Genomic DNA, 102,092 nt, shown 5'->3' on the forward strand with positions numbered 1-102,092 from the left:
AGTATATTCACATGGAGAGCCATACTGCCCATTTCCCTCCTGCCCTATAAGTACCCCAGCCTGTAAGCAGCAGTGGGCTCTGGCACTAAGCTGATCCCCCATTTCTGTAGGTTTTTGCCATATATCTGTGTTGCTGTTGAGCTGCCCTCTGTCTTTTTTTTTTTTTTTTTTGAGACGCAGTCTCACTGTATTACCCAGGCTGGAGTGCAATGGCGTGATTTTGGCTCGCTGCAACCTCCGCCTCGCAGGTTCAAGTGATTCTCCTGCCTCAGCCTCCCAAGTAGCTGAGATTACAGGCATGTGCCACCATGCCCGGCTAATTTTTGTATTTTTAGTAGAGATGGGGTTTCACCATGTTGGTCGGGCTGGTGTTGCACTCCTGACGTCAGGTGATGCACCCGCCTCGGCCTCCCAAAGTGCTGGGATTACAGGCGTGAGCCACAGCGCCCGACCTGTGTGTCATTCTTTAACTCTCGTCTTCCCTTCAAAACCTAACAATATCTTAAGATCAAAAGCATTCTTCGTTTAGGTTTCGCTTTAAAAATAATATAGATCTTTGCCAAAGTCAGTAAACAAAGATGAACGATCCTTGGTTATGGGCCCTCGTGGTAGAGCCCATGTCCCCTAAGATTTTTTTGGCTGTGTTACCTTAGATTTGAACAAGCACTGTACCTAAGGCGGGTGCCTTCCTTCTCCCGCTTTCAGGAATGCCCTGCTCTGCCATTCTTTTGCTTTCTCACTTCTCTAATACACTTGCTTTCACTTTACTCCGTGGACTCGCCCCGAATTCTTTCCTGGGCGAGATCCAAGAAGCCTCTCTCTGGGTCTGAGTGGAGACCTCTTTCCGGTAATAAACGGACTATGGAGATCCGACTTTGAAGGTGAAAACAAAAACCACCATCCAGTTTATAAGAAGGCGCTCGAGGCCGGGAACGGTGGCTCAGGCCTGTAATCCCAGCACTTTGGGAGGCTGAGGTGGGGAGGGGGGGGGGGAAATCACCTGAGGTCACGAGTTCGAGATCAGCCTGACCAACATGGTGAAAACCCGTCTCTACTAAAAATATAAACATTAGCCGGGCGTAGTGGCGCACGACTGTAATCCCAACTACTCGGGAGGCTGAGGCAGGAGAATCGCTTGAACCCGGGAGGCAGAGGTTGCAGTAAGCCAAGATCGTGCCACTTCACTCCAGCCTGGGCGAAAAAGTTAAACTCTCCATCTCAAAAAAAAAAAAAAAAAAAAAAAAAAAGGCGGCACTGGAAACAGCTGGGAATGTCAGGGCCAGGGATGAGGGATCGCAAGCTGCTGGTGAGAAAGGAGCTCAGAGGCTGCCTGGCCTACGGGCCAGGAGTCCTCAGCGCAGAAAGCGCAGGACTCGTTCCCCTGCTCTACAGCTGAGTGCCCAGGACGCACTAAGGGATCTCAGTGGCTGAAAAAAACAGAAGAGAAGGCACCCGACGCAAAATCTAATGTCAGCGAACGAGGGGTCCTTTAACAGGCGGCCCACACGGCCCCTCCTGGCGCCGAGACCCAGCCCCTCTGGGCCACCCCGGCCGGGTACGGCCAGCCAGGGCCACCTGCGCGCGTCCCGCGGGACGGGGCCTCCTGACGTGAAGCGACCCCAGTGGCACCTCACACGATTCCCGAGGGTCGCGGGCGGCCTCTCAGCCTTGCAGCTCCCACACGCGGAAACCGCAGGCCTCGGCCACGTCCACTGACCGACCCTCCTCGCCGGAACTCCTCGCGCATCGCCGGCCCCTCAGCGGCGACTAGCGCGCGAACAGCCTGGAAGACGCGCAGCCGGCCCCACGTGAGCCGACGCCCCAAACCGCGGCTGCTGGCGCCGGCTCCGAGATCAAGGTCGGCGCGTGCGCGCTTGCGCGAGACCGGCAGTCTCAGCCCCGCGCCGGTTTCCAGGGAGCTGGGCGCATGCGCCGCGTAAGGGGCCCGGTCGGCGGAAGGAGGTGCTACTGCCGGAAGCGCCGGCGCGCTTGCGCGTTAGCTGAACGCGGGCGTTTCTTTCCTCCCTTTTTTTCGAATTGGTTTTGGGGGTAGATTCGAGTTACAAAATGGCCGCCAGGAGCGTGTTCAGCGCGGTTCCCCCAGCGGTCTCCGGCTGAACCCGCGCTCTCGCCTCCCTGCCGAACACAGCGTGAGGAGACCCCCCGGGGACATGGTGTTTGAGTCTCTGGGCTTGCCGAGCACCAAGTCCTCTGAAGCCCGCAGCGCAGCACCGGAAGCGGCCGAGCGCGCTCAGCCCGGCGACCACCAGCCGCTCCAGACCCCTGAGCCGCTGCGCCCCGGGTTTCGCCGCACCCAAGACCCAGCGAGTGCAGCGGCGGACGCCGAGGAGGTGAGGGGCGGCGGCTGGCGCGAGAGGGGAAGGGGCTGAGGGCGGGAGCCTGGGGCTGAGAGCCCAGGGCCGGGAGGGCGGGAGCGGGCTCGGGCCTGGGAGAGGGGTGCGGGTTCAGCGCCGGGGGACGGGCCCTTGGGGAGGGGTGCGGGGCCGGGGGACCATACCCTGGGGAGGGGCTTACGGGGCTGGAGGACGGGACCCTGGGGAGTGGGGTACAGGGCTTGAGGTCGGGACCCTAGGGAGGGAGCCTGGGTCGGGCGCGCGGGCCGGGCGGGGCGCGCGGGTGGGCAGCGACGGGTGGAGGGTGGGGTGGGATGACAGCGGCGACGCAGCCTGGGCTGTTTGTGAAGCGGGGCCCGGGCCTCACCGGGCTGCGGCGTCCGACTCGAGTGAGACTCGCCCCTTGTGGCCCCGCCGGAGGTAGGGGGCTGGCAGGGCTGTTCTGGCGTGGTCTTCTCTGTTTCGTTCCTAGCGATTCCTCTCGAGCCTCCTCTCCCCCTGGCCGCCCCTCTTCTCTCTTCTTCTGGGCCCATTACCTCTCTGGCCTAGCTTCACTTTCTTACTGCGTTCCTGGGTCATTCATCACCCATTTGCTCGGTTCCATTAAGAACCAGCTTGGAGATTAGGTATTTCTGTCTCCTTAATTGGCCCGCTTGTTCTTTTCCTCCAACAAGGCACTTCACTAGTAAGTGTAGCCAAATCTGTGTTTTCGTTTTAAACTGATGTTGACAAATTGAGCTTTCCAAGGGCAGAGCTACACCAGATGCCAGAGACCACATAACTATATCAGACACAAATAATATTTTTTTCCAGTTTACCTAGACTTTCACTCTCCTACCACGTTGCTTCATACCTAGAAATCATGTCTAATTTGGTGGTTTTTTACCCACAGACGCAAACGTTTTTTAAATTCCCTTTTATTGTTTGATTGAGATTGGGTCTTGCTTTGTCACCAGGCCTGAGTGTATTGGTAGCTCACTGTAGCCTGAAGCTCCTGGGCTCAAGTGATTCTCCTGCCTCAGCCTTCCAAGTAGCTGGGACCACAGGTGTGCGCCACTACGCTTGGCTAATTTTTTATTTCTATTTATTCATCTAATCTATGTCCATCTTTATTTTTGTAGAGACCAAGTTGGTTTCTAACTTCAGGAGATCCTTCCGCCTCCCTTAAGTTCTTCGTAACAGTAGCTAGACGTAAGACTCCAGCTGCCAGGCCTTGTTCTGAATATTTTAGAGGGTTTTTTTTTCCCCCTACTTCTAGCATAAAAGTAAAATGTATTGTCTGAAGTGTCATGCTTTGAAATAAAATAGGGATTTGGTAAAATATTTGTAAAAGTCTGGTTTGTAATCCAAGTTATTCTTTTTCCATGCTACAACTTTTACGTTTTGGAGGAAAAATGGTAGTTTATAGCCTTTGCTTCTAATAAAACTTGTTTCTTTAATTAAGCCCTTCCTCTGCTCTAGGCACTGTTCTAAGCCAGTCTTTGTTTATCTTAACTTTATTAATACTCCCTGTTCCACAGATGAAGAAACTGAGGCACAAAAATTAAATATAACTTGCCCAAGTTCTCACAGCTGGAAAATGGCAAAAGTGGGATGCCAGCATGTTTTAGTATTTTTTGAAATACTTTATGCGATACCCCAGCTCACTGATCTAATGACAGACAGGACGCCTGCTGTTTGAGCTAGGCACTGTTGGGGCATTTGGAGTATATCTGTAAACAAAACAAAGATCCCTGCGTTTTGGTTATATACTGATTTGGTGAGTATGTTAGGACGTGGAAGCCCCTACATTTATTTAGACTATTTTACTGTGCCACCTGTCTCTTCATTGTGGATATGAGTTAGAAGTTAAAATTTTACTATTACAGTTTTTGTGCATTCAGCTCCATCCCTTTTTTCTCCACAGCTAATTTTTTTTTTCTTTTTCTTTCCTTTTTTTTTTTGAGACGGAGTCTCGCTCTGTCACATAGGCTGGAGTGCATTGGTGCGATCTCAGCTCACTGCAACCTCCGCCTCCTGGGTTCAAGAGATTCTCCTGCCTCAGCCTCCGGAGTAGCTGGGATTACAGGTGCCACCACCATGCCCAGCTAATTTTTTTATTTTTAGTAGAGACGGGGTTTCACCATGTTGGCCAGGCTGGTCTCAAACTCCTGACCTCAAGTGATCTGCCCACCTTGGCCTCCCAAAGTGCTGGGATTACAGGCGTGAGGCACTTCGCCGGCCCCACAGTTAATCTTAAATAGCAAACATGACCATTGGTGACTTCTTACTTCTCTGATCCTCTGGTGGAGACATTAGTTGATGAGTGGGAAAATGCCAAAAAGAATCTGTACAGAGACCTGGTTTCTGCACAGTAAAGAATTATGTCTATTCCTGTATTTGTTTTTGTTTGTATGACAAAGATTAATGGCAAAACTTAACCAAGTGTTTTTGGGTAGACATTAAAAAGAGAGTGTTCCCAGCGAATGGAAAGTGTATTTATTTCTCATACTTTATATTTTAGAATCTTGGACTTTAATATCATTTGTAATCAGAAAAATAGCACAAACTTACAAAATTTAAAAATCAGTAAAATGTATTAAAAGCTGACAGCCCCTATGTAATTACTCCACTGGCCATCAAATTGTAGAGGCCTTCGGAATGCCAGCATTTGCATTTTACTTTTAGATACTAAAGAGTGATATGTCACCTTGTATCTTAGCGACCACTTTGTAAGGTTGTAATATACTCTATGTATTACACAGTACACCAGAGTAAGGAAGCTTACTCTGGTGTATCGTGGTGTTGAGGGCAAACAAGAGTGTGGAGAGTATCACGAAGGAGTTCAGGCAGGTTTAACAAGACCTGGCAGGTCCCTAAAACTAATCAGTAAGTTCCTGGGCAAGGTGGGTAGCGGGGGAAATGGAAAGGTTTTTTGTCCAGCTGGAGAGTTAGTGAAGAAGCCAGTACAACACTCATAGCGGAGCTCTGGGTTGTGGGTTTTTTTGTTTTGTTGTTGTTGTTGTTGTTATGATATTAGGATCAGAAAACAAATTGTAAATTTTAAGGGTTGGACAGGAGCACTCTCTTTGGTTAGGCGCTGGAATCCACTGCAGAGTTCACGCTGTTCCCCAACTCCTGCCCCTTCCACTAATGCCATGGTATTGAAGAGTTAAGCCAATGATTTATTTTTGAAAGGTTATAAGTTCCCAGAATACTAACACATCCATGTTGATCATTTTGAACTTTTAATTGTCTTGGCAATATACAATTTGAGGCAGTGAAATGTTCAGTCTTGGGAACCATGTATCTCTGTCGGCTGTAGCCTAAAGAACAGTATTCATGTTGTGAAGGCGTTTCCAGCCCGTTATTCGTATTCTTACTGAAAGATACAGTTCTTTAATGGGTCATCTTTAAGAGAATTTTAAATATTAAAATTATTTTCCTTATGACAAGACTTTCAGTATATGCAGAGAATAAGTTAAGGACTTTTTGATTATATATACAGTACTTCAGATTCCAGATTTTTAAAAAATCAATTGATATTTCATTTCAATTTTTGCAAATGGAGTTGGTTTAGTGTTGTTCAGGAGTGCTGGTGTGTTCCCTAGGAATCTTCTGCCTCCTGGAAAAAGCCTTTATTGATTTGTAACACTGGGAGCCTAACAGCACCATTGTAAAGTTCTCATTAAAGCAGTTTCCAGATCCTTTTTTTTCTGATAAAAAAGTCAGATGTTTTTATCTCACTTCATGCTAAATTTTTAAAATTCTTTATAAGAATTCATTCTTCTAGAAAAATAAACTCTTCTGTTTTCTATAACTTAGGTTCGAAAACATGGCCAAAAGAAATGCCGAGAAGGAACTGACAGATAGGAATTGGGATCAAGAAGATGAAGCTGAAGAGGTAAAAAGCAGCTTCCCTAAGAATGATTTCCTGTTTCTCCTGCCTTTTGCATTCGTTTTGGGGTTCCTCATGAAGACTTGTGACAGAACTAAAAGACCTTTCTAAGAACATCATGAATGGGAGATGACAAGAAATTATATGACCTGTACTTAGTGTAGATATTTATTAATTACATTTCTGTGACCTCTAGTGTAGAAATGTATTAATTACATTTAGATGTGCTTTTCCACTAGTGCCTGCTCCTTAAATATTCTCCTTAGTAGAAGCACTTTCCTCCTGAGTTTCGTATACTTGAAGCATTCTAAACCCGTGGTTTGCAGTAAGCCATTTTAGTCATGACTGAAGGCTGAGTTAAGTGATCTAGTCATGAACTTAGCACACTGCTCAGATGTGAAAGTAGTACACCATCACCATCTCGGTCTGCAGTACTCTGTTTCCCTAATGCTTCTTGGAGGCCTGTTTTATTTCCTTTTCCTAATGTTAGACCTGAGACCCTAACAATTGCATTTATAGGAATAGAATTGAGATTGGCCTAGTTCCTTTTCCAGCAAAATAAAAATGGTCTCCCCTGTGGAAATCTGATCATTTTTCCCTTATAAACAATAGGACTGGGCAGCATAGAGAGACCCCGGTCTCTATAAAAAATTTTATTTATTTATTTATTTTTTTTTTAATTTTTAATTTTTTTTTTTTTGAGACAGAGTCTCACTCTGTCACCCAGGCTGGAGTGCGGTGGCACAACCTCGGCTCACTGCAGCTTTTATCTCCTGGGTTCAAGTGATTCTCCTGCCTCAGCCTCCCAAGTAGCTGGGATTATAGGTGTGCACCACCACACGCAGCTAATTTTTGTATTTTTAGTAGAGACAGGGTTTCACCATGTTGGCCAGACTGGTCTCAAACTCCGGACCTCAAGTGATCCACCCGCCTCGGCCTCCTAAAGTGCTGGGATTACAGGCGCAAGCCACCGCACCCGACCCCCCCCAAAATTTTTTTAATTAGCTGAACATGGTGGCATGAGCCTGTAGTCACGGCAATTTGGGAAGCTGAGGCGGGAGGTTTGCTTGAGCCCAGGAGTTGAAGGCTGCTGTGACCTATGCTTGCACCACTGCACTCCAGCCTGAACAACAGGGTGAGACCCTGTCTAAAAAACAAAGAATAAAACACAGCTGTACTTAGAGGATGTGGGCGAAGGATTACCCAGGTGCTGAGGCAAGAGACTGAGGGCACAAACTGTTTCAGTATAATATATAAAAGTTAGAATAAGAATAGTCATAATACAAATTAGATACAGAGATGATCATGGGCATTATCAACCATTAGTATAAACATTACTAGTCATTAGCTTTTAATATTACTCTTTGTTGTGCTACTGATATAACCAAGGAATAACCGGCAGATATAGGGTCAGGTGCTGAAGGGACATTGTGAGAAGTGACCTAGAAGGCAAGAGGTGAGCCCTCTGTCACGCCCGCATAAGGGCCACTTGAGGGCTCCTTGGTCCCAGTGCCTGGGAAGGCACCCGTTACTTAGTAGACCGTGAAAGGGAGTCTCCTTTACTTGGAGGAGTCAGGGAACGCTCTGCTCCACCACCTTCTTGTGGGAGATTGGATATTGTCCAGGCCGGCCAGACAGAGGCTTGAACCCCTCCCTGTGGTGGTGTGCTTCAGTGGTTATGCTCCTCATCCACATCCATGCTCCTCCCGTACTCCTGGTTCCTCTTTGAAGTTCTTAGTAGATAGCAGTAGAAGAAATAGTGAAAGTCTTAAAGTCTTTGATCTTTCTGATAAGTGCATAGAAGAAAATGCTGACATACGCCGCCTTCCGTCTCTGGCTACCTAAAAGGGAAGGGCACCCTGTCCCATGATCACGTGACTTGCTTGGCCTTATCAATCCCCTGGATGACTCATCCTCGTACCCTGCTCCCTTGTCTTGTATGCAATAAGTATCAGCACGCCCAGCCATTCGGGGCCACTACTGGTCTCGGGTCTTGGTGGTAGTAGTCCCCCAGGCCCAGCTGTTTTCTCTTTATCTCTTTGTCTTGTGTCTTTATTTCTTACAATCTCTGTTTCTCCCTTTGGGGAGAACACCCTCAAAGCCCCGTAGGGCTGGACTCTACAGTCCTACCTTATCAGCAGTGTGTTACCCCCAGGCCAGATGACTAAGGAAATCTGTAACCAAGTTAGCCTTTCAGGTTAATAGCATAGTGCTAGGTAAAAAAAAAAAAAAAATTTAAAACTTGCAAGTGTTTCCAAGCTTATTCTTAGAAGGCCATTTTCCTTCTTTCGGAATCTTTGTGGTACTAGTACTTTTTTTCTCTACAAGTGTATCTCCTCACATATGTTTAGGGAAACCAGAATCACAGGGATGTGAATGTTTTGACAGGGTCGAAACTGACTTGGTGCTTTTTAACTAAAATCTTTGGTTATGGGGGTTTTTGGTTTTTTGTTGTTGTTGGTTTAAGATCTTAACCACAGTTACATTCTGGGCTATAGTAACATCTAGATTACCATGTAACTATTTGCTTAGACATTAAAATATTCAGGAATGAAAGAACTCGCATTCAAACATATGCTAATGAAATGTGTGGAAAGATTACATTTAGTTAAGTACATTTAACTTGGGGCAAGTGCAGCCAGATGGTCCCCTCTATGAGTGAAGGATCCCATTAAGTTTAATATGATCTGAAACAACTATGGGTGAGAATTTTTGCATGGGAAATATTTTATTCCGACCCTACAGGGCAAAAGAAGGGTTATAAACTAAAGCCGAAGATATTCAGCAGATTTCTGACGTGGACATCAGAAGTGTGGACATGAGTGCGCTTTGAGCGCACTGTGGAAGAGCAGTGGTTTTCCAGCAAGGTCCTAGGTGCCTCTGTGGCCTTTTGTACAGTGGGCAAGTTGGGCAGGACTCATCTTAAAAATCATGTGTACGTTATAAATAACAATATTTATTTATTTATTTATTTGAGACAGAGTCTTGCTCTGTTGCCCAGGCTGGAGTGCAGTGGCGCTATCTCGGCTCACTGCAACCTCCACCTCCCGAGTTCAAGTGATTCTCCTGCCTCAGCCTCCCGAGTGGCTGGGATTACAGGTGCCCGCCACCATGCCCAGCTAGTTTTTCATTTTTAGTAGCGACAGAGTTTCACCATGTTGGCCAGACTGGTCTCAAACTCCTGACCTTTGGCCTCCCAAAGCGCTAGTATTACAGGCGCAAGCCATTGTGCCTGGCCAAAATTTATTTTTGAGAGGCCCGGCACCGTGGCTCAGTTCTAGCTTGTTGTTGAGCATTTTGTTATCTGTTTGGCTTTATCTTAACTGCTGCTTAATTTGTATTGTGTTGCAGGTGGGAACATTCTCCCTGGCCAGTGAGGAAGTCTTGAAGAATAGAGCCATAAAGAAAGCAAAGCGCAGAAATGTTGGATTCGAAGTGAGTGCCCCCTTACAGCTCTTGCTATTAAACACTCATTTGATTTCTGGGTTGCACAGCAGCCCCTCCGCTGGGAGCAATGATGTCAACAAATGCTTTCGTAAAATACTTATTCTTCGATGTAGGTCATGGGAGATAGAAAAAAATAGGAAACATAAGGTCTGGACCTTAAAGAGAGCTTATCCAGTTGAGGAAATAAGATAAATATAGACAAATTCAAGTTGAGTGACAATATGAGAAGAAAAACGAGCAAAGCAATACAGAGGTGGGCTAAGTGGCATCAGATTGGAGGAAGAAAGGAAAACACAAGGATCTTCTGAGAGTCTTGTCTGCTCCCTGGGATCGAGGCCTGGGTAGGGGGGAGCCTTTTCACTATACTAGAGGCATTTTAGGTGTGGATTTTCTTGCTAGTATAGTATATTAAAATGATTCATTCCTGTGCTAAGAAAGATGAAAGATGAGTTGTAACTCTTAAATTGAAATAATGTATTGATTATTAAGCAGTCACTCCGCATCTAAGAACTCGTCCCCAGTACATCCTCTCCCTTCAGATACATTCTAGATCCAAGAGAGTGTGGTCTTGGTGGCCTGGACATCTGGTGTTAGGCAGGAGAAGCCGCTTTGAATATCCTGGGTGGCAGCTTTGAAATAAACCTACCCTACCCCACGTTTTGCAGTGTTTAAAACATCAAGAATAGACTGTATTCTTGGGTGTCTCTAATCTGAAAATCCAAAATGCTCCAAGATCTGAAGCTTTTTGAGCACCAACATGATGCTCAAGGAAATGGTCATTGGAGGATCTCAAATGGTCAGGTTAGAGGTGCCGCGCCAGTAAGCATAACGCAGACTTCCTGGGAGCGGAAATATTTCCTTTCCTGAGCGTTCTCCTTAAGGGACATGCAAGCTTATTTCCCTTTTATTTCCAAATAAAAAGGATAGGAAAGGTATATCATTCACACTTTGAGAAGCAATGAAAAGAAATTGTTATTATAAAAATATTCATTACATTGCCAAAGTTTTGATCATGAAATTTATTAAGTTTGAAAACATGTAAGGAAGGGAGCCAGGTAGGTGGCAGTGGTGGGGAGGCAGTCAGTAAGACGTTTACAATAGCCGGTCACTCAGAGCGTGTCATAAATGGTGGTATGTGTTAATGGGAAAACAATTCCAATTATAAAAATAAAGTATTAGCAATTTTCCTAAAATATATTACTATATATACCAATATAGTGTAATTCGAGGCGGAGATACGTAATCCTACATGAAATCGATTCTCAGGGGGTTCTGGGTAGTCTTGAACGTCTTTAGAATGCCATGGCTAATGTCATAAGTGTGTGCTCTTTCTCTGCTCCATTGCATGCTTCAGACGCATGAGAGGAGCTTCATTTCCTGACGTTGTAAAAGCTCTTTCATGTAGAATTCAGGTTCACGGGTTGCACTGCCAAGAAAGGAAGTAGGTACAGAGGAAGCATATCTCAGATGCAAGCTAGAGATTAGGTCTTGTGTTTTGTAATTAATTATATTTTGCTTAAAAATTGTATTTCTTATTTGACAAAAATTATATGCTTATGGTGTACAACATGGTGTTATTTTCAGGTGTATAATACATTTCTACCTGCCTGTTGTATAGTAAACCTCTTGAGCGTCAGGTGTTTTTTTTTTTTTTTTTTCTGGTCTGATTTTATGAATTGCCTTGACTGGTAACTAGGTGGTAGATGTAGGTGTTGAGATGAGTGATGTTTGATGGCTCTTTCACTGAGAAGATACATGGGGGGAGGGACAGCTTAATTAAGGAGGAAATAGTTGGTCTTGGAAGTGCTGTATTTGAAAGGCCGTTGTGCACTCAAGTGGAGTGCCCTAGAAGACCACTCGGTATACAACAGGAATTAGGGCAGGGATGGGCACAGCTCCGGGAGCTTTCGTCGTGGGGGATTGAGGCCATGGGAGTGGACGAGAGGAGGCATGCAGGCGGAGGGTCCTACGAGGAATGAGAAACAAAGCTCACTGCAGGAGCCGAGGGAAGCCATTGTGAAGGAGTGGCCGTGGCCTGTGCATCCGAAGGAAGGTCAACAGGTACAAACAGTACAGACCATAATCTACAACTTAAGCTGAAGGGACAAGGGAGGGAGAGGGCAGGAGCCCTTGGGCAACTAAGGGAAATTCAATGTAGGTGGATAATAGAAATCCACAGGTAATTTTAGCTGTAACTCTTAGCCTGAAGTTTTCATCAGAACTTGTATATTAGGACAATTAAATGTCATGTCACCCACCAGAATGCTGACATGTGGCTTTTCCTAAATAGTGGATTCAGTAGATCTGCTAAGCACTGGAGATATATTGGTGAGTAAAAAAGACCAAAATCTCCTTGCCCTATGGAAGAGAACAAATACATAGTATTAATTTTTCCTCTGTAAGTGCCGTGGGGAACAGTAAAACCAATGAGGGAAATTGAGGGATGTGGGGCTGTGTCAGTACCCATGGAGGAGCCCACATGGGTATTTTCCCTTTTTTTTTTGGAGACAGGGTCTTTGTCGCCCAGGCTGGAGTGCAGTGGCACAATCTTGACTCTCTGCAACCGCCGCCTCCTGAGCTGAAGCAATCCTCCTGCCTCAGCCTCCTGAGTAGCTGGGACTACAGGCATGCACCACCACACCCAGCTAATTTTTGCATTTTTGTAGAGATGGGGTCTCACTCTGTTGCCAAGGGTGGTCTCAAACTCCTGGGCTCAAGTGACCTGAATGTCTCGGCCTCCCAAAGTGCTGGTATTATAGGCATGAGCCACCACACCCGGCCCCTTGATGAATATCTCAATCAACTTTTACTCTCATTTTTCTGAATATCTTTTTTTTGTTTAACATGTGGTTCTTGAATTTTTGTTGTGATTCTAGAGCCAATTTACTATCAGCAATTTCTAAAATCCCTATAAAAACCAAGTGGCTTTTAAATTTGTGCAAAATCGAAGGCTCTGAAAAGCCACTTAATGGCTTTACAGTTTGTCCATGAATCATTGTTTTAAAATGACAGCTATCAGTTTGGTGTATTTGGAATTTTAAATGATGAAAAATCAAATTTAGAGCAACAGAATCTAAGCTATATTTATTATGTGCATTAAAACTCATACAAATTAAAATTTTCCATTCTTTGCCTAATTTTATTGCCATAAATATATCAGTGGTCAGTAAACATCTGAAATTCTGTAGATGAGATTGAAACTTTGGTTTTGGAAAAACATGCAGTAATATTTAGGCTAACTGGCCCATTTAGTAAATGAAGGGGTTCCAGTTTAATTTTTTTTTTTTTTTTTTTTTTTTGGTGAAATCATGGTTATAATTCACTCATGTGGAAACTTAAGATTTGTGAACTGTCTCTTAGATGTTCGGTCTAAGAAGCAGATCACTTCCTATAATGTAATCACTTCTTTGAACAACAACAAAAAAGGGCTTCTAAAAATTGTGGTGAGTTTATTTAGCAAAGCACTATAAACTGAGGAACCTTTCTCCAAAAGTTCCAGGGGCAGAGAGGAGCTTTAGAATTCATAAGGAATGCCAAACATTTCCAGAGCATTTTAGGTCAGAGATGTGAGCAGGCTAGCACAAAGGGAAAAGGCCTACTAGAAAAACCTTGTTAAAACAATCGAGTTTAAGGAAGCAGTGAGGAAAAGGAGAGTAAGAAGTTGTCCCGGGTTGCTCAGCTAACAGGAACATGTAGATTTGAGACTCGATCATCTAAGTTTTTGTAGGCTGAAAGCAGTTGCAAGCTACAGATGTTAAGAAATTAGGCAAATGGATATTTTTAGTTAACCTAACTTGATGTTTTTATAATTTCTTTAGGCAGTAAATGGTCTTTGAGTAGTACATGAAGTATCTTTCATTTGGGGTTTAGTTTTATTGAGACACTTCAGCAATTCTGAGGCTGGGTGGTGGGTACATAGGTTTATTGCATTAGTCTTTCTTACCTTTTATGTCCTAAAAATACCCATAATATATTTTTTAAATGTCCTTCCTGCCTGTTTCAGGAAAGCAGCTTTGGGTTGTAAAGCTGTTCTTATGAATAAAATCTTCCCATCTCATTTCTTACTTCTGCTTGTGTCAGCAGTTTGCCTTATAATGCTGACTGCATATGGAGTCTAGGTGCTATTTAGCCAAGATGCTATTGTCACTCAGTTGCTTATTTGGTAATAGTGTGCTCCTCCTTCATATTTCAGTCTGACAGTGGAGGAGCCTTTAAAGGTTTTAAAGGTTTGGTGGTACCTTCTGGAGGAGGACGGTTTCCTGGATTTGGTAGTGGCGCTGGAGGGAAGCCTTTGGAAGGACTGTCGAATGGAAACAACATAACCAGTGCCCCTCCCTTCACCAGTGCAAAGGCAGCGGCAGAGCCCAAGGTAGCCTTTGGTAAGTAGCTCCCATCCCCCAGCCGCCTGTGTAAGTATAATCTATGGAAAATAGCTTTGCAAAGATGTTTTTCTTATAGCCACCCTGTGTCTTGGAACTATGCGAGCAAAACCAGGGTAATAATGAAAGAGATGGGACTTAGGGGGGTGTTGGTTATTTACAGAGTAAGTGGGTAGAGCACAGGCTTTTGATCCAAAACATCTCAATTTTGTTCTCAGTTCTGCGAGTTACCAGTTGTGTGACCCTGGCCTCTAAGCCTCAGAATGTTCCATTTTGAAAGGAGAATGACCCTCAGAATTGACTAGAGTCCAAAGAGAAAAGAAAATGCTATGTAGACCCTTTGTGTGCCAAGGGCTTTCTGTGTGCCTCGCACCAAACTGGCTACTGGGAACTCAGATGAGGTTCTCCGTGGCCAGGGTGCCTCCCACGCTAGGTTTGTTTGGGTATGGGATGTGTTGATTGCCTGATCCTGTTTTGAGGGAATTAGTCAAAAACTCTTGGAATTAGCAACAGAGAATGGGATCATGGGTTAAAAGCTTGGAAATGATCCTGACTGGTTGGGTTGTATTTAGGTGATTCTGAAAGTGTATACTGTTTGATTTTAATTTGGCAGAATGTTCATTGTGATTTAAAATAAGTGCTCTCTGTTAAGGTGTTTTTTTTTTTTTTCCTGAGTTAGAGTCTTGCTCTGTCGCCAGGATGGAATGCAGTGGCGCGACCTCTGCTCACTGCAACCTCCGCCTCTGGGTTTAAGCGATTCTCCTGCCTCAGCCTCCCGAGTAGCTGGGACTACAGGCACGTGCCACCATGCCCAGCTAATTTTTGTAATTTTAGTAGAGACAGGGTTTCACCATGTTGGCCAGGATGGTCTCGATCTCTTGACCTCGTGATCCACCTGCCTCGGCCTCCCAAAGTGCTGGGATTACAGCCGTGAGCCACTGTGCCCGGCCTCTGTTAAGGTTTTTAACTACAGCCATCCCCTAGTATCCTGGGGATTGGTTTCAGCACCCCCTCGGATGTTCAAGTCCCATAGTCAGACCAGCATAACTCTTAGATAGGAAAAGTGAGTGTTCGTATCCACTGGTTTCTCATCCCCGGAGTACTGCATTGAGACAGGGTCTCGCTCTGTCACCTAGGCTGGAGTGTATTGGTGTGATCTTGGCTCACTGTAGCCACAACCTCCCGAGCTCAAGTGATCCTCCCCCATCAGCCTCCCCAGTAGCTGGGATTATAGGTACACACCACCACACTCAGCTAATTTTTACATTTTTTGTAGAGATGGGGTTTTGCCATGTTGTCCAGGCTGGTCTCAAACTCCTGAGCTCAAGCGATTTGCCCACCTTAGCCTCCCAAAGTGTTGGGATTACATGCATGAGCCACTGCACCTGGCTGAGGACTGCATTTCACAGGTGTGGAACCTGCAGGTACAGAGGGGCGACTGTACTTTAATACTGTTCATCCCAACAACCTTGGGGATTAAGTGTTAATGCTGACCTGCTGTTGTAACAGTGCTGTTTGAAATAGGCATCCTTTTGTCTACGGCCACACCACCCTGGACGCGCCCGATCATATCTCAGGCATCCTTTTGAAGGAAAAGATTATTTTTAAAATGTGTAGAGCAAGTGTATGGTGGTTAGTGTTCTTGTATAAACTTTGACTTGATCTTTATTAATCGGCTTTATTGATAACTGGTTACTAAATACTATTCCTTGAACACATACTTTTTGAGCTGTCACAAAAATAGGATACAGTAGGTCAGGCGCAGTGGCTCATGCTTGTAATCCCAGCACTTTGAGAGGCCGAGGCGGGTGGATCATGAGGTCGGGAGTTAAAGACCAGCCTGGCCAACATGGTGAAACCCCCATCTCTACTAAAATACAAAAATTAGCCGGGTGTGGTGGCGGGTGCCCGTAATCCCAGCTGCTCGGGAGGTTGAGGCAGGAGAATCGCTTGAACCCGGGAGGCAGAGGTTGCAGTGAGCCAAGATCGTGCCACGGCACTCCAGCCTGGGTGACAGAGTAACACTGTCTTGGTGTAGGGGGAGATACAGTAAAAGCAGAAAGTATGAAGGCAGAGTGGCATAAAAATCTAGATGATTTAATCAAATTAGGCTATATAAATGGTTTAATTATTAACTTTCTATAGGTTCTCTTCCTGCAAATGGCCCTACCGCCTTGGTTGATAAAGTTTCAAATCCCAAAACTAATGGGGACAGTCAGCAGCCCTCCTCCTCTGGCCTTGCTTCCAGTAAAGCTTGTGTCGGAAGTGCCTATCACAAGCAGTTGGCCGCCTTGAACTGCTCCGTGCGGGATTGGATAGTGAAGCACGTGAATACAAACCCCCTCTGTGATCTGACACCTATCTTTAAAGACTATGAGAAATATTTAGCAAACATTGAACAGCAACACGGGAACAGTGGCAGGAATTCTGAAAGTGAACCTAACAAAGTGGCGGCTGAAACACAGTCTCCTTCCCTTTTTGGCTCAACAAAATTACAGCAAGAGTCAACGTTTTTGTTTCATGGCAACAAAACTGAAGATACACCTGACAAGAAGGTGGAGGTGGCATCTGAAAAGAAAACGGACCCATCATCACTAGGAGCGACAAGTGCCTCATTTAATTTCGGCAAGAAAGTTGATAGCTCTGTTTTGGGCTCATTAAGCTCCGTCCCCCTGACTGGATTTTCTTTCTCCCCTGGAAACTCCAGTGTATTTGGCAAAGATATTACCCAGAGTAAACCAGTCTCTTCACCATTTCCCACTAAACCATTGGAGGGCCAAGCGGAGGGTTACAGTGGTGAATGCAAAGGTAAGTACCAGCTTTGTCGTTGGCTCGAGGTTTGCATAAGATTCGTGTTTCTTGGGAAACACAGGGACTTTGATTCCAAATATGGGTCTGGATTCACATTGAGACGTTGTTGTCCTCTCCATGTGTGATCTCAGACAGAGCTACATCAGCTTCTCTGAGTTTCAGATTCCTGCTTTATAATAAAGAGTAAGACCTACTTTGTAAGGTTGTTGATAAGGATTAAAAATAAAATGAATTTGAAAACACCTGACTTTGAAAAGTCTCAAACACACATGGCTTAGCATATAAAAAACAAGTGAATTAAAGACGTTTTTTGAAAATTGTGTTTTTGGAAAAGTTCATCAAGTTCATCATAAATGTCCCCTGAATTGATTTGTACTTAGGAGATTTGACTGTAAATAAAGTCATGTGGCAAAACAGTACTTGACTATACATTAAAAATGTAGACTTCTCATAGCCATAGAGAAGAAATCAACATTGTTTTCCTCCTGTGGGTTTGGAGGCGCCTCCTTTCCAGAGGGCGGCAATGGTGTCTAAGTGATGTCTCCTGTATGTATCGTCAGTGCCCCAGACCAGGCGCAAGGTCTGGGCCCTCCACACCTCTGTTGTTAGCTTAAAAAGTGGGGTGATGTCATAATGCTGCTTCCTCACATCGTGGTTGTGAACAAATGATGTCTGTGAAGATACCTGCTTGTAAGCAGTTAAAAGTGAGGCCAGGTGAGGTGGCCCACACCTGTAATCCCAGCACTTTGGGAGGCCAAAGTGGAAGGCTCACCTGAGGCCAGGAGTTTGAGACCAGCCTGGGCAACATAGCAAGACCCCATCTCTACAAAAATTTTTAAAAATTAGCCAGGCCAGGTGGTGGGTGCCTGTAGTCACAGCTACTGTAGAGGCTGAGGTGGGAGTATCTCGAGCTCAGAAGTTCAAGGCTGCAGTGAGCCATGGTTGCATCACTGCACTCCAGCCTGGGCAACACAGACCTTGCCTCAACAAAAGAAAAAGTGTACTTCTCAGACATATGAACATGCTGATCCTTGAGGAAGAAAACTGCATTTGCCAATTTGCCACTGAAATATTATGGTTTTCTAGCAGGAGGCTAGGCTTCCATTACTGTTTTGCCTTGCCCTGCTTTCAAGTATATCCTCAGGCACAGGCCCTCTGGGCACAGGGTGAAATAAGGGTCTCCCCTTTTATTTCTTCTCTGCTTCCCATAAATAAAATAAATGGGGAGTCTTCCCTGAAGCAGGCACTGGGGATTGGAATCGAGTTCCAGTGAAGGCAGGACACCCCTCAGTGAGCGCCTGTTCCTTGTCCCTTGGTTATCACAGTTTCAGCATCAGAAGACTCGGGAGATTGGAGTGAGAAGACGGACAGTCGTGTGACCTAATCATTTGAGCATCACAGTTGTTTGTCTTAGAATTGCTTTTTAGTGAGTTTTTATGCAACTGCCGTTCTCTTTAAGAGGATCCTTTTATATATGTGTGTTTTTTTATTTTTTTGAGACAAGGTCTTGCTCTGTCACCCAGGCTAGAGTGCAGTGACGCAATCATAGCTCACTACAGCCTCTATCTCCTGGGGTGAAGCGATCTTCCCACTTCAGTCTGCCAAGTAGCTGGGTCCACAGGCACGTACCGCTACACCTGTTTAACTTTATTTTTTGTAGAGATGGGGGGCGTCTCACCATGTTGACCAGACTGGTGTCAAACTCCTGGGCTCAGGCGATCTTCCTGCCTTGGCCCTGCAGCGTGCTGGGATTACAGGCGTGAGCCACTGTACACAGCCTAATACATGTGTTTAAATAGTGTCTTGTTTAAATAATGGCCTAGGTCTCCCGTGTTTGGGAGACCCCATTAGTGGGGATACCTTTGGTACCAGAGCAGTGACCCATGTGGCAATTCAGACAAAGCTTAAATTACTTACACTCGGGCTTTGGAATGATTTCTCTGACAACTTGCCCTCTGTAAAAAAAAACGTATTTTTCTATCTTTGGCCATTACTGATACTTGTGGATATACTCACAGGAATATTCAGGGGTGAAGGTGTTAAAAACTCATCCGAGATGTAATTTTCCAGTGGGTAATTTGAATATAGAGTGTTGATTATTTTTCTGTCATAAGCATGGAGATTTTTCCATTTTAAGGTTTTCTATATTGGAAGTTATTTTAGAATTAAGAGGTATGTTCCAATTAAAAAGGATTCTTATTTTTCACAAAATAGTTAAAACCCTGCAGGTACTCCCTTCTGGCATCCCCCCCATTAAGTGTGCATTTTAGTCTGTCAGTTTACATGGAGTGCTCAGGTGGAAGTTTAGGGTGTTACATAACAAAACTTCTGTCACTTTTTTAAGCTCTGGATTGGAATCTTACTGAATTATTGTCATTTTTATAAAAGGTGGAGATGAAGAAGAGAATGAAGAGCCACCCAAAGTAGTAGTTACCGAAGTAAAAGAAGAAGATGCTTTTTACTCCAAAAAGTAAGAATCACCAGAACCTGCTGGTGCATGTGTTTTATAGACATGGTGGCATGCTTCAGGCTGGAGAATGTCCTCACGGCACCTGGCTGAGCTTCCGGTCTCAGGGTCAAGCTTTGCCTGCTCTCAAGTGGAACAGGAAAGAATTCTTGGCCAGTTTATTTAAAAATCCAGTTCTAGAAATGTCCTGGTGGGCACTTTAGCTCTGTCACTTTAGCTCTTTTAAAGTGCTTTAGAGACAGGCTCTTCCATGATCTTCCCAACCCCATCCCATCCCATCCCATCCCATCCCATCCCACCTTCTCTCCCTGTGTCTTTCTCCCTCCCCTTCCTCCTCCCGCCACAAAGAAATCGCAGAGTCAGTCACTGATTTCAGGTTTGGCTTCAGGAGGCATCTCTCATCCCTTCCTGGAGACTTGGTTGGCCTTTCTGGATTTTCTCATAGTCAAAAAGTTAAGCACAATAACCGTCCCTTCCTGTTTAGGACTTATAAAAACTTTCATCTTCCTTTCAATTAAATGAGATTAGTTTTTACAAAGATATTTGCTGAAAAAACATTTGTGCCATTTCAGAAGCTTTCAAAGATGTGTTTTTGTAATGCAAAAATCTCAGAATAATGAGCCAGCAGTTTCCATTAACAGATCACCACATCCTGTGGGATTCCCAGGTGTTAGTTTCAAGAACTTTTAAAAGAGGCCAACAATTTCTTCTGTGTTTAAGTTTCATTACTCACATGACATAAAGGAGTGACCCAACTTTAAGATTTTTTTTTTAAATTAGAATCAAATGAGGCCAGGCATGGTGGCTCATGCGTGTAATCCTAGCACTTTGGGAGGCTGAGACAGGCAGATCACCTGAGGTCAGGAGTTCCAGACGAACCTGGCCAACATGGTGAAATCCTGTCTCTACTAAAAATATGAAAATTAGCCAAATGTGGTGGCACACGCCTGTAATCCCAGCTGTTTGGGAGGCTGAGGCATGAGAATTGCTTGAACCCTAAGAAGCAGAGGTTGCAGTGAGCCAAGATCATGCCACTGCACTCCAGCCTGGGCCACAGAGTAAGACTCTGTCTCAAAATAAATGCATAAATCAATAAATGAGCCATGGTTTTGTATTATTAATAACCTCAGGAGATGTATAACACAGGAGGCTAGGAAGATATTTGATTACTTTGTTATTAGACCCTACCCAAGAATGTTTTCCAAATTTATTTCAAAATGTTGTACAATCAAAAACTGAAGGAGCCTTGAGGAGATTTTTTTTTTTTTTTTTTTTTGAGATGGAGTCTCCTCCTGTCATCCAGGCTGGAGTGCGGTGGTGTGATCTCGGCTCACTGCAAGCTCCGCCTCCTGGGTTCACGCCATTCTCCTGCCTCAGCCTCCCTAGTAGCTGGGACTACAGGTGCCCGCCACCACGCTCGGCTAATTTTTTGTATTTTTAGTAGAGATGGGGTTTCACCGTGTTAGCCAGGATGGTCTCAATCTCCTGACCTCATGATCTGCCCGCTTCGGTCTCCCAAAATGCTGGAATGACCAGCGTGAGCCACCGCGCCTGGTCGAGGAGAATTTTTAAAATAAGAAATAGGCCAAAAAAAAGGAGGGAGAGGTGGGCAAGATAGGACAGGGTTTTTGTCCTTTATTTGTGCCTGTCTTAAGAGGACCAGATCAGCGATCTTGAGCTAAGGGCCAAAGGAGCAGAACAGGGAGGGAGGGGTGTTGAGCCCTGATTTTGACTGACTTGAGAACACAGTTTCAGAAAGTGTTATAAAAAGTTTCATGGGGCCCATTGTTTAATTTGAAAAAATGGGGAGGAGTTTTAAAATCTCTAAGCAGATTTTCTTATTCTGGTTTTCGCTCAGGCTCTGTTTGGATCAATTAAAGATTTATCCTGAAGCTTCCTGTACTCTCATTTAATACAGATTTTCCACACGTGAAGAGTGGTTGTTAGAAAACTGTGTGACTTGATTCGTCCTTGAATGCTTGATGGTACCTATTGTTTTTCTCCATAGGTGTAAACTATTTTACAAGAAAGATAATGAGTTTAAAGAGAAAGGCATAGGTACTCTGCATTTAAAACCTACAGCAAATCAGAAGACACAGCTTTTGGTGCGGGCAGACACCAATTTAGGTGGGTACCTTTTTTTCGGTTGGCACAAAATCATCATCATCACATAGTATATAAAAGCCTTTACCCTGCTGACTCAAGGTTATTAATGTTTTTAAACAGTGCATTCAGGCCAAATTCATCCTATGTTTACTTATAGTTTTGAGTCCCAGGATAATAGTGTGTAAGGAAACATAAATGTGTTAGAAGCTGTAAACAAAATGATTTTTCATTTTCCTTTGTGTTAGAAATGTGACTAAGAAGCTAGAGATTAGACCGTTTAATAAACACCCAAGGGAAATTAACCTTTTAAAGGAATCCTTTTTATATAGCAAGTAATCACTAACTGATCGCTGTCCATCCTCAGTTTTAACCTGAAAAGAGTCCACTGCAAGGAGCCTAGTGCCCGGACGAGGAGGAAGACGGGCAGGCCCGCGGTGGAGCGGGCAGTAGTGGTAGAGAACAGGGGGCTGTGTTGCAGAAAGAAACTCCAGGGAGGCGTTTTTCTTTCCTGTGGGCTTGACTAGTGAGTAATAACATTATGGTCGTGTCACTCTTGCCCAGGGAGCTGTGCCGGCCTCTGTGACAGAGGTATCCTTTGTTCATGTGGTGCAGTGAAGACACTGGGTTGTGCCACCGTGTTCTTCCTTCAGTGCAAAAACGGACAGTGTTGAGAGGGCTGACGGTACTGAGCGAGGCTGTTTGCTCTGTGAGAAACGCTGTGTGGGTGCAGAGACCTGGGCTGGAGGGAGGACGGAAGGCCACTTCTCCCAGTGAGGGCAAGTCCTCCCCAAGGCCTCCCAGTTCTCAGGGAACCAGTCCTGATTTTGTGCCATTCCTGTTGGCTCCCCGTGTTAGATCCATTAAGTATAAGTTATTTCAGTGTTTAATGTTTCGCATGTTACAGACTCCTTTGGTGGAGCTATAGCTTCTATAATTTTGATGGGTTTTGTTTGAATGCAGGCAACATATTGCTGAATGTTCTGATTCCACCCAATATGCCATGTACGCGAACAGGGAAGAATAACGTTCTTATCGTCTGTGTTCCAAATCCACCAATTGACGAGAAGAATGCCACCATGCCAGTCACCATGTTGATTCGGGTGAAAACCAGCGAGGATGCAGACGAGTTGCACAAAATTTTACTGGAGAAAAAGGATGCCTGAACACGCGAAGTCGGCTGCGGAATTATTGCCAAGTTGCTGCTTCTTCCACCGCCCCTTAAACTTAGTTTTTCTTCTCTTTGACATTCTAAGAACTTACAGATAACTTAAAACTTTTGTGAGGAAGATTAATGTGGCCAATAAAACCTTTAAATGTTAAGTGTCAAGAAACCGCACTCTCCCTTCTTAAGAACTGCCTAAAGTGTAAAATACATTTGAATGCAATTTTTGGAAGATTTTTTAATGTTCGTTTATTAAACTAACCCTAAGTGATTTCTTCAAGGACTGCAATCAGGGTATCAATTCGCTTTCCCAAAGGCTCTTCCAACCCGTGGGTTTTGGGGTCCACCACCACCACCAGAGAGGTTTTTGAGCAGGTGCCCGGCTGTGTTCAGAAGGAAGCTGGCCTGTGTGCTTCTCTCCGGTGGGCTCAGCCGACGTGTGAGACTTGTTCTGTTACCAAATGAACCGGGCTGCCACGCTGTGACAGGCATTCGTCCTCTGCTTTATTTTTATTTTGAAGCTAAAATGTGAGTACTAAGTGTTCACCTCAGCGTTCGAATCATTGGCCTGTAACCCTGTGGGCTGCTTCACGAGAATTCAGGAACTGCATTTTCATTCTAAAAAGAAATGAACAGCTTGTGAAGTTTTTTGGCTTTGTAGTTTCTATTCATGAGGTAGTGTTACTTCTTTATCCCCCTAAAGACAAAATGAAGATAAAGGGGGATTGCCAGGAATGGGTTTAAAAGCACAAATTTGGTAGCTTATCATCTACACCATGGAGAGTGAACCCTTACGAAATGAAAGTCAAATGAGACGATCGTAGAAAAAGAAGATGCTCGTAGGCATTTGTACCATGATCAACCCCATGCATATGAAAACTATGACCAAGTGACGTGCCTGGGAGCTTTGACACGAGCCATGTGAATTCACTAGGAAACATGTAATAAGGTAATGGAAGAGAAAATCGTGTGTAAATTTTGCCTTTAACTTTAGACAGCAGTATATTATACATTTGATATCTGAAATGTCTTTACTTTTTTAAGAGTAAGATTCCACATGTCTGTTTGGGAGGGAGCCATGGTTATGCACACAAATATCCATGTCACTTCTCCAGAGCTGTCAGGTAACTAACACGAGCATTCTTTGAAGACTCTGGGCACATGAATGAGATACAGAATTGAATGTTTAAATTTCCACTTTGATTCCTCATGAATCATTTGAGACTAGTACCAGCTGATCTTGTGTACAGGCTCAGGGTCAGTGCTCAAGGGCTCACGTGTGTGTGTTCTGTTCTTCAGTGCGAAGCGCATTCTCATTTAGAAAAGAGTAGTCAGAGTAATTGTGGCTTTTTTAAAACTACAGTCTTTAGGTGTAAGGTTTGGCGCCGGGAGCAATTTTATGATCAAATATGATGAACTCCTGAGTACCTGAGGTGTGAATTGGCCAATGTTGTCATGAGGCTCTTGCTCTACTTCCAGTGTTTTGATTCCACTGGGAGAATTTGGCCTAGTGTGTGGCTTTGGATGAATCCGTGCAGAGAGAGGTGTGCTTGTACTGTTACAGATGCTGTCAGACATAGCTATAGTAGGCACCTAGGGAGGAAGTGGCCATTATTTTTACATTGAGTTTTTAGAATTGAGAATGCACGTGAGTTTTTGTTGCAGATAATTTATAGTAAGCAAGTGGTTGATGCTGTTAATACCGGCTCTGCCCGATTGACATTAAGTGTATTCAACTTTTAAAAAGATGAACCAAGGGGAACAAATTTAAGTTTGTTGCAACTTAGCCACACATGCTTCCCTGGTACCAGCTGGAATCAGCAGCTCACAGGCATCTTTAGGACACTTGAGTGTATATAACACAGTACTTTGTTAGCGTCTGCGTGTGTATGGAAAGTTTACAAAAAATGGCATGAAAAGATCATGATTGGATTTTCTTTTAAACCTGCCCTTCTGTAAAAAAGTTTATATATTTTTAAATTAGTGGGTATGTGTGGCTTCCTTTTTTCCTAACATTCCCAGCAAATTTTTGCTGCTAAGACTATCACTGTTAAAGTGAAAATTACAGGGAAAAATGTGATGAATATACCATAACTCAAAATGTGATATTTTCTTAAAATCACTCTTTTATGCTTTAGGAACTGGTTGGTCTCCACTTTATTAGTGTAAAGAGCCTGAGTATACGTGGATTTCATTGTAAAATTTAACTCCTTGTCTTTTACTTGGGGCACGGGGCCCCCGGAGGGCTTACCTACTTTCCCCACTATGTTAACAGGTAATTCTGATTTATGCGTTATTTTAGTTTGACTTATTTTTAACAAAATATTAGAAGTTATGCTTTAAAATGTTTAATGTGGACTGAAATTTTCATCTTTGAGAATCTATGAAGTTTATCATATATGTGGCCTAAAGCAAGGTGTGTATTTTGTTATTCTGAAATTGTTTTGCATCTGGACAAATACTAAGTATCCCAGTGGCCTTTTTTTTTTTTTTAAACCTGTGTATCCATCTCATCCTTTTGCGCATTCCTAGTAAGCAAAAAAATTTGTTATGCCATCTTCATTATTCGAATTACAGACTGAAAAAATATGGCCAGTTTTTAAAGAAGTTTAGATTATGTTTTCCATGGAAGGACAAGTCTGACTGTTCATGGGCTGATTTTCTTTAAGAGGATTATTCTATTTTACAATTTCAATTCTAGATCACATTTTATATATGCTGCATGCCAAAAAAAAAAAGAAAAAACTACCTTTTCTGGTGTGGAAGGGAAGAAAAACTAATATTCTACCTTACTAGTAGAGTTCAAAACAAGTTTTCAATGAGAGCCTTTTCAGTAAAAGTTCAACAAGTTTGTTTTCTGAGCATTTGTCAGTTATTCTATTTCAGAAGAGTCAAAATTCAAGCACGATGCATTTTGAAGGCTTTGCAAACTCCTAAACCCCTGATGAGTCCTCTCATTCTGGAAGTGAGAATTTGAGTAGATACTGATTTGTCCCCTAGTATGGCAGATGACAGGGGGGTCTTTTCCAATCAGGCACTCAGAACACAGGCCACTGTATGTTCTCAACCAGTAACAATCATACTGAGGACGAAGGACTGTCCGTTTGATGCAGACACAATTGAAATGGAGATGTAAAACTTCTTAGCAATCAGATGGATAAATTGTTTGCTTTTTACTTTAAATAGGAAATTGTTTTCTAAAACTAAAATACTTGAATTGTCAGACAATATAATCTCAGCTTGTATTAGTTTTTGAACGCTCCCATCGAGGAAGTGTAACAATCCATGAAATGTGAATAAATGAAAAGGAAACAAAATCCCAGTGTGTGACAGGCTTACGTTCCTCTGTGGTGCGCTTGGCATTCATACAAGTCAGACAGACCTGAGGAAGAAGAATCACGCAGAAGCTGCAACCAGAAACTTCCCTGAACAACAGGAAGGTTGGCTTGGAGGTGAGTGGGAGACCAGTTTATCATCAGACTCCTTGTTGGGGGACGAGACTACTTTTAAACCATTCAGACCAAGGGTTTCTGTTGGATTAAAATCTTAACAGATTGAAATGGGAACAATTGATCCTTAATGGGCTAGTGTGCAAAGCATTGGCTAGGTGCTTTATATGTATTACCTTGGTTAGTCTTCAAAGCAAACCTTTGAGACTTATTTTTTTAACCTTTCCTACGTTACTCAGCATTTATTTGGTTTATAAGGGGTATTTTCTGGTTTAAAAAAATAATATTGCAAAGATTTAACTTATCCATCAAAGTATTTTCCTGAACTGTTAACATCTAATCGAAACTAAATGACACTAAGAGAATGTTATCTGAAGAGGAAGATTGCACCTAAACCGCAGCAGCCCTATTTAGATCAGCTGCATGGCTGGGCTAGAACCTGGGTTCTCAAAGTGGTCCTGGGACTGACACATAACTTGATGGAAATGCAAGCCCGGCCGGGCGCAGTGGCCCACGCCGGTAATCCTAACACTTTGGGAGGCCGAGGCGGGTGGATTGCTTGAGCCCAGGAGTTTGAGACCAGCTTGTGCAACTGTTGGGAAAAGGGCTTGTGGGGTGCCTATATAAACTGGCCATAAAAATACAGGACACTGGCCGGGCGCGGTGGCTCACGCCTGTAATCCCAGCACTTTGGGAGGCCGAGGCGAGCGGATCACAAGGTCAGGATATCGAGACCATCCTGGCTAATGCGGTGAAACCCCGTCTCTACTAAAAATACAAAAAATTAGCCGGGCGAAGTGGCGGGCGCCTGTAGTCCCAGCTACTCGGGAGGCTGAGGCAGGAGAATGGTGTGAACCCGGGAGGCGGAGCTTGCAGTGAGCCAAGATCGCGCCACTGCACTCCAGCCTGGGCGACAGAGCGAGACTCCGTCTCAAAAAAAAAAAAAAAAAAAAAAAAAAATACAGGACACTAAGTTGTGGAAAGCCACAAGAGGTCTCTGAGGAGGAAAGCCTCCTGATTGCCATCATGTTCCCATGCTCAGAGCGAGACTTGCTCTCTTACCTGTAAACACTGTGTTCAAGGAGAAAGACACTCCTTTGAAACACTGGAATGTGGACAGACGTGCAGGCTCCTGGTAAGTCCGCTCCCACCAGCTACTCTCTGATAAGTTAAAGATATGCTGTTTGAGCACAAAGGAGATTCATTTAAACTGCTATTACTATAGATGCTGCCTGTGACGCACTGTCACCGTTTCACTGTTTGGCCCTGAACATCTACTTCTTAGATCTAAGTGATTGTACTCAATAGTGTGGAGACCAGAGCTCTGAGCCTTTTGCAGCCTCCACATTTTGCAACTGGCCCCCTGGCTCCCACCTTTACTCTTAACCTGTCTCTTCTCAACCCTTTGCCGCCACCAGACTTCGGGTACCCTACAGGTGGTGTTGAGGCTGGTCCCCAACATGCAACATAACAAAACCCTGGCTCTACAAAGAATACAAAATTTAGCCAGGCATGATGGCATGCATCTGTAGTCCCAGCTACTTGGGAGGCTGAGGTGGGAGGATGGCTTGATCCCAGGAGGTGGAGGCTCCAGGGAGTGAGCAGTGATCATGTCACTGCACTCCAGCCTGGGTGACAAAGCAAGACCCTATCTCAAAAAACCAAAAAAAGGCAAACCCGGCTGGGCACGGTAGCTCACGCCTGTAATTGCAGCACTTTGGGAGGCTGAGGTGGGAAGATGGCTGAGCCCAGGAGTTAGAGACCAGCCTGGGCAACACAGCAAGACCCTGTCTCTACAAAAAAATAATTTTTTTTTTTTTTTAATTAGCTAGGCATGGTGGTGGAAGGAGTCCTTAAGCCCAGGAGATCCAGGCTGTAGTAAGCTGTGGTTGCACCACTGTACTCTAGTCTGGGTGACAGCAAGACCCTGTCCATTCCCATCCCCGCCCCCCGCCAAAAACGCAAACCCATGGGCCCCAACTAGGCTACTGAATCAGTGCCTCAGGTTGGAGCACATTTTTTAAAATTGAGATAGAATTCATGTAAAATGCTCCCCTTTAAAGTATATGATTCAGTGGCTTTTAGCATACTCACAGAGTTGTGCGGCCGTCATCACTGATTCCAAAGTATTTTCCTCACCAGTCTTCTGGGTTTGAACGTTGGGTTAGAGTGTGCATTAGGTGATCCTGAGGCACGCTCACATTTGGGAACCGCTGGCACATGCACTCCCGATGACTCCAAAGATGGCCCATGAAATACCCCTTGGGCACACCGGGAAGAAATGGCAGTAGTTATCAGCATTGCCAGCAACTACGGCAGCCTTTGGACGTAACCTTGTCTCACTTCAACATCGTCGCATCCCAGGAAGGAAAGTGGTGATTCTACTTGAGAAAACCCAGGCCCAGGGTTGAGTGTGTCTGAGGTGGTGCAGCTTGAGGTCCCAGCCCCACACACCTCTCCCCAGCATGCCACGTTAAGTGAGATGTACGTGCCCACTAAATTACTCAACTGCACTGGCTTCTGGAAGTGGCTAAAATCTTTTAAGCAAAATTGTTTATTCAGAGTAGCATAAAATTTGGCTAAAAGCCATGGTTATTTTTAAATGAGCAACCTAATTGTTTTATTAAAGTCAGATTCCAAGAGGAAAGACCCCAGTCCACACAGGAAAGAAATCTCTTTAACCTGTTGGCTGATGGAGAGGCTAAGTCAGGGGCAATTCAGTGACGCTGTAAGGAAAGAAAAGACATGATCCTTTCTTTATCCCCAGAAACAAGTATTTTCCCTTCCTCATGTAAATTTTCCAGCTGTTCTTGTCATTTTAACAATCAGGCACAAAGTACAGCATGTTACCACAGTCAACATGTCTATTTACAATGAACTGTGTTATTATATGGATTGAGTTACATTCCCCTCTCCTCCCAGTATAAGATTCCCAAAGGTTTTCCTTTCCAGTTAACTTTTTTCCTTCTAAGCTAGGGCATGACAGTAGTTCCTAAAAGCTCATCTAAGGATAAAGGAACCGAAATAGCAAATTAGCCTTCCAAGAGGAGGCAATGAATAGGAATGAGGTTCCTGCAGGCAGCTTCCAAGATAGAGACTCTCCCCAAATATCTATTAAACATTTTTCAGGTGACTGCTTTAAAAGGACTTCCCACTGTTCAACAAGAAGGGGGTTGACCTGGATGGCAAGGAAGTCTTCACCGGCTAGACCGCCTCCTTCCTAACCACCATCTTCATGGGCTGCCTTTGGGGTTATCAGAAAATTCTCCTGGTCTGGTGTTTCTAAGGCAGTGACTGTTCCCAAGAAGTGTCATTGATGGGATGTCCCTTACTGTATTCCGGAATGCTTGCATTCCTCTCAGACCCTCTTTTCTCTGCCCCTCATTTTCCATTATGTAACTTTCTGCAGTGTCTTAGGTCTTACACCCATCGCTGGTAACTCACTAAGTCCATCTGACCGTGGAAAGGAAAAGCTCACGGTGTGAAAGGCGACGATGAGGCTGCTCCCACCTACGAGGGCCTTGCAGTAGCAGGCTCAGAAGGATCAGCCGGAAAATGCGAGAGCCTGCTCGAGGTCCCCTCACCTGCTGAGCTGCAAGACAGCCGCCTGCTGCAAACACCTCATCTTCCGTTAGACCAGCCAGCTTACCTGGAGCCTGCAAAACCTGAACTTGGGACTCCTGGCCTCTATTCCATTGTTTTCCCACTTCTGGGAGGGTTAAGAGGTTCTCTGAAAAAGCTTGGGAAATTTTATAGTACAACTGAAAGGGTGTGCACTACTTTGTGGAGGCTGAAAGCTAAACTTGAAATGCATTTTCTTTTTTTTTTTTTTTTTTTTTTGAGATGGAGTCTCTGTCACCCAGGCTGGAGCGCAGTGGTGCGAGCTCGGCTCACTGCAACCTCTGCCTCCCGGGTTGAAGCGATTCTCCTGCCTCAGCCTCCCAAGTAGCTGAGACTACAGGTGCACATCACCACGCCCGGTTAATTTTTGTATTTTTAGTAGAGATGGGATTTCACCATATGTTGGCCAGGCTGGTCTCGAACTCCTGACCTCAAGTGATCTGCCCGCCTCAGCCTCCCAAAGTGCTGGGATTACAGGCGTGAGCCACCATGCCAGACCTTGAAATGCATCTTGAAATGATTTAATTCTGCAAATATGGCATCTCTGGCCAAACCCCAGTCACTGACCCACCCACCTCTTCTCGGACTCCTCACTGGCTCACAACAGGCAAAGCCAGCACACAGGGTGATTTTTCTCTGCTTCCAGCACACTCCAGTTCAAAAAAGTAGCTTGTGTGAAAGCTCCAAAAAAAGTTTCAGGAATCACTGGGGGCAAATTAAGGTTCAATCATTAAATTATCGCTTTGCTATAATATCTGTATTTACCCTGAAATTCCCATTACAGAAAAAAATAAAGATTAGAGAAAGACACAGAAAAAAAAATTTAATATTCAACATGCAAAACAACCTTTAAAAAAAACATGAAATCAAAAGCAAAGCTAACAGCCAACCAACAAATACCGCCTAGAAATGATTTCTACTGGATGTGGAAGATGGTTAATAAAGATGCTGTTGGTAATGCTTATGTAACTATCACTGGCAGTTAGCATACCGAGCTATCCAGTGGAGGCCAGCATGGTGTTTTTGCTAAAATACATGTTGTAGAAATTATAATACATAGTGAAGAATCGCAACAGATTTTCTTACAGATTTAATTACTCTCACACAAATAATTCATTTGGAAACCATAAAAGATACCTATCTACACCTAAACCACCTGGCCTTCCAGAGCGGGGACTAAAGGGGCAGGGCAGGGAAGAAAGCGAGCTCTGTGGGGTTGCAGGGTCACTGTTACTTTGATCTGCTGAGCTCAAGGACTGGAAACGGAATAAAAATGCCTACTTGCCTTAGGCAGGATAAGAAGCTGTCAACTCACCTATCAGCAGCTGCCTCCACTTCTGAGGCTCCCCGTGCGGGAGGAGCTCCGAACCCAGCCCTGAGGCCACTCGGTGTCCTGAGGAGTGCTCCAGGGCTCGGAGAAAGGGCTCAGGGGTCCTTTTGCCACTGAGGATCAAGCCAGCCAGTGAAAAAGAAAAAACAAAAGCCCCAGCAGGTGCCCATCACCCGGCTCCCAGGGGTTTTGTCTGCCGAGTCACGTGGCACTCTGGCCACCTGCTGAAGAGCTGCTCTCCCTCGAAGGGCAGTGGCTGCCCCCTCCAGAGGCTGCTTCTATTCAAGCTCAAGGGCACGTGCCTTTCCTTATCTCGTGGAGTGTCCGTCCTATCAGGTGGTTATTTGTAAAACAGAAGTACAGTCATTCTGCTTTCTGATACAGACTTAGAGCAAGAGGACAGGAAGAACCAATGGGCTGTCAAGAGACACTTGGTTTTTGAAACAGGACATGAAAGCAAATCCCACCTAAATTCGAAAATTGAGAAAAACGTCAGCGAAACCTGTTAAGTTCACTAAAAGTTGGCAGATGTTTCATATGTCTTTAAAGGATCTTGGCCAACAACTTAAAACCACCATATTAGGACATGGTCAAAGCAGTCATTAGAATATACCGGCTGCACAGGGCCTTTCCTCTGGGACGTCTTTCAATGAAAAAAAAGTTTTACTTTGTTCTTCAAAAGTCTTCTACTAACTAGTCTATTTGTGATTAAAACAGCAAAAACAGATCCTGGTTTGAGTGCGGGTAGATTCTTTGGGGGAGGGCACCTCAGGAACGTGCCTTTATACCCTTCCCATGAGTCCGTGTAGAGGGAAGACTAACTCACAGTCCGTAAGAATCCAAAAGTGAGCGGCGACTTCACTCAGCAACCCATCCTGCCTCCAGGCTGACTTGGCTATAGAGCATCTTGCGTCCTTTTGTTCTCTTCTGACTACCTGTCACTCGTGTTTTAAATAATCTTCTTTTGAAATAATGAGCCTTAGCTGTCTTTGCAGGCAACTAGGCACTTCCAGCAGGACATGAGAATGTAAGATGGCCACTACCTGAACTTTCAGGTGCTGAAAGAAGAAAAGGTGTAAACGGAGACCATCTATCACCCATCAGAACCTGGGATCATCACATTCCTTTAAATGGAAAAGCCCACCCCACAACTTTCTTCTTAATGTTCTAAAAAGTGACACCTAGGTTTCCTCATCAGAAAACTGTGCTTCAATCCCAAATCCCCTTAAGACCAACATGCCTTAAAGGGGATTTGGGTTTAAAGACCAATATATCTTTTTTTTTTTCTTTTTTTTTTTTTGAGACAGAGTTTTGCTCTTGGTGCCCAGGCTAGAATGCAATGGTGTGATCTCGGCTCACTGCAACCTCCGCCTACCGGGTTCAAGTGATTCTCCTTCCTCAGCCTTCCAAGTAGCTGGGATTACAGGTGCCTGCCGCCATGTCCGGCTAATTTTTCTATCTTTAGTAGAGATGGGATTTCACTATGTTGGTCAGGCTGGTCTTGAACTCCTGACCTCAGGTGATCCGCCCATCTCGGCCTCCCAAAGTGCTGGGATTACAGGCGTGGGCCACCGGGCCCAGCCCCAATATGTCTTAAAGGGGGTTTGGGATTAAAGTACAGTTTTCCGTTGACGAAACCTAAGGTCTTAAAGGGGTTTTGGGATCAAGTGTTCTGTTGAGGAAACCTAGGTGTCACCATGCATTAGTCTTCCCTGCATTACACAAAAAGCAGGTGTGTTTCCAGAAAAATTCAAGATGGTCTTACAAGAAGTACAAATGTGCCAACACCAGGACTTTGGGGGCCCTGGTTCTGGCCCTGCTACTTGTTACTCTATTACTTTATTCCACATGTCATTTGTTACTTTGGAAAAACCAACCTGGGAATAACACCTTACTGTCTAGTTCTCAAGTGGCTAGGTGGCTCTGAGCAAGTTTTAAATCCGGCATCGCAAGTACCCTTTGGAGAAGGATTTAGGGACTGAGAAAGGTAGACTCCACCGAGTGTCTGTCCATCTGTCCGGGCAGCACCGTGTGGCTCAGCATGCAGGCCAGGCTGCATGCCTGGGTTTGACTCCCATCGTCGGCCCCTGCTGTTTGTTCCGGACAGTTCCTTGGTGCCTGTGTGCTAGTTTCCTCGTCTGTAAGATGGGGTCGGACAGTCAGCTGCACATGGTAGACGCTGTGTGTCGGCTATGAAACCGCCAGCCCACCGTGTGCCCTGTTCACATGCCTTACAAATTGAGGGCTGATCTCTGAAATAGCATGATTTGCACACGTTTCTGTGACCAGCGAGCCCTTTCACACATCACTGTGACTGGTCCTCATGGTCACCCTGTGAGGCGGGCAGCATTTTCGCCATCTTACAGACGGGGAGCCCAGCTTGCTCTGAGCCATCCAGGAGTGCTGGCCGAGTCTCCAAGCTTGGCCAAATGCTGGCCCCAGAGGAGACAACCTTCTCCTGCCCCTCACCTCTAAGAACAGAGGGCAGGGCCGCTGTGCTGCTCACGACCTGGACTGCCTCATCTTCCCACGGACGAGCTGTCAGGGCTGTGTTTCTCCCAAGATCCCCAGAACAACCAGGGGAAGAGTTCCTGAAGAAATGGGTGTATTTTAGCCACATGGATACAAACTTGGAAGCAGCATTTTGGCATCCCCGGAGAGCACTCAAATGGGGCTGGGCCACGCTCAGGGCTCCCTGAGGCTCTGTCCCCACACTTTGGGGCATGACATGATCTGGCTCTGTGCTGCCCTGAGACATGGGTTTGGAACATGAAATCGTGCAGAGCTGAGCTATCAGGCCTGAGCGGACACTGCTGGAGGAGAGAGAAAGTTCACATCCCCCACCAAGCACGGTCTCGGACTAGGTTATTACAAAGGGCGAGGGGGAGGAGGGCATCCCAAGAGTCTTAACATCCGACCCGACCTATGCAGAATGACGGGTGACCGCACCCTGACCCAGCCACACACTTGAACCCTGGAGACCTTCAGTGAGGTAGGTGGTATCAGCCCCATTTTACAGGTGGGCAAACTGAGGCAGAATGAAATGCAATAGCTCGCTTTTAATAATAACATACAAAAGTCTGGAGAAAGCCCCAAAGTAGTCCCCTGTTCCCGGAGCCCAAAGAATAAACAGATGGGAGAACAAGCCCCTCCTCTTCCTTTCCCCCCACAGAGAAGATCCCTAAACACATCACTGGAACCCCTCAGATATTCCTGGGAACTTCAAACAAAAAAACATAGCAACAAAGAGACCCAGCTTCCAGTTTATTCCCAGTCGGGAAGGGGACAGGCCTGCTCTCGGGGAGGGTACCGTGCATCCTTGCAGATGGAAACGCCTTCGTGCTGGACCAGGCCGAGCGCAGGCCTGGGGCTGGGCAGCTGCTCACACAAACCGATGGGGGTGCCCATGTGAGCCTCTGAGCAACTCCTCTGCCTCAGTGAGCTGGTCTGAGATGGGACCAGCACACGCCGTCAAAGGAAGTGAGCTCTAGGAAACCAAGGAAGATGAAAAGACACCCCCGTCCCCAGAAGATGGGGTCCCACCTAGAACCTTCCTGGGAGGATGCCAGCCCCACCCCACATCAGACACCCTTTGGCAGATATCCTGTTCTGCCTGGCTACCGAGGCCTCCCGACTACCCTCAGAATCCAAATTCTGCAGGTTCCTCCGTCCGAGGCCCAGCATGGGATGTCCCAGGTTGGAGGTGTGTGTGTTGGCGGTGTTCTTTGGCTGGAAGCAAAAGGCCGTTCTGGCGGGATCGGGGCCGTCTGCTCAGCTGGAGGCCTTTCTGTAACTGGGCGTGGGTGAGGTATTCCCAGCCCAGGGCAAAGCCATCAAACTTCTTGTGTTCCCATCTCCTATTAGAACAAAGTGGTAAACTGGGGAGGATGAGCTGGGACTGACTCAGGTGCTGAAGTTCATCCGCATGGCATTCCAAAATCTTCCACCGGCTTTCCTCAAGAAGGTGTGGACAGTCCGATGCGCTGAGTGCCCTGGCTGGGTGGTTCCGCCTGCTGCTGGGGGGACGTGAACATAGATGCGCCGGTCTGGCCCCGCTCTGGGCATCAGCTGCTCCTCCCGCGCTCTCTCATGGCCGCTCAGCATCTCTAGTTCTCTTTGGGTGCAGAGGGCTCTCCAGAGATGGGTGGGGGGCGATGGGCGGGGGGCACAGGGCGGAGCAGAGCCAGCAGGGGAGGGAAGAGGCACTTCAGTTTGGGCTGGTGTTCGTGGAGTCGGCCCTGGCCCCGGGAGTCGAGTGGCCTCGCCTGGCTGCGGCTCCAGCACTGGCGTGTCACAGAAGACCCCGGTGGCGGTGGACAGGTAGGCACTTGGCAGCACTCCCAGGGCTGGGCCCGGCCGGGGCTCTGCGCAGGCTCCGCACGCGGCTAGGTCATCAGGATGGGCTTCTGCCGAACTTCCAGGATGTCTAGGGCCGGCAGGAGGGAAGCAGGTGAAACAGTGACCCTGAACAGCGGTGAGTGCTATGGCCACGGCAGTGCCACTTCTGAAGGAAGCCCGCCTCAGCCACTCATGCATCTCCTCTCCAGGCCTCACAGACTGCAGAGGAGACATGTCTCCACCATCCCCATCCTGCAGACTGGGAAATGGGCTCGCAGCAATGGCACACCCTGCAGGGCCTCAGGTACAAGCTGGTGTGGGGGCCAGAGCCACTGCCTGTCACAGCTGCTGCAGGCCTGGGTTGGCGAGATGGCCTGAGAGCCTCCCCTCACCCATGAGTAACACACACCCGGGCATCTGTGGCCACTCAAGAGGGGACAGCAGGTGCGCCAGAAAGGTGAACAAAGGGAGGACTTCCGCTCTGGGAAAGCTATGGCTCCACCCAAAGTCTGAGACAAAGAGACAAAGAGGCCAAGAGCCCTGCAAAGAAACCCAACCAACCAACAGGACAGGGCAGGATGACTCCGGGGTGCCTCACAAGTACCAAGGCCCTGGAGGCAGAGATGGCTGTGAGGAGGTGCGGCTGCTTCCCCACATCAGCCAGCATTACCTGTTAAAATCCGATGCAGCGGCAAAGTGACGTAGGTTAAGTGTGCATAGAGAAGGAAGTTTCCATCTGCTCTGTTCAACTTCAGCCAGGACCCGACCAGGGACCGTCCTGTGCCCGACAGGGACCGAGACCGCAGGTTGGTTGCATTGTGCAGATCGGCTGGAGGAAAGAAGGCCAGGTCAAGGCCCACAACATGGGACGTGGGGGGGAGCAGCAGGCGGCCAGCTCCCAGTCCAGGCTGAGGCCACACTCTGCTGAGGCCGGGACACTCCTTACCAACACCCCCACACCAGCACCCACGCACTCCAGAGCTGCTGCCTCCTCGCCTATGACACCCCTCCCCGCTTCCTCTGGCCCAGACCCAGGCCTCCACCTCCAGGAAGACTTCTTTGGTCACCCCCTCCCATCTCTCCCTTCTCTGTCTCAAGCTCAGTCTCCTCCAGGGGGTCTGGCACACACAGTGTGTAATTCTCTGCTTCTGTGGGCCCTGTCCCTGGAACTAGGCACTGCTACCTGCAGAGCATGGGAGCAGCAAGGCTGAGCCGACCTGCACCGTTACCCAGTCCTGCGGTCCAGGCTGGGGGAACCTGCCCCAGAGAGGCAGACTAGGGCAGTGATCAGTACTTCTTACTGATTCAGGAACGGGCCCAGGTGGGGAAAGGGCTTGCCCAAGTTCACACAAGAGCAGGTCGAGGCCAGTGCTGGAGTCCCTGACCCGGGCCAGGGCCTTGAGCAGGTGGGACCCCTGCTTCTTGGTCCCAGTGGTCAGGACAAAGACTGCCACCTCTTCTGATCAATGCTGCAGCCCTACCTCTCTGCTGGGGGAGGTGCTCAGTGGGAGTTGTCAGCGAATCCGTCACGTCCTTTTTTTTTTTTTTTTTTTTTTTTGGAGATGGAATCTCACTCTTGCCCAGGCTCGAGTGCAGTGGCTCGATCTCGGCTCACCACAACCTCTGCCTCCTAGGTTCAAGAGATTCTCCTGCCTCAGCCTCCCGAGTAGCTGGAATTACAGGTGCCCGCCACCATGCCTAGCTAATTTTTTTGCATTTTTAGTATAGACGGGGTTTCACCATGTTGGCCAGGCTGGTCTCGAACTCCTGACCTTTAGGTGATCCACCTGCCTTGGCCTCGCTAAGTGCTGGGACTACAGGCATGAGCCATTGCCCCTGGCCAATCCTTCACTTCCATACACTCAACAGACACGCACACAGTGCAGAGCCAAGTGCCTGCTGGGTCCTGAGGATGACAGTGAGGAAGGCACGTGGTCCATGCCAGCAGAGCATGGCAGAACCTCCCAACCTGTCTGAGATGGCCACCCCTGTCCCCAGGAGCCATTTCCCACAGGGACTGCTGAGTAGCATTTTAAATATGCTAATCTGATTGTGTCACTCCCTTGCTTAAAAACCCCTCAGAGGGGTTTTTAACCTCCTGGGGGCTCTGGGAAGGACTCCTGTATTCTGGAAGGTCACTGAGCGAGGACAGGGAACAGGCGCGGGTGCTGAGGAGAGAGTGCAGACTGTGCCTGGGCAGGACTAAGGGGCATGGGAACACCCAGATACAGACACCCGGAGTCCAGGGGACAGGGGCACAGGGAGGCCAGGGGTAGGCTGCACGAGGTGGCGACTCTGTCACCAAAGAGCACGTGGTTCTGGGAGGCTGCACAGAGCCAGGAGGGCCAGGCCTCACTCTGAGGGCGAGCTGGCCCAAGGCAGCACAAGGGAGGGGAGCCCTCCTCTCTCCCTCCACACCCCGTGTGTGCGGAGCCATCAGATCACCCATCCGCTTTCTTCCCTAAGCAGGCTGAAAGGCCTTAGAAAGGTGGGAAATCCCCTGAAACTGACCAACTGCTGCACATCTGGGCTCCAAGCACTCTGCCAAGGAGACGTCTGGGCGCACCAGGACAGGACCCCCGGAGGCAGCCATTTCTGTCTGTCCCCAGCTCTACCCTCAGCTCCTGGAGGGCTGCCTGGCACATGGCACCCACTCTCTTAAGTGTTGCTGAATGAACAAATGAATGAATGAATGAATGAATGAATGAATGGTCTGGATCAAGAGGAGACTGAAGGGCGTGGGGGCCCTAGGGCACGAAGTAGGGGGTCACCTCCACCATCGTCCTCCCGGAAGAACTCCTCGCTGTCGTTGGCCGAGTGCGACTTCTTCATCTCAGCGATCCGGTTCCGGGGCACCTTCCTCTTGAGGGATGGGGAGAAGAAGGCGGGCCGGTTGTTCCGTTCTGGGGTAGGGGGCGTGCTGAAGGAGGTCACCTGGGAACAAGCAGCCAAAGTCACCAGAGTAGCAGAACAGCCCCCTACCCGGGGGTCCCAACGCCCCTCCTCTCCTGCCCTCAAACAACCCGACACAGCTCCCAGGGAAGAGGCTGCTCGGCCAGGAGGACCCAGCCCCAGCCGGCCTGTGCTAGGTGGGGCCTAGAGACTGGAAGATGCGTTCCAGCCCAGGGGCCAGCAGGATACCTGGCCACCAGTGCTGCCCGAGGAGGGGCCAGGCTGCTGCCACAAATGGCAGAAAGACCCCCCCCTCCTCTGGGCCTCAAAAAGTGGGTAGGGGGTGTTCAAGCACAAAGTAACAAACAGCTGCTGATGCTGAGTGAGCATTGGCCCCACACACAGACCCACTGAGCCTCCAGCTCTGTGAGACGGGGGCTAGCGTCAGCCCATCTGACAGATGGGGAAACTAAGGCAGGGATTGAGACCCTGGCTTGCCTGTGGTCACCAAGCAGGACGGCAGCAGCCCCGTCTTCTGTCCCCCAGGGCCACGCTCCTCATCCTACTTCTCAGGGCTGATGTGACCCCATCCCTCTCATTCCCAGCACCCTTCACAGGAAATACTGTGCTAAGTGGCTCTATGCCTCTGTCTTCTCCCCACTTCTAATCACATTTGGTTCTGTTCACCAAACATTCACACCCACTCAGGGCCAGGCAGGCACAGCACTAAGGACAGACAGGCACATTGCAGGTCCCTGCCCTCAAGGAGCTCACAGTCTGCTGGGGTGACAGACTCAGAGTGTGACAACCATAGACAGCATGCTGGCTGTGGAGACAGAGAAAAAGAAGCACAGGATACACGAAGCACAGAGGCAAAAGGGATCCACAGCCTGGGAAATCAGGGAAGGCTTCCTGGAGGAGACGCCGCTGGAGCTGGGTCTTGAAGGACGAGTAGGAGTTCGCCAGGTGAAGAAGGGGGGGAAGGGCGTTCCAGCCAGAGGGAACTTGGCCCATCTCCTCCCTCCTCCCCATGCCAACAATAATCTGAGGAGCAGGATGAGCTGGGACTGAGACTTCGGGAGCCCCGTCAGCCTCCTCGTCACGGCTCCGACATCCACCAAAGTCCTGGCAGCTGCTGGGCTCCAGACGGTGTTCCCACAAGCCGGGGAAGGTTTTTAAAAGATAAAAGAAACAAACAGCAGCAACCACAATACACAGAGTCGGCATGTGTCACGCACTGGCTCCAGATGACCCCGCCAGAGAAGGAGACAGGTAATAGCAGGCGCACAGGTGGCAGTCCCCAGGGGCCAGCCCTCCTGCTGACCCTGTGTGAACTAGCACGTCCCTCCCCCTGAACCCCAGGGCTGCCCAGCTGCTAAGGCACCAGGGACTTTCACACCCCTCACAGCCACTCCCACTGGACAGATGGGAAAACCAAGGCTCAGGCAGGTCTAGTGACCTGTGGTCACTCAGCCCTCAGGCTGTGGCTGGAGGTGGCACCCGGGTTTGTCCAGCCCAAAGCTTGGGTCACATCTTCGTAAGGATTTTCACACACACATTTTATCAGAGTCCCAGGGGATAATTTAGGACCAGGGAGAAGAACAAGGCCCTTTATCTCGGAAACAAACTCAGAAATATAAACCACCTCATTCCAAAGACAAGAGAGGCCCCTGCCCAGAATTCTCACCCATCTTTGCAAAAAATAGCATTTGCTGTCTTTGGCTTGCAAAACACATTCATTGCAGAAGATACCTCCCCCCAAAAAAAGATATACAGAAGAGAAAGAAAACCAACATCTGACCACCTGGAGATATGCATGGTTCAGATCTTCCTCGAACTAAAAGTATAACAAACGCACACTCCCTCATCTTAAGCATGCCTGCGGTAATGCATTGTTTACATTCCCACGCCTCTGCTTTCCAAGTAGGTCAACAGCAACTACGGCAGCTGCCACCTGGGAATCCTCCTGAGGGCCAAGCCCCAGATTCCTCAGAGCCCCCCAAATACTGAAGGGGCAGGTATCCTTGTGCCCTGTTTCTAGATGAGAAAACTCAGGCTTGGAGAGGAAAAGAGACACACCCAAGGTTATGAGAGCAGCAGAGCAGGATTCTGGCCGTGGGTGGCGTCTCTCCTGGACAACAGCTGGGCAAGACTGCCCCTGGACGTGTGCCAAGGACGCCCCCCTGCCCAGCACACCTGTCCTCTTCCAAGAGCTACAGCTCTGGGCAGCCCCTCTGGAAGAACCAGGCAAAGCAAAGCAGCCAGTGGGCTGGAGACCTTCTCCTGTCTGTGCCCCACCAAAGGCTTCTGGGAGCAAAGCTGCTGCTGACCTCAGCCTCCCGCCCTGGGGAAGGAGAGTGGCCTAGACAGAGCAGGGCCCCAAGCCCAGTGCTATCCCAAGAGACCTTGTGACCTGGGGCAAGCTGGCAAGTCTGGTTTCCAGGTGTGCGAGGCAGGAACGCCTCTCCTGCAGCAGTGCCTCGTACAAACCGCAGGGCAAAGAGCTGGGTGGTCTAGGGCCTCTGCGTGCTCTCTGGCTGACCCTCAGTCACCATCATCCCCATCTGACTCACCGGGGAAGGCCGGCCACGTGCCCACGCTCACCCAGCAGGTCCACCCAGGCAGGCGCCAGGGCCGGGCCTGGGTCCCCAGCCAGTCTCTTCTGCCCACTGGCCCTGTGGACTCAGCCTGGTTTTGTGGCATCTCAGGGAGGCAGAAAGAGCTCTGGCCCAGCACCAGCCTGCGGTGTGACCTTGGCCAGGCACAGCCCTCCAGGTCTGCAAGGCAGGAACGCCTCCCCTGCGGCAGCGCCTCCTACAAACCGCTGGGCAAACAGAAGGGCTGGGTGGTCCGGGCCTCTGCACGCTGGGCACCTTGGCTTACGCACCGCGCTGGTCGTTGGGGATGACAACACCTACGTCCCCAGGGGGCCGTGAGCACGGGGGAGACGGTGGAAAGTGAACCCGAGGGACAGGAGCCCCCGCCCCCAGCCGTGCAGCCCTTACCCGCTCGTGCATGGGCGAAGCTGGGCTGGAGTCCTCTTCAGTCCCACAGGGGGACGTGTCACCTGTGGACACTCGGCTGACCGCCATCTCGGCGTGGCCCTTGCCCTGGGGGCCCTTCATGCGCACAAACTCCATGTTGCTGTACTTGTAGAAGCCAAACGACATCTTCTGTGCCATGCGGGCGGCCATGCTCACCTGGGGGCCGGCACGGGGCAGCCTGAGTCAGGGAGGTGGCGATGGCTCCATGGGGCCCCCTCCCCAGGACATGAACAGCCAGGGCGACCATCCCTCAAGGAGAGGGGGCTGCCCGGGAGGGAGGGTCTGAGCCAGCAAGCGGGGCAGCTGGAATGGACCCACATCCCTGCCTGGTGCCCCCCGCCACCGCCCCATGAACCACGGACCAGGCTGAGGACAGGGCCCCAGGCTGGCAGCGAGGCTGGCTGCGGATGGTGCCCGCTGAGGCAGAGCGGCCTGCCCACATCTGCTTGCTTAGTTGGGGGCGACTCGGAGTGCTCCCAGGGCCAGTAGCAGGAAGCAAGTGGCAGTGAGGGGGTGACAGCGACACCATCAGCCGTCACTTCCCAGGGAACTAGAGACTGAGGAGGAAGTCCCCGCTCACATTTCAGATGAAGGCAAGTGGCCCGCATGGGCTGAGGCCGACCATGAAGAATGACGTTAAGAGGGCCAGGGAGCGCCTAGAAGGAGCCCGGAGGGGCTGCAGGTACCCCTGGCGGCCGCTACCACGCACGAGCAGGCTGGGAGACCCCATGGTATGGACCAAGGTGGGCTGTGGAGCCGCCGTCTCCGGGCCCAGAACACCCGTGAGGCCGCCCCGCACTCACCCGGTTGTCGTACACCTTCTTGAGCGCCTCGTAGCGGATGGAGCCCTGAAAGATGACCCCCTGGAACGTGTTGGTTTTGTCACTGGCCACCAGCTCCACACAGACCATCTCTCCTTCCCCCACGGTCATGTCGCTGAACACCTGGGCCAGGGCACAAAGAGACAGGGACGTGACCATCAGCTCCCACTGCCCACACCACAGCCTGGCCCAACTGGCAGGGAGGGCTGCTCGGAAAATACCATTTTGCAGGGGACAACTGGCTGTCACACACTCCTGTGGCCCCATGCCCTCCGAGCCCCACGGGACAGGAACAGCCTCACACTGGGGCAGGGGCTGAGCAGCAGGGGAGGACAGGGACCCTTACGGAGACTCTGGGACTGGCAGAAGACGCACGCCCTCATCACGGTTCACCAGGACCGTCGGCCACCGTCTGGGCCCCTCCACACCGCCTAGGGGTGTCCGGCCCTGCCTGCCACATCTTCGAGGCTCCTGTGTGGCCAAAGGCTCAGTGTGGCGGCAGGGTGACTGCCCACCTGGGGTGACAACACCAGACTAAGGTGCCACAGGCCCCATCCTGCCGCCTTCCCGAATCATTGCTCCCAGGGCCTGGTGCACAGACTGTGAGCTCCAAGGTCACAAAGACTTAGATGCAAATCTCAGCTCTGCCACGCAGGAGCTACGTGTGCCTGGGGAGGGGACATGACCTCCCTGAGCCTGGGATCTTCCTGCAGATGCACACGCCTCCCTCCTAAGTCCTCAGGGCCCTGAGCACCTTGGATGCACACAAGGACCCCGACCAGGGCCTCAACAGAGGAGAGACATGAGTGGGCAGAGCAGGGAGTGAGCTGCGACCGGCTCCCTCCCCACCCTCCCAGTGCCCTGTGTTTCTCGGTGAGTCTCCTTCTTCCCAAGCCCATTTCCCAAACCTTAAAACAAAGGCTTGGCCCAGATAACTCCGGAAACCCCATCCCTCTCTGACATCCTAGGATTCCAAGTCAGTGCAGGTGTGGAGCTGCTTCTTTATCATTTACTAGCGTTAATAATGGCTCCTCCCGCCCGGGCAGTGCTTCTTGCGAGAGTTTACGAGGCGTCCTCCCACTCAGGAGCCTTTTGGTCTTCAGCCCTGACAGTAAGTAGGACAGATGATCATGACACTGATTTTACAGAGGAGGAAACGGAGGCTGCGCCAGGGGGAATTCACCTGCCCACAAGCAAACACTGGGAAGAGAGAGAGCCACGTCTGCCTCAGCCAGACTCTTCCCGGCTCCAAGCCACCCATGCCTTTCTGCAAGGCTAAGGCCCCGGGGAGAAGTGCCTAACACCCATCTCACGAGAAGGGGAAGCTAAGGAGAGAGGCCCTGCATGGAGCTCACCTCCTCGAAGCTGTCAATCATGAAGAAGATGTTGGGGTAGCTGATCTTGGACTCCTCCCCCTTGCTGTCCATGGGGTGTTTACTGGGGGACGCGAACACTTGCTGGAAGAAAGCAGATTTGGAGGACAAGTGAGGCCCCACCCGGCACACAGGCCCAGAGCCAGTCCAAAGCCAGAGACCTACCCAGAGATGTGGGGGATAAGCTGGTTCTGTGCTCCTCGAATGGGATACAGGATCCCAGGAGCTAAGCGGATTTCTGGAGTCAGACCCCTCACCTCCGGGGCAGAGAAGTAAGCAGGAGGACTTGTCTCTCTCAAATGCTGGGCAGCCAGAGGTCTGCCACGCCCAGGCTGCACTGGCAGTTAGGAGGCTGGGGGCTCTCGCGCCAGGGCTCACCTGAGATTTCTTCTTATGGATGTGAATGTCCCCGCCGTCAGCACGTGTGCACACCGCACAGGTCACCATGTAGTCCAGCTGGAAGAGAGCACGGGTCAGCGTGCAGGGAGGGGTCGGCCGTCCCTCGGGGCCAATCCGCAGCCCCACCCTTCCCACCCCATACCTTCTGCAGGATGAGATTCAGGCAGACGCTCTCTTCCCAGTCGATGTCAGGGTCTCCCAGGCCTGGCAGCTTCTTGGAGTCCCGCCGGTACACCTCCACCTCCACCTCGGGCTCAGCTGCCTGCGAGGCCCAGAGCAGAAGTGAGTGCCCAGGGCCCACTGTGACGCTCTTCTTGCCTGACTACTATGCAGGCATTACGACGGACAAGGACTCCAATTCTTTTTTATTATTATTTTTTGAGACAGGGTCTCGCACTGCTGCCCAGGCTAGAGGGCAGTGGTGCAATCACAGCTCACTGTAGCCTCAACCTCCTGGGCTCAAATGATCCTCCCACCTCAGCCTCCCAAACAACAGGGACCACAGGCACATGCTACCACACCCGGCTAATTTTTAAAAATTTTTGTAGATGTGGCGTTTTGCCATGTTGTCCACGCTGGTCTCGAACTCCTGGGCTCAGGTGATCCTCCTGCCTCAGCCTCCCAAAGTGTTGGAATTACAGGTGTGAGCCACCGTGCCCGGTCAGAACTCCAATTCTTGCTCCTCGGTTCTCTAGCGATGGGAGATGGGACCCAGGGGCCATCCATTCTCCTCACTGAGCCTCAGTGTCTTCATCTGTACAATGGACTAAGGGCATCTTCCCCTCAAAGTTGTCATAATGATTTAAAGAGCTAATATTTACTAAGTGGCATCAATGATAATAGTGACACCTACTGAGCTCTTAGTGGACGGTGGGGTCTGGGCTACACATGTTACAAATTATTAATCCTTTTAAAGCAACGCTGCAATGCAGGTATCATTAGCCCCATTTTAACAGATCAGAGTCAAATTTACTGAAGATCAATAATAAATACATATCAGAGAGAAACCAAAGCACGTCTACACCTCTCCTGGGAGACTGGCTTTCAATTTTTTTTTTTTTTTTTTTTTTTGAGACAGAATCTCACTCCATCTGTCACCCAGGCTACAGTGCAACACGTCTTGGCTCACTGCAATCTCCGCCTCCTGGATTCAAGTGATTCTCCTGCCTCAGCCTCCTGAGTAGCTGGGATTACAGGCACGTGCCACCACACCTGTCTACTTTTTGTATTTTTGGTAGAGACGGGGTTTCACCGTGTTGGCCAGGCTGGTCTTGAACTCCTGACCTCAGGTGATCTGCCCGCCTCGGCCTCCCAAAGTGCTAGGATTACAAGCATGGGCCACTGTGCCCGGCCTCAATTTATTTCTTATTTATTTTTTTGAGACGGAGTCTCGCTCTGTCACCCGGGCTGGAGTACAGTGGCACAATCTTGGCTCACTGCAACCTCTACCTCCTGGGTTCACGTGATTCTCCTGCCCCAGCCTCCCAAGTAGCTGGGATTACAGGTGTCTGCCACCACAACTGACTAATTTTTTTTTTGGATTTTTAATAGAGACAGGGTTTCACCATGTTGGCCAGGCTGATCTCGAACTCCTGACCTCAAGTGATCTACCCACCTCGGCCTCCCAAAGCGCAGGGATTACAGGCGTGAGCCACCGCGCCCGGCCTGGCTTTCAATTTTGAAGCAGCTGTGCTGACTGGGGGCCTCTGGTCCTGGTCCTGGGTGCTCTCACTGACTCGGGCTCTGAGGGGCTGGGCACTGCTGGGCCCCCTTGCAGGTGCACAGGCCTGCGCCCCCCAGGGACAGAGCTGGGATCTATGGAAAGAGATGCAGGAGGCCAACCTTGCCTAGGAGTGAGAAACAGACGTCCCGGGGTCGGGCGGCCTCCCACTTCCACCGCCTGTATGGCTCTGCAGTCACCCCGAGCCCCTGAGCTGAGAGTCCTGGGGTTCACAAGACTCTGCTGTTCCTCCTGGTCTCACTTCATTGACCTGTTCATTTGCTTTTGCTCAGCAAAGCGCTGTGGACTCAGTGAATGAAAGGCTCGGGGGCACGATCACACAGCTGTTGAGGGCAGCACCACAGCACAGGCAGGCGAAAGAGCAGGTTCCCCATCAGAAAGGTGCCCATGTGTGCACCAAAGCCAGGCCCAAGAGGACACTGGGAGCTGCCTGGTACCCACTGACAGGAGGGTGGCCAGGCCCCCATGGTACACTCTGCAGGCATTACACAGCAGTGAGACCAGATTACAACCACCTGTGTCAACAGGCATGACTCACAAACATGACACGGGGAGAAAGAAGCTTGAAACAACATATACTGCCCGATTCCAATGTACAAGCTGTGAGAACAGGCAGAACCCGCCAACTCCACACACATGAGCTGTGAGAACAGGCAGAACCACTGACTCCACATGCAGGAGCTGTGAGAACAGGCAGAACCACTGACTCCACACGCAGGAGCTGTGAGAACAAGCAGAACCACCGACTCCACACACAGGAGCTGTGAGAACAGGCAGAACCACCGACTCCACACACAGGAGCTGTGAGAACAGGCAGAACCACCGACTCCACACACAGGAGCTGTGAGAACAGGCAGAACCACCGACTCCACATGCAGGAGCTGTGAGAACAGGCAGAACCCGCCCGGGAAGTGTGAGGAGGCAGAGCAGCAGCTGCCCAGGGGGAGGGTGAGCCCTGGGGTGGGGTGAAGGGGCCTCGGTGTTCTCATCACACTCTGTATCTGGGGGCTGGTGAAACCAGGTGTTCAGTCTAAGAAAAATCAAGCTGTGTACACGTCTTTGTTTTTCTGTATAGATGTTATATTGAAAACAATCTACCAAAAAGGAAAAAGTGAGACTGGGGACAGGGCTTCGCCGCTGGCAAGCTGTGTGACCCCAGGAAACTTCCTGTTTCTGAGCTTTGGTTTTCTGAGTGGGTGTGAAGATGATCTGCACCTTAGGATCCTGAGGTGTCACGTGACCGTGAGACACATGGCTCGGGCCACCAGCGCAGAGCCAGCAGCACACAGAGCCAGGTCCCCCCTCCTGCCAAAGGCACACAATGGCCTGCCCAGGAACACGGAGCGTGTTGTCCAGGGCTGGAGGAAACTAGAGGGCAGGGAATCCAGGACATCCCTCCCTAGGAAAGGCTGGACTGGGATGTCCCTCGGGCCCTGGAGCACTGCGGGGTTCCCGGCATCCTGTCCCCCTGACACTGCAGCTCCTGCCCATCCACCCTCCCCTGCTAGGTGCAGGAGGCCCGGCTGGTTGCTATGGCAACCGGGTGCCAGCGGGATGGGCATGGGGAGGGGGCGGGAAGCAGCCAGGCTGCCGCAGAGGACTTGCAGTGCGCAGGCGCCTCTGCGGGGCCCCCACCTCCACCCAGGGCTCAGGGCTTTTGCCAGCGGGAGGTCTCCCGGTCTCCCCATCAGCACCTCCAGCCTGCCCCCTTGCAGGCCACTCTCAGCATTGCAGCCCGGCAAGCTGGGAAAAATGCCAAGTTGGGGCGGCCCCAGGACCCACCCACCAGGCCCCGCAATCTCCGTCGGCCCACTCTGGCAGGTCCCATGTGGCACTCGTCACACACCCTCCTGCTCCGCACTTGCTGGTCCCTCCACAGGGCGTGTCCTCAGCCCGCTGCTGCCCGCTCTCTCTGTCCTACAACCCGCCCGCCAGATGTCACCTTCTGCACTCCCGTCCCCACCATCACAGCACTGATGGCTCCGTAGCACTGGCTATACCGTCCGTCTGTCCAAACAGACTGAGGCCAGATATGAGTCATTTCTGTGCTCCCGGCACTGAGTGTAGGGGGGCATCTGTACATGGCTCACAGTGGGTGTTCAATGGAACATTCTAGCATGTGAATAGCTGGACTGCCACCTGCTCCCGTGGGACTCAGGCTTCCCTCAGACCTCGACACCTCCAAATTTTCAGCAGATCTTGGATGTGGCCCCATCCCCTCTGCTCCAAATTCCTCAGGCCTGGATCCAGGGCTGCACTTTCTCAGTGGAGGGCTCTCACCTTTAAACTTCTCCTCCACCCAAGATGGACCCCTCATCTGCCGTTCCTTTCTCCTCCCCCTAGCCCGGCCTATCCAGGGTGCACACAACCCGTCCTCCCACCTCCCTGTCTGCCCTCTTGACCAGAGTCGTGACCTCTCTGGAATCAAAATTCAAAGTACAGCTGAGAGTGTCTCAAATGCGCCAAGTCCTCATTAGAGCCCCTGCTTGCAACAGACTCTGCCTTGGGGAAAAGACCAACATTTGGGGGTGGGGGAAAGGTTCTCTGCAACCTGAACTCCAGCAGAAGCTGAGAGGCCGGAGTGGACGGAGGCAGGGGCGGGGTCCACAGCCCTAGGACGACAGAGGGCCTGAGCCTCCGAGTTCTGGCTCCCATGGGTGAGAGGAGTGCCTCCCCAAGAACTGTGCTGAGGTTACAGGAGCCTGTGCCCGCCATGAGGGTCACGGACAGTGAGGATCCTGAGGCACCAGCCACCTCTCTGCCAAGCACACTCATATGGTCACGCCAACCCCAAACCTCCCAGCCTCCCAGGTGTCCACAATGGGAGGGCCCTCACCTTTCGGGGCACCTGCCCTGATCCCCTTTTACCCCAGAGAGGAGATGACCTGGCAATGTCATATGGTAAACCAGGGGGAAACAAGACTGGCCTTGAAAGCTGGTCTCTCAACTGCACACCCAGACAGGGCGGGCATGGCAGCAGATTCTGAGGAGCCCTGAGCCAGCTCCAGAAGGTTCTTACTCAGGGATCCCATCACCAGTCAGGCCTCCTCTTCGTCCCTCCCGGAAAGCATTCCTTGCCTCCCTGAGTGTGGCTCTAGTCCCTGCACACCTGCCACTGAAGCTGCTGCACCAAGACCGCCACCCCTCCCTGGCACCAAATCCAACAGGCCCTTCAGACACTGCACCCCACTGGCTGCACCGTCTCCAGACCTCCCCTCCTGGGGTGCCCTCCCCTCTCCTGGCTGTTCCCCCACCTCTCTGGCCAGTTGTTCATGGTCTCCTGCTGGTCCCTCCAAAGTGGGGCTGGCTCAGGGCTCGGGGCCAGCATGCAGGCATCCAGGCCCGTCCACTTGCAGAAAATCCATCCCGCATGTGTTCAGGCTCAGAAAATGGGCCCAAGGCAAGGCCAGGCTCCAAGTAATCCCTGCATGAGCCTCTGCCAGCAAACCATGGCCCCAGAGTCACAGAGCCAGGCAGGTTGCAAGTTCCAGACCTGGCTCCACGGCCCTCTCATTTCTTGTTTTTAAAGGAAAACAAAAGCATTTCCATATCTGGCATATGGGGTTGCTTAAACATTTTACAAACTGCAAAAGCCTGTGAAAAACAGAGAAGGAAGCATGCAAAATGTATTTTATTAGCTCCTCCCACACTTCGATTTAGTGGATGAAATACGTTAGGCGAATCACTTCATCTCCGAGCCCTCCGCTTCCTCATGTGTAAAAGGGATAAGAACACCCACCCTGTCGAGTTGTTGGGACTTCACAATGGGGCTAAGAAGAAGAGAGCTCAGCACTGTGTCTGGATGATGGAGACGGCTCAGTAAGTGGAAGGCACCATCATCATCACCACCACCGAGTCAGGTCACCCTGCCATGGCCAAGGGAGGGCCCTGGGCTCTGGAGTGCGACCTTTGCTCTACCATCTATTGACTAATCATAAGAGGCCAGCCAAGTCAGCTGTCTGTGAACCTGTTTCCTCAAAGCTACAATGGTGACGGCAATCACTGCCCTTCAGGGTCACAGTGAAGATGAATGACAGACAATGTGTACAGACACCCAGCACATCCAGATTTGCACATGAGACTGTCTACACAGTTCCTGGAATACAGTAGGTGCTCAATAAATATCACTCACCCTCTGATATGCATGAGCACTGTAGGAAAGCCCACATGCACGCCGACAGCAGACACCACAGGGATGCTTGGGGCACGGACACAGGGGCAGGGGCCGGGGGTCACTCACCTTCCTCCCGTCTGCACCGCTTTCGCTGCTGGAGTAAGCCAGCTTCCGGCGCACATAGAAAAGCATGTCGTCCTGCCGGGGAGCCCATTTCTCCATGAAGTAGGTGGAGAACATCCAAGTCCAGAAGACGATGCGGTCATCCTTGAAGCACCCTGCAGAGGGAGGCCAGACAGGAGTGAGGAAGGACGGCCACTCTGGCCCTTGCAGCATGGCCTTGGGCAAGCTGTGCCCATACCCCCACATTTCTGGCCAGAAATTTGCGAGGGCTCTGAGATGCGCTGCCCCTCCCTCACCACTTCCGACCCCCACCCATGGAGCATCCAGAGAGGCTGGAGGACACCTCCCAGGAGGCCCAGTTCCTCCGCCCAGCAGCAGCCTGAGAGCCCATGCTCCCAGCCCCACAGCTGAGCCGGACTCCAGCCTGGGGATGAATCAGCAGCTTCGGAGGAAAAGGAAAATCCCGAGGAGCCAGGAACGCCACTGGCTGGCTGCTGTCTGGGCTGGAAGCCGGGAAGGCTTGGCTGGAGGGGAGCCTTTGGAGAGGCAGGGCTCTCACTAACATCTCTCACCCCCACCCACTCCCCCTGGCTGCGGCAGTCCCAACGGGAACCCGACTTAAAGGGACAGCCGCCCTCCAGCCAGCCAAGGCTGCAGGCGGGAACCGCGGGGAGACAGCACCCGCCCCACCCCTGCCCCACGTCTGCGCAGCTTCGTGCTCATCTGATCCTCAAGGGGACTTCTCCTTCTATTACAAATGGTATTTCTTTATGATAAATATTTGTAATATTTTCCTGCAAAACAGAAAAAGCCCACAGGCTTTGGTAGGGAAGATCTGGGTTTCCGTTCCAGCGCTGCCGCTGGTGATGGGACAATGGGCGGGGGCTCTGAGCCACAGGTTCCTCGGGGCACATGCAGACAAACCGAGACCACGGGCACACAGCAGGATCAACATAGGTGGGTCTGTCCCCTCTCTAGACAGATTTAACACTTCAAACTATGCGGCCAAGCTCTCTCTTATCAACTCAGTAGATTAAACTGGGTCTGCTTTTGTTTTCTGTCTACCTCACTGACCAGTGCGATCTAGTGCTGGTACTAGGGCTGGAAGGAACTAATACCGACACTTAGAGATGGGGAACCTGAGGGCCAGTGGTGCCAGGACCCTCTCTCGCCCTCACAGGCAGGCCAGTGGGCCGACCAGGACTCGGCCATCAGCTGAGTCAAATGCAGAACACCCCAGCCTTGGTTGACGTCAGCCACACTACTAACCAAAGAACCAGGACTTGTAGCCAGCCCCAGCCCTCGGCCCTCAGCCCTCAGCCCAACAGTGTGTTGCTCACACACTCCCATGCCCTGCCTGGCTCCTGGACTCTAGGGCAGTGAGAGGGAGGAAAAGAGAAGGAGGCTTCATCGGTGAGGGTCTGGGACAGCGAGCCCTGTCAGCCTCCAGGGGTGAGGGCCAGGAGAGCCCACGGGACTGGCAAGACCTCCCAGGAGAGCCCACGGGACTGGCAAGACCTCCCAGGCTCACAGGACCCGGGGGAACGAAACACGCGTGCTGTCTGCAGAGTTGCTTTGAAGTTCCTGCCGCGTTTTTGCAACAGGTAAAGCCCAAGTCACGCTACTACAGACCCTTGCAAAATTAAGCAAAGCACTATGATTATTCCTGGATAAACTTCAATTCTTTTTTACTTCCTCTTAACATTGCTTCACTTTTGGTTCCCTCTTAGAGCCCAACAGAATAACAGAATAAATTTGGTCTTTAAAAACCAGCCCTTGGCTGGGTGCGGTGGCTCATGCCTGTCATCCCAGTACTTTGGGAGGCTGAGGTGGGTGGATCACCTGAGGTCAGGAGTTCAAGACCAGCCTGGCCAATATGGTGAAACCCTGTATCTAGTAAAAACACAAAAATTAGGCAGGCATGGTGGCAGGTGCCTGTAATCCCAGCTACTCGAGAGGCTGAGGTGGGAAGATCGCTTGAACCTGGGAGGCAAGAGGTTGCAGTGAGCCAAGATCGCGCCATTGCACTCCAGCCTGGGCGACAGAGCAAGACTCCATCTCAGAAAAAAATAAATAAATAAATAAGCCGGGCGTGGTGATGGGTGCCCGTAGTCCCAGCTACTCTAGAGGCTGAGGCAGGAGAATCACATGAACCCGGGAGGCAGAGGTTGCAGTGAACCGAGATCATGCCACTGCACTCCAGCCTGGGCAACAGAACGAGACTCTGTCTCAACAAACAAACAAACTAGCCCTTAGGAAAACTGCCAGATTCTCACAGAGTTAAACATATACTTACAAAACCAGCCACTAGCCACTCCTAGGTACCTGCCCAAGAGAAATGAAGCACATGTCCACAGAGACTGGCACACAAATGTTCACAGCATCTTTATTCATAACAGCCACAAACTGGAAACCAGGAGAATGCACACATGTCACAATAAAAACAAACTAGTGATCCACACACGACACCGTGGATAAACCTCAAACTTGTCCTGCAGAGCAAAAGAAGTCAGGCGCAAAAAGCTATTTACTGTATGATCCCATTCACACGATATTTCGCAAAAGGCGGAACCGTAGTGACTTAAAGCAGGAAGGTGGTTGCCCTGAAAGATTCTAGATCTTGATTGTGACGCTGGTTTCACAGGTGGATATGGCCATCAAAACTCATCAAACTTAGCCGGGCGAGGTAGCTCATACCTGTAATCCCAGCACTTTGGGAGACCAAGGCGGAAAGATCGCTTTAGGCCAGGAGTTCAAGGTCAGCCTGGGCAACATAGTGAGACCTGGTCTCTACAAAATAAAAATAAAAATTAGCTGGGCATGATGGCACGTGGCTATGGCTCCAGCCACTAGGGAGGCTGAGTGGGAGGATCACTTGAGCCCAGGAGTTCGAGGCTGCAGTGAGCTATGATCGAACCACTGCACTCCTGCCTGGGGGACAAAGTGAGACCCTGTCTCTAAAAGGGTATACAAAAATAAAATTTAGGCCAGGTGCGGTGGCTCACACCTGTAATCCCAGCACTTTGGGAGCCTGTGGCGGGCGGATCACTGGAGGTCAGTCAGGAGTTCAAGACCAGCCTGAGCAACATGGTGAAACCCCATCTCTACTAAAAATACAAAACTTAGGTGGGCGTGGTGGTGCTCACCTGTAGTCCCAGCTACTTGGGAGGCTGAGGCACGAGAATCACTTGAACCCGGGAGGCAGAGGCTGCAGTGAGTCGAGATCGTGCCACTGCACTCTGGCCTGGGAGACAGCAAGACCCTGTCTCAAAAAATTAATTAATTTAAAAAACGTAAAACTTATCAAACTGTTTAGTCTACATATGTGCAGTTTATTTTACATAAATTATACTCCAATAAAATTGTTAAGTTGTAGCTGATGCTGGCAAGGGTGCACTGAACTGGAACTCTCCAATATGCTAGAGAACAAAACGTGTGAGATGCTAATGAGCATTTTCTCACTCCTATGCCTCTACCTTATGGCAGAGTACAAAATTAAAGGCCTTTTGCACAAAAACATTTCATGTGTTACTAATGAGAAAAAATAATATAACAGCAATAACCACAATGAAGATGACGAAAGGAAAGGACACAATATCCTGCAATTTCTGACATTTCCCCGAGGTAAAGCACGCCATACAGATTCAACCAAATCACCACCAGTCTTTTTAAAGGATGGCTATAAAGACTACACACAGATGCATGGGAATACGTGTAATATGATGTTTGGTGGAAAAGCGGAACCCCAAGTTGTAGACACACTGATGACAACTACGTAAATCACATGGAAACACCAGAGGTAAACAGACCAGAATGCCAGGAGTGGATGAAATGAACACAGCATATGTTTTTGTTTTTTTTTGACTTAATATTTTCAGTCATAAGATTGTACTACTTTTTCCCATGAATGTACAACTTTTAATATCATAGGACTCACTAAGAAAGGGAGCGGGGAGGCGGGCGCCTGTAGTCCCAGCTACTCGGGAGGCTGAGGCAGGAGAATGGTGTGAACCCGGGAGGCGGAGCTTCAAGTGAGCCGAGATGGCGCCATTGCACTCCAGCATGGGCGACACAGCGAGACTCCCTCTCACAAAAAAAAAAAAAAAAAAAGAAAAGGAGCGGGGAGAGTGAGAGAGGAGAGTCTCTCTTCAGAGGGAGGAAGGGAGGCAAACACAAACACACTCCACATCCAAGAGCCAGGAAAGGTCAGGACTGGAGGGATATCTCTGATTCCCGGAAGCACAGTACAATGATAGGAGTTGCAGTCAAACATATGTGAGCTCAGGTCCTGACGCTACTCTTCCCTACTCAGATGGCCAATTCATTCAGCCAACCTCTCTGACCCTCAGTGATTCTATCTGTCAGATGGGTCTCTAACCTGCCACCCTCCCAGAATCCAAGGTGAGGACTTGGCTGAAAGTCAAAGTGCTCTGCTGGCTGCACAGCTCCAGCTGCTGCAATGTGGGCTGCTGGAGACCCTCTGCTCTGCTGCCCTGCATGTCAGAAACACTGACAACGAGCACGTCAGTGAATCCCAAACCTTCCAGTGTCCTTTGGCCTCATGGTGCAGTAACTGGCTGTGAATAAACACACGAGGTACAGCTGGCCTGTGAAGTCACTGCTGACTTTCTCCCACAAGCAAACCCCTTCTCCCTTCACCCTTTCCCAGGGCCTGCCGAGCAAGAAATCCCCTGGGTCACAAGCCCTGGGAGCTGCTAGTCTAGCACAGAGCCTCCTCGTCTCCAGACTTCTCTCTGTCCCTTCTCCCTACCGTCTTGCCAGTCAGGGCTGCAGGTTCTCCCCACCCTCAAGCCCAGTGGAAACTTACGGAAGCAGATGTGGCCCCTGAAAGCTGAGCCAGGCTTAAGGTGGTGGCACCTCGGACAGCTCTGTGCCCCCGGCCCTGCCTTCCCTCCCGGGGTCCTATGGAGCCAGATTACCATCCATTCTCCTGATCTGAGGCAGCGGTGAACACCAAATTAGTCAATACCGACCCGCTGGCTCCTAAGGGAAATACAAGGTTAGGGTCCTCTGATCACATTTTCAGCAACTGATCAATTCATAACCTTACTTTATGTATGTTTCTCTTTCAAGACACCTTACTTAAGGCCAGATGCGGCGGCTCATGCCTGTAATCCCAGCACTTTGGAAGGCTAAGGCGGGTGGATTACTTGAGGTCAGGCGTTCAAGACCAGCCTGGCCAACATCGCAAAACCCCATCTCTACTAAAAATACAAAAATTAGCCGGGCGTGGCGGCGGATGCCTGTAATCCCGGCTATTTGGGAGGTTAAGGCAGGAGAATTGCTTGAACCCGGGAGGTGGAAGTTGCAGTGAGCTAAAATCACGCCACTGCACTCTAACCTGGGAGACAGAGCAAGACTCCATCTCAAAAAAAAAAAAGACACCATATTTAACATATAGTCCATTCGCTAACATTGAACTCATGGCCAACAACGATCAATGTTGAACGAAGCTTCTCTAACACATGTATTTTCTCCATAAAGTACATCACAGCCATCTTGTGCCTGGGACTAGATAGCACCTCAGCCCAGGGCCATTTTAAAGCACTGACAAAAAGCACAAAAAATGCAAAATACATGGCACTAACTAGACTGCAAAAAGGACACTTCTTTACAGTGTGAGGCGGAGCACTGCCTCATCTGACCTCAGCTGGGAACGTGTGTCAGGTAAGGAATTTTTCGACACTATTTTTCGACACTCCGTGAATGTCAGTCATTAACCCGAAAGTACCATCAGTACTGATTTTGGGGTTACAAATAAATTTCAGTGAGTGGGTGAATCCGCAAATAATGACAATGGCCTGGACCAGGCAAACCGATATTTGCTAGGAGTTCTGGCGATCCGGCTGCCTCCCCTGCCTCAAGCAAGTGACCTGCTTCTGTAAGTCACTCTCTTCAAACTCCAGAACTGGAAGAGCCCTTTCCAGGTGAGTGACTCCAGGGACGAGCAGGGGAGAGGGCGCATGGGAAGTGAGCACTAAGCCTGGGCCGTCCACACCCCAGTGTGGTGTCTGCCACCTCTGAATTGCCACTAACTCTCCTCCTGCTTCTGCACGACCCTGGACTGGTGACATGACAGCACCAAGAGCTCAACAGTGCTGGTTTCAGGAGCGAGGAATGTGATGACAGCTCGTGTGTGCCCTGCACCCTACAGTTTATTCATTTACTTTTGAGACAGAGTTTCGCTCCTGTCGCTCAGGCTGGAGTGCAATGGCGTGATCTCGGCTCAATGCAACCTCAGCCTCCCAGGTTCAGGTGATTCTCCCGCCTCAGCCTCCCAAGTAGGTGTGATTACAGGCATGCACCATCACACCCAGCTAATTTTTTTGATTTTTTTTTTTTTTTTTTTTTTTTTAAGTAGAGATGGGGTTTCACCATGTTGGCCAGGCTGGTCTCAAACTCCTGACCTCAGGTGATCCGCCTGCCTCAGCCTCCCAAAGTGCTGGGATTACAGGCGTGAGCCACCATGCTCGGCCCACCCTATAGTTTATAAAGCCCTTTCACCCATTGTCTTTTCAGATCCTCATGGCAACTTTATGAGGTGGGGACAACCTCAGCTTAGTTTCAAACCTCAGTCTTCATTTTCAACCAAAACTTGAGACTCTAGCGGCTAGATGGCGTGTGCAGGAGCTGAGACTCAAACCCAGCCCCTCCAACAGAGCCCATATCCTTCTCCTGGATAAGCCCACATCCTTATCCTTAGCCTGGCCCTGCACGAGGATTCTCCCAGCTATGTTACAAATGCAGAAACTGAGAGAACCCGGGGGTCACCCGGTGAACAGCTAGGAAAGCAACTCAGGCTTTCAAACCTTCCCCCTCCCCTAACTTCTGAGTCCCCAGCGGGCTGGGCTCACAGGGGCCACTCTGAGCCCTGAAGCACCCTCAGGGCTTCCTGGGATAGCCTAAGAACCCCTGGAAGAACTTCAGACAAGAGCTTCATGCACAGGGGCTGTGGGATCCACTTCCCAGCCGAGTGCCAATTTAACATAATTTAATTATTTTCCATGGGGATGGTTCTTCAGATGCACACTGAAAAGGAAGGGAAACTTTTACCTTTCGAGGCATTTCACGCGAATCCAATCACAATACGGGATGGGGGAAGACTTTGTCAGACTGCAGTTCAAGAGCAGATTTGATTCCCATTCGTGATACACTGCCCACGTGGGTAAGTGACTGAACCTCTCCTGCCTTCAGTTTCGTCATCAGTAAAATCAGAACAGCTGCCTCCTACGGTTACCACGGAGACCAAATGAGCTCCTACACAGTGCTCAGCAGTGCAACACGCACTTAGAAACGATGAATGACAACTGCCACTGTGGTTACTATGATAACTTGGAACATTTTCCACTAACCAGACCCTGGGAATAATCACGAATTAGACTTTAGGAGGCATTCCTTGAAACCCACCCCAATCCTTTTTTAGAAAAGGATTAAACCATTAAACCACACAAGTAAGTTACGGTAAAGCCCTAATTAAAATAGTTTATAGCCATTAAAAATGATGGTTCTGTATTAAATAAAGAAAAATGTCCAAGAACTACCCCCCAAAAAAGTACATTAACACAGCAGGCCAAGAGGTGATTTTTTTTTTTTTTTTTTTGAGATGGAGTCTCAGTGTCACCCAGGCTGGAATAACGTTGCATGATCTTGGCTCACTGCAACCTCCATTTCCTGGGCTCAAGCCATCCTCCTGTTTCAGCCTCCTGAGTAGCTGGAACCACAGACATGCACCACCAGACCCAGCTAATTTTTGTATTTTTGGTAGAGACAGGTTTCACCATGTTGCCCAGGCTGGTCTCGAGCGCCTGAGCTCAAGCGATCCGCCTGCCTCGGCCTCCTAAAGTGCTGGGATTACAGGTGTGAACCACTGCACCCAGCCCAAGAAGTGATTTTGGGAAGGCAATCCTATCAGATTTTCAGGAAACAGACAGCTAGCTTCAGGGCTACTCACACAACTTCAGAGCCTAAGAAACATGCCAATTCTTTTTCACAAGGAGGCACAGTATTGATTTCAAAGACCACACACACAGAAAATTACAGGCTAATCTCACTTACAGATGTCAAGACAAAAATCTTAAATATAGTATTTAAAAGAATCCAGCAACTTATTAAAAATATATGCCATTGGCCAAGCAGGATTTAACTGGGAATAAAGAATGGTTTAGGCTAAGCTCGGTGGCTCACGTCTGTAATCCTAGCACTTTGGGAGGCCGAGGCAGGCGGATTACCTGAGGTCAGGAGTTCGAGACCAGCCTGGCAAACATGGTGAAACCCCGTCTCTACTAAAAATACAAAAAAATTAGCCGGGTGTGGTGGCGGGTGCCTATAATCCCAGCTACTCGGGAGGTTAAAGCAGGAGAATTGCTTGAATCCAGGAGGCGGAGGTTGCAGTGATCGAGATCGGGGCACTCCAGCCTGGGCGACAGAGACTCGGTCTCGGGAAAAAAAAGGTTCAATATTAGAAAATCTATTAATATATTCATATCTATTTAGAGCTCAAAAGAGAAATAACACAGGATTATCTCCACAGATGCTGGAAGAGCATTCAATCAAATTCAACACCCATTCTTGATTTCTATTTATTATTTTATTTTGGGACAGGGTCTATGTTGCCCAGGCTGGAACACAGTGCTATGATCATGACACACTGCAGCCTCGACCTCCAGCCTCAAGCGATCCTCCCACCTTACTTTCCCAAGTAGCTGGGACTACAGGCATGCAATACCACACTCAGCTCTGTTTTGTATTCTTTGTAGAGGCAGGGTTTCGCCATGTTGCCCAGGCTGGTCTTGAACTCCTGGACTCAAGCGATCCTCCCACCTAGGCCTTCCTAAGTGCTGGGATTATATGTGTGAGCCACTGTGCCCGGCTCCCCCAACCCCATCCACTTCTCACAAAACACTGCTTCCACCCTGTGCTAAGCGTCACCATCCCGGTCCATATCACCATCACTGCCTGCTCACTGGTCTCCGCATTTCCACCCTGCTCACTGTTAGAACACAAATCAGTTCTCATCACTTCTCGGCTCAAATTCTTCCACCAAGCTTATTTCCTGACTTGCCCCCAGGCTCTTTACTGAAATATCACCTTCTCAGAGAGGCCTTCTCAAACCACCTGATTTAAAATTGCAAATCCCACCCCCAACATGCCCTATCCCACTTCCAGCTTGATTTTTCTCCACAGCACTTGTCACTATCGAATATATATTTTGCCTATTTGTTCTGTTTACTTTCAGTCTTTCACTAGTAAAGGAGTCAGCAAATTCCATGAAAGTCCAGAGAGAAAATATCTTCAGCTTTGCAGACCATAGCTGCAAATGGCATGGCAGTACATCAAGAAATGGCATGCCATGGCAATACGTAAGGAAATGGACATGGCTATGTTCCAATAAAAGTTTCTTTACAAAAACAGGAAACAGTCTAGATTTGGGGTTATAGTTTGCCAACACCTGCCCTACCAAAGCTGATGTATGTTTTCACACAGATGCCCTACCAGAACTTAAGCTCCATGAAGACATGATTATTTTTGCTCTATGATCATTTTGTTCAATGCTATACATTTAGTTTCCAGAATGGCTTCTGGCATATACGACGTAATAAATATTTGCTAATTGAATAAATGAATTAAATGATTAATGAAAGCAAGGTGGTATCAGTACATGACTGGACAGATCAATGGAACAGAATAGAAAGCAAAAACACAAAACTCAAACACACAATAACTGGGTTTTTCTTGTTGTTGTTGTTTTTTGAGACGGAGGCTCACTCTTGTTGCCCAGGCTGGAGTACGGTAGCACGATCTTGGCTCACAATAATCTTTGCCTCCCAGGTTCAAGCGATTCTCCTGCCTCAGCCTCCTGAGCAGCTGGGACTACAGGCACGCGCAACCACGCCCAGCTAATTTTTCTATTTTAGTAGAGACGGGGTATCACCATGGTGACCAGACTGGTCTCAAACTCCTGACCTCAGGTTATCTGCCCGCCTCGGCCTCCCAAAGTGCTGGGATTACAGGCATGAGCCACTGTGCCTGGCCAAGAGTTTTTATGAAGACAGCACTTCAAATCAGTAGGATGCAGATTATTCTTCCACAATTGGTCTTGGTACAAGTGGCCTGCTGAGGAAAAAGAATAAGCTTGGGTCCCTGTTCCAGCCAAAATAAATTCCAAAAAGATTAAAACTTTTAATGTTAAAAGTAAAACTATAAAAAAGGAAAACCATGAGAGGATTTTTTATTCCCTCAGAGAGGGAGAAGGCTTTCTAAGGAGAACATAAAAGCTATTAACGAAAAGAATGATCAATCAAACTACATAAACACTTAACATTTCTCTTTTTTTATTTGAGACAGGGTCCCACTCTGTCACCTAGGCTGGAGTCCAGTGGCACAATCACTGCAGCCTTGACCTCACCAGGCTCAAGTGATCCTCCCACCTCAGCCTCCTAAGTGGCTGGGACTATAGGCGCACGCCACCACACGTGGCTAATTTTTGTATTTTTTGTAGAGATGAGGTCTCACTATGTTGCCCAGGCTGGTCTCAAACTCCTGAGCTCAAGCAATCCGCTTGCCTTAGCCTCCCAAAGTGCTGGGATTACAAGCATGAGCCACTGGGCCTGGCCAAAAATTAAAAATTTCTATAGGGAAATAAAACCACTCCCGTGCCCCACCACCACACACATATGCCACAAACAAAGCAAAAAACAAATACCACACTGGAAACATAGACAGAACTCTTAAATGAGGGCAATTTCCTTAACAAATACTAAGTCGTATACAATGCATAAGAAAATAAAATGGCAAGGAAAGCAGAAGGCAATTAAGTGGTTTTAGAACACAAAAACATGCTCAGCTTGACACAATTAGAGATATGTAAATTAAAGCCTCAAAATTCTACTTTCCACCTATCAGATTTGCAAAGATCAAAACACCTGACAACACTTCAGGTCAAAGAGGATGTGGAGAAACAGGGACTTTATATCCTGCAGTAGGAACGTAAACTGCCAAAAATACCAGATGGTCAAAATCACAAACGCATTTTACCTCTGACCCAGTGATCCCACAGATGAATTTTTCCCTGTGGTCTCACTATCTGCCTCCTACATAAAATTATTACAGCATTACAGCACTGTTGGCAAAATGCTGAAGTTGTCCTATCAATAGGGATAGTAGTTAAATAAACTAACTATAAGACATTCACAGAACAGAATACTACGCAGCAATTAAAAAAGATTGAAGCAACTCTATCTGTTCCAAGGAGGAAAGTTCTCTAGGATAAACGAAGCGAAAAATGGAGAGCAGACCAATATTAGAGGTTTTTCCTATTAAAGCCAATCGTTTAACATGACTCCAATGCTTGCTGGAGCCTGCGGAAGAGAAGGGAGGTGAGAAAGCCAGATCGTCAGGGTCCATCCTGGCTCCAGCAGTTCTGGTCATGTGACAGACAAATCCAAAACTCTTGGTGCCTGTTTCCTGACTTGTAAAATGGCAGTAACAATGGTATCTACCTCCTGGGTTGCTGAAAGTTAGTCCATCCACGTGAAGCCTTTAAAATTGTGCTGGCACCAAGCCAGCACCTAGGATTAGCACCAGATAAGCACCCAGAGTCAGCACCGAGCCAGCAACTAGGATCAGCACCAGATAAGCACCCAGGGTCAGCACAGAGCCAGCACCCAGGAACAGCACCAGATAAGCACCCAGGGTCACCACCAAGCCAGCACCCAGGGTGAGTAAGTATTATTACATCATGACTAGTGTCCTCATGGCCTCTGGGGAGAAAAACTATGAAGGAGAAAGACTCAGTGTTTTCATTAAGAACCCTCTCATAACTTTTGTATTTTGTACCCTGAGCACGTTTACCTATCCAAAAAGTAACCAAAACATTTCTAACAATGCAGTTACTTGGAAAAATGCTCATGGTAGAGGAAAAAAGCCAGGACACAAAATTATATCTGAATACTTAAATGAAGGAAACTGTCTCTTTTAAAAAATGCCTAGGAGGAAAGACTGAAGGAATTACACGCACATGTCCACAGTGAAGGGTTAAGAGTGGTGCAGTGCACAGACCCTCATCCTGCAAACAAAACAAAGACAAAAAAAAGTGAGGCCAGAATAACTTTGTCCTGTTTTACAAATATTCTACAGCATGTTTACAAATACACCCAGGGCTTCCTGTAGTGCCAGGCATGGTGCTAAACACTGGGGCCTGATGCTCTTGATCTCACAACTGAAGCAGTTTATTTTACAAATGAGGACGCAGCAGGAGGGAGAGACTGCCCGGCTCCCGCAGTTGGAGCTGGTGCTTGAACCCACTCGTCCTCACATCAGTTAGTTTGGTCTCATGCGGTCCCTTCTCCCCCCGCCATCCCCAGCTTCAGTGGAAGCAGGCTGTATTTATAAGTAACAAAGACAGAAGTGAGATGGTAGCCGTGGCAGGGGCCAGTAGGGGAAGGTGATGGCTGGACAGGGAATTCCAGTCAGCTGGGGACTCAAGGAAAACTAGGAATCAAGCAGGCAAAGGTGGACAGCATTCAACGCTCCCCTGGGGGGAAGATGAGTGAAGCCAGGATGGTGGATCAGCCCTGAGGCTGAGGAAGTGGAGTGGGAAGAAGAGCTGGAGGGGCCGGGCCCTCTTCCCTGGGTCAGGGGTTCTGTGTTATCCCCAGAGGGCTGGGGACCCCTGAAGTGTTTGGTGGGGAGGGGGCTGAGAAGGCGTCTCTGCCGTGGGGTGGCCTGCAGATGCTGGGTGCCTGTCCCGGGACTGTCTGGGTCAAGGGCCTTGAGAGCGTCCTCTCCAGAGAACACCGGGCTCAGCAACAGACTCCACTTGGCCCTGGCCACGGTCCAAAGGTGGGGGTCAACTGGCCCCTTTGGGGAGAGTCCAGGTGGCCCTTGGCCCTCTGGAAGCCTCCGCACCCAGGCAGCCAGGGCTGGCTGAATGGGCTTCTGTGGCCCCTCAATAGGCCTTTCATCCACTCGTGCCTCGCAGAGCCTCTCCCAGAGCCTCTCCAGCTGAGGGCCTCCCTCCCTCGGGGCACAGAAAACAAAGGCACTGTCCAGGGAGGCCCCTGGCTGCTCTGACGAGGCACTTGGAGGAGGGGAGCTGGACCATTGAGTCCCCACGTGAGCAGTGCCATGCCCTCTCCTCTGACCAAAGGGAAACGTGGGGTCTCCACGTTGCGTGCCTAAAACCCCTGCCTGGTTCCACATCTTCCTTTGGAAGAAGTCCAGGCTCCCTTACCAGGCAAGCCAGGCTCTCCAGGCAGCCCCCGACATCTGCCATGTGGTCCCCGATGTTCCAGCCAGCCTCGGCCCTTCTTCCCTGACCAAACGCCCCGCATCCCCTGGAGGGCCTCGACCACACCACAGGGCACAGGACACGGGCACAGCGCCCATTCCAACTTGGCCTGTGCAAGTCAGCTCAGTGGCCACCTCCACCTCCGCAGTCACCCCCTCGGGGTGCCTTCCTTACCACCCCACCCCAGCACCGGCCTTCCCTGACCCAGCTGGGGCCCTGCAAGACATCCCGAGTGCTGCCCGTGCCCACGTTGCCTCACTTGGTCTTCACAAAGATCCTGAGAGGTAAGAACAATTCCCTTCATTCACTTGATGAGGAACTTGGGGCTCAAGGCCCAGGCGCCTGCTCTGCAGTCACTCCGCTGGCATGGGTCAGGGCCAGGCCACAGCCCCACCTGCCTGCAGAGCCACGCTCCTGGCTCCACGCTGCAGGCTTGTCACCCTGGCTCCTAACCACCTGTCCCGAGGGCCCCTCCCCACCCAGACAAGGCCCTTTGCTGGCAGGGCGTCCGGGGCCCAGCGCAGGGCAGTATCCACCACAGGGAGCCAGTGAACGACAACACAGGATGTGCCGAGCCTCAGTGCGCTCAGAGAGCACGCGGCAGCCTCTCCACTCACCCCCAGCTGCTGGCAGGCAGAACTTTATTCATGGGCCTGGCTTAGACTTGCACAACGTTGTGAAATCCTCGAAGTGCTTTCACAATCCCTAGGCCACATCTGTGACCGCCTAATAGCCATTTTACAGTTAAGGAAACCGAGGCCTTCAAGTCCGGGCACCTGGCAAGCTGGTGGGAGCTGGGCTTCGCATCCAGTTCTGCGGGCCTGCTCTGCCCCAGGCGCTGCATGAGGTCCTGGGGGACAAAGGGGAATAAACCCTGACCTCGAGGTGCCTTGCATGGGGGGGAGGCTCCTGCTGGATTGGGGCTCCCATAAAGCGTCCTTTATCCTCCTCTAAGCAACAGTTCCCACAAACCCCTCACCTCCTGTGACCACCGCACCTGCCGCCCCCCACCCCACAGCTGTTTCCGGACAGTTTCAGTATCTCCTAAGCACAATCATCAAGCTGAAACAGTGGCTCCAGATTCAAATTCCCGTTTTCTGTGAGATCATCCTCATGGGGGCCTTATCCAAGCTCCTAACTCACTGCTCTGCTCAGACACAGAAAATGGCCTCCTATGCGACCAGCTGACCGACCACTTCCTGAGTAATTTCTCAGGCTTCTCCTGACACTCACGCAAAGGTGCCCCATCTCAGCCAGGAGCCAGCACCACCAGCTTCCCCCCCACTTTCCTCCACTGCCTGGGCTTGAGGCCACCCGGTCACTGCCCAGTCATCATTCCACCTCCTCCTGCCTCCTCCTCTGCAACACGAGGAAGTCACAGAACCCTTGAACCCTGAGGCCCACCCATGCCCCCAGCTCACGATATCTGCAGAGATGCCAAACCCTGGCGGAGGAACCCAGACCACGTGCTTCACCTCCTCCCTCACTCCTCCACTCCCTGCCCAGGCCCTGAGCCGGGAGCCAGGCACACAACTGGACCCATCCGCCAATGCCACCCACCCGTGCCCAGCACCCGGCCCACGGCAGGTGCTCAGTGTGCAGGCCCACGTGTACTAGGTGCAAGGCAACGACACACCACACAGGACAAGGATGCAAGGCCCCTTCTGGGCGCTTCTGCGGCTCTGCCTTCCCAGGGGTCTCAGTCCCCTGCTCCATCTCATGCTCTCCGCAGGCAGCGTCCTCGGAAATGCCCACTCCCGCACCAACCCTCATTCCTAGCCCTCCTCTACTCTGACTTCTGAGACCCACTCATTGTGAAAACCAGGGGGCTGGGCCCTGCCTCGTACACTATGCCAGGACAGGCCCACCCAGGAAAAAAAAGGCATCAAACATCCTTCCCTGGAGAAAGGGATATGTTTGAGCATGAGAAGGGCAGCGCCAGCCTCGAATCCAGGAGAATTAGGTCCAGCATCCCCTGCTGCTATGGGACCCTGCACAAGTGCTTTAGCGTAAGTCCCACTGTCTCCCTCTGCCAACAGGCACCACACCCCTCTCGTCACTGGGCTGTCACTGGAATGAAATGCTGCCGATACAATACTGGAGGAAATGAAATCCCCTCCGTAAAGGGGATGGCAGTTACTCTGGCTCCAACTGTCCCTGGGAGAGAACAGGCCCCGCTGAACTTCAGGGAAGGATCCTGGACGCAGAGCCTTCTTCTTGTCGCAGCCTCTGATACAGATGACCTCATCCCTGTACCCTAAAGCAGTAGTAGCTCTGGCTGGGGTGGATCCATCGGGGTTTGCTGCAGGGAGAAGGCTCCCGGGAGCTGAGCAGCAGCTAACGAGCTCCCACTGTGTGCGGGGGCAGCTCCCTCCTCCCTGGATCAGGAGAAACCTGGAATCCTAGACCCCCACACCCCTGGTAGGCATGGTCTCAGGGATGGCCCAGGTCAGCACCGGCCAACGCAGACAACCCGTGGGCTGGCAGGAGGGACCTGCAGATAAGAGCTGGGGGTTTGGGGCAGGAAATCTACAGCCCAAAGGGTGAAGGTTGTGGGATGACAGGGTTCGATTTCTATTTTGTGGGGCCAGAGTGGGGTGTGATTCTTGTCGCGTGTCTTGCTTCCTTCACTTCTGATGTCCCCGAACCCCAGCAGACACAGCATCAACCTCCCTGAGCAGCTGGTTTCTGACTGCCCATAGTGCTTTTTACAAGTGGCTTGGTTTCAAGTGGTTAAGAGTGTGGACCAGTGAACATGTGTCCCAGAACCTTGGCTGTGAGCAGTGACCAGGTCAACCTTCTTCTCCCTAATTCATAAAAGGAAACTGAGGCACAGCTCTGCCACCTGTCACAGGCAGCCTCCATGACACACTCTGAGACTCTAGGTCCGACCCTCGCTCCCTCCCCAGGTAGAGATAGAGCAGCAAGCAGTCCTACTCTGCAAAGGGGAACGGAGCCCAGAGGGCTACAGTGACTTCTCGGAAGCGACTCAGCAAATTACAGTGTGAACCTTCATTGCCCTTTTCCTGCCGCCTCTGCTCAGGCAGGGCCCTGTGTGGGCAATGCCTTGCTCAAGGGCCAGTTCCCCAACAAATGATCACCTCTTCACCGGAAAGATCCCTCTCCACCCACCACCACCACTCACCCGAAAGATCCCTCTCCACCCCTCCACTACCACTCACCCGAAAGATCCCTCTCCACCCCTCCACCACCACTCACTCACCCGAAAGATCCCTCTCCACATCCCAACCACTACTCACCTGAAAGATCCGTCTCCACCCCTCCACCACCAAACACTCACCCGAAAGATCCCTCTCCACCCCTCCACCACCACTCACTCACCCGAAAGATCCCTCTCCACATCCCAACCACCACTCACCTGAAAGATCCCTCTCCACCCCACCACCAAACACTCACCCGAAAGATCCCTCTCCACCCCTCCACCACCACTCACTCACCCGAAAGATCCCTCTCCACATCCCAACCACCACTCACCCGAAAGATCCCTCTCCACCCCATCACCACCAAACATTCACCCGAAAGATCCCTCTCCACACCCCCACCACCACTCACCCGAAAGATCCCTCTCCACACCCCCACCACCACTCACCCAAAAGATCCCTCTCCACCCCTCCACCACTCACCCAAAAGATCCTTCTCCACCCCCCAACCACCACTCACTCACCCGAAAGATCCCTCTCCACACCCCCACCACCACTCACCCCAAAGATCCCTCTCCACCCCCCAACCACCACTCACTCACCCAAAAGATCCCTCTCCACACCCCCACCACCACTCACCCCAAAGATCCCTCCCCACCCCCCAACCAACACTCACCCGAAAGATCCCTCTCCACCCCTCCACCACCAAACACTCACCCGAAAGATCCCTCTCCACCCCCCGACCACCACTCACCCAAAAGATCCCTCTCCACCCCTCCACCACCACTCACCCGAAAGATCCCTCTCCACACCCCCACCACTCACTCACCCCAAAGATCCCTCCCCACCCCCCACTCACCCGAAAGATCCCTCCCCACCCCCCAACCAACAAACACTCACCCGAAAGATCCCTCTCCACCCCCCAGCCACCACTCACCCGAAAGATCCCTCTCCACCCCTCAACCACCAAACACTCACCCGAAAGATCCCTCTCCACCCACCACCACCAAACACCCAAAAGATCCCTCTCCACCCCCCAACCACTCACCTGAAAGATCCCTCTCCACACCCCCACCACCAAACACGCCCCTAGGCAGCTCCCCTGTCACGCCCAGGGGCCTGCGCCCAGGCATCCGTCTACTCTGAGCTGGTGCGAGGGATGAAAAGCCAGAGCCGTGGAGGGAAGCTCAGATGGGAGAGGGACAGGAGCCACACACGGGGGACTACACAGTGTCACAGCACAGGGGCAGGAATTGACAGGTGGCACCAAGAACAAGGGGAGTGGTGGCTGATTCCACCAGGGTCAGGAAGAGGACACACAAGGGCCCTAGAGCCAAGGGCCCCCCTCTCCGCCAACAACGGGTTGAGGAGGATGATTCCAGCCTGAGTGTGGAGGGGCCCTCGGGAAACCCCCTCTAACAAGTCTTACGGCTGGGGCTCAGGGGGTCAGCTGGGGCAGGTCACCAAGGGTCTTGGACTATATGCCTGGCAGACATCAAGAGGTTCTTAAAGGTGTGAACATGGGCCAGGAGCAGTGGCTCACGCCTGTAATCCCAACACTTTGGGAGGCCAAGGCGGGTGGATCACCTGAGGTCAGGAGTTCAAGACCAGCCCGGCCAACATGGCAAAACCCTGTCTCTACTAAAAATACAAAAAATGAGCCAGGCATGGTGGCAGGCACCTGTAATCTCAGCTACCCAGGAGGCTGAGGCAGGAGAATCACTTGAACCCAGTGGGCGGAGGGCGCAGTGAGCTGAGATTGTGCCACTGCACTCCAGCCTGGGTGACAATGACAGTCAGGAACGGCCACATGGGGACATATGGGACAATGCAGGTGGGGAGAGGAGACAGCCCAGCACAGCCTGGACCTCAGCTGGCTGAGGGGCAAGGGAGGGCTGACTCTTGGCCTGCGGCTGAGGAGAGCAGACACGGGGCGGGCAGCGAGTCACGCCTTGGTCAGGCTGAGCTGGAGGCACCTGGGACACATACAGGTGGGAGCAGATGTCCCAGGGGCAGTTGGTGATAGGGTTCAGGCCACGTTACCCCAAAATACGACACGCTAGCATTTGAGAAAATAGCAGAAGCAGGAAGGTCTCTCTCACCCTCCCCCGCCCTTCTCCCTGAAGCAGGTCATAAGACCCTCATGTGAAAGGCACCCTCTCTATGTCTGGAGGAAAAGAGCATCTTCATTTCTGAAGACACAGGGATTAGTTGAGAGAAGAATCTCAACAAACAGGCCTTGCTAAGTGCCCCCAGTTTATTACCACCAGATCACATTCTTTTTTTTTTTGAGACAATGTCTTGCTCTGTCACTCAAGCTAGAGTGCAGTGGAGCAATCTTGGCTCACTGCAACCTCCGCCTCCCGGGTTCAAGCGATTCTCCTGCCTCAGCCTCTTGAGTAGCTGGGATTACAGGCACCTGCCACCACGCCCGGCTAATTTTTAGATTTTTAGTAGAGATGGGATTTCACAGTGTTGGCCAGGCTGGTCTCGAACTCCTGGCCTTGTGATCCACCCACCTTGGCCTCCCAAAGTGCTGGGATTACAGGAGTGAGCCACCTCTCCCAGCCCAGATCACACTTCTTTATCCAATCAGACTCCTCCACAATTACCAGCTTCTTTATCAAACCTAGCATAGAAAATAAACGGGTTGAGGCTGGGCACGGTGCCTCAACATGCCTGTAATCCCAGCACTTTGGGAGACTGAGGCAGGTGGATCACCTGAGGTCAAGAGTTCGAGACCAGCCTGACCAACATGGTGAAACCCCATCTCTCTACTAAAAATACATAAAAATTAGCCAGGCATGGTTGTGGCCGCCTATAATTCCCGCTATTCAGGAAGCTGAGGCAGGAGAATCGCTTGAACCCAGGAGGCAGAGGTTGCAGTAAGCCAAGATCTGAGACTCCGTCTCAGGAAAAAAAAAAAAAAAAAAAAGAAAAAAAAAAGAAAATACACAGGTTGAGACCATTTCTTTGGATTTTCATTTCCTTATGAAGGCTCCTGTATCATGTAAAACTTACACGAAATTATACTTTTCTCTTTTCTGCCTTTTGTTATAGGAACCTCAGCCATGAGCCTAAGGTGGGAAGACAGTTTTCACCTCCTACATTGGCGGTGGGGCCTGAAGATCCGAGGGATGTCTGGGCTTGTCCCAGCGATGTGTGTCAACAGGATACAGAGGCAGGGGCGGGAAGCCAGAGGCATGAATGATCAGCCTGTACCTGCCTGCCACCACCCCCTCCCCAGGGAGTGCCAAGCTCCCGGGAGTCAGATCAACCTTAATTCAGCACTGCACTTCCAGGGCTCAATAAATATGACCTCCACGAATGACACAATGGTGACTACAAATACATAAAAATGTATACTCAGACAGGGGCAAAAACAGCAGAGAAGTTAAGAAATTAACAGGCACGCCAGGCGTGGTGGCTCACGCCTGTAATCCCAGCACTTTGGGAGGCCGAGGCGGGCGGATCACGAGGTCAGGAGATCAAGACCATCCTGGCTAACACAGTGAAACCCCCTCTCTACTAAAAATACAAAAAATTAGCCAGGCATGGTGGTGGGTGCCTGTAGTCCCAGCTACTCGGGAGGCTGAGGCAGGAGAATGGCATGAAACCGGGAGGCGGAGCTTGCAGTGAGCCAAGATCACACCACTGCACTCCAGCCTGGGTGGCAGAGTGAAACTCCGTCTCGAAAAAAAAAAGAAAAAAAAAACATAAGAAATTAACAGGCACAAGGGTCTTGAATGGCTGTTGTTGCTGGAAAGGTGCGTATGAAGCAAGGTTTCAGAAAGAACCAGAAGGCAGAAGCCTAGTCCAGGGCCACCTCACCCCAGGTCCACCTATCACTCTGAGGCCCGGTCCGCCTCTGTAAACGGGATGACACCCCTCCTGCCTTCTGCTCAGCAGTGCTGTGAGGACACACCAGGGTGTGCAGGGCAGCATTTCTCTATCATAATTACATGGATAATCCACACACTTCATAACGTGGATTTGTACCCTGCTTTTCTCCCTTTCTCTGCCATAAGTGTTGCTCCAAGTGTGAAAAGCATTTTTCAAGATTCAAAGCACATCCCAATACAAAGCCTTTTTACATTAAAGATGATGGACACGTGGAGTAAGGGAACTCTGCCTGTCGTTCGCGGGCCTCGGTCTCCTCACCTGCACCATGGGGCAACAGGCAGCACTGGTGAGATCAGGCAGCCAGCCCTCCTGATTTGTCACCGTTTGAGTCAGTCGGGGTCCACTCTGAGTCTCGCCTGTCTGTGTCAGTGATAGGGCTAGGCTGGTTGAATTCTGGGACTCTCTCCATCCCAGCTCCCCCAGGACAGGCTGTGACCCAGAGGGCATTCTGCTGCCTCAGCCGAAACTGGGACACTGGGAGCAAACTGCCCCCCTACCTTGGGAGGGTAGAGCTCATCAGGCACAGGAAGCCTGGAGTCACATCTTCTCCCAGGAGAACGCGCATCCTGCAGAGTGGGCCGGGCGGGGACCGGCTCCAGGGAAGGCTGGCCCACCGCCTCTCCATGTGGTGGGGCTGAGCCAGGCTCTGTACTTGACCTCAGCCTCCTTCTCCCTGATGTGCAGAGTTTGGCTTTGACTCAGGGGCACAGGTATCTCTGGGGGTGAGGAAGGGACCCTGTGGAGCGTTTATTTTCCCACCCACCCCCTGCCAGGTATAAATGTCAATGACATTAAGGTTCATGCCGTTGGGGCTCAGGTGGGTCCAATGACAGGCGGCTGGGAGCAGGCCAGATCAGGAAGGTGGAGGAAGGCATCACAGCCAGTCCCTCCTACCTCTGAGCCTCGGTGGCCCCATCTATCACATGGGGGCAGGGGTGGTAAACAGTCCAGTGGCCACCAACCCAGGCTGACACACCCAGGCACAGGGAATGAATTACACCACAGGCTCCAGGACCCCCCGGGAGGACTTTCACTCAGATGCCCAGGTCGGGGGAAGGAGTGGGCATTTTGTTTTAAAGCTCCCCAGGGTTGTGTGTTCTGGACACGGTGTGGTACACAGTGGGTAGACTGAGGCAGGTGGGGTGTTCCAAGGAGTGGAGGCTGAGGTTCAAGTGGAACGAGTAAGCAGAGGTGCTGGGCCGAGTTCCCCAGCACAGGCCATGCAGGGCATGCAGCCCCACTTCCAAGGAGTCGGTAGGCCTGGGTGAGAAAGGTCCCCTCAGCACAGGAGCCGCAGCCATAAAGGCCCAGAGGCGGACATCACCTGGAACGTCTGGGAAATCACATCCAGTCAAAACACGCTTTTAAGTCAGCTGCAGAACAGCCCTGGTGCCCACCTGGGTGGCAGGACCTTCACTAGGTGGCAGGGGACCTGGTGGCTGCTCTCAGGATGCTGGGAAGGTGGGCAGGACAGCCGGGTTTGGGTGATGGGCAGTGAGCTCTGCCCTCTCAGGAAGCTGAATGCACCAGACCCAAGCTGCTGGAAATGATCGAGGGAAGGTCTACCCAACCCTCTGAGCCTCTGCTTCGTCCCTGTAAGACACAGGCTAACTCCCACCTGACGGGGGTTATGAGATTAGATGATGTATTGTTTACAAGTCCCACTTGGTCCTGCCTCGCCCAGCACTGCATGCAGGAGGGATCGGAGGCCCAGAGGGACACAGGCCTCCAGACGACAGAAGAGTGGGGCTGGGGCTGCAGCTATGCACCAGGGCTTCCCCAACCCCACAGAACCCTTAGCGGGGAGAGCCTGGACTGGGGCTTGCAGAGCTCCTGTCTATAGCAGTGACAGGGAGACGCTGGTTGAACTCTGAGACCCGGGGGCCTTGGCAGAGGCGGGGCACATGTACTGACCCTGAGGGGCAAACGTCTCTGTTGTCTCCGAGGTCCCGGCAAGCTGGGGCGGCCTGCAGTGAGGGGTGACCAGGAGTGGAAGGTCAGTGTGTGTGGGTGCAGTTGGGGAGCTGGCCTGGCCTGTGCTCAGGGCTCAGCTCCCAGGCCTCACAGTCCTCCGATGGGGATGAGGGGGCCTCTGCTTCCTGCTCTGGGAAGACAAGCCTGAAACGCCAGGGGGAAGAGCTCTCAAGTAAGAAGACAAGGTTAGAGGATCACAGACTTGCAAGGCACGGGCCCAAAGTCTAGTCTGAGACTGGATCCTTTCTCAGCTCCCTGCATGCCCTCGGCGGGGACGCCCATCACTACCTTCTGCAGCTCACCTTCCTTCCTCGTCCACACAAGCTATCTAAAAGGGTTCTCCTTCAGCCCCATGAACACCCGTCTACCACCTACGGTCCTACCCCTGCCCTTGCGGGTCACACAACAGCCTCCAAGAAATGGCCTCCCAGGTTGCCAGCTTAAAGACATACTCCAAATACAGACACCTTTGCACGTATAAAAAGCTTTGCTGCAAGTTATTTGTAACAGTGAAAACTGGATCCGAGCTATGTTTCCAACCACATGAGACCAATTAAGTAAATCATGGCATGCCCACCCAACTCTCGAGCAGTCATTTAATGTTTAGAGTCTGAGCAACATGGGAAATGTTTTAGGAACTTTAAATGAAAAAGCGTGATTAAGAAACCTGTATAGAGAAGATCAAGTACTCTTTTAAAAACCTCTGGAAAGATCAGAGGGCAAGACTTTGCAAAGTTAATAGTGTGTCTCTGGGTAATTGGAACTAGGAATAATTGTTTCCTATTTTCTAGTTTCCGTAACGTGCATATAACTTTTTTTAATTAGAAAAAAATTTCTTTGGGAAATCCAAGGATTAACAAGTCTCCTGCTTGGGGCTTCTTTAGAGCAGCCTAGTGGTGTGGCTGATACGAGCCTCCCTAGCTCGATGAAGGAGGCAAGGAGACCCAGGACAGTGAGGGGACAGCTCATGCCATGGAAGTTCCTCTGCAGAAGGCGGGAAGCCGGAGGCGGAAATGACTCCCTAAGGCCCCTGAGCAGGGCAGCACAGCATTCTTACCCAGGCCAGTGGTGCCTACGCAGCCGCTGCAAAGACATCTGTGCAGCTGTGGTCCTCGGCCTCTTTAAAGTGTAAGGTCCAGCGTCCTCAGGTTCCCCCGGAAGGACACAGTCTCAGCTTCAGGAGAGGGCCTCCTCGGCTGCTCCAGCCCCAGGAAGGGGCAGAGTCCGGAACCCACAACCCTTAAAATAGGCCCAGGAACCGAAAGAGGCTCTCCCACCATGCCACAGGGCCACACTTCCTCCCCGCTGAGCTGGCCCACAACCAGCTCTGACTGCCGTGGGGTTGGAGGGCCCCAAGGAGCGCAGGGAAAGCTTCCGCATTGACTCAAAGCAGCCCGAGCGTCACGGCGCAAATACAACCCTGATTCCACGTGCAGGCACTGGGCCAGGTGCTTTGCATCTTGGATAATAACAGCAGCCTAGACCGCACCCGACTCCACACCAGGGGTTTGTGCTGAGCCTGTACCTGCCACGTCTAATTTACTCCCTGTCACTTCTCTCATACAATTCCCCAAGTCCCTAGAGAGTTTGTGGTCTCCAGTCTACAGATGAGGACACTGAGACCCGAGGGCTGGAGTGCTTAGCCAGGGCTCACAGTCTTCCTTTCCAGCGGCACCTCCCACTAAAGCCCCCCCAGCCCCCATCACTTATGCCCAGCTACACCTAGCCTAGCAAAGTGACTGGGGGTTGGGGGAGGCGAAGGGTGCACAGCGCTCTTCCCCATTCGCAGGCCTAGCACACACAGGTGTTCAGCACAGAGGCAAGGCCGTCTCCCTCACTCCTCTGGCCCATTCCACAAACCCTTCCGGGTTGGCTATTTGCACATGATGGGCCTCAGCTGGAATGGCAGCTCTGCCACCTGCCAGCTATGTGGCTGTGGGTACATCCCTCCCCGCTCTGAAGCTCAGCTTCCTCACCTGCAGAATGAGGTCAAGACAGAACCCACCTCTCCGGGAGTGGGACTGAAGGAAATGCGGCAGGTGTCAGGCACCAGCTCGCGGCAGGCACGCAGCATCCTCTGCACTGACGGCCCCTCCCGTGCAGCTGCCCCACAAATCACACCTGCAGGGCTTCCCGAGGCCAGGGCTGGGAAATACCAAGTTCTCAGCCAGGGATTACTCCAGCCTCGACTTCCATAGCCCCGCTTAGAGCAAAGTGAGCTTCTGCTCCTCCATCCACACAAGCCCATCCAGCCTCAGCCCTGCTTGAAGACTACGTTGTCCACAAACCCCTCCCGTGGGCCACGCTGGTGGCTCCGTTCTCTGTGGCCTCTGGCTAAGTGCTCACAGCTCCACTGGGGCCCTGCCTCCATCCACTGTGGCCAGGCTGCCACACAACCTGAAACACCAGACCCTCAGCACCCTGAGGACAGGTCTAGGTGGGCCTCACCTCTGTGCAGGGTCAAGCAATTAAGAGCTTGGGCTCAGCAAGATTCGGCCACTTTCTAGCCTTGCAGCTGGGGCACATTACTTCCCCCCAACCTGTGTTCCCTCATCAGGACAAAGAGAAGAATAGAACACATATCTAGCCCACAGGATTACTCCAAAGACAAAAGGAAAGAATGAACATAAAATGCCCCTTCTCTGCAGCACTCCAGACACGGAGAATCCCTTAGCCCCAAATGCCAGGCACAAATTGCTCCAAGAATGCTCAGCTGAGGCAGGGCACAGAGACAAGCAGCCAGATGTGGGCCCCACCTGCTCATGGCACCTCTCAGGACTCACACCAGGTCTTGGGCCCAGGTCGCGTCCACGTCACCTGACCAACTGTCGGGTGGGCTGCCCCTGTTGAAAGGGGGCCTGCGTGCTTGGGCTGAGGTCCAGGACCCAGGAGAAGGCCCAAGCACCGGGAAGAAGTAGCAGGGTTTGTCCCCCTTCGGTCCAAAGGTCTGCATCGCACACCTGGGTCCTGAATCACCTAGTTCATCTGTGACCTGGAGTCACGAGCAGTGTCCTGTGGATGTAACACCAAAATCTTGCTCTGGGCAGCCGCAGCCCCGCTGCTTCCAACAGGGTTTGTACTTCAGCTAACAGTGACCTGTGCTCCTGGCTGTCTCCCCCAAGGACTGTGCCCTCCCACAAGGCAGGGATCAGGGCCCAACACTCCTGCTCCCTCTCAGTACAGAGCAAGTGCTCAAGTCCCCTTCTACTGCAGAGGCTGCCACAGACAAGCCTCGAAAGCCAGGTGTGAAATCTACAAGGTGCCTTTCATCACGAGAGCTGAGCGATGACCCCTGAGTGGGGAGGGCCAGGAGCTTAGTCCCATCTCACAGACACTGACTCAGAGAATGACAACCACTCAACCAAAGCCCAGCGCCTCCACCTGAGGCTCCCCTGACACCTTCAAAACAACCTCAGAGGACACAGCAGGGTTCTGAGTGACCCAAGCTTTCGCTAAACAACAACAAAAATCTGGGAGATTTAAATTCATTCATAAATCTAACAGGCTGTCACAGAGGTGAAGTAGAGATGATCAAACACAACCCTGCCCCCATAGCTTGAGAGTGTTGATGAGTCAGTGGACGCAGAAGTGCTCCAGGGCTGGTGTTCTGGCTCCTCTCAGGACTCACACCTGAGAGGTGAGAGGTGCGCTCCACTCTGGGCATCAAGTTCCTAGTAAGCTCACCCCTCGCTGAACATCAAATCTCTCATCTGAAAAACGAGCCCTTCTTTTTTTTTTTGAGACAGAGTCTCACTCTGTAGCCCAGGCTGGAGTGCAGTGGTGCGATCTCGGCTCACAGCAACCTCCGCCTCCCAGGTTCACACCATTCTCTTGCCTCAGCCTCCTGAGTAGCTGGGACTATAGGCGCCCGCCACCATGCCCAGCTAATTTTCTTTTTTTTGTATTTTTAGTAGAGACGGGGGTTTCATCCTGTTAGCCAGGCTGGTCTCGAACTCCTGACCTCATGATCTGCCCACCTCAGCCTCCCAAAGTGTTGGGATTACACTTTGTGATCCACTGCGTGAGCCACCACACCCAGCCAAAAATGAGCCCTTCTAAGAAGTTAAGATTCTCATCTCCGTGGCCCTCCACGCCCTTCATCTGCCAGTCCAGATAATAATTTTCTCACTTGTTCACTAAATGTTTACTGGGCACCTGCTCCGTGTGTGCCCCATGCTGGGCACCAGATGAATCAGACTGGGTGATGCCTTTGAAGGCCTCACCTGCTAACTGGGGAGACAGCACACAGACCATGACAAGGCCACAGTCGTCCTGATTGTCCCAACAAACATGTGCCTAGCACAAAGAGAACACAGGCAGAACAGGACTGTGTGCCTGGGAGCTGGAAAGAGTTCCCAGAGAGGCAGCATTGGAGCTGAGACTTAAAGGAAAACTTGGAGATGCTTGTGGGGCACATGACTAGGGGCGGCTTTCCAGGCAGAGAAAACAGCAGGTTTTCTCTGCTTCAGAGCCCTGCAGGGACTGAGTTCAGCAGCAGGGGAAGAGGGGAGACCTGGCAGGTGCGGGAGGCCTGGAGGCCTGGAGAGGAGACAAGGAAACAGCGTGAGTATTGTAGGCACAGAAAGAGCTGGCTGGGGATATTCCGGGAGTGGAGGGCAGGCTCTGAGGTCAGGCTGGCAGGGGGTCAGTCCCAGCTATGCTGCTTCCTCATTGGTTGTCCCTGGGCAGGCCTCCTCTCTCTCTCTCTCTAACCCTCAGGCTCTTCATCGCTGATATGGAGATAATACTGCTCCCTGGCAAAGTCAGTATTGTGTCAGGATTAAATTTGCAGCATGAGTAAAGCACCCAGCACACAGTAAGTGCTTAGTAAATGCTAGGTGCCATTTTCACTGTTCACTGTTCTTCTGGGAATGGCCCTGCAGCCTCCTTGTGGGAGGGGCTGCCTAAAAGAGGAGAGAAGGTGCTCACAGGTAAAGGTGGTCAGAGGACAGTAGCTGTGTGTGGACAGGGGAGTGGGGAGGGACTGCTTGAAGCTACTGAGCAAACAGGGCCAAGTGACCTGCAGCAGATGGTCCTTCAGATGCATCCCAGCTCAGATATTCGGTGCCAGGTGACAGGTGGGCCTGCCAGGGTGGCACACAGTAGGTGCTCAATGAATGTTTGCAGAATGAATGAATGAGCATGCTCCAATTTCTGCTCAAAAGTAAATCTTGACACCTTTTCAGAAAGAAACCATTGAAACCTTGTCAGCCATTGAAGTTCTTGTCCATTTCACTTCATAAGCACCCCCCACCCCACCCCTGCATGAGAAAAGGCTCACCCGGGCAGGCTAGGCTGGGGCCTGCTCACTGGGAAGCCTCCCATGCCAAGCCTGCCTCCTACAAAAGGGATTCAAATTTACTTCCTCTCCCCACTCCAGCCTCCAGGGTGTGGCCTGCTGAGGGGCCCTGAATGCCTGGGACTGCCATATCCCTGCGGCTGTGTGACCTTAGGGGGATGCATTTGTTCTCTGGGACTCAGTTTCCCCAACGGTGAATGAAGGGGTGAATCTGGAAGGCTGACATTCCCTACTCAGCAATGCTGTCACCGCCTCAGAAATCCCCAGTCTAGCCTGGGGGTGGGGTGGGGGGTGGCTGACAATGTGGTATGAAGTCATTCCCTGCACGGAGGAGGGAGGGGTCTTTTCCATGGAGAAAATGAAGAACCTGAGACCACAAAAGAGGGGGCTTCTCCTGGGCTTGAGTCTGGGCACGATCCATCAGTAATGGATTACCTCACTGGCTGGGAGACCCCACCCACACCTGCAGTCCCAGGCCCTTCCAAACAATACGAGGCACCCCCATCCCACGCCCCCTAGTAGATCCATGACTTAAAGCCCAGAATCACACCGAGAGGCAGCAGGCCCTGCCCCTCAGCCAAGCGGGCGGGTTCTGGGGGCCACTGCCCAACAGGTCCCTGGATACAGCTAAGGGATGAGAGGGGCCGGTGGGTGCGGAAAGACAAAGGCTTCGGGTAGCAGGAGACAGTGGCCAGGGCACGCTCGCAGCAAGGTCCACCCAGAGCCCAACGAGGGCCCGACCCTGCCGCGCTGGGCTAAGGGTGTACCCAGATCCCACGCCCACACTCCCTGCCGCCGTGCTGAGGGCCCGGAGCGGCTTCCTGGAGAAGGAAGAAGACCCGCAGAGGCACGAAGAGGAAGGAGGTAGGTGAGACAGACACCCGGACGGACTGACAGGGGAAGACTCTGAATGAGACCCGGGCACAGGGGTGCGGGGCGCTCGTAGGACGAAAAGCAGAGACAGACCCAGATGCAGGGGCGGGGGAGGTATGGAGGAAGACAGGGTACCCAGGTAGACCCAGAGACCACGACACCCGCGCAGAGACACGGACGCGCAGAGGCGGCCCCGGAGACGCTCACCTCCCCCGGCCCGGCCTCGCCCCCGGGTCCCACTCACCGAGGCCGCAGACCTCGCGGCGCAGGCTAAGGCGGCCGCGCTCCTCCGCTATGGCACGCAGCATGTGCTGCAGCGAGCGCTCCTCGGCCTCGGCGCCGCCAGCAGGCTCGGGGGCGGCGGCGGCGGGGAGGGCGGGCGGCCCGGCCCGGAGCCCCGCAGGCGCGGACGCCGAGGCGCAGGCCTGGCCCGGCGGCCGCGCGGAGGCCATGCCGGGCCCCGGCTCATCGCCTGCGCCGCGCCCGCAGGGGCCCCTGGCGCGCCCCGCCGCCCCCGCCCCGACGCAGCCCGCCGCGAGCACCAAGGAAGCCACAGTCCGCCTCTGTGCGCGTCGCCGTCGCCGCCGCCGCCGCCACCACCCGCCAAGCCCAGCACCGGCGAGCACACCTCCGCGCCGCCGCCACCCGCGCGCCCCCAGCTCCGCTCGCCCCGCCCCGGCCCGGCCCCGCCCCGGTTAGGCCCCGCCCCTGTCTCCTCCCGCCCCGCCTCTGAACGGCCCGGACCCACCCCCGGCCCCCTGGTCCCGCCCCCTGACCTCCGTGGCCCCGCCCACTTCCAAACGGTCAGTCTCCGCCAATCTTCGGATGCCCAGGACTCCCTCCCTCAAACCGCTCGCGGGGTCCCTCCTCCACCCACGGTCCTAAACGCCCTGCCAGCAGGATCATGCCTCTGAGCCCCTCCCGCCGCCCCTTCAGGGCCCCCTCCCCTCCCCCGCTGCTGCCCCACGGGATGTGTACTTTGTCACCCGCCCTGTGCGTTGCCACCTCCACCAAGTCTCCTCGGCTGACTTCTGGGAACTTCCTCTGCAGAACCCCTGAAGAGGTCACCTGCCCCCAGAAGGTGGTCTCCTGGGGGACACCATGGCTAAGCCCTTCCGGCCCCCCTCCTTTGCACCTGGCACAGTGCGGAGTGTTGCGCCTCCATTTCCTCAGCTGCACCATGGGGGAACCTTTCCCTGCCTCGCCTCCCCAACATGGGGGAGTGTTGATGAAGCGGGAGGTATGAAGTTAGCTGGGCGTGTCATCCTGATGAAGCCAGGTCTGGCCAGCATCCCTCCGTGTGCTGGTTGTGGCTGATACAGGAAGACCCTGAAGAAGCAGCCAGTGGCCTCCCCAAACCTCACGCCTGGTGGTCCATTTCCAAGAACAGGGGGAGATGGAGAGACCAGCATTGATTTCCAGGTCTCCCCAAAGCTAAATCTACATCACTCCCTGCATTCATAGCCTCCGTGTGGACCCCCAGACCCATCAAGGCCCCCCTTTCGCCTGTCTAGAGTCCTCTTTTCCCCATTCCTGTGTAACTTGTTTCCTTTGTGTCCCGAGTGTCACCTCCTCAAAGAACCTCCCCTGACCGCCTTCCCTCCCTCTCTCTTCCCTTAGTCTGTTTCTCTTTCACAGGGTGACACTTGCCTCCTCCCGACACATCGGATACCTATGGGTTTGCTTATTGTCTTTTCCACCAAGGGAGGGGCCTGTCTTACTACACAGCTGTTGTCTCAGTACCCAGAACATTGCCTGGCACACATTAGATGCCCAATAAATAAATATGGGCTGCAGGCTGGGCACGGTGGCTCATGCCTGTAATCCCAACACTTTGGCAGGCCGAGGTAGGTGGACTGCCTGAGGTCAGGAGTTCCAGAACAGCCTGGCTAAAATGGTGAAACCCCATCTCTACTAAAAATACAAAAATTAGCCCGGCATGGTAGCACACATTTGTAATCCCAGCTACTCTGGAGGCTGAGGCAGGAGAATTGCTTGAACGGGGGAGGTGGAGGCTGCAGTGAGCCGAGATCTCACCACTGCACTCCAAGCTGGGAGACACAGCAAGACCCCATCTCGAAAAAAAAAAAAAGAAAGAAAGAAAGAAAAAAAATGTAGGCTGCACAAACGAAGAATGATGGAGAGGTCTGACAGGGACGTAGGGGTCTTCCTGGGAGGCACGGCGAGAAGGAGCCGTGGTGTTGGGCAGAGCCCCAGAAGGGAAAGGGGATCTGAATCCTGCTTCAGGCCTCTGCCCCAGTTTTGTGCCACTGGCCCCTGAACTCTTCAGAGCAGAGCCACGTCTGACCCCTCTGTGTCCCCAGCGCCAGGCCCAGGAGGGCTCTGTAGAAAGGTGAGCAGTGAGGGAATGAATGAAGTGCGCGACCAGCCTCGGGTGTATTTCTCTTCCCCAGTGGGCCTGCATCCCTGTCTGTAAAATGAGGACACTGGCATGAGGGCTGAGGCCTCTGGTTCTGCATCTGGAGAGCTGGGGTTTGGGCTGGTGGACATGAGAACTGGGGATGGTGGATCAGACAGCATGAGCGAGTCCTCCAAGGCTGTCAAGTCCAATAGTCACATCCCTCTTTGCCTCCCCAAACCCCACAGCACCCCCTGCCTGTTCCCACTGCCATGCCTTTGCCCACAGTGTTCCCTTGGCCTGAAATCCTTTCTGTTCCACAACTGTAGTTGCCTTTGGGACCCGCATTGCCTGGTTACGCTTGGCCAATGCATCGTGTTCTTATTTGCTTCACAAACCCCCTTTCCCCACCCCACCCTCCTGCACACAGTTGCCTCCGTGGATTCTGTGTCATATGACCAGCATTGAACCGATTCATCCCACTTCCCCTGGCACCCAGCCCAGGACTGGTGCCAGAAAAATATCTGTTGAATAAATAAACAAACATCGCTTGGGCTCTCTCCTTTGTACTTCAATAATACTCCAGGTATTACCTATACACAGAATTTTCTTTTTTTTTTTTTTTTTTTGAGGCGGAGTTTCACTCTTGTTGCCCAGGCTGGAGTACAATGGCGCAATCTCGCCTCACCGCAACCTCCACCTCCCAGGTTCAAGCGATTCTCTTGCCTCAGCCTCCCAAGTAGCTGGGATTACAGGCATGCGCCACCACGCCCGGCTAATTTCATGGAGATGGGGTTTCTCCATGTTGGTCAGGCTGGTCTCGAACTCCTGACCTCACATATACACAGAATTTTCTAATGTCAACAAATGCTAAATTACACTGTGCACGGGAAGAGGGCAAGAGCAGGACTTCTGGGGCTACAGAGCATGTTCTGTTTCTTGATCTGGGGGCTGGTTACACGGGTGTGGTCAGTTTATGAAAATTAAAAGGCTGCACAGCTGGGCGTGGTGGCTCACGCCTGTAATCCGAGCACTTTGCGGGGCTGAGGTGGGCAGATCACCTGAGGTCGGGAGTTCGAGACCAGCCTGGCCAACATGGCAAAACCCCATCTCTACTAAAAATACAAAAATTAGCTGGGCGTAATGGCGCACACCTCTAGTCCCAGCTATTCCGGAGGCTGATGCAGGAGAATCGCTCAAACCTGGGAGGCAGAGGTTGCGGTGAGGCGAGATTGTGCCACTACACTCCAGCCTGGGCAACAGAGCGAGACTCCATCTCAAAAAAAAAAAAAAAAAAAAAAGTTAGAAAATCAAAAGGCCGTGTGCTGTGGTTCAAACCTGTAACCGCAGCACTTTGGGAGGCCAAGGCAGGAGGGAGACTGGCTTAGGCCCAGGAGTTTGAGACCAGCCTGGCCAACATAGCAAGACCTCATCTTTACAAAAAAAAAAAAATTAGCCAGGTGTGATGACACACACCTGTGGTCCCAGCTACTCAGGAGGCTGAGGTGTGAGGATTGCTTGAGGTGGGGAAGTCGAGGCTGCAGTGAGCCGCGATCACACCACTGCACTCCAGCCTAGGCAACAGAGTGAGACCTGGTCTCAAAACAAAAAATATATATATATACATATATATATAACATATATATGTAATATATGTTTATATGTAATAGATATGTTATATATATGTAATATATGTATGGAATATATATATATAGCTGGCATTTTGTAATTATTTATGCACTTTTCTGTATACAAATATTCAGAATATAAAATAGAATTGAAAGTACATAGGCAGAATAATGGCCCCAAAAATGCCCACACCCTAATTCCTGTGAATATGTTGCCCTACCTGGCAAAATGGACTTTGCCGATGTGATTTTTTGTTTGTTTGTTTGTTTGTTTTTGAGACAGGGTCTCACTCAGTTGCCCAGGCTGGAGTGCAGTGGCACGATCTTAGCTCACTGCAACCTCCACCTCCCCAGCTCAATCCATCCTCCCACCTCAGCCTCCTGAGTAGCTGGGACTAAGGGTGCGCGCCACCACACCCAGCTATTTTTTGTATTTTTTGGTAGAGACAGGGTTTCACTATGTTGGCCAGGCTGGTCTTGAACTCCCGACCTCAAGTGATCTGCCCACCTTGGGCTCCCAAAGTGCCGGGATGACAGGCATGAGCTGCCACACAGGGCCTAAGAGTACAGACATTGAGATAGGGAGACTATCTTGGGTTATCCAAGTGGGCCCAATCTCATCACATAAATTCTTAAAATCGGGGAACATTTCCTGGCTGTGGTCAAAAAGAGATGGGACAACACAAGAATGGTCAGGTAAATGCAATGTTGCTGGCACTGAAGAGGGAGGAAGGGGCCAGAAGATAAGGCATGCAGGCAGCTTCTGGAAGCTGGAAGAGGCAAAGAAACAGATTCTCCTACAGATGCCCCCAGACACGACACAGCCCTGCCTGCACCTTGACTTTAGCTCAGCAAGACCCCAGTTGGACTTCTGACCTGCAGAACTGGAAATGCATGAAGGCAATAACATTGTGGTAACTATTACAGCAGCGATACCAATACATGGGCAAGCCTGAGATGAGGGCATTGTGTCAGCTCTCCACCTAAGCGCTTCTATCCCTGAGGTTTATTTTGCAAACACTTAGAACAACAATCAAGCAAAGTTTAGCAGAAAGAAAAAACAACCACAATCCAATTGCTTTAATAGGTCAGTTGCTTCATTTTTCAGAGTTCCTGCCTGGGGTTTGCCTAATGCCATCCCTCTACACTATTGTAACAGCGGTGTCCGACAGCACACCTTTTTATCTCCAAATGCTTTGGGCTGATCTTATTCAAAGAGCCAGACAGTGTTAAGAACAAAAACTTCTTTTTTTTTTTTTTTTTTGAGACAGAGTCTTGCTCTGTCACCCAGGCTGGAGTACAGTAACGCAATCTCGGCTCACTGCAACCTCCGCCTCCCAGGTTCAAGCAATTCCCCTGCCTTAGCCTCCCGAGTAGCTGGGATTACAGGTGCCCGCCACAATGTGGGGCTAATTTTTGTATTTTTAGTAGAGGTGGGGTTTCACCATGTTGGCCAGGCTGGTCTTGAACTCCTAGCCTCAAGTGATATACCTGCCTCGGTCTCCCAAAGTGCTGGGATTACAAGTGTGAGCCATCGCGCCCTGCCACAAAAGCTTCTTTAGAATTCCCCCGCCATGTTTTAAGTGACTGACAGGCCCAGAGACTTGCCAGTTGAGCTTCGAGGCCCTGGCCACCACCCTCTCCTGTCTAGGCCTCAGTTCACGTCACAGTCTGTATAGGAGGTGGTGGGACTGGCTGATTCTGAGATAGCTCCTGGCTTTAACGTTCTGCAAGACTGTTATTAAACTCCAGTTGTTCATCTTTTCTCCTTGGTCCCCAAGGAGAAAAGATAACTAATTCCCAGTCGCGTTAGGTATAAACAGCTCCAATCTCAGGTCCATGAGCTCATGTTCCGAAGGCCAGGTTCCAGGGCTCTCCCATCCACCCTTGGAAATCGTTAACATACTTGCCGTGGTCCTGTGATAATGTGTGTCAGCAGCTTCCGGCCAGACTTTTCCCCGTGACTCATGGTTCTCCTTTGCTGGGAATCCCTGCTTCTCACCTGGAAAACAGATGAAACCCAGCTATCATCCCCAGGCCTAGACTGCAGCAGCCCCCTCCAACACGGGCCTTTTCTCACCTGCTACAAAGATAGAGGCGCTACTTGAAAAGGTTCAGTTGCTTCCCTTCCTCCCTGCCACACCATTGCACCACCCCAACACCCCCACCTAACCTAACTCCACACAAAATATTTTCTCATTCTCAGATGTTGTCAGAAATTCTGCCATAAGTGATCTGCCTTTTTTTTTTTTTTTTTTTAACAGATCCCTGCTAAAATTCCCCTGGAGGGAGTAGCCTTAAAATTATTATTAGGTTGGCCGGGCACAGTGGCTCACGCCTGTAATCCTAGCACTTTGGGAGGCTGAAGTGGGTGGATCATGATGTTAGGAGTTCGAGACCAGCCTGGCCAATATGGTGAAACCCCATCTCTACTAAAAATACAAAAATTAGCCGGGCATGGTGACACGTGCTTGTAGTCCCAGCTACTCGAGAGGCTGAGGCAGAAGAATCGCTTGAACTCGGGAGGCAGAGGTTGTGGTGGGCTGAGATCGTGCCACTGGACTCCAGCCTGGGTGACAGAGAGAGATTCTGTCTTAAAAAAAAAAAAAAAAAAAAAATTATTAGGCATGACACCTTGGTGAGAATAAAAGATTCAGAAGACACTTTGAAAGAGGAAGCACCTGATGGGATTAGGGGTCGGGAGATACATACTAATGTTTCCTGAGGCCCTGCCGTATGCCCGGAGCTTCATGGATGTGGACAACTAGAACCGCTGAGCCCCGGAAGGCAGCCAGTGTTTTTTCTTCATGTGTTAGCGGGGGCAAGCAAAACCCGGAGAGGTTGAGTCATGTTCAAAATCACACAGCAGGCCGGGCGTGGTGGCACATGCCCATAATTCCAGCACTTTGGGAGTCTGAGGCAGGCAGATCACCTGAGGTCAGGAATTCAAGACCAGCCTGGCCAACATGGTGAAACCCTGTCTCTGGGCTGGGCACGGTGGCTCATGCCTGTAATCCCAGCACTTTAGGAAGCTAAGGTGGGTGGATCACCTGAGGTCAGGAGTTCAAGACCAGCCTGGCCAACAAGATGAAACCCTGTCTCTACTAAAAATACAAAAAAAATTAGTCCAACGTGGTAGCGGGCACCTGTAATCCTAGCTACTTGGGAGGCTGAGGGAGGAGAATCGCTGGAACCCAGGAGGTGGAGGTTGCAGTGAGCTGAGATCACACCATTGCACCAGCCTGGGCAACAGAGCAAGACTCCATCTCAAAAAAAAAAAAAGAAAAGAAAAGAAACAAAACTCTGTCTCTACTAGAAGTACAAAAATTAGCTGGGTGTGGTGGCACACGCCTGTAATCCCAGTTGCTCGGGAGGCTGAGGCAGGAGAAACACTTGAACCCAGGAGGCAGAGGTTGCAGTGAGCCGAGATCACACCACTGCACTTTAAATAGGCGACAGAGGGAAACTCCATCAAAAAAAAAAAAAAAAAAAAATCACACAACAAATCAGAACTGAGCCAGGATTCCAACCCTCCCGTAGCCACGAAGGAAGAGATATCAGTGTACACTCTGGTATTAACTCATCTGTTTTCTGGCTTAAGGTGGGAAGGTCCACTGGAAAGCAGAGTGTGGAATGCTAAGTTGTTGTTGTTTTGAAACAGAGTCTCACTGTGTCACCCAGGCTGCAGCGCAGTGGCGTGATCACAGCTCACCACAGCCTCCATCTCCCCGGCTCAGGTTATCCCCCTGCCTCAGCCTCCCAGGTAGCTGGGAGTACAGGCATGTGACACCATGCCTGGCTAATTTTTTTTGTATTTTTGTAGAGATGGGGGTTCTGCCATGTTACCCAGGCTGGTCTCGAACTCCTGACCTCAAGTTATCTGTCCACCTCCATCTCCCAAAGTGCTAGGATTGATTACAGACACCCAGCCCTGGAATGCTGTGTTTTTTTCTTTTGTTTTGTTTTGTTTTTGAGATGGAGTTTTGCTCTTGTCGCTGAGGCTGGAGGGCAATGGCGCGATCTCGGCTCACTGCAACCTCCGCCTCCCAGGTTCAAGCGATTCTCCTGCCTCAGCCTCCCAAGTAGCTGGGATTACAGACGTGTGCCACCACACTCGGCTAATTTTTTGTGTGTGTTTTTAGTAGAGACGGGGTTTTACCATGTTGGCCAGGCTGGTATCGAACTCCTGACCTCAAGTGATCCACCCACCTCCGTCTCCCAAAGTGCTGGGATTAATTACAGGCATAAGCCACTGCGCCCAGCCCTGGAATGCTGTTTTGAAGGAAGAAAACCTATGTCATGCAACACAGGACAGCTTCATTGCTGGGAAGTGAAGTGGAGACGCAGGGTGCTCCAGGGCAGGGGCACCTGAGACCAGTGCAGCCTGAACCAGGCAGATCCCTTCTGCTCCAGAGCCCTGCTCCATCTGTCAATGAGAAGGAGGCTAAACTAGATATCCCCTTGGGCCTCTCCAGACCCGACATCATGGGAGAACAGGTAGGGTGGTGGGCCAGGGCAGGGAGAGCTGGAGAGCCTGTTCCCCTTTTCCTGCCCCCTGAGGCTCCAGTTCAGAAGATGTTCCCCTTGTCCATGAACACACAGCCTTGGCACCCTCTGCCTCCTGCCTGGTCATGGCTGTGATCCAGGTGAACCTGACCTACCTGTCTCTGGACAGAACCTTTTGACTTCTGCTAACACAGCTCCCTGGCATCTCCCCACCCCCACAGCTTTGGTGCGCAGAGCCAGGTGGGACTGGGCAATAGGTCTGGTCATTGCCTCCATTTGGTCATCTCAGAATCAGCCCCCTTGGAGGCATCTGTGTGACCTCTGCCCCTGCTGATGCTACATTATTGGTTAGGCTCACAGGGCTGGAGCTCACAGAATTTTGAGGGGCGATGAATACTGTGTTAATAATTAACATTGTGTACTACTGTAAAATGCAAAAATAAAATGGCAAAATTAAAATTAATAGACATTTCATTAAATACCTACAAGATGGAAGGTTATGTCATCTTTTCGATTTGATATTTATAAAGTTTTACTACATTTGAAAACTCTTTGTGGGTTAGATTTTCTCACGTAGCAAGAATTCTGAGAGTGCCAGATGGTCGATGAGAAATCAGAAACTGAAAGTTACTGGTATTTTAGTTTATTTGGCAAACATGTATTCAGGACTTACCTCTGCTGGGCATGGTGTTATGAATTTACATATGTCAACACACTGAATTCTATGACTTAAGAGCCATCATTATTCCTGTTTTATGCATGAGGAAACCGAGGCATACAGAGGTTATGTATTTTCTCCAAGACTAGCAAAGGCAGAGTCACGTAGCCAAGAAAATTCAAAGGCAAAATTATAGAAATCTTTTCAGAATTTTTTTTTTTTTTTTTTTTTTTTTTGAGACGGAGTCTCGCTGTGTCACCCAGGCTGGAGTGCAGTGGCGCAATCTCGACTCACTGCAAGCTCCGCCTCCCAGGTTCACGCCATTCTCCTTCCTCAGCCTCCCTAGTAGACTACAGGCGCCTGCCACCACGCCCGGGTATTTTTTTTTTTTTTTTTTTGTATTTTTAGTAGAGACGGGGTTTCACTGTGTTAGTCAGGATGGTCTCGATCTCCTGACCGTGTGATCCACCCGCCTCGGACTCCCAAAGTGCTGGGATTACAGGCATGAGCCACTGTGCCTGGGCTGAAATCTTTTCAGAATTTTTTAGGGGATAAATTTTGATAAGGGTGCATTCATGTTGGAGATGATATAGGCTGAGCCTCTAAAAGCTAGAGTGACTCAGGCCAACAAATGCCTGGAAATGGCTCTGTCCTCCAGCCCACATGGGGCCTACACGTGGAAGGTAACTGTTGAAGAAAGAAGAAAATTAGGCCAGGTGCAGTGACTCACGCCTGTAATCCCAGCTCTTTGGGAGGCTGAGGGGGAGTGGATCACCTGAGGTCAGGAGTTCAAGACCAGCCTGGCCAACACGGTGAAACCCTGTCACTACTAAAAATACAAAAATTTTCCAGGCGTGGTGGTGGGCGCTTGTAATCCCAGCTACTTGGAAGGCTGAAGCACGGGAATCGCCTGAACCTGGAAGGCAGAGGTTGCAGTGAGCCAAGATGGTGCCATTGCACTCCAGCCTGGGGCGACAGAGCGAGATTCCGTCAAAAAAAAAAAAAAAAAGAAAGAAAAAGAAAGAAGAAAAATTAACAAATCATTGCTCACTTGGAGGGATAGCGTCTCCGGAGAAGGGAAAAGACAGCACTTCTTAATAACACTCAGTGCTATGCCAAGGTCTCTGTATCCCCCTTTAATCCCCCTAAATTAACTGCAGGATTGTACTGGGTATTTTTGGGTTTTGTTTTTGTTTGAGACGGCGTCTCACTCTGTCGCCCAGGCTGGAGTGCAGTGGCGAAATCTCGGCTCACTGCAACCTCTGCCTCCCAGGTTCAAGCGATTCTCCTGCCTCAGCCTCCCAAGTAGCTGGGACTACAGGCACTTGCCATCACGCCAGGCTAATTTTTTGTATTTTTAGTACAGATGGGGTTTCACCATGTTAGCCAGGATGGTCTCGATCTCCTGACCTCGTGATCCACCCACCTCCCAAAGTGCTGGGATTACAGGTGTGAGCCACCGCGACCAGCCTTGTTTTTATTTTTGAGACAGTGTCTCACTTTGTCGCCCATGCTGGAGTGCAGTCTACAGCTCTCTGCCCCCCAGGCTCAAGTGATCCTCCCACCTCAGTCCCCCTGAGGAGCTGGGACAACGGGATCACACCCCTGCACTGGGCAGATTTTTGTATTTTTAGCAGAGACGGGGTCATGCCATATTGCCCAGGCTGGTCTCAAACTCCTGGGCTCAAGCAATCTGCCTGCATCCACCTCCAAAGTGCTGGGATGACAGGCGTGAGCCACTGCACGTGGCCTCGATTGTACTGTTATCATCCCCACTTTATAGGTAAGAACATTGAGGCTCACCTTTTGACAACATTTTGCAGGGAGCGGAGATGCCGAGTGGCTTACTCAAGGCCACGAAGCCAGGGGGTTGTGCCCGTGGTAAGCGCTGAGAAGAAGGCAGTGACTGTACTTGTATATCTGGCCTCACTTCAGTTATATTGATGTGTTTAGCACCTACTTAGTGAAGAGCCCACAGCTGTTCCCGCCCAGTGCTGCCCTTTCCTACATGGGCGATGGAGCAGTGGTGCATCATGGGAGCGGCAGAATAAGGGCTGGATGGGAAAGTTTGGGCACATTTGGAAGCCTCAGGCCCTTGTATAGACCTCCAATCCTGGGAGTCATGACCAAGGAGTATTTATGGTGCTTCAGAAACATGAGCTGAGTCTGGGCACAGTGGCTCACATTTATAATCCCAGCACTTTGGGAGGCTGAGGCATGCGGATCACCTGAGGTCAGGAGTTCAAGACCAGCCTGGCCAACATAGTGAAACCCCGTCTCTACTAAAAATACAAAAATTGGCCGGGTGTAGGGGTGCACACCCGTAGTCCCAGCTACTCAGGAAGCTGAGGCAGGAGAATCACTTGAACCTGGGAGGCGGAGGTTGCAGTGAGCCCAGATGGCTCCACTGCACTCCAGCCTGGGCAACAGAGGGAGATTCCGCCTCAAAAAAAAAAAAAAATTAGAAACGTGAGCTGGGTGAGTGTCAGTTTCCCGTGGCTGCCGTAACCAGTCACTACAAACTACTGGCTTAAGCCAACAGACATTTATTCTCTCACAGTTCTAGAAGGCAGAAGTCAGAAACCAAGGCATCCATGGGGCTGCGCTGCCTCCAGAGTCTCCAGGGGAGGAGGCTTCCTGCCTCTTGCAACTTCTGGTGGATCCAGGCACTCCTTGGCTTGGGGCTGCACCACTCCAATTTCTGCCTCCATCTCTTCACATGGCCTCTTCCTCCGTGTCCCTGCGACTCAGTCTCCCCTGCTGCTCTTAAAAGTTCACACTCGGCCAGGTGCGGTGGCTCACGCCTGTAATCCTAACACTTTGGGAGACCAAGGCAGTGGATCACTTGAGGTCAGGAGTTCAAAACCAGCTTGGCCATGATGGTGAAACCCCGTCTCTACTAAAAATACAAAAAATTAGCTGGGTATGGTGGTGCGTGCCTGTAATCCCAGCTACTCAGGAGGCTGAGGCAGAAGAATCGCTTGATCCTGGGAGACAGAGGTTGCAGTGAGACGAGATCGTGCCGCCGCACTCCAGCCTGGGTGACAGAGTGAGACTCCTTCTCAAAAAAAAAAAAAAGTTCAGGCTAACACCTATACAGGCTCACAGCTGTAATTCCAGCACTTTGGGAGGCCACAGCCGGCAGATCACCTGAGGTGAGGGGTTCGAGACTGGCTTGGCCAACATGGTGAAACACTGTCTCTACTAAAAATACAAAAATTAGCCGGGTGTGGTGGCAGGTGCCTGTAATCCCAGCTGTTCGGGAGGCTGAGGCAGGAGAATTGTTTGAACCCAGGAGGCGGGGCTTACAGTGAACCGAGATTGTGCCACTGCACTCCAGGCTGGGCGACAAAGCAAGACTGTTCCCCCCCAAAAAAAAAGTTCACTTGACATTGAAGTGAACCACCCTGAATCCAGGATGCTGTCACCTCAAGAGACTGAACTTAATCACATCTGCAAAGATTTTCTTTCCAAATAAGGTCACTCGCATTCACAGGTAGATATCCCATTTTGCAGGAAGTGGGGGACAAACTTCAACTCACTGCTGCAGCCTTCCACCACTTTTGCTAGTATAGCATCTGTTCTATCCTCTTCTCATGATGGGGTTTTTCCTCTGGGACCCACCCTGTCCCCATTTCAGTTCATGAGAGATGAGCCAGGTCTGGCCCATTAAAACAGAGCATCTCCCTCGCCATAGTGATAGTCCAGGGATGGTCCAGTCAGGGCCAATCCCAGGACTCTGGATGTCTTTGCAGTAGGGCCACTAAGAGGACAGCTGCCAGCCGCCATCTTGCCAGCAGCCATCTTGGTAGGGCGACCCTGGCTGAGAATGGAGCCCACACAGAGGAGAACAGAGCCGAGAGATGGAAAGGGAAGGCCAGTCTTTCAGTTGCAGAGCCAATACACCCCCTTTCCTGCTGAAGCCAGCTGAGAGGGGTTTCTGGCCCTTACTCATTGTTAGATTTTGAAGAAAAGGCAAGGGTTAAAGGAAGACACGCGCACACACACCACACACACACACACACACAGAGAGAGAGAGAGAGAGAGAGAGAGAGAGAGAGGTGGGGGGTGGGGGCACGGCTCTACAGCAAACACAGGCATTTATGTCCAGCATCAGCCCTGTGGAGGTGGGAACCAGCTTGATGCCAGTGGCCACTGCCACTTACAGGCTGGAGTAAGTATAGGCCTGGGCAGGAGGGGTCTCAGGGGCATGGCCTGCTGCCTGGAAAAATGTTCATAACAGGCCAGGCGCGGTGGCTCACGCCTGTAATCCCAGCACTTTAGGAGGCAGAGGTGGGTGGATCACTAGGTCAGGAGTTCGAGACCAGCCTGGCCAACATAGTGAAACCCTGTCTCTACTAAAAATACAAAAATTAGCCGGGCATGGTGGCGGGCATCTGTAATCCTAGCTACTCGAGAGGGTGACGCAGGAGAATCACTTGAACTTGGGAGGTAGAGGTTGCAGTGAGCCGAGATCGTGCCACTGAGCTCTATCCTGGGCAACAAAGCAAGACTCTGTCTCAAAAAAAAAAAAAAGTTGATAACATGCCATGATGAGGCAGTTTGGCCGTTGTTTCCACAGAATGTGACAGTGATGCTTCTTCAGCTGGGTCTTTGCCCAGCAGGGTCTTATAAGAAAGTCAGGCAGTCGGGGAGGATGTTTCTCACCACCTGAACCCTTGTGGAATATTTCACTTTGATCAAGACCTGTGAAATGGCGGGGGGCTTACAAAATGGTGCAGTTTGGGCCGGGCACTGTGGCTCACACCTGTAATCCCACCACTTTGGGAGGCCGAGGCGAGCAGATCACCTGAGGTGAGTTTGGGACCAGCCTGGCCAACGTGGTGAAACCCCATCTATACTAAAATACAAAAATTAGCCAGGCATGGTGGCACGTGCCTGTAATCCCAACTACTCAGGAGGCTGAGGCAGGAGAATCGCTTGAACCCAGGAGGTGGAGGTTGCAGTGAGCAGAGATCGCGCCATTGCACTCCAGCCTAAGTGACAGAGTAAGACTCCGTGTTAAAATAATAATAATAGTAATAATAAAATGATACAGTTAACACTCATCAGTGGGTTATGACTGAAAGAGACTACCATGAGCCCTCACTTAACCAACGGGTGAGTCCCAATGGTACGTTGGCTGCTGGGCCCTCCCTACCAGAGATGAAAGTGGGACGGGCAGTAGAGGGTGAGCCCTGGTAGGGCCTTAGGAGGCCTCTGGTCCAGCCTGTCCATTTCACATCGAAGGGACAGAAGCCAGAGAGGCAGGGACCAGCCTGAGGTCACATGTGTGCTGCCCTCGGCCTAGGATACCCATTCACCCTCACTCTCAGCTCAGGCCTCTCACGTGGGCTCTCTCTGAGGGTGGCTGGCTGTCAGCAGGCACAGTCTTCCTGCTGAAGCCCAATATGTCCTGTCTGCACCCCCCATAACAGCCCTGCTGATTCTGCTGCTGCTGCTTGCTGACATTTTCTTCCCGTCTGGCCATGCTGTTCTGTTCACGAAGTGCACCAATCCATGCCTCATTGTGGCATAGAGCTTGGGCTCTTCATCCTGACTAGAAGTCTGTAGACAGAATTCAGGAGATCTGTGAACTTGGGTAGGAAGAAAATAACACCTTTATTTTTACTAATGTTGAACAGAAATTTGTCATGCCTTTCATTATGACTGTAGGCTACAGACCACAGATATACTGGTAATATCTGTGACTTTGTCACCAGTGTCCACACAGGGCCTGACAAGAGGGTGAGTCAGATGCAGTTCCTGCCTTCCCAGAGCTGCCCTGAGTTTGCAGGGGTTTGCAGGAGGGGCCAGGAGACCCGGACTGGAGTGTTGCTGTGAGAGTGAAGTAGGGGAGGAGACCAAATCTAGAGATAATGAAGCAGTCACAGTGGCAGGCCTTGGTGGCCTGTGTGACACGCAGCGAGCACTGCACTGCTTCTCACCCTGAGCCCTCTCCCTCCCTGGTGTTTCAGTCTGTTTTGTGCTGCTATAACAGAATACTGGGTAATTTATAAAGAAGAGAAATGTGTTTCTTGCAGTCCTACAGGCTGGGAAGTCCAAAACCAAGGTGCCAGCATCTGGTGGGGGCCTTCTTGCTGCGTCCTCACATGGCAGAAGGTAGAAGGGCAAAAGAGCACTCGTGTGCAAGAGAAAGGAGGCCAAGTTTATCCTTTATAAGGATGCCACTCCAACAGTAACAAACCCACTCCCACTCCATAATAATGACATTAATACATTTGCGAGGGAAGAGCCACCATGACCCAATCACCTCTTAAAGGCCCCACCTCTCAACACTGTTGCACTGGGGAATAAGTGTCCAGCACAAGACACATTCAAATCATAACACCCAGCTTTTAGGACCCAGGAATCCATCCCTCCAGGCTTCTTCAGAGTCAGGTCCTTGGGGGTCCATCCTGGGCCCAGCTCCTCCCTCCCATGGCACCAAACTCCATCACACAGCAACCACTCCCACATCTGCTTGACCTTCAGCCCTTACCTTTTCCTGTGCCCAGCTGAAAGTTCAAGAAGTTCATAGAAATGCCTGAAGGGACACCTCAATGTGTCTCCCAGATCTCATCATCCTGCAGGCTCTCCCTCTCGATTTCTTTCCAGACGCCCCCTCCTTTGCTCTCAGCTCTCATCCATCTGGCAATTTCATCTTCTAAGTACTCTCAGGTCCATCTGCTTCACATCATCCCCACTGTCATGAGTTCTTCTGCTTGAACTCTTTTAACAGCGTATTTGTTTTCTATTCCTGCATGACAAATTATCACAAACTAAGTGCTTTGTCAGCTCACGGTGTTATTGGTTGGTAGTTCAGGCTAACTGTAACCGGGTTCTCTGCTCAGGGCATCCCAAGGCTAAAATCCTGGTATTGGCCAAGGCTGAGGTCTTACCTGAGACTTGGAGCACTTTTCCCAGATCATGTAGTGTTGGCAGAACTCATTTCCTTGCAGCTAGAGAACTCACGGAGGCTTCCTTGACTTTTTTTTTTTTTTTAGACAAGATCTCGCTCTGTTGTCCAGGCTGGAGTACAGTGGTATGATCTCAGCTCACTGTAGCCTCAGCCTCCTGGGCTCAAGCGATCCTCAGCCTTCCAACTAGCTGGGACCACAGGTGCACACCACCATGCCCAGCTAATTTTTGTATTTTTTTTGGTAAAGACGGTGGCTTGCTATGTTGGTGAGGCTGGTCTTGAACTCCTGGGCTCAAGAGATCCATGCACCTCGGCCTCCCAAAGTGCTAGGATTACAGGTGTGAGCCACTGTGCTTGGCCTTTATTTTTATTTATTTATTTGTTATTTTTTAAAAACAGAAACAAGGTCTCACTATGTTGCCCAGGCTGATCTCAAACTCCTTGGTTCAAGTGATCCTCTTGGCTCTGCCTCCTCAAGTTTTGGGATTACAGGCATGAGACACTGTGCCCAGCCCCTTGGGGGGTGTGTGTGTGTGTGTGTGTGTGTGTGTGTGTGTGTGTGTTTGAGATGGAGTCCCTTTCTGTCACCCAGGTTAGAGTGCAATGGCATGATCTCGGCTTACTGCAATCTCTACCTCCCGGGTTCAAGCAATTCTCCTGCCTCAGCCTCCCAAGTAGCTGGGATTACAGGCGCCCGCCACCACACCTGGCTAATTTTTGTATTTTTAGTAGAGACAGGGTTTCACCATGTTGGCCAAGCTGGTCTTGAACTCCTGACCTCAAGTGATCCACCTGCCTTGGCCTCCCAAAGTGCTGGGATTACAGGCGTGAGCCACTGTGCCTGACCAAATTAACTGATTTTTGACCAAAGTGATGAAGCAATTCGGTGGGGAAAGGAAAGTGTTTCCACAAAGTGTTGGATCAACTGGACGTCCATATATATTAAAAAAAATGAACTTCCACACTTACCTCATACTACATACAAAAATTAATTTGGGGCTGGGTGCAGTGGCTCACGCCTGTAATCCCAACACTTTGGGAGGCTGAGGCAGGTGGATCACAAGGTCAGGAGTTTGAGACTAGCCTAACCAACATGGTGAAACCCCGTCTCTACTAAACATAGAAAAATTAGCCGGGTGTGGTGGCACTTACCTGTAATCCAGCTACTCAGGAGGCTGAGGCAGGAGAATGGCTTGAACCCAGGAGGTAGAAGCTTGCAGTGAGCCAAGATCACACCACTACACTCCAGCCTGAGTGACAGAGCAAGACTCAAAATAAATAAATAAATAAATAAATAAATAAATAAATAAATAAATTTGGGAGAGTCTGTAAAATTGATCACAGACCTAAATGGAAGAGTTAAAACTGTGAAACTTTTGCATGAAAACAGCAGAAAATCTTAGTAACCTTGAGTTAGACAGAGGCTTCTGAAATAGCACACAAAAAGCACAAACTATAAAAGGAATAATTGATAAATTGGACTTTATCCAAATTAAAATTTTTTAGTTTTTGCAAAGCATACATCCAACAAAGGACTTGTATCTAGAACACTTTCTCAGCCTTTTTCCATTCCCTTCCTCATCCAAGGAATATTTTTAGACAATCCTTGCTAATCACCCCCATGAAAATTTAATACACAGGTACCCGTTTATGTATTGTGCGTTTATTGTGCTTTGTACGTAAAGAGCACAATTTTTTCATTCCACAAGAACCAATTTTTTCCCATTGGGGGCAATTTTGCCTCCATTGAAAATGCATGATCAGGCCAGACGCAGTGGTACACACCCGTTGTAATCCTAGCACTTTCGGAGGCAGAGGCAGGCAGATCACTTGAGTTTAGGAGTTTGAGACCAATCTGGATAACATGGTGAAATCCCATATCTACAAAAAAGTACAAAAACTAGCCGGGTGTGGTGGTGCATGCCTGTGGTCCCAGCTACCCAGGAGGCTGTGGTGGGAAGATCACCCGAGCCCTGGAGGTCAAGGCTGCAATGAGCCACTGCACTCCAGCCTGGGCAACAGAATTAGACCCTGTCAAAAAAAAAAAAAGAAGAAGAAGAAGAAGAAAATACATGATCTAGAATATATATTAAAAAAAAACTCTTACTAGTAAACAATAACAACCCATTTTTTTTTTATTTTTAATGGGCAAAAAATTTGAATAAACTTTTCACCAAATAAGGTATACAGATGACGAACATGAAAAGAAGTTCAAAACCATGAGTTCTGGCCGGGCGCGTTGGCTCACACCTGTAATCCCAGCACTTTGGGAGGCCGACGCGGGAGGATCACGAGGTCAGGAGTTTGAGACCAGCACATCCAACATGGTGAAATCCTATCTCTACTAAAAATACAAAAATTGGCTGGGCGAGGTGGCTCACGCCTGTAACCCCAGAACTTTGGGAGGCTGAGGCAGGTGGATCACGAGGTCAGGAGTTCAAGACCAGCCTGGCCAAGATGGTGAAACCCCGTCTCTACTAAAAATACAAAAATTAGGTGGGTGCAGTGGCGGGTGCCTGTAATCCCAGCTACTTGGGAGGCTGAGGCAGGAAAATCGCTTGAACCCATGAGGCAGAGGTTGCAGTGAGCCGAGATTGTGCCACTGCGCTCTAACCTGGGTAACAGACTGAGACTCCAACTCAAAATAATAATAATAACAATAATAATAATAATAATACAGAAATTAGCCTGGTGTGATGGTGCATGCCTATAATCCCAGCTACTTGGGAGGTTGAGGCAGGAGAATCACCTGAACCCAGGAGGCAGAGGTTGCTGTGAGTCAAGATCATGCCACTGCACTCCAGCCTGGGTGACAGAACAAGACTGTTTTGAAAACAACAACAACAACCATGAGTCCCAGCTGGGCACGGTGGCTCATGCCTGTAATCCCAGCACTTTGGGAAGGTGAGGCAGGCGGATCATCTGAGGTCGGGAGTTCAAGACCAGCCTTGCCAACATGCAGAAATCCCATGTCTACTAAAAATACAAAATTAGCCGGGCATGGTGGTGCATGCCTGTAATCCCAGCTACTCGGGAGGCTGAGGCAGGAGAATCACTTGAACCTGGGAGGCAGAGGTTGCGGTGAGCCAAGATTGCGCCATTGCACTCCAGCCAGGGCAACAAGAACAAAACTCTGTCTCAAAAAAAAAAAAAAAAAAAAAAGATTCCCTAGGGAATGAGATGTTACAGTGAGACACCACTATACACATACCAGAATGGCCAAAATGAAGAAGACTGAACACACTCAGTGTTGGTGAGGATGTGGAGGAACCGGAATTCTCATGCACTGCTGGTGGGAATGTAAATGGACATCCACTGAAGGACAATTTGACAGTTTCTTAAAAAGCTGAACACATGCCTGCCACATGGCCCAGCCATTGTACTCCTAGGTATTTATCCAACTGAAATGAGAGCACATGTCCACACAGAGACTTGAACAGGAAGGTTCATAGTAGCTTTAGAGCTAAAATTTTAAAAGTGCCTATCAACAGGTGAACGGATCAGCTAACTGCATATCCAGTTGCATATCCTACAATTGGATACTACTCGGCAATAAAAAGGAATGAACTATTAATGTCATCTAAGAAAATGTATGAACCCCAAAATAGTTATGCTGAGTGAAAGAAGTCAGACCAAAAAAGAACACGTTATGATTCCACTTACATGAAATTCTGAAAATTTCAGTCTCATCTATACTGACAGAAGCAGACCAGTGGTTGCTTGGGGGTGGGATGGGGGTGGGGTGGAGGAGAGGGGAGGGGGGATGAAGAGGGAATGGATTACAAAGGGACAAGGACATACTTTTTCTTTTTCTTTTCTTTTCTTTTTTTTTTTTTTTTGAGATGGAGTCTCGCTCTGTCACCCAGGCTGGAGTGCAGTGGCGCGATCTCGGCTCACTGCAACCTCTGCCTCCTGGGTTCAAGCGATTCTCCTACCTCAGTCTCCCAAGTAGCTGGGATTACAGGCACATGCTACCACACCAGCTAATTTTTGTATCTTTAGTAGAGATGGGTTTTCACCATGTTGGCTAGGCTTGTTTCAAACTCCTGACCTCAGGTGATCCACCTGCCTCGACCTCCCAAAGTGCTGGGATTACAGGCGTGAGCCACCACGCCTGGCCAGAGGCACACTTTTGGGAGTGATGGAAATGGTCATTATCTTACCGTGGTGATGGATTCACAGAATATACATCTATATATCAAAACTCATCAAATTCTATACTTCAAATATGTGTGATTTATTTTATTTCATTATTTTATTTTGAGACAGGGTCTTGCTTTGCCACCCAGACTGGAGTGCAGTGGCACTATCATAGCTCACTGTAGCCTTGAACCTCTGGGCTCAAGCAATCTTCCTGCCTCAGCCTCCCGAGTAGCTGGGATTACAGGCATGCGCCACCACACCCAGCTAATCTTTTATTTTTGTGGAGATGAGGTCTCACTATGTTGCCCAGGCTGGTCTTGAACTCCTGGGCTCAAACTATCTTTCCGCCCATGTCCACGCATGGTCCTTTCGTCTGCCACACACAGAGGAAGGACCAGGGGCAAGAGGATCTGTGGGAGCTGAATGGGGGAGCCTAGGAGAGAGGGGGTCCGAGGGAGGGAGTGGAGGGGAGGGGGTGCATGCCCCGCCACTGCTGGGCTTCCTGTCCCCATCTCCTTCCCCGCCAGCCTGCAGCCTTCCAACCTCTGCCCCCGCCCCTCCGCTCAGGCCCCCCCCCAGCTCCAAAACCGTCCTGGGCTGCCAGGCCCCGCCCCGTCGCCCCCCATCCTCCACCCCCTGCCCCTTGCTGACCTCATCACCCAGCCCTCTCCCCTCCCTCCTCCTGACAGCCGCCAGTGAGGTTCCCTCTGCCTGGAAGATCTTCCCAGTCTCCCCAACCTCCCTCTGTCCCCTCCTCCAGGTCCCCGCACAGTCCCTTCTGGTGAGGCCACCGACGCAAGCCCCGCCTCCACCCGCTCACCCCTCACTCGCCCCCATCCCCCTCACCTGCTCCACTCCCTTCACCCGCTCCCCTCACCCCTCACCCTCCTCCATCTCCCTGGCCCGCCCCCACCCTCCTCACCTCTCGCCCGCCCCCACCCCCTCACTCCTCACCCGCCCCCATCCCCCTCACTCCTCACCCGCCCCCATCCCCCTCGCCCGCCCCCATCCCTCCCGCCCCTCGCCCGCCCCATCTCCTGCTGTCGTCTCTCCCAGCACAAGAGAGGGCTGCGGGTTTGCTGGCCACGTCCCCGCTGAAAGGCGACTCCGGGAGCACAGACTTGTGCCCTGTCCTGATGTCCCTAGCAGCGCCGGGCACGCAGCAGTGCTCGCTGGGTTTTTGTTGTACCTTTGAGAGGAAAAGGAGCTCGGTGTACCCTGCATCCCCTGGAAGTGAGGCGAAGGAGGCCAGGATGGAGTTGGGTGGGCACCCATCATGTGTTCGTCCCCGGATCGTGGAGGCCGCGGGCCCTGAGCGTTAGACCCTGGGGGGGACCCTCCCTCCATTATAAAAAAATAATAATAAATTAAAGCAAAAGCATCTCGCGACTGCGCTGCTGTAATGGCAAATGCGTCGAAATTATACGCGAAAACAATTGCTTCCCCTGAGAGGGCATTCTTCTGATGCTAATAGAAATTGGGGGGGTCAGCCTTGCTGTGGTCGCGGCACCGCCCCCTCCCCAACCGAACCGCCCGCGTTGCGCCGCCAGGGGGCGCCCGACACCAACGCGAGGCTCCACGCGCCAGCGGGGCGGGGCTGAGAGGAGGTGGGGGCGGAGCTTTGGTAGGTGGGGGCGGAGCCTGGGTGGGCGGGGGCGGGGGCGGGGGCGGGGGCGGGCTCGTGGGGGAAGGCCCCGGGGGGCGAAGCCGCGCTCCACAGCCAGGACCCTGCTCTCCCGGCCCCGGCCCACCCTTGCGGTCCCGACTGCACCCAAACCCGACCCCCTGCACTTCTCACCTCCCGGCGTAGTGCATACTGTTCCTTCTACCGGGAACACGCGGCATACCTTCCCCGTTCAAGACCCAGTCGAGGCACCACCGCCTCCAGCAAGCCTTCCCGAGCCTCAGGCTGAACCAGGCACCTCCCTTGGGCTCCTACAGGTCCCCTGGCCACACTGTCACTCTGTATTCTTCTCCTGGGACTGTGGACAGTGAGTCCCCCGGCCAGGATGGGGCTGGGTCACCCACGATCCTAGCACGTGGTGAGTGGGTTTCAGGTGAGTAAATCTGGGAGCCGGGAGCCCCACGCAGCTTACTCAGATAATCGATGGTGGAAGTCCTGTCCCCCCACCCACCTTTGCTTAGAGCCTGGGACCACGGACGCTCAGTAAGTAACTGGGTTCCCTGGCTCCTGCCCCAGCCTGTCAGCCCCCATCTATAACTTGTGAGGGCTGAATCTTCCTCCTGCAGAATCTTCCTCCTGCAGAATCTTCCTCCTGCAGAACCTCAGGCTCTGAAGGTGATCCTTAGCAGGCCAGCTTCCAGCCCAGCCTTTGCATCTAACAGCGTCCCCCCTTTTCACAGTCTCTCCCTGTTCCCTTGTTCAGTTGGGGTGGGGGATCGTTTGTGAGACTTGTCTTCAAATTGTGAGCAATAATAAAGTACTTAAAGATATTTGAAAACTATTTCCTTACGAATAATAGAGAAGATTCCAGTTATCCCTGTAGCAATCTGTTTCACTCATTTGCAACCTTGCAGACTTAGTGGTTTCAGAAAGTCTTGCAAATACTCAGCCTCTCATTCCCCGGGGTCCCATGCTGGCATCAGGCTCACACATGCACCACGTGACTGGTTCAGGCACAGAAGGAAGCAGACTGCCTGGGTTTAAATTCCAGCTCCACTCTCCATGGCTGTGTGACCATAGGTAAACTACTCAGCCTCTCTGTGCCTCAATTTCTACATGTGTAAAGTGGGATGGTGATGTCAGAGCCACCCCTGGGTTTCTCAGGATGATTCAGGAAACTGCCTGTGGTGCTCTCAGGAGGGTGTGGGCCGCAGAGGAAGTGCTCAGTAGGGTTAGTAGTGAGCAGTGCTATTAGGCCTTCAGGGTCACTGTCATGTGCTCAAGGAAGCGGGAGAGAAAGGAGCGAAGCTTGCCTGGCCCCAGGACGGCACTGCGTGAAGTCCCTGAGACCGTCTTTTCTCACACTCCTCTCATGTAACCCTGAGGTGGGGACGCACCTGTGTTTGTCCTCCCCCCCATCCTCCTGACCGAGAACTCTTGGAGGCAGGACAGGGCTAAATTGTTGGGGGCAAGGGAGAACATGGCTGCCCTCCTCTCCTGGGTGAGAACTCTTCATTCTGTGGTGGGAGTCAAGGTCCTGACTTGAGGAAGCAGGAGCTCCGAATGTCGAATGAGTGAATGAGTGAACGAATTAATGAATGAATGGATGGATGAATGAATGAATGTATATGCCAGGGGCAGTGTCACACAGTGGCTAAGGATGGGGGCGTTGGCTTCCAACAGCCTCAGATTCAAATTCTGGCTCACCTGCCTGCCAGTCATGGGGACCCTGCTCCCTGACTGCTCTGAGCCCCGGCATCCTCCTCTGCACCGCCCACTCCGTGCCTAACCTCTGGCTGTTTGTGTCTGCCTTAAATCTGTCCACTGAAGCCCCAAGCGCCTGTATTTGGAGATAGAACCTATAAGGAGGTAGTTAAAGTTCAAT

The 102,092-nt window shown here is 50.8% G+C and overlaps 2 protein-coding genes and 1 long non-coding RNA gene across 6 annotated transcripts; 1 reads left to right on the forward strand and 2 right to left on the reverse strand.

Moving 5' to 3' along the window:
- Positions 1-1,522: 1,522 nt before the first annotated feature.
- Positions 1,523-25,920, forward strand: NUP50 (nucleoporin 50). 2 transcript variants are annotated; one of them, XM_009234470.4, is made up of 8 exons: positions 1,523-2,351; positions 6,159-6,237; positions 9,583-9,666; positions 13,871-14,057; positions 16,203-16,865; positions 19,257-19,338; positions 21,344-21,462; positions 22,402-25,920. In XM_009234470.4, exons 2-8 carry the CDS (start codon positions 6,169-6,171, stop codon positions 22,602-22,604), a joined length of 1,407 nt encoding a protein of 468 aa, XP_009232745.1. In that variant the 5' UTR covers positions 1,523-2,351; positions 6,159-6,168; the 3' UTR covers positions 22,605-25,920. The 2 variants fall into 2 exon arrangements, with proteins under 2 accessions (XP_009232745.1, XP_054399760.1); XM_054543785.2 differs by lacking the exon at positions 1,523-2,351 and adding an exon at positions 2,534-2,774.
- An 8,122-nt stretch (positions 25,921-34,042) lies between these two features.
- KIAA0930 (KIAA0930 ortholog) lies at positions 34,043-78,766 on the reverse strand. Of its 3 annotated transcripts, none has more exons than XM_024239687.3 (10): positions 78,612-78,766; positions 49,852-50,003; positions 44,013-44,132; positions 43,850-43,927; positions 43,454-43,555; positions 42,081-42,221; positions 41,239-41,433; positions 38,113-38,275; positions 36,012-36,170; positions 34,043-35,429 (listed from the first exon to the last, which is right to left on the reverse strand). In XM_024239687.3, the coding sequence occupies exons 1-10, from the start codon at positions 78,673-78,675 to the stop codon at positions 35,389-35,391; spliced, it is 1,215 nt and encodes a 404-aa protein (XP_024095455.2). In that variant the 5' UTR covers positions 78,676-78,766; the 3' UTR covers positions 34,043-35,388. The 3 variants fall into 3 exon arrangements, with proteins under 3 accessions (XP_024095455.2, XP_002831300.4, XP_063579172.1); XM_002831254.6 differs by lacking the exon at positions 78,612-78,766 and adding an exon at positions 50,161-50,539; XM_063723102.1 differs by lacking the exon at positions 78,612-78,766 and adding an exon at positions 50,145-50,269.
- A 17,070-nt stretch (positions 78,767-95,836) lies between these two features.
- On the reverse strand, positions 95,837-100,076 carry LOC129052748 (uncharacterized). Its single transcript, XR_008517897.1, has 3 exons — positions 99,773-100,076; positions 97,652-97,755; positions 95,837-96,321 (listed from the first exon to the last, which is right to left on the reverse strand). It is a non-coding gene; the product is annotated as an uncharacterized LOC129052748 (long non-coding RNA).
- Positions 100,077-102,092: the final 2,016 nt, after the last annotated feature.

The sequence above is a fragment of the Pongo abelii genome, chromosome 23, assembly GCF_028885655.2.
Source record: "Pongo abelii isolate AG06213 chromosome 23, NHGRI_mPonAbe1-v2.0_pri, whole genome shotgun sequence".
NCBI lineage: Eukaryota > Metazoa > Chordata > Mammalia > Primates > Hominidae > Pongo > Pongo abelii.

What these genes read in the sequence shown, in the direction of transcription:
- NUP50 (XM_009234470.4), top strand. Translation starts at nt 6,169, where the DNA reads ATGGCCAAAAGAAATGCCGAGAAGGAACTGACAGATAGGAATTGGGAT. An exon ending in AAGAAGATGAAGCTGAAGAG is followed by an intron (nt 6,238 to 9,582) that starts GTAAAAAGCAGC and finishes ATTGTGTTGCAG; the next exon opens with GTGGGAACATTCTCCCTGGC. An exon ending in AGAGCCCAAGGTAGCCTTTG is followed by an intron (nt 14,058 to 16,202) that starts GTAAGTAGCTCC and finishes AACTTTCTATAG; the next exon opens with GTTCTCTTCCTGCAAATGGC.
- KIAA0930 (XM_002831254.6), bottom strand. Translation starts at nt 50,413, where the DNA reads ATGTTAGTGAGAGCCCTGCCTCTCCAAAGGCTCCCCTCCAGCCAAGCC. An exon ending in TCCATAAGAAGAAATCTCAG is followed by an intron (nt 43,556 to 43,849) that starts GTGAGCCCTGGC and finishes GCTTTCTTCCAG; the next exon opens with CAAGTGTTCGCGTCCCCCAG. An exon ending in TGATTGACAGCTTCGAGGAG is followed by an intron (nt 42,222 to 43,453) that starts GTGAGCTCCATG and finishes GCCCTGGCCCAG; the next exon opens with GTGTTCAGCGACATGACCGT.